This window comes from Aotus nancymaae, unplaced genomic scaffold (assembly GCF_030222135.1).
Source record: "Aotus nancymaae isolate 86718 unplaced genomic scaffold, 86718_ANA_hifiasm-v0.15.2.pri h1tg000115l, whole genome shotgun sequence".
In the NCBI taxonomy this organism is placed as follows: domain Eukaryota; kingdom Metazoa; phylum Chordata; class Mammalia; order Primates; family Aotidae; genus Aotus; species Aotus nancymaae.
In genome coordinates this window covers 2,854,264-2,975,030 of record NW_026988530.1, presented here as the reverse complement: position 1 = coordinate 2,975,030, position 120,767 = coordinate 2,854,264, and the positions used below count along the sequence as shown (strand labels likewise).

The 120,767-nt window shown below is 34.3% G+C and overlaps 1 protein-coding gene and 1 non-coding gene across 5 annotated transcripts; both read left to right on the top strand.

Annotated features, from left to right (window-relative positions):
* Nucleotides 1-1,563: 1,563 nt before the first annotated feature.
* Nucleotides 1,564-119,893, top strand: WDR17 (WD repeat domain 17). 4 transcript variants are annotated; one of them, XM_064371046.1, is made up of 30 exons: nt 1,564-1,650; nt 49,011-49,139; nt 53,224-53,407; nt 57,052-57,282; nt 62,571-62,822; nt 66,481-66,603; nt 69,004-69,188; nt 71,972-72,140; nt 74,360-74,451; nt 77,538-77,620; nt 79,594-79,680; nt 83,665-83,829; nt 86,323-86,525; nt 88,035-88,184; nt 88,272-88,402; nt 88,693-88,818; nt 90,265-90,420; nt 93,611-93,675; nt 97,744-97,876; nt 98,664-98,755; nt 100,147-100,246; nt 101,522-101,661; nt 104,761-104,781; nt 107,021-107,132; nt 111,798-111,939; nt 112,700-112,802; nt 113,755-113,856; nt 115,835-115,933; nt 116,250-116,433; nt 118,569-119,893. In XM_064371046.1, the coding sequence occupies exons 2-30, from the start codon at nt 49,017-49,019 to the stop codon at nt 118,686-118,688; spliced, it is 3,873 nt and encodes a 1,290-aa protein (XP_064227116.1). In that variant the 5' UTR covers nt 1,564-1,650; nt 49,011-49,016; the 3' UTR covers nt 118,689-119,893. The 4 variants fall into 4 exon arrangements, with proteins under 4 accessions (XP_064227116.1, XP_021525780.2, XP_064227115.1 ...); XM_021670105.2 differs by lacking the exon at nt 1,564-1,650 and adding an exon at nt 36,960-37,073; XM_064371047.1 differs by lacking the exon at nt 1,564-1,650 and adding an exon at nt 38,364-38,469.
* LOC135272596 (small nucleolar RNA SNORA51) lies at nt 38,965-39,096 on the top strand. The gene has a single exon (XR_010340616.1). It is a non-coding gene; the product is annotated as a small nucleolar RNA SNORA51 (small nucleolar RNA).
* Nucleotides 119,894-120,767: the final 874 nt, after the last annotated feature.

Below are 120,767 nucleotides of genomic sequence, written 5' to 3'. Positions count from 1 at the left end.
ATATATAGAATTCTGCATCTTTCCCAATCTAGTTTTCTCATTTTTCTAGTATAATCTTTTGCCAATTTCCATCTTTCTTCACAGCTTTGGATTCACATCCCTAACTCCGAAAAAGGCAAAAACATCAAATTTAGTTAGATTAATCGTTTTTTCCCCCCCATTTTATGCTTTTGGCAATGCTGCTCCTGCTGCATAATATACACTTTCCTCCTTTTCTATCAGGTGAAATTCTACTTATCTATAAGTCTCTGCCCAAATACTTATTAAAAGCTTCCCTGAATACCTTGGAAGAAACAGTTCTCCCTCCCTCATCTGAAATCATCTCATAGCACTTTTACATAACTCTGTTTTAGGACTTAATACATACATTTAGTTGTTGCCCTTATACTTTCTCTGGGATTAAGTGCTAATTTCTTTCTTTCTTTCTTTATCTGCCTATCCATCAAGCATTTATTGAAGACCTGCTATTCATCAGATACTTTGTTAGAATATAAGGGACAGAGTTGTAAGAACTGATTTTAGTTTTAACAAGTTTATTCTTTATATGGAAATCCAACATTCAAGTAAATTTTAATTCACAATATAGGATGTTGAGTGCTGTGGTAGGCAGTCGTCTCTGCAGAGAATATTTTGAAAAAAAAAAAAGTATTAAAATCTACTGCATAGGAGGGTAGAAATTGGGTCCAGTGACTTTGGTTGAGGTCGACCATTCATTTATTAACTATTCAGAGTGGAGTATAATTAGTTCTCAATAAATGTCACTAGATACACTTTATTTCAAGTATTTGGAGGCTTATTCTCTCTAGTGTGTTGGATAAAGGCCACAGGTAGTGAAAATATTTCAGAGATACGAAGAATTGAGTAGGAATAGCAACACCAAGCATTTCCATTCAACGAGATCCCACAGGGAAAATGTCAGTTTTGTGAAGGCAGATACATTAATCACACACAACTCGATTAATATAAACAAATAATCTTATCCATAGAGCTCTCCCACAGACCTACTTGGGCCCAATCAGACAATAATGAAGTGCAGGCGAGACAGCATTCTGCACGCACATTCCAGGCAATGGTTCAAGCCCTTCCTCCAGGTCCCCCAAGAAGGAGACAGGATGATTTACTTAGTGTATATTTGACTCATTTTCCTAGAAAGTGCAGACTCGGTAAAAAATGTGTTAGGTAGTGAAAACGCTGATGGTTCACAGTTTCCCTCAATGCAAACCCTCTGCCTAAAGCCTCACTTTCAGCCTCAATACAAACCCTCTGCCCAAAGCCTCGCTTTAGTACGGAGGCGCTGCGTCTTCAGCATTCTTTCCCTGTTGCCAGGTAACCACTTCCCCCTCAGCCTAGTCTCCAGGGGTCACGAGCCACTTCCGCCTCTCAGGCGCTCCAATCAGCGACCAATGTGCCTGTCACATGGGCCTCGGGGGCCGACCCTGGAAAACCCAGCTCGCAGTACCTTGCAACGTGGCTCCGCGCTGGGGATTGCGGAGCCCGCCTCCCCGCCCCTCGGAGCCCTCGGGCCCCCGCCCCTCGGAGCAGGCGGGGAGGGAAGGGCGGGTCCGCGTGTCGGCAGTTCTCGCCTCGCAGCAGCGCCCTCCTTCTTCAGCACCTCCCGCTGTCCGCTGCTGCAGCTGCCTCCTCCTCCAGGTAAGAAGCTGGTGGGGCCGCAGAGATACCCAGGGAAGCTCAGACTTTAAGAGGGTGACATGCTTGAACTGTCGCGGCGTCGTGTGAGAGGGGCTCTGAGCGCCCTGTGATCGCGGACCAGGGCGATGTACGTCTTGCAGAGCTTTGCACACCATGGTGCCTAATAAGATAATCCCCTAAGTTTCAGAGCCACACACCTGATTATCACAAGGCAAGGCAAGGCAAGGAGCAAATATTTATGTATCTAAACTACCACTGCGGCATAAACTATGGACATTTCGAGGGACATTGTTTTATTTTTTAAGGTTATTAAATATTTGCATGTCTAGAGCCTAGATTGCTATTCTCATCACTCCACCGGCCAGGCACTTCTGTCATTTACCCCTTTGAAAATGGTCTTATCAGTAGGGTTGTACTAAGAAAGGTTTGAGTAAAAAGGAAACGTGTTCCAGAAAAAAAGATGGTATTGGATGTAATACAGGTATGCTATGTATTAAGTAGGTCATAAAATACAATTTTTGCTATCCTCCCCTCTCCAAAAAACAGACTTGTTTTGCATGCAGAGATTAAAAGGAACAAACAATTTAAGGAGACTTTTAAACTATATTAATTAAAAGCAATCGATTTGAATGAAAATTAATGAAACCTTTGACCATGTATCAAAAATGTTATTTTGCATATTAATATATACATATACATACTATATATATTTAACAAGGGTTTAAAGAGAGATGTTACATTTCTGAATCTTTCATAAATACCCTTTAGAGAAAACTAACAAAAAGAAAAACAAGTTCATTATAAAAGGTACGAACGGCCCAAGCTCAACAATGTGAGATTGTAATTGCCGTTCTTAGCATTCTAATAAGATTTCTGGGTTGTAAAAATTAGAAAATAAATGACAACGAATTTATGAGAATTTATAAATTTGAACTCCACAACAGTTTAAGCATTAATTGATTTGTAGATTTACGCCCTGCTTGCCTGGAGCTGATGCTGGGCTGGTGGTGATTACAAACTCTATGGAGGAAGCACTCATATCCTTTTGAGATTCTGCTTCACTGGCCTAAGAGTTTAAGAAAATTGATATAGTTTTATCTAACTGTTTTGAAGACAGACATCTGAGATAGGTGTTCTGAGAACCTTTCCCCTCCTATGATCTAAAATTAAATATAGTAATTAAGTGCTTTTGAAAAGTTGTCAATTCATTAATATTTTGGGAAACATCCTTTACGGGATTGTTTGGAGATTAATGTTACAAATGGTAGCTTTAGGTCATTGCATTAAGAGTTCCTGGGATGTTTTAAAGCAATGACCTATTTCAAGGGGCATACATGGAAAGTAAAGCTCTTGAGTGAGTTCCACAAACTTAATTATGTAAAAATAACTAGTTATTTTTATAACAATGATTTACATTGTTCTGACTTTCTTTTGTGTTGATATTAACAGAACTGCTTATAGAACTGTGGACATCTGAAGAAGACATTAAATATGCTTACTTGAAAGTTTTAAAATTCTTTATTCTTCTTATTTCTAGTGATAAATAGTGGTGGTCTAATTTTTTAAAGTTACCCATTAGTCCCATAATAATTCCATAGATTAGAAAGCCATCAATTAATTTAGGCCAGAAAAACAAAGCTGCCAGTAGGGAGAAGACTAGGGCTAGAGTGCTTTTGTTGTTACTGTTTTCTATACACTCTATCTTGTGTCCTTTAGTCTGGGTATGGAGGGACATCACCAGTGGCAGTTTTTTAATTACTTGGAGAAGTTTAAGAACAGGTTTTTATTTGTTTGTTTGTTTTACCCTGATGGATACTAGAAGTTCAACATGAATGATTAGGTTGTAGCTATTAATACTATATGTGTAAATTCTCCAGAGTACCTACATCTGTTGCCTAAATACTTTAATGAAAACTAAAATGAAATTCTAACAGTTCTGAAGGATTCACATTTTCTTCCTATATTCCAGGATTTCTTTGGAATCTAATATATGCAAGAAAGGTATCACCTCATCAGATTACTGAATTGTAATACTGAATACTTAGAGTTTACCCAGCCATTCCTGATCATTATGTATATGCAAGCATCATTGCTGCTTTTGACAACTGCTGAATTATCTCATTTTACATTTTGTATATCTGTTCCATTTAACAGATGGAAATATTAAAGTCAAGTCATGTATCTTCCAGAGTGTCTTCAGGAACAGAGATTTCATCGGAAGTATATTAATTTATAGAAATCATATGAGGTTAGGGTAGGCACAGTGGCTTATGCCTGAAATCCCAGCACTTTGGGAGGCACTGACAGGCAGATCACCTGAAGTCAGGAGTTTGAGGCCACCCTGGCCAACACGGTGAAACCCCATCTCTACTAAAAATACAAAAATTAGCTGGGCATGGTGGTCTATGTCTGTAATCTCAGATACTCGGAGACTGAGGCATGAGAATCTCTTGAACCCAGGAGGCGGAGGTTACAGTGAGTCAAGATTGCACCACTGCACTACTGCCTGGGCGACAGACCAAGAATCGGTCTAAAAAAAAAAAAGCCATATGAGGATATTGGAAGGAATTTCTTATTAATTTGTGCTCCTTTTCTTTTGTATCAGAAACGTATGAAACTCGAGTTGGTTGGTACTTTTTAATATCCAAGACTGTGTTTTATCCTGTTATAATAGCATCACGATCATGCTTTCAATGTGGATAAGACTATTCCTTGGAGATTTGTGAGCAAGAAATTAGATACAGACACCTGAAGATAAGTTTAGAAATTCTCCCAAAGAATCTACTCTATGAGAAAACAAAACCTAGAGAAAAACTTTTTTCTTATTTAAATTTACTTAAAATGTTCACGAAAGACTTGCAACTTTGGTAATAAAAATTGATAGAAATACTGTAAAATCATCAGCTTTGTATAGTAAAAGAAAAAAAATCCCATTATGATTCATTAGAAAGATTTGAAAAGTTTCCATGATTAAAGTATGGGTTGTCACATTAGAAGACAGAGTTCAGATTGTTTTCATCTGATTTCAGTGACTAGACAAATATAATTTCAGTGACTAGTCAAACATTTCAAATAGGCTAAATTTTGTAAGGAAAAAAGGAACTCGATATTAGAGCCACAGCTGGCACCTGGCTTCCAGATGCCACATTTTCAGCTACTTGAGTAAAATAATTTTTATATATAATTATAAAAGTCTTACTTTTTATTATGTTAAATGTACTTACAAAGTATAGTTCAGTAAACTGTCTTATAAAATTCTGTAATTCTAAATTCCAATTTAAGAAATGTAGCATAGAAACAGACAGTAATAGAAATCTATAATTACGATAATACAGGAGGTAATTTAACAATGTTATTTGCTATGATAAGGATGATTGATAATTGTCATGTTCAGATAAATTCTAGCAAAAGTATAAGAAATAAATTTTCATGTGTCAATGAATGTTATAACAGCCAATACTTGTTTTGTAAATTCAAATGCTGTGAGATGGAGAACTCAAGATAGACGTCCTTAAACAATTTTTCTTATGCTTAGGTTTCTTGTTTTCTTCTTCCAAATTCTTCATGTTTTTTTAGTTGTAGGCATGTACCAGTATCCTAGGCAGACTCATTTACAATGATGTATATAATAAGTTCAATTTCATATCACTCACACAAAAAACTTACTTTCAAATTGGAAAGCAGAAAATAATTTTTATTACACAAAGCACTCATGTTTAATGTGCTATTTTAAAAATGCTTCATTATCAAATACAAATAGCTCCACATGGAGTCTCAAAAATTGAATAGTTGGTTAATAAGAAATAGCTAACATTTAATTAAGTTTGATTCTTTGAGATAAGACATTTGGGTGACTTTTAATGAAAAGAATTATGCAACATTTAATTTTTAAGGTAAACAGGTTTGAAGGAGTCATTTTGGAATTTACGATAGCAGGATCCTTAAGACCAGTTACTCTAACACCATTATTTTATTAATGAGGATACTAAGCACATAAACCTTTTGTTCTCAAAATCAGTAAGGGAAAAGCTGGCTTAGGACCTCAGGCTCTACGAACACTCAGCTTTGTGCTGCCTCTCTACAGAGCTACAAAATGGATCACCAACATGGTTTTCTCGTGTTGTATTTTTTTAAGTGACCAAGTCAAAAGTTTAAATAATTAAAGTCTAAATCATTTTCATGTGGTTAAAATAATTGTTGTAGTTAATAAACAATATGCACATGTTTTGGCCTCATCATATAGAAAGTTTACTTAAAATATTAGTTACAAAGTATTTTCCCAACACATATAATTTATTGGTTCGGTTATTAATATAAGATTTGCTGCAAAGTCACTTGTGATTTGAGACCTGGTTACCTTAGAAATTTCTTATCCCGATGCACTCCCTGGTACGTAAGTAGCCATCACACGTAAAATTAAATGTTAAGAATATTAGAAATAAGATGCTTTTGGAAGTTATATCTGAAGCCTAACTTATGGTTACCCTTAGGTAAAACTATAAGGTTGAATACCTTTATTTCCTAGGCTTTCTTCCACTTTGGTACTAAATGCTACTTACAGCACTGTTACTCAAAGTTTACCTTAGACTACCAGTATCAGCATCTCGTTGGACCTTATTAGATATGCATATTTTTAGGCCAGGTCCCTACCAAATCAGAATTTCTGAGGGAGGGGCTCAGGAATCTGTGTTTTAACAAGCCTCAAGTGATTCTTATGCAAGGTGGAGTTTGAGAAGTACTGATATAGAGTACTTTATGCCATGCAGGTGAATGATACATGAACATTACCAGCTCAACAGGTAACCAAGTCTCTTGGCAACTTGGTCGCCTCTTGAGCTGGTAATGTTCGTGTACTATTCTACTTCTGAAGCTTTTCTTGGGAATACCATGCACTACTAGATAAATGAACTTATTCCTGAAAATATAATAGTTGATACGTTTCACTAACATTTATATATAAATAGTAGCTTTTTGGGCATAATGTCTCACCTTAATAATTAATTCATTAGCTCATGTTTATGGGAATTTTATGTTGGCTAAGAACATAATATTTGACAGGCAGACTAATATGTAGATTAGCAACTGATCAGATCTGTGTCTGGGCCCTGCCTTAGTTGATATAGCTCTTTACTTAGCAAATTAAAATCAGATGTATTTCAGGCCTCTGTCAATATATTGAATGAATATATTGAAGAAAGTTTCAAGTTTAGTGACTTTATGTAGACCCTTTTTTTCCACTTCTTTTTACTTATTTTTCTGGGACAGGGTCTCCTGCTGGAGTGCAGTGGTGTGATCATGGCTCACTGAGCCTCAAACTCCCAGGCTCAATCTCCCCACCTCAACCATCTGAGTAGCTGAGACCACAGGCACACACCACCACTCCTGGCCATTTTAAAAAAAAACTTTTTGTAAAGAAGACATCTCCCTGTGTTTCCCAGGCTGGTCTGGAACTCCTGGGCTCAAGTGATCCACCCTACTTGGCCTGCCAAAGTCCTGGGATTACAGGCATGCATGAGCCTCTGTGCCTGGCCCTGTTTTTGTTTTTGTTTTTTTAATATTCAAGCTTCTAAGTGTCCATTTGATTTTTTCTTTCTGGTTTTATGCAATTGACTTGCCAAATAATTTTTTTTTTTTCTTTTTGAGATGGAGGTTCGCTCTGTCACCCAAGCTGGAGTGCAGTGGTGTCATCTTGGCTCACTGCAACCTCCGCCTCCAGCAGAAGTTTCAAGCAATTCTTCTGCCTCAAACTCCCAAGTAGCTGAGACTACAGTTGTGTCCCACCATGCCTGGCTAACTTTTGTATTTTTAGTACAGACAGGGTTTCACCATATTGACCAGGCTGGTCTTGAACTCCTGACCTCAGGATCCACCTGCCTCGGCCTTCCAAAGTGCTGGAATTACAGGCATGAGCCACTGCACCTGGCTGCCAAAATAATTTTTAACACCTTTTCCCAGAACATGAATATGCCAGCATTAGGTGACTTTCTGCCAAATGGGAATCCTAAGTTTGATAGACAGATAAGCATAAAGGCTCATCCTGCTTTAAAAAAACTCACATATGAAACTCAACTCACAAGGAAGTCAATTAGAAGGGGAGCAAATGTCCTGGGGGTTATGTAACAATTTATGGTAGAATTCCTCAGCTCTTTTTTTTTCATGAGCAGTGATTCTATTTATAAAAATAGGGCTATACTTTTTGCCACACCCTACTAAAGAAATAATCCTATATCTTTCTATGACAAATATTTACTTATTTCCTTTCATAGTGTTCTATCAATGGAATATTTACTTCAGAAGTTCTTAGTTGATATGTGAAAATATGTGACTCTTCCCTTTTCTATTATTCTTTGGATCACTCTCTCAGAATGGTCACATTGAGGGTATATGAATGAGCCTGTTGAAGTAAAGGTGTATTACTTCTTTGATCAAATCAAAAATTATTTCCATGTTGCAGCACAAAGGATTCTGTAATCCTCTAAGCACCTGGATAAATCTAAGTTCCAGGATTCAAATCCAAATAATTTTCATTTTCATGGCTAAAATGCAAGAAAGTATAAAAATAAGTATATGTAGATGTATAATGAAAATAACTCCATTCATCTTTCTGTGTCTTTGAATCAGTGTCTCGCTCTTTTGATGTTCAGTGTTTGGTCTTACATGTAACTCCTGTGTTTTGTTGACCAAGATGGAATTCATACTGGTATAAGTGGTCATTTTGTGAGCCCAAACTAGAACTACCATAATGACCTTATATTCTTCTCTACTTGATACCTAATCCAGGATTTTAATGTAGGCTAATACTGTACTTGTGACCTATTTTGTCTTCTAAGCATTTAAGAAGGTCATGATTTGACACATACTGGGAATGCTTAGATAACATTCCCTGCCAAGCTCATAAAAGGTAAACTCAGAAATGCTCAGATAAACTCAAGCATGTAAAAGGTAAACTAGACATTTAAGAGATTAATTTCAGGCAGTAGAAGAAACCAAAGGCAGTTTTTCTGCTAACTAACCCTTACAGTCATTGAACTAGGCCAGTAGTTCTTAAGCCTTACTGTGCATTTAAATTGCCTGAGAGTGATTTTGAAAAGCTCCACTCCAAAGTTCTGATTTGTTAGAGTTGGGATGTGATTCACAAGTCTGCATTTTTAGCAAGTTTCTAAGTTAATTCTGATGTGAAAGATTTGAGAATCACACTTGGAAATATTCTGATTAGGAGATCTTTGAAATCCTATTTATCCTTGATAATGTATGATGCTACATATCACAATGAGAATAATGCTAATCATAATGAGAATTATGGATACTAGACAAGAAGAGCTCAAGTTAGTGGGCCAATGGATGATTTTTTAAAAATTCCTTTCAGTTTCCTGCATTTTCCAGATGGTTTCTAAAGAGTAAGAACTTATAGATTATATGAAAAAATATTTTTGACATAACTCTGAGTATATAATATATTGATGTTTTAAACACTGATACTTCAACAACATGTTTTTAGGGTTTTGTTTTTTAGTAAAAACGGCAATACATTTCTATTACAGAAAAAGTACACAGTTCAGAAGAGTATATAAGTGAATTTAACAAAACTACCTTGAATCGCTGCATCCTAGTATGACTCTGACCTTTTAATAGACATTTTTAGGTACTTTCATTGATTTTTCTTACTATTTCTCAGACCTTCCCAGAAACATATCTCAGAGTCTTTGTTTTTGTGCTCCCTCTGTTTAGCAAGCTTTTTTCACCAGATGTCTTTATATTTGGCTCTCTCATCTCTCTCAAATGTCTGCTCAGTATCAAACTATGAGGCCTTCCTATACCATCTTTTAAAAAATTAGAATGTGAGCTCTGTTTCCAGAACTCCTTGTCCTTTTTCCCTACTTTATTTTAATTTTTCTCTATTCTACAAATTTTCTTGAGAGGTGTGTGTGTATATATACATATATATAAAGATAATTTTGATATATATTACACAGATACATATATACGTATATATATATATATATATAATTTATTTATTTGTTTTGCTGATTTCCTTTTTTTTTTTTTTTTTTTAAGAGAGACAGAGTATCACTTTGCCATCCAGGCTAGAGTGCACTGGCATGATCATACCTCACTGCAGCCTTGAATTCCTGGGCTCACATGGCCTCACACCTCATTCTCCTGAGTAGCTGGGACTAGAGGTACATATACCAAGTGTGGCTGATTTTTATATTTTTGTAGATAGAGGGATTTGCTGTGTTGCCCAAGCTGGGCTTGAACTCCTGGCCTCAAGTGATTCTCCAACCTTATCCTCCCAAAGCACTGGGATTAAATACATGAGCTACTGTGCTGATTATCTGATTCCCTACTACAAGAATAAAAGCTCTGGGCATGCAGGACTTTTTTCTGCTTTTTTTTTCAGTTCTTGCCTAGCACATAGTTATTGCTCAATAAATATTTATTGAGTGAATGAGTGAAATGTGCAGTGATTACTGAAAGTTTAAAAAGTCAATGGAATAATAAACTTCTCCCAATTTTACCATCCAGAAATAGCCAAATATTTACTTTGAGCTGTATATTCTTTTAGTTTTTAATGTGTATATATATATTTTTCATATTAAGAAATATGTTTTATGTATATGTTAATATTTTTTCCAGTTTTTTCTTTCAACTTTATATGTTTTAACAAAAATAATAAAATCCAAGATTTTGTTTCATAATTTTTGTAATTTCATGTTTTCTTTAAATTATAAGATGGCTGAGTCAATTTCTAATATTGTGAATTGATTTTTCCCTAAATATCAGGAAACAAATTGTGTCTATTGATTATCTGTGTTAAATGAGAAATTTAGCATATCTTCGTTGTCTTCTATTCTTCTCCTAAACTCTAGTACCTAGGAAGACAATATAAGATTTTAAAGTTTTTACAACGAACATTTTAGATTATCTGTCTTCTCTTTCAATCATTACTTTATCATTTGCATTTTCATAACCATATTCCAGTTTATTTGCTTAATATATTTGAAAAAATACATTAACTTTCATATTTGAGCTTTTCGTTTTTATTCATTTTTAAAAAGACTAATTTTTTTCAAGTAATTTTTGAAGAATACATGTGTAAATTGCCTTCTAAATCTTTCCATGTATGGAATGTCTTTCTGTTTGTTTTCCCTTCACACGTGTATGATACTTTGGCTACTTATAGAAGAGTGAGATCAGCATTTTGGGAGGCTGAGGCAGGAGGGTCAATTGAGGATAGTAGTTCAAGATCAGCTTGGGCAACATAGTGACACCCTAGCTTTTATTTTAATAAAAATAAAAGTAAATTAGCCAAGAGTGTTCGTGTATGGCTGTAGCCTCAATTCAGGAGGCTGAGGCAAGAAGATCACTTGAGCTTAGTAGTTTGAGGCTGCAGTGTGTTATAATCAGGCCACTGCACCCCAGCCTGATTGATGCAGTTAGACCCTGTCTCAAAAAAGGAAAAAAAAAAGTGAGATCACAATAGTTCTTCAGTTTAATAAAGTTATTATACCACTGAATTTGGGAATTCTATGCAGTGGTGAAAAATTTTGCCAATCTGTTTTTTTGTGTGTGTGCTTGTACATGATAGTTTTACAAAATTCTTCTTAGGTTCTCATAAGAGTGTAAAGAAATAAATTAGTCCCGGGATTTGCCTTAATATATGTAGGTATGGATAGTTAACTGTATGTGTATATATATTATATCAGCCTCTTTATCTTAGCTGATATTATGCTAATTCCTACTCTTGAATGAGAGGAGGCCCATGTAGGCTATTGATTACCAAAACACAGAATGTGTAAGTGTCTACCAGCCCCAAACTCTTTCTTCTTGAATACTGGATCAATTATATCACTATTTGATCAATATCAGATCTCCTTCTTATATCAACATTGATAGAAATCTTAAGTCAATATCCTAATCTAATAGGCATTGTCTAGCAGGCTTTCTATTATCTGTTAGATTCTTTTTTCCTGAGGTGGAGTTTTCTTTTCTCTGCATTGATTCAATCGATGGGGGAATACAGGAAAAATAAAAATACTTATTTTTTCCACCTATAATATATTGCTAAAGAGTTACACTTCCTTAGAGTACAGTACTACTATCTTATCTCACTTTTTCTCCCAATTTTGTTTTCTAAGAACCATAGTCACTGAGCAAAATATAGGGTCAGGGGTCATGGACTGAGTGAAGAAGGACAGAAAAGGTACATGATAGAAATGAGAAAGACAGTCCACAGCTCCCAGGCCATGCATGGATTAATAGCTCTGTTACTTTCTGGTTAACATTGATCTTGTTTTTCTAAACTGGGGACATCTAGTGAGGCAGTGACAATGTACATTTATACATACTTCCTGGGAGAAAGGCTTTTAAAATGTCTAGCAGCAGTGTGGATGGTCCACTTATGACACTGTAGTACCTTTCATGTAGTACCTATGACACCGATTGTAGTACCTTAGTGTTTAGAGGAAATTCCTCCCAGATTACAATGTCGTTGATGCTGAGGTGTTATTTTATTTGTGACTATGAGTTTTTTGGTGTATTTTTCCTGTGATAAGTGCCAGTTTGGATTGTTTCAGTTGTATGCAACAGAAAATACACTCATTTTACTAGCTCATGTGACTAAAAAAATATAGAGTTGGATGATTGTATGTATCATTCATAACTAGCTTCAGTGTTAAACTGATGTCATTGTGACTCAGCCCCTCTCTACTGTGCTTTTGTTCAAGCTCCAAGTAGTAGCCTGGAGGAATTCTACATGTCTCCTCATGATAGTAAAAAAACTAATATTATCTCTGATCTCTGATTTCAGACTGTCTGTAGGTTAGTCCCCAGAAGAGAAAGCTTCTTTTTCTAGTAATGCCCATTAAAGTCCTAAATTTCCAGATTAAACACATTTAAGCTATTTTCCCATCACTGAACCATTAAAATGGCTGGAGAAATGATGAGTATAAATTGGAATCACCTGCTCTAGTTCAAGGACTGGAATTTTACCTACTTGGACTGAAGCAGAGGACAGGATCATCAAAGACAAATGTAGTGATTGCAGGAAGAAGGGAATGGAGATGGTGGGAAGGCAAACAACAAATCTTCATTATGGTGTTTAAGTGGAAAGTTGGAAGAGACTCTGTCAGGATCTGCTGGAAATGCTGTTTTAACCTGAATCACCTGTATGCCCCTATAGCACAAGTGACTGCAGGCATGTTGAACCTATGAACAAAATAGAACTTTGAGTCTTGAAACTTGTTGGAACAAAATTCCTCAACTGGAATATAAAAGTATAATTTTTTTATTGCATTTTAGGTTTTGGGGTACATGTGAAGAACATGCAAGATTGTTCCATAGGTACACACATGGCAGTGTGATTTGCTGCCTTCCTCCCCATCACCTATATCTGGCATTTCTCCCCATGCTATCTCTCCCCAACTCCCCACCCCCCACTGTCCCTCCCCTATTTCCCCCTGACAGACCCCAGTGTGTGATGCTTCCCTCCCTGTGTCCATGTGTTCTCATTGTTCAACACCCACCTATGAGTGAGAACATGCGGTGTTTGATTTTCTGTTCTTGTGTCAGTTTGCTGAGAATTAATGGTTTCCAGGTTCATCTATGTCCCTACAAAGGACACGAACTCATCGTTTTTTATGGCTGCATAGTATTCCATGGTGTATATGTGCCACATTTTCCCTGTCCAGTCTATCATCGATGGGCATTTGGGTTGGTTCCAGGTCTTTGCTATTGTAAACAGTGCTGCAATGAACATTTGTGTGCATGTGTCCTTATAGTAGAATGATTTATAATCCTTTGGATATATACCCAGTAATGGGATTGCTGGGTCAAATGGAATTTCTATTTCTAGGTCCTTGAGGAATCGCCACACTGTCTTCCACAATGGTTGAACTAGTTTACACTCCCACCAACAGTGTAAAAGTGTTCCTATTTCTCCACATCCTCTCCAGCATCTGTTGTCTCCTGATTTTTTAATGATCGCCATTCTAACTGGCGTGAGATGTAAAAGTATAATATTTTTTAATTAAAATTATATTTTGCTGCTTATCTCTCCAATTCTACTGATATTTTGATCTTTGTCATGGGTTTTTTATCTTTTTTAATTAATTAATTTTTTTCACTGAAACATAATTATATGTATTTATGGGGCACATGTTTATGAAACATGCAATATAGAGTAATCAAATCAGTATAGTATATCTGTCACCTCAAATATTTATCATATCTTGTATTGGGAACATTCAAAATCCTCTTTTCTAGCTATTTGAAAATATATAATAAATAATCATTAACTATTGTATTCCTATAGTGCTTAGAACACTAGAACTTATTCCTTCTATATAGCTATAATTTTGTATTCTGAAATCAATCTTTTCTTATCTCCCCTACCCTGCTATCTTTCATGGCTTCTCATAAGCACTATTCTACTCTTTAGTTCTATGATGTCAACTTTTTTTTTAGCTTCTGCACAAGAGTGAGAACATGCATTATTTACCTTTCTGTTCTTGGCTTGTTTCACTTAACATGTCTTCCAGGTTCATCTATGTTGCCATGAATGACAGCATTTTATTTTTATATGGCTGGATAATATTTCATTGTGTATATATACCACATTTTCTGTATCCATTCATCTGTTGATGGACTTTAAGTTTGATTCCATATTTTGGTTGTAGTGCTATGGTGCTGCAGTAAACATGGGGTGGAGATGTCTTTTTTGATGTACTGATTTACTTTTGTCATGGACTCTTTAATAAATAAGTCATGAAATGTAAACTAATAAGAAATGTATTCGAATTGGAAAAACAAAACCCAGTTTTTATTAACAGTACTGCAAATAGTCTCTATTTCTTAATGCTTTGAAAACTTTACACATAGTCTTTACTAAAATGTCAACATACACATATACACTCATATACGTCTCAAATGGAATGTCTCTATCACCAGAAGGTGATTCATATATTAAGGAAATATCAGTTATTTTTATACCTAGTTCTGTGGCTTACAAAAGAATACCTGAAACTGGGTAACTTGTAAAGAAAATAAGTTTATTTCTTACCATTATGGAGGCTAAGAAGTCCCAGGTCAAGAGACCACATCTGGTAAAAGCCTAAGAGCCTTTCTGCTGGTCAGGACTCTGAAGAGTTCAAAGGCAGTGCAGGGAATCACATAGCCAGGGGGTTGAGCATGCTAACATGCTTAACATACTTGTTGAGGTCTCTCTTTCTAGTCTTGTAATGCCACCACTTCCCCTCCCATCATAATCGACTAATCCATTGATCCACTAATTCAATAATCCATGAATGGGTTAATTCATTTGCAAGGGCAGAACCCTCATGATCTAATCACATTTTAAAGGGCCCTCCCTTCAGTGCTGCCACCTTGGGAATTAAGTTTCCAACACATGAAATGTAGGAGATGCAGTCAAACCATAGCAGCAGTCATCAGCAGCTGTTTACTGTAGTCAGATTGGTGGCCATTTACTGAATTAGAAAACAAAAAACAAGTAGGAGTATATTTTGTGGGAAACATCGTAAGTTTAATAAAATCCATGTGAGGATGTTAAACAGGAAATTGTAAATCTGAATTAAACTGAAGATAAAAACTTGTGGGTAAATGTATATGGTATTTAAATTTCTAAAACTGGATGGGAACACCAAGAGAACAGGTGTAGAGAAGAGATACAAGGACTGATCCCTAGGGCATTCTGAAGTTTACAGTTCAGGGAGATGATGAGGAATCAAAACAAAATGATTACAAAAAGAAGAAGAAGAAGAGAAGAAGAGGAGAAGTAGAAGAAAAGAAGAAGAAGAAGGAAAGAAGAAGTAGAAAAGAAGAAGAGAAGAAAAGAAGAGAAGAAGAAAAGAAGAAGAAGAAAAGAAGAAGAAAAGAAGAGGAAGAAGAAAAGAAGAGGAGAAGAAGAAGAGAAGAAGAAGAAAAGAGGAAGAATAAGAAGAAGAGAAGAAGAAAAGAAGAAGAAGAAAAGAGGAAGAAGAAGAAGAGGAGGAGGAATGGGGAAAAGGCACTGAAGTAGTGGGGGAACCAAAAGAAAGCACTTGCCTAAAAGGCAAGTGAAAGACATGATTCAAGAAGGTGTATTCAACTGTGATGAAAAGTGGCAACTACTGCTGCTAAAGTAACAAGTAAAGTGAGGACTGATAATTGACTAGTGGAAGTTTTACTACTTTTGCTAATTAACAACCTGCTTCTGAATCCCCAAATGCGGGGTGAATATTTCAGTCATAATTTTACTTGGCCTGTCTGAAATATTTAACCTGCTTGAGAATGTTCTCCTTTGACATTCAGCATATTATTTTCTCTATTATTTTTATTTATTGTATCTCTTTGCTCAGTTGTCTTTTCAGCCACCTTTTTTCTTTCCTGTACTATTAACACGTATATCAGACATTGGTGTTGCTCAAAATTGTATATGAAATGTTATCCAGACCTGTGTATTTTAATTTTAGGAATCTGCACCTATATGTCACACTAACATTTTACATTCAATATCTCTTAATAGAGCTTTACTTCAGACCTGGAACTCCTACTGAATTCTCTCAATAAATGGGGCTAAGTTTATTAGTCAGGCAGACTTCTAGAAATCTTCCTTAAGTTCCCCCTCTCCCTTACTTTCAGTTACTTTATTATTTCAGCCCCCTGTCTTTCTCATCTACTTATATGTGTTTCACCACCCTATCCCACAGAGGCCTTTTCAAAATAGTGTCAGGATGATATTAGTAAATCACAAAATATGATTTTTGTGTGATTTAAAAATATTATTACCATGTTGAAAATGTTTCTTTATATATATATTTTTTATTGCATTTTAGGTTTTGGGGTACATGTGAAGAACATGCAGGATTGTTGCATAGGTACATACATGTCAGTGTGGTTTGCTGCCTTCCTCCCCATCACCTATATCTGGCATTTCTCCCATGTTATCCCTCCCCAACTCCCCACCCCACCTGCTGACCCTCTCCTAGTTCCCCCCACCCCACAGACCTCAGTGTGTGATGCTCCCCTCCCTGTGTCCATGTGTTCCCATTATTCAACACCCGCCTATGAGTGAGAACATGATGAACCTGAAAATGTTTCAAAGACTGCCCATCATATATAAAGTAAAATCCACAATTCGTATGATCTATATGACTTTCCATCATTCTGTCTCTGTCTATATGTTCATTCTCATGTTCCACTACTTCTCTTTATGTACCATTATACTTTAGGCACAGAAAAATAATTTCTGTCTCAAAGTTCCAACTCACCTTTTTTTTTTTTTTTTTAAATACAGCCTTCTTGGTCACCTAAATTATAGTTAGGCAAATTTTTCTTTCTGTTTCTTTAAGTATGTGTTCATTCTCTATTATAGCAGCTATTGCATATCATTTTGTACATTTATTTGTGTCTAGTAGAAATGAAGTCAAGTGCAAATAACAGAAAATAAGTAACTGAAACAGACTTTCATATGACAAGATGCCTGAAGATAGTACAACAATAATGTTAGAATTGCAGCATTTCTGCAGTTTTCTTGGTCTTTCCTTTGGGAATGCAAGATAGCTGCAGCAGTAACAGCATCACATCAATGTTCAGGTTAGAAGGGCAGGAGAATTAACTCCGTAGATTTCCACTTGTATCTCATTAGCTGAAGCTGGATTGGATGCCCACACCTAGGCCTCTAATTGTCCAAGGATGATGAAATGACTGTGACTGGCATAGATCAGTCATCATTCTCCTCCTAGGCATAGGTAAACAGCCTTTCCTCCCTGAGATCAATGTAATTCCACCTATACCAAAAGAATATGGGGCTCCATTGGCAGGAAGAGACAAGTGAGAACGGTTGTTGGTTGATTCGACAACATATATATCTGCTGCGTGTCTAGATTTTCTGCTATAAGTTTCTCAAAGGAGCTTTTTTTTTCTTCTTTGTTTACTTCTTGTTTATCTTTGTATCTTTAGTAACTGGCTTTAGTTCCTGGCCGTGATCCATACTATTTGCCAAAATGAATGAAATAAAATGATGCAACAGATATATACAGATTAATTTTTTTCACTAAGTAATATGTGATATTAATGAGGTGGACACATAAGCAAATAATATATTTGGTAAAGCAAAATGACAGCAATTCTGCTTATTGTATTACTGTAGACCCTAATGACTGAATTTTAATAATTGTGTATGCTTGGGGTGATGAAACATAGCAAAACAGTGGGCAAAGACCAAAAATGCAATGAAGAAAATGAGCCAACTAATGAGAAAGAAAACCAGCCAGTAACAAAATGGCAGGATGAAATTCACACATAACAATATTAACATTGAATGTAAATGGCCTAAACACCCCAATCAAAAGACACAGACTGGCAAACTGGATAAAAAGTCAGAACCCATCGGTGTGCTGTATTCAAGAAACCCATCTCACATACGAAGACACACATGGACTCAAAATAAAGGGATGGAAGAAGATTTACCAAGCAAATGGTGAACAAAAAAAAAGAAAAAAAAAGAAGACTGTAATTGACATTTTTGAATAATTGAGAATTCCAGTTTCTAAAATATGATTTGAAATTAGGCAATCTAAGAGTCAACCTGAGATTTGGCTGCATAACCGAGAAAAGCAACATAATAGTGATTTAAAAGTTCAGGTTTTCCAGGGTTGAGACATCTTTCAGTTCCTGTTCTACTATTCTTTGGTATAACCCTTGTCCTTATGATCCAAGATATCTGCTAAGATGTCAGCCTTCCTTTCCAAGTTCCAAGTGGAAGGAAAAGGGTGAACTGAAAATGCAAACAATAAATCCTAATGCTTTTAATTTTTAAAAATTTGTGGAAATATAGTTTTTAAGTAAGATGCTTTCTATTTTAAAAATTATTTTCTCCAATGTTAGATTAATCTGCATTTTACAAAATGCTTTTCATGGGATATTTTGAATTTATTTACTCTAAGTCTTAGGAAATAGCAAAGATGAAGATGAATTTTAGACAGGGAAATATAGCTTATCCAAAAATATACATACTTTTAAACAGCTTATTATACTTTCTCTGCATCAAGCCACTTTGATAAAAGAGTAACATGTTTTTATTTGAATTTTGATACAGATTGCATTTATATTTCTTAAAAATAAAGTGTATTTAAGAAACTGCTCAAAGTAGATTTTCTTAGAAAACCAAATTATATTAAATAGCAATTAACTTAGAAATCTATTCTTTACTCTAAAAACTGCTGGACATTTTAGACTTGTTATATTACATTATTTTTAAAATGCAAGCCATTTTTTGATGTTTAGACTAGAACAATTAGAGATTTTGGCTAGGAATTTTAGTTAAATTTTCAGGAGATCAGTGCTGAGTAATTCATTAAAAAGAACTTGGGCCAGGCACGGTGGCTTAGGCCTGTAATTGCAGCTCTTTGGGAGGCTGAGGTAGGCAGATCACTAGGTCAGGAGTTTGAGATCAGCCTGGCCAATATGATGAAACACCATCTCTACTAAAAATATAGTTAGCCGGGTGTGGTGGTGCATGCCTGTTGTCCCAGTTACTCGGGAGGTTGAGGCAAGAGAATTGCTTGAACCCAGGAGACGGAGGTTGCAGTGGGCTGAGAAGGCGCCACTGCACTCCAGCCTGGGTGACAGAGCAAGACTCGGTCTCAAGAAAAAAAAAAGAACTCATTGACTATGATGATTATGAGTCATACTACACAAACATATCATCCAGAGTAAATTCTTCCCTTAGGAAGAATTCCCTTTTGTTTTTAAGTATAGATAGAACATTATCAATACCCACTACCCCACCAAGGATAGTGGTAACTATTCTGACCACTTGCAGAATAGATGAATATTGTCCATTTGTGTGTTTTGTAGTCATGGGATACAATGTTATTTTTATATCTGGTTTCTTTCATTATTTGTGAGTTTCATCCATAGGGTTGTAGTTGTCACTTGTTCATTTATTCTCATTATTATAAACTTTTCCACACAGTATGAATATACTGTATTTATCATTTTACTATTAAAGTATATTTAAGCTATTTATATACTTTGGTTCTTTTATAAATAGAAATGCTGTGAATATTCTAATATGTATCTTTTGATTAACATTACCCATTGCTTTTGGTTATACACTTAGAGGAGTGGAAATGCTGGTATGGGGTATGTATTTGTTTGGCGTTAGAGGATTCAGCCAATGAGTTGTCCAAAGTGGTTGCTCCAGTTTACATTTCCATGAGCAGTATATGAGTTTCAGTTACTCTGTGTTGTTGCCAGTCTGTGGTATTGTGTATTTTAGCCCTTCTGTTGGGAGTGTAGCAGTATCTCTTTGCAGTTTTACTTTTATTTTCCTTATGGACTAGTGTTATTGAGCTAGTTATTGATCATTCGGATGATCCAGCTTCTAAATTTATCTTCCATTTTGTCTATTTTTCTATTGGTTTGCCAGTCTGTTTTTTTGTTTGTTTGTTTGTTTTGTTTGTTTGTTTGTCTGGGTTGTAAGTGTCCTTTGTTGAACATAGGTAGTATAAACATTTTCTCTCTTGCTTTTCACTCTTTTAATGATGTCTTGATGAATGTGTCTTAGTCTGTTTTGTGTTGCTATAAAGGAATCCTCAAGGCTGAGTAATCTATAAAGAAAAAGGTTTATTAAGCTCATGATTCTAATGTCTGGAAAAGTTCAAGATTGAGCATTTGGTTAGGGCCTCAGCCTGCCTCCACTCATGATGGAAGGTGAAAGGGAGCTTGTGTGTGCAAAGGACACACAGCAAGAAAGGCAGCAAGGTACCAGGATCTTTTTAACAACCAGCTTTCCTGGGAACTAGAGTGAGAACTCACCCCTTTCCTGAGAAGGCATTAATCTGTTCATAAGAGAACTGCCCCCGTGACACAAACACCTTTCCATTACCTCTATCACACCTCTAACATTGTGAACAAATTTCAACATTAGGTTTGAGGGAGGACCAATATCCAAAGTCTAGCAATAAATTTGTAACCGTAATATTGTCCTATATGTCATTTTTTTCCCTTGTGATTGGCATTTTTATGTCCTATTTAGTCTTTTCCTATCGCCAAGACAAGATGTTATCTTTAGTTTTCTTTTAAAGCTTTAATGTTTTACCGTATGTATTTACATTACCAATCACTCTCTCTTTTTAAAATTATGTTAGCTTAGTGTCAAGATATCTATATCTCGCTCTCTATTTCCATGAGGATATTCAATTAAGCAGAATCATTTACTAAAAGGTCTGTTCTTGGCCCCATGGAATTATCATCATCACCATAAATCACTTAACTGTATATGATGAAATCGATCCCAGGCTCTTGCTGTTCCATTAGTCACTGTGTATTTTTGCATCAGTACCACCCATCTTCATTACAACAGCTTTATAATAGGAAGTATAAACATTCAGCTGTTTATATAAAACCTCAGTCTTTTTCAAGACTGCCTTGGCTATTCTTGGGCATTTACATTTTCATATGGATTTTAGAATTCGCTTTTCACTTTTCGTACAAAAAAATCTGCTGGGATTTTGGTTTGGACTGAATTATATCTATAGATTAATTTTGAGAGAATTTACATCTTGACAAGATTAAATCTTCTAATTCATTAACTCAATGTATCTTTTTTTGTTTAAGATTTTTATGTTTAATTTATGAGAGATGTTGCTCTGTAGTTTCCCTTCTTATATGTCTTCTTCAGGTTTGGGGAGGATATAAAAGTGAGAAGTGATTCCTTTTACTATATTCTCAAAGAGTTCGTGTACCATTTCTTCTTGAAATATTTTAAAGAATTATTCAGTGAAATGATATGGGCCTGGAAGATTGTGTGTGGGAAAAGATTCACATGTAGACTTATATTCATATTCAGGATAAATAGATTTTCTCATCTTTCTATCAACTTTGATAACTTGTATTTCTTTTTGAAGAATGTGTCCATTCATTAAGGTTATCCAATATATTGGTGTAAAGGTGGGTATAGTATTTTGTTTTTTTATATCAGTAACTTCTGTAGTGATGCCTTTTTTTAATTCCTTATATGGATCTGATATGGATATTTGTATTTTTTCTCTATTTTATTTTTTATCACTCCTTCTGCAAGTTGATCTAAAGGAACCAGTGTTTGGTTTTAGTTGATTTCCTCTATTATATGTTTATAAACTATTTCGTTGCTTTCTCCTCTTTTTGGAAGGATTTCCCTTTCTACATTTTTTGGGCTTGATTTGCTTTTCTTTTTCCAGTTTTTAAAGATAGAAATTTAAATCTTTGATTTCTTTTCCTTCTCCTTTTCTATTAGAAAAAAATATAATGAATGCTATAATCCTCCCTCACAAGCATTGACCTAGCTGCAACCCACAAATTTCTGTGTGTTTAGACTTTGCTACTTAGTGCTAAATATTTTCTAACTTCCATTTTTATTTTTTTCTGATTCCAAGACTGTTTAGAAATGTGTTCTTTAATTTCTAGATAGTTGTAGGTTTTGTAGTTTTATTTATTGATTTCAGACTTCTATCCTCATTTAAAAATAAACTCTGAATAATTTCAGTGTTTTAAAATTTGATTAAATTTTTGTATGGTTCTATGCATGGTTTATTTTTGTAAATATTCCACATTTATTTGAGAAGAATGTGAATTCTATCATTATTGGGTTAAGTATCATATATATGTGAATTGAGCCCTTTTCTGTATGTTGTTCAGATTCTATGGGATTTTATCTATTTATTCTATCACCTATTGAGAGTTGTTACTTAAAATCTCCCATTATGATTGTGAATTTGCATATTTCTTTTTTAATTGTGTCATTCTTGCTTTATATAATTGAAAACTATGTATGTCATTTGGATGCAGACAGTTTTAGGATTATCACATGTTACAGTCTCATTGACCCCTTTATCCTTAAGCAGTGTTCCTCTCTCTTTGATAATATTTCTTGTCTTAAAATCTATTTTATATTTGATTTATATAACATCTTTCTTTTGGTTAATATTTGTATAATTTATCATTTCCTGCTCTTTGACTTTCAACTATTCTGAAACCTTTTATTAAAGTGTGTTCCAGGTAAAGAGTATACAATTGAATTTTTTAATGTAGACTCTAATTTTATTTTGATTTGTAACTTTAATTTCTCCTTTACTGTATAACTGTTATAATTTGATTTATGTATACAAACTTTTTCTCATTTATGATTTTTGTTTTCTCATTTATAATTTTTAATTAATTACACTTTCCTTCAATTAACTTGTTAATAGTATGTTTATTTACTATTCTTTTTTTGTAATTACCCTAGAGATTCCAGCGTGTAAATTTGATTCATTATAACTTATTACAAATGATTACTTTTATCTCTTCTTTAATACTAATACCAACTCCATTTATCCTGCTGTCTTTTGTGTTACTGTTTCATATAATTTAGTGCTACAAGTATTTTAAATTTCAAAAGACATTACAATGATTGTTTTGTATAGTTAATATTCATTTATATTTAACTACATATTATCCCTTTCTGATGATCTTCATTATCTCTAACATTTTCATGTTTCTTTTTCTTTTGCCCAGAGAAATCTCTTAATTTTTTTTTCTAGAACGGGTCTACTAGCAATGAATTTCCTACTTTTTTTTGTATGAAAACTTACAATGAAAATGTTCACATTCTTCAATTTTTAAATCATATCTTTACTGAGATTTTAGTTATCTTTAGCACTTTAAAATGACATTTCATTATATTCTGACTTTCATTATTTCTGTTGATCTTTGACTGTAACGTGATGATTCTTAAAATTTAAGATTTTCTCTTTGTGTTTTTTGGCATTTTAGTGTGATGTGTATAGGTAAGGAATCACTTTAACTTATCCTGCTTGGAGGTTGGTGAGCTTTGGAAATCTTAGTTTTTAAATCAGTTTCAGAAATTTATCATTTTTCATCTCTCTGAATATTGGTTCCACTATATTATCCCTTTCCTCTCATTCTTATACTACTCTTACATACTTGTTTAACTTTTCATCATACCTTATCTGTCTGTTATACTTTGTTCTATTTCTCTTTTTCTTTATGCATTGATTTTGGCATATATCATTTATTTATGTTCCACTGCATTAATAGTGACTTTGGGGTATCTAGGCAACTAATTAACTCATCCATTGAGATCTAAATTTCAACTACTGTGTTTTTCAGTTTTATAGTATTCATTTTATTTTTATTTAAATTATTAATTTTATTTTTTTGAAACAGAATCTGTGTCACCCAGGTTAGACACAGTGGCATGATCTTGCCTCACTGCAACCTCTGCCTTCTGGGTTCAAGCAATTCTCATGCCTCAGCCTTCTGAATAGCTGGGACTACAGGTGTGTACTACCATGCCCAGCTAATTTTTATATTTTTAGTAGAGACAGAGTTTCACCATGTTGACCAAGCTGGTCTCAAACTCTTGGCCTCAAGTGATCTGCCCTCCTTGGCCTCCCAAAGTACTGGGATTACAGGTATGAGCCACCATGCCTGGCCTTTATTTTTATATATTCCAATTATCTGGTGAAAATACTTCATTTTTCAACTATTTTATTTTATTGTATTTGTTACTACCCAGTAAAAATAGCATATGACTTAAGCTAAAGAGAAGCATATTATATACTTTGTCACCTAAAAACTTCAAACTCAGCCAGAGGGTACTGTGGGTACTGTAATGCATGCTTGTAATCCCAGCTATTTAAATGGCTGAAGTGGGAGGACTGCTTGAGCCCAAAAGTTTGAGGCCAGCCTGGGCAACATAGTGAGACCCTATCTCTTTAAAAAAGAATTCAAACTAGAATCACTAATAATTGGAGAATGTTGTCAGCTGCACTGTTTTTTCTTGTTGTTAAAAGATGAGCTCGGAATGTTTGATTAAAGTATGAAACACTGAATGAGAAATATTCTTCTATGCAGATTTCTTCAGGCCTTCAAAACAAGATAGTGGAGATCTGCTCAAGTATGCATTTTCTGTGGTAATAGGAAGAATTAAGGACTTAGAGGACCCGCTATAGATGTGACATGAACAGGCTGAGATGATTATGGCAAAGTCATTACATTTGCTTTTGGTACTTCTTTGGATCCCAAACACATATCCTTGATCTAATCCATCTTCAGTTTATTTAGAAAGACTTCTGTTTTTATTCCTGCCCCATCATGGGAATTATTTATTTTTTGTGTCTACCTTCCTCATCTGCTTCTCCCTGACATTGCTTCTAACAATACTTGCAGATTAGAAAAGAATTAGTACTATATCCCAGAGATAGATTTAAGCTGATGTGTGCTGAAATATTGATGGTTGGGGTTGGTGGGCAGAAAACTCTAATGGAAAAGTAAAAAAGAAGAAATGAAATTGTCCAAGTGAAGTTAGAAAATATAATCTAGTTACACTATCTTTATGTGGATATGTTAATTTCCATATTTTTCCCCTTTTAATTTTGTTAGTATTAGAAAGCACTACTGTGAATTTTTAGTATGTAATTTCTTTTTATTTGAATTATATACCTGAAAGCAAAAATTCTAATCTTGTGTTTTATGGCAGCAAAATGTACTAATTAGTGTAATTAGCATAAAATAAACATTATAAACTCCCTGGAAATCTCCCTCATGGCTCCTTTTAGTTATAATTTCCATTTTCCCTCCAAAAAAATTCCCTCATAACTTCTAATAACATAGAATTAATTTTGTTTATTTTAACTTACTATAAATGGAATCATGCAATATGTATTCTTTTATGTTTGACTTTTGATCATCATAGTTCATTCTAACTTTTTATAGTACCCTAATGGAGTATTATACTAAAATTTTGGTTCCTGGTTTATGAGGGTCTGTTCTTTTTTTTTTTTTATAATAGGAAAACTTTTTTTATATATATATTTTTATTTTTTTTATTGCATTTTAGGTTTTGGGGTACATGTGAAAAACATGCAAGACTGTTGCATAGGTGCATACGTGGCAGTGTGATTTGCTGCCTTCCTCCCCTTCACCTATATGTGGCATTTCTCCCCATGCTATCTCTCCCCAACTCCCCACCCACCACTGTCCCCCCTACTCCCTCCCAACAGACCCCAGTGTATAGTGCTCCCCTCCCTGTGTCCATGTGTGGTCTGTTCTTAAGGAAGATTTGTGGGTCTCTCCTCTACCCCTAAACCCCCTTCTGTGGCAGCCAGTCTCTGCTTTGTGTGTGAGTGTGGATTGTTTTACATATGAGTGTTGAGTGATGTATGTATGAAGTGTTGAGTGTTGTATATATGAATGTTGAGTAAGAGAGTTTTTCTGCATTTCTTCAAACAGTGGCAGATTTATGGTTTTTTGGGCAGGGCTGGGAACTAAGAAGATTTTTCCCAGCCTGCTCCTTAGGGGATGATAGCTTTTGCTTCTTCCTTTTCCTAGAACTGGTGATCTTTGCCTGGTTCCTAGGGTCAGAAAGGAGGGTTTTCTATCCCTCTTCAGCGGAAAATGAGGTTTGCTTTTCTCCTTCTCCATTGTTCCTGGAAGTGAAGGTGTTCCACTTTATATATAAGTGGAAATAAGCATAACTCCGAATTTCTGTATTTTTGCCTTCCTGGTCATTATTTTATTAAATGCTGATAATTTAATGTTATCTTCCTATATATTTTCTAATAGATATTTACAGAACATTTTAGCCAACAGCTGCAGAATACATATTTTTCTCCCCAACACATGCATTATTTGTAAGGGTAGACCACATGTTAGGCCACAAAATGTCTTAAAAAATTCAAAAAAGTTGAAATCATATGAAATATCTTCTCTGACCACAATAGAATAAAACTAGCAATTAGTAACAAGAATAATTTTGGAAACTATACAAACACATGGAAATTAAACAGTATGCTCCTGAATGACCAGTGGGTCAATGGATAAATTAAATACATTGAAAATGTTTTGAGACAAATGAAAACGGAAACACAACATACCCAAACCTATGGGATATATGGAAAGCAGTATTAAGAGAAACATTTACAGCAATAAATACCTACATCAAAGAAGTAGAAAAACTTGAAATAAACAAACTAATGATGCATCTTAAAAAACTATAAAAGCAAAAGCAAACCTAACCCAGAATTAGTAGAAAAAATAATAAATATCAGAGCAGAAATAAATGAAATTGAAACAAATACTAATGATTGATGAAGTGAAAAGTTGGTTTTCAGAAAAGATAAAAGTGGCAAACCTTAAGCCAGACTAATAAAAAAGACCTAAATAAATTAGTTCAGAGATGAAAAAAAAAGACATTACAACTGATACTGCAGAGATTCAAAGGATCATTAAAGACTAGTATTAGCAATTATATGCCAATAAATTAGAAAACCTAAAAGAAATAGATAAATTTCTAGACACATACAGCCTACAAAGATTGAACCATGAAGAAATCCAAAACCATAACAGACCAATACCAAGCAATGAGATCAAACTGGTAATAAAACTTCTCCCATCAGAGGAAAACCCAGGATACAATGGCTTTACTGCTGAATTTTACCAAACATTTAATGAAGAACTAAACCAAATTTACTCAAATTATTCTATAAAATGGAGGAGAGAATACTTCCAAACCCATTCTGTGAGGCCAGTATTACCCTAATACCAAAACCAGACAAAGACACAACAACAGAAAAAGAAAACTGAAGGCCAATATTTCTGATGAATATTAATGCAAAAATATTCAACAAAATATTAGCAAACTGACTTCAACAGTATATTAAAAAAAGATCATTAATCATGATCAAGTGGGATTTATCCCAGGGGTCTAAGGATGGTTCAGCATACACAAATCAAATTATACATCATGTCAACAGGATGAAGGACAAAAACCATATGATCATTTCAATTGATGCTGAGAAAGCATTTGGAAAATTCAGCATTCCTTCATGATAAAAACCTTAAAAAAAAACTGGGTGTAGAAGGAACATACCACAACACAATAAAAGTCATATACATACTGAATGGGAAAAAACTGAAAGCCTTTCCTCAAGATCTGAAACAAGACAAAGATGCCCACTTTCACCATTGTTATTCAACATAGTTTTGGAAATCCTGGCTAGAGCAATCAGACAGGAGAAAGAGATAAAGGGCATCCAAGTTGGAACAAAAGAAATCAAATTATCCTTGTTTGCAGAGGATATGACCTTATATTTAGAAAAACCTAAAGACTCCACCAAAAAAAAATTAAAACTGATAAATTCAGTAAGTTGCAGAATGCAAAATCAATATACAGAAATAAGCAGCATTTCTATATGCCAACAGTGAACAATCTGATAAAGAAACCAAGGCTGAGCACAGTGGCTAATGCCTGTAATCCCAGCATTTTGGGAGGCTGAGATGGGTGGATCACTATATGTCAGGAATTCATTTCGTCATGTTGGACTAGCCAAAATGGCGAAATGCCATCTCTACTAAAAATGCAAAAATTAGCCAAGTGTGGTGGTGCATACCTGTGGTCCCAGCTACTTGGGAGGTTGAGGCACGAGAATCTCTTGAACTCGGGAGGCAGAGGTTGCAGTGAGCCAAGATTGTGCCACTGTACTCCAGCCTGGGCGATAGAGTGAAATGGTGTCTCAAAAAATAAAAAAAAAGAAAAGAAATCAAGAATATAATCCCATTTATAATTGCTACAAATAAAATAAAATACTTGGTAATAAACTTAACCAAGGAAGTGAATGAGTTCTATAATGAAAACTATAAAACATTAATGAATCTGAAGAGGACACAAAGTTGAAAGATCTTCCATGTTCATGGATTGGAAGATTCAATATTATTAAAATGTCTATAATACCCAAAACAATCTATACATTCAGTGTATTCCCAATCAAAATACCAATGGCATTCTTCACAGAAATAGAAAACATAATCCTGAAATTTACATGGAACCGCAAAAGACCCAGAATAGCCAAAAGCCAACTAGTGAAAAAAATAAAGGAATGACATCATTACCTGACTTTAAATTATACTGCAGAGATACAGTAACCAAAACAGCATGGTACTGGCATAAAAACAGACAAATAGATCAATGGAACAGCATAAAGAACCCAGAAATAAACCCGTACATATAGAGCGAACTTGTTTTTGACAAAGATGCCAAGAACATATCTTGTGAAAAGGACAGGTCTTCAACAAATAGTTTTGGGAAAATTGGATGTTCATATACACAAGATTGAAACTAGACTCCCATCTCTCTCCAGAGACAAAAATCAAACCAAAATGGATTAGACTTAAATCTAAGACCTGAAACTTTGAAACTACTGAAAGGAAATATTGGAGATATTCCCCAGGACATTGATCTGGGTAAAAATTCCTTTAGAAATACCACAATAGCACAGGCAACCAAAATAAAAATAGGCAAATGGCACTTTGGGAGGCTGAGGCGGGTGGATCATGAGGTCAAGAGATCAAGACCATCCTGGTCAACATGGTGAAACCCCGTCTCTACTGAAAATACAAAAAATTAGCTGGGCATGGTGGCGCGTGCCTGTAATCCCAGCTACTCAGGAGGCTGAGGCAGGAGAATTGCCTGAACCCAGGAAACGGAGGTTGCAGTGAGCCGAGATCGTGCCATTGTGCTCCAGCCTGGGTGACAAGAGCGAAACTCCATCTCAAAAAAAAGAAAAATACTTTGGAGAGAGATCCAAGATGGCTGATGATTAGCAGCTCGGGCACTTACCTCCCAGTGAAACGCAAAGAACGAGAGGACGCCACACTTTCAGACGAATATTAGTTGCTCACGGACCAGGAGATTCCCAGTGGAGGAGCTCCACGGGTCGCCAGGGTGACTCTTGTGGCCGGCGTGGTGGTTTTGCTGGTGCCTTAGCACGCCAGTTCTTGGTGCAGAGTCCGGAGATTCCCGAGCAGAAAAGCACCATCAATCTTAACACCGCTGTTTTGGCCGGCTCAGTGGATTGCTCAGATTTCAGCGCAGGGAATCAACAAGTTGGACGTCAGAGACCCAGTTAGAAAGTCGGTAATTATAAAGACGACAGACGGACAAATATATAATGAAGGGAAGAAACCAGCGTAAAAAGGTAGAGAATACTCAAAATCAGAATGCCTCTCCCTCTACAGGGGATTGCAATTCCTCATCAGTAATAGAACAAGGCTTAATAGATTACACGTGTGTTCCAATAACAGAAGCAGGTTTCAAAACGTGGGTGATAAGAAACTTCTGTGAATTAAAAGAACTTGTTCTAACCCAATGCAAAGAAACTAAGAACCTTGAAAAAAGGTTTGACGAAATGTTAACGAGAATGGACAATTTAGAGAAGAATATAAGTGAATTGATGGAGCTGAAAAACACAACACGAGAACTTCGCGAAGCATGCACAAGTTTAAACAGTCAAATTGATCAAGCAGAAGGAAGGATATCAGAAGTCGAGGACCAGCTCAGTGAAATGAAACGAGAAGACAAGAATGCAGAAAAAAGGATGAAAAGGAATGAGCAAAGTCTCCAGGAAATATGGGACTATGTGAAAAGACCTAATTTACGTTTGATAGGTGTACCTGAATGTGATGAAGAGAATGAATCCAAGTTGGAAAATACTCTTCAGGATATCATTCAGGAAAATTTTCCCAACCTGGCAAGGCAGGGTAATATTCAACTCCAGGTAATACAGAGAACACCACAAAGATATTCTTCAAGAAGACCAACCCCAAGGCACATAATTGCCAGATTTATTAGGGTTGAAATGAAGGAGAAATTACTAAGGGCAGCCAGAGAGAAAGGTCAGGTTACCCATAAAGGGAAACCTATCAGACTTACAGCAGATCTCTCAGAAGAAACCCTACAAGCCAGAAAAGAGTGGGGACCAATATTTAACATCCTTAAAGAAAAGAACTTTCAACCCAGAATTTCCTATCCAGCCAAACTAAGCTTTATGAGCGAAGGAAAAATTAAATCTTTTGCTAACAAACAAGTACTTAGAGAGTTCACCACCACCAGGCCTGCTTTACAAGAGCTTCTGAAAGAAGCACTATACATATAAAGGAACAACCAATATCAGCCTTTCCAAAAATATATCAAAAAGCAAAGAACTTTAACACAATAAAAAATTTACATCAACTAATGGGCAAAACAGCCAGCTAGCATCAAATGCTGGTATTAAACTTATATATATTTTAATTGGATAAAAAGTCAAAACCCATTGGTATGCTGCATCCGGGCCCATCTTACATGCAACAATACACAAAGACTCAGAGAGAAGGAGGAAGATTTACTAATCAAACAGAGAGTAAAAATAAACTAATAAACAAAAAGCAGGAGATGCAATTCTCGCCTCTGATAAAGTAGACTTTAAAGCAACAAAGATCAAAAGAGGCGAGGAATGACATTACATAATGGCAAAAGGATCAATGCAACAAGAAGAGCTAACGATTCTATAGATCAACGAGATAGAAAATTAACAAGGATATTCAGAACTTGAACTCAGACCCGGAACAAGTAAACTTAATAAACATTTATAGAACTCTCCACTTCAAATACACAAAACATACATTACCACCTCACACCTATTCCAAAGGTGACTATATAATTGGAAGTAAATCACTCCTCAGTAATCGCATAGCATTTCATAGGTTTAAATTAAATATTGGTTGGCTGTTTGTTTGTTATCTTCTTCCCTTATTCCTTCCTGACTACATCATTAAGTATAATTATCAGTATAAAAGAGGTTTTCAATACCCATTACTAAATTGCATTCTAGCCTGGGCGAGAAAGCAATACTCCCATTCTCTCTCCCTCTTTCTTTTCCTTCTCCCTCCTCCCCATTCTCTCTCTCTCTTTCTCTTCCTTTTTCCTCCTTCCTATTCTCTCTCTCTTTCTCTTTAAAAAAAAAAAAAATAGGCAAATGGGATCACATCAAGTTAAAAAGCTTCTACACAGCAAAGAAAACAATCAACAAAGTGAAAACACAACGCACAGAATGGGAGAAAATATTTGCAAGCTACCCGTATGACAAGGGATTAATAATCAGAATTTAAAAGGAGATCAAGCAAGTTAATAAAAATTATAGTAATCCAATTACAGATGGATAAAAGACCTGAGTAGATATTTCTCAAAAGATGACATAAAATGGCCAATAAGTATATGAAAAAAATTCTCATTGTCATTAATCCTCAGAGAAATGCAAATCAAAACCACAAAGCAATATCACCTCACCCCAGTTAAAATGGCTTATACCCAAAAGACAGACAATAACAAATGATGATAAGGATGTGGAGAAAGGGAAATTACTGTACACTGTTGATAGTAATGTAAATTAGTACAACCACTCTGGAGAGCAGTATGGAGGTTCCTCAACAAACTAAAAATAGAACTATCAGGGCTGGGTGATGGCTCACACCTGGAATCCAGCACTTTGGGAAGCCAAGGCAGGTGAATCACTTGAGGCCAGGAGGTCAAGACCAGCAGGGACAACATGGAGAAACCATGTCTCTATTAAAAAATAGAAAAATTAGCTGAGTGTGATGGCACACTCCTGTAATCCCAACTACTCAAGTGGCTGATGTATGAGAATCACTTGAACCCAGGAGGTAGAGGTTGCAGTGAACCATGATTGCACCACTGTACTCCAGCTTGGGTGACAGAGCGAGACTCTATCTCAAAAAATAAATAAATAGATAATAATGACTTTGTAAAAAAGAAAAAAAAAATGAACTACCATGTGATCCAGCAATCCCTAAGTATATACACAAAATAAAGGAGGTCAGTCTATTTTTTTTTTTTTTTGAGACGGAGTTTCGCTCTTGATACCCAGGCTGGAGTGCAATGGCGCGATCTCGGCTCACCGCAACCTCCGCCTCCTGGGTTCAGGCAATTCTCCTGCCTCAGCCTCCTGAGTAGCTGGGATTACAGGCACGCGCCACCATGCCCAGCTAATTTTTTGTATTAGTAGAGACGGGGTTTCACCATGTTGACCAGGATGGTCTCGATCTCCTGACCTCGTGATCCACCCGCCTCGGCCTCCCAAAGTGCTGGGATTACAGGCTTGAGCCACCGCGCCCGGCCGGAGGTCAGTCTGTTGAAGAGATATCTGCACTACTGTTTATTATTGCAGCACTATTCACGATAGCCAAGATTTGGAAGCAACCTAAGTGTCTGTCAACAGTTGAATAGATATAGAAAATGTGGTACATGTACACAATGGAGTACTATTCAGCCAAAGAAACATCCTGTCATTTGTAACAACATGGATGGAACTAGAGGACATCATGTTAAATGGCAAAAGACAGGCACAGAAAGACAAGTGCCACATGTTCTCACTTATTTGTGGGAGCTAACAATTAAAACAATTGAGCTCATGTAGTTAGAAAGTAGAATGTTGGTTACCAGAGACAGACTGAGAAGGATAGCAAGGAAGGAGGGAAAAAGTGCAAATGGTTAATGGGTTAAAAGCATAGTTAGATAGAATGAATAAGACCTAGTATTTGATAGCACAACAGGGTGATTACAGTTAACAATAACTTATTTTATATTTCTAAATAACTAAAAGAGTAAAATGACAAATGCTTGAGGTAATTGTATCCCAATTACCCTGATACAGTTATTATACATTGTATGCCTGAATCAAAGTATCACGTGTACCCCATAAATATGTGCACCTACCATGTACTCATAAAAATTAAAAATTTAAACAAAAATAACAAAACAACTATTTACATAGAATTTACACTGTATTAGGTATTACAAGTAATCTAGAGATGATTTTAAGTATATGGAAGGATGCTCATAGGTTATTTGCAAATGCTATGCCTTTTTATGTAACCGATTTGAGCATCAGAGGATTTTGATGTCTGTGGGGCCCTGGAACCAATCTGCTGCCAAGGCAGAGGGAGGACTCTGATTGCACTGGTGTTTTACTGACTTACCTTTTGCTGTTCTGAGTGACTGTGCTTCTCACTGGAGGTCTGTGATTTGTCTGGGTGCACTCTGTTGCATGTGTCTCTTACGCTTCTTGATCAGTGGGGTAGCTATGGAGTGTTCTTCTCATGTTGATGTTAGAAGCATAAGGTTGTGAATGGAAATGAGCCATCCATTCAGGGCTTGGAACTGGAAAACCATGACTTCTGCCTACGTATCATTGGGCACAGCAAATTACATAGCAAATTTAAAGACAACAGGCAGGGATACAAAGGATGCCTGTGATGAGCTATGGCAAAGACATTAATGCAGAGAGGGGTATAAAAAAATCAGTACCAATACCCAGACCACAAACTATTTGTGTGCTTGGCTGTTCAATTCCTGTAATAAGTTTTCTGACGGTGAAAACTACTTCATTATTTATTTTATTTTACATAGTGATATATAATATTTTATTTTTGTCGTTTCCTTCATCACTAATTTGAATAGGTAGTAAGAATTTTCTGACTAAAGTAAGTCAAATGGGTGATTTAAATGAAATATCAGTGTAATTAGACCCATAGACGTAGATACAAAGATGTGAAGATATGTAATAAATTGCCTCAAAAGTTTCTTTTTTTTTTTTTTAATCTCAGTTATGGCTGAGTGATCATGACATGCTTCCCCTCTGAGGTCAGCTAAAGGTTTCAACTGTGCACCTCAGGGAGGGGTGAGAGTTAAAACCTATTTATCATTCTTACACTAAATGAACCAAATCTCATCTACCGTCATATCATCAAAATACCTGGAGTACAACAAAAAAATATTTTTTATGCAAGATAACATTTAATCTGAGATTACACAATGTGAAATATCCTGTTTTTATTATTACTTGCAAATATAATAAATAGTGCTCATGGAAAAGTATCAGGACATAAGAAATAACTATTATATGCTCTATAAATAAGGTATTTTATTCACACTAGATTAGTAATATAGTATAATAAAGACACACTTGGTGGTGACATTACAAAGTACTTTTACTAATTCAAGTTTTATTTTACTCTTAAAAAAACACCAGAAACAATTTCTTAAGTGATTTTATTTAGCTACTTCCCCACAAGGAATTGGATAGTAATCCCATTTCACTTAGATTTAGATACATTTCCTTAAATCTTCTCAAGTTTCAGTTGAGACATGTGCCTTCAGTTCATGTGAACTGCCACTAGGTGACAAACTTTCATAGCACTGCATATGTCAGTTCGCTCAACACACATTTTGTATCTTCTGTACAAAGATGATTCAGGCTTGGTCCTTTGGGGAACTCACAACTTATATCTACAAAAATAATCACTATCTAATACCTACAAATATAGATATGAAGGAGCACAGACAAGAGATTTGGAGGATTTGAGAAAGTCTTTAAAAGAGATACCTAATTTCAGTCTTGAAAAACTTGCAAGTGCTCACCACTCGGGAAAAGGTGAAAGGGGCAGCCTGGGCAAAACATTTAAAAGCTTCAAGGCAAAAAGTCTTGAAAGCATAGAAGGGCAACATGTATTTGGGAATTACATTGAAAGCAGAGAACAGTAAGTAAATTATTGCATTAGTTTGTACAAGACACAGTGAAGGATTTCATTAAAAGTAGTGGCATTAGTGATGAAGATAAGGGTCTTCTGAAGACTCTTTTCCCAAAGTAATTCGATAAGACTTGGTGATCAAATGTAGAAGGAGGAGGAGATAAGGTTCATGAAAGAATCAAAGATAACTTGATATTTTCATCTCAGGTTACTATCTTAAGTATAATGACAGTCATTGAATTGGAGAATGAAACAGAAAGAATATTTGGGGTAGTAGAAAGGAAAACCTTACTTGAAAGAGATACATTAGGTTTATCAGGTAAAGGGCTGAGAGATCTAGATCAGCAGGTAGCTCCAAATGGAGTTTAGGAGCTTGTATGGCCTGTAGGTTGTATTATGGGAGACACACTGGAATAACTGAAGCAGAGATGAGGTTGGTAGTGTTGTCTGGCCAGTACTAGATACAAGTTCAAAGTACAGTAAAAAAGCTGACGGCAGGACTTAAAGAACTGCAAATCAAAATATGATAAGCAATAGACAAAAGAGACAACAATGGAGAGGGGACAAATCCAGAGAACGGGATAAGGCAGGCGATTAAAAATCGGAGCAGATCAGCCGAAACAAGGGGCTTTCTGGAAAGTAAAAGGGCAGGGTGGAATAGCCAAGGTAACAGATTCAAGGAAGTCATTGAAATGTAAACAAGTTAAGCAAGAGATTCTGCCAATCCTGGAGCTTCTTGCACGTGCAAGAACCTATTCCCAAGCGTTTTAACTTGAATCTTCACTCAGATTTTATTGAACATACTTCTAGAGAGTAAGGAATCACAATGGATATAAAGCTGTTCTCAACTAGCTGCAGTGATAATTATATTTCATACAAGTGTATCTTTCTATGCCAGAACAAAAGCTATGTTACTTTTTGGATACTGAAGAATGAAACATTCAAATGACAAAAACTGTAATTCTCTCTTCCCCGCCTCCACTCCCCTCTTTCCTTGTTTTCTTTTGTTGCTTAATTCTCTTCATCATTTCACTCATTTTCTCTTTCTCTTCTCTTCCTTCTTTCCTCACTTCCTTCTGTCCATCCTTCATCCCTTTGTCCTTCCTTCCTTTATTTTGTCTTTGCTGAAGAAAAGACCACTTAGAACCTTTCATATGTTGGGTTAAACATCTACACTTTATAGAGGATATTTTGAAGTCCAAATATTCTCCAGTGTAGCAAGAAATATCTTACTCATCATGGCTAGTAAATAATCTCTTCTAAAAATGAGTAAAACTAAAATTAAATTACATTCATGTGATTTTGACTCTGTTGAACATATTAGCATGGTATTAAATGGTGTCTTTAAACTTTTTGATGCAGTTAGGTGGATAGCAATTAACTTAAATGTAAAATGATTTAACTCTCAAGTATGGGGCTGGAAGCAAACAGAAATATTATAGGATTGGCTTTGTCATTGTATACCTTTTAACTTAGAAGCTTTCTATCTCTAGCTTTACTTCCAGTTCCTGAGGTTGAAAATGTATCTCATCTTCTGCAGCCTATTTTGTGATTTTTATGGATTGCTTATTTTTAACTTGGTAACTTTTAGAAATTGTTGCTCTATTTCTTACAAAAGTTAAATCTAAGGTTGTTTTTTAAGAATGTAAACAGAAAGGTTAATAAAATATTTGATATAGCATTCTCTGGTACTATCCAACAACATTATTATTGATTTTTTTCTTATTTGAATATGGACTTTTATTTCGTTCTTTTAACAGATACTATTGTAAATACTTAAAAATGTTTCAGCTGAAGTATTTGTGCAGTTCTAGTCTTTTGTACTGAGCATCGTTTCACAAGGGAGATTTTGGTAAATCTTGTTTGGTTGAAACACATTGTTGTTACTTTAGGTGCTGACTATTCTGATGCTGAGTTTCCAATTGCCTTGATTAAAGTAGAAACACTCTATGGCTTGGATGACTTACATTTCAAACTGGTTTGAGCAAGATGATTGGTATGAAGGACTACAAAGAGTAAGATATATTTATTTGTAATTATGATTTCCTGCAATTTTTTTAATGCCTTGCTTCTCATACAGTTATATTTCTATGTCATTTATACTGTGGACATTTTCACATTGCCAAATTCTGAGAGTGAATAAGACACTGATTTTCTAGTTTTAAAGCAGAAGTAAGAATATAATAAGGGTAATTATAATTATATATTGAAGATAGGGCATTTTACTTATCCTAATTTCAGATGAGTCCTTAATAATGGTGTTTTGTTGTTGTTGTTGTTGTTGTTTGTTTGTTTTTTGAGACAGAGTCTCACTCTGGCACCCAGTCTGGAGTGCAGTGGAGTGATCTCAGCTCACTGCAACCTCTGCCTCCCAGGTTCAAGTGATTCTCCTGCCTCAGCCTCCCAAGCAGCTGGGATTACAGGTTCTCACCACTATGCCCAGCTAATTTTTTATAATTTTAGTAGAGACAGGGTTTCACCATGTTGGCCAGACTGGTCTCGAACTCCTGACCTTGTGATTCACCCACCTCAGCCTCCCAAAATGCTGGGATTACAGGTGTGAGCCACCACTCCTGGCCAATAATGTTTTCAAATTATCTTAGCCTTTAAATATATAATAACATTTTATATAATGAGATTAATGTATGAAAATAGCAATAATTTCAAGCAAGTCTTTCCCATAAAGAAAATCATTTAATGAAACAGAAAATAAATGTATACTGATACTATTTATCATAAAAATATTTTAAAAGGAAATGAAAATAATTCTGAAGAAGACTGCCATGTTGCATCTGATAAATTTTTAGGCGGTTGATTATGTTTGAAAATAAACTGCATTGTTAGTGTGGCAACATTTGCATAGTTTCCTGAAAATAGTATTCTAACCTATTATTACAGTAGTAGAAAAAATTACTATTTAAAATGTACCTTGTCAAGTGGATTTGGTTTAGAATAATATATGATTTATCTTTGATCGTTTTCACTTTTTAAATTTCTTGATTACTTAAATAAAGATAATTTGTGTGTTTTTATTTTATTAATTAGTGGAACAAAAAAGCCAGATGATGTGCAGTTTTACTAGATTTTTCACCAGTGTTGTTCAAGGGCGTATTCTGCCAAAGATATACAGTACTTTATTTTTCTTTCTTTTTCTTGAGCTTCCCATCCTAAGCACACTAATTATAGATATTTTCTCAGTATTTTGCTTATTTTTCATTATAAATTCCCAATGGTGTAAAGCCTTTTGGCCTTTTTTTTTTTCAGATACTTTTTCTGTAAGTTGTGAAGAAAGCTGGTAAAATTCTCTGGAGCCAGCAAATATCTAACTCTGGAGAATAATACTCATATTGTAAATCCTAAAGCATTCTTCAGAAAAGAAGTTGAGAGTTCCATCCTGAATTTCAACTTCAGGTATAAATGATGGAAATATTTCAGCTTACAAAGCCCCACTTACAAACACACACACTAACACACACACACACACACACACACACACACACACACACACAAATGCCAGAATGCCAGTATCCTTATTTGTATTATATACGGGAACGGGAACAGATTTTAAGAAAAATACTTTTTAATGAAACATATTTCCTTTAAAATGACTTTGGAGCAGCTCATGGAGATTATGAGAATTCAAAATCTTTCCCTTCTTGCCTTTTATACCACTATGGGCCTTTATAAATGAATGCCTGGTTTTGAAACATATTAAAAGTGTAGCTGTTGTTAAAATATAGAAATAGATTGACCCTAAAATAATATTATTGTGAGTTTGCGCTTCTTCTGGCTTAAGTATTGACCAGCTCTTGTACATATGTAGATGAAAATGAAAGATATTATTCTAAATGAAAAAAATTGGCACATGACTATTGACCTTAATTTCTTTCAAAAAATCCAGCTTATGGTCTCCTGGTGCTTTCCACAGACTGTGTTCTTACACTGATTGTATAGAAAGAGGAGGCAGAATAAACCTACCCCATATACAGTTCAGCCCAGGACCTGTGCCTGGTTTGTATTGTGAATGGGGAAATACAGAATTGAAAAAAATTGGGTTATTATTTTTCATGTTATTTGTATATGCATATATAGTATATATAATCAGCATTCAGCATAACAGATTTTTAAAGTTTTTTTTAAATGTTCACAAGAAGAGATAAGTTGTGTTTTTGAGTTAAAAATTGTAATTAGAAATGTAATGTTTGAAAAATCACATACAAGTATGATTTTGACATAGTATTTATGGCATACATAGGACTATGTTTATACTAATACATATAGTTGAACTTCATTTTAATTTAGTTTAATAATTTTGTTTTTGGCAGATAACTGTCTTACCTATATATTAAATTTTGTTATGATTATTTTATATCACAATAATCTTACATATTCAAAACTGAGCTTTATAACTAATGTAGATGTATTTTTATCACGTTTTTATTCACTTTGCAAAAAGCATCTTCACCATCTATTCTCTATTGAACCTAAGAGTAAATTTAGTATGATTATTTTGTGTGTATGTGTGTTTCATATGGTATGAGATTGAAAACAAAAATAGAATTTCGGTTAAACAAACAAAAATAATATCATTGCAAGGGCTGTATTTGCCAGGCTACTGATGCTGTCAGTTCTTTGTGGGGTGACACAGTGTTCAGGGTTTCTTCCTGAAACCATTATAAATATGCATTATTCAGTGAGCTACAATGGTTAGTACTTCATTGGCAAAGTGCGTATGTTGTTTCTGAGCCAAAAAGATTGTATTTTCTGAAGGAACAAATCTTTGAAAAAGACATGAAAATTCTTAAGTGGTTCACATATTAATGAAACGTTCTAAAGTAAGGATAATAAAGGCTTTGTAGAATATTTTTCCAAAATATGTGACCTGTCATAATTAAGTATGTTTATTTACCTTTACATGTGACATATTTTGTAGGATTTATATTTAAAATAAAAATATATATTTTGAAATGGACCTTCACTGGACCATTTTCTGTCTTTAGTAATGCAGAATCATGAATTGAGTAACAATTCATGCTGACTACAAAGACAATAAAAGGTCCTGGACATTTTGTTTCATCTCCTTGGCAATCGTAGATATACTTTAATGAAGGCTGCATAAATATTACATATCTTTTTTAGTCCTTTTGAAAAAAAATGTAGAAGTTCAAATATTAGGATTTGCTTGAATGCATAATTCAGATTTTAAGTGCAATGATACTTATATATTCAGTGATATATGATATACTTTTAACATTTTATTCAGAATCATATTGTTTTGAAATAGCTATGTCATTTTGTCCTATTTATTTTACTATCTGGCTTAGCAAGTTTTTTGACTCTGAATTTTAAAAGGATTTAAGTTGTTGGATTGTAAGACCTCTAAAAGCTATGTAAGAACAAAGGACACCAAATTTTGTGTCAACATAGAAATGCTTGCATTATCTAATTTTGGATACTAAAAAATAATAAATCAAGATATACTCTTAGCGAAAGTCAAAATATATTGGCATAAATTTAGAAGTTTATTTTTGTTTTTAATAAATAAGTTAGCAGCGAAACTGCTAGTTTCTAGTTCAGTATGTAAGCAGCTTAGAAGTTGCTACTCCATTTTAACCAGTAAAATGATTGAACACATTGAAAAATCAACGACTCCACCCGAGAAGTAAGGGCACAAGGGAAATCACTGCCCTCAAAATCATAGAGAGAGAAATGCAGTTACAGAGAATCACAACTTACCAAAGCAGAAATCAATTAGCAGAAACCAACCTGGGAATCACTGCCAGAGTGTGAAAATCTGAACTGTTACTGATGAATTGATGGAAGCACAGTATGGTCAAGTCTGAGAGTTAAAAACTTCAGGGGAACCCAGTAATGGGGGTGGCGGGGGACCTTTTGTGAGTTTTACCTCCAAGAACTCTAACTTAGTGCTCACAGTGAATGTTAGAGAAGAATATCCTCTTGCTTCCAGCAGGGGGAGGGGAAAAGAAACCACTTAAATTACACTAGAGGGTTCTGTTTTTTATTTTTAACCAACTTTTAAAATAATTTGTATAAAATTACGGAGTACAAGTAAAATTTTGTTACATGTGTAGATTGATAGTGATCAAATCAGGGCTTTTAGGGTATCCACCACCTGCATAACATACATTGTACCATTCAGTAGTGTCTCATCATCCACTTGCTCCCAACCCCTCACCCTTTGGAGTCTCTCTTGTCTAACATTCCACTTTTACACCCATGTGTACACATTCTCTTACTAGCCACTTATGAGTGACAACATGTGATATGTGACTCTCTGTGTGTGGCTTGTTTCACTTAAGATAATGACCTCCAGAACCATTCATGTTGCTGCAAAATGCATGATTTTAATGGCTCAGTAGATTCCACTGTGTATATATACTACATTTTTGTTATCCAATCATCTGTTGATAGACAGTTGATTCCATAGCTTTGCTATTGCAAATAGTGCTGTAATAAACATATGAGATGAGTACAGGGATGTTTTTGCTATGAGGATTTTTTCCTTTAGGTAGATACACAGTACTGGGATTACTGGATCATGTAATAGCTCCAATTTTAGTTATTTGTGAAATCTCTGTAATGGTTTCCATAGAAGTTGTATTCATTTACATTCCCCACATCTTCAATGAAATCTATTATTTCTGTCTTTTAAGTAATAGACATTCTGACTGGTGGAAGATTATATCTCATTGTGGTTTTAATTTGCATTTCTCTGATGATCAGTGATGTTGAGCATTTTTTCATATTCCTCTTGGCCATTTGTATGTCTTCTTTTGAAAAATGTCTACTCATGCCTTTGCTTTGCCCACTGTTAAATGGGAATTTTTGTATTTTTGTTGTTGTTGAGTTGTTTGATTTCTTTGTATATTCTGGATATTATTCACAGTTGGATGAATAGTTTGCAGACATTTCTCCCATTCTGCAGGTTGTATGTTCCATCTGTTGATTATTTCTTTCATTGTGCAGAAGCTCTTTAGTTTAATTAAGTCCCATTTGTCTATTTTTGTTTTTGTTGTCTGTGCTTTTGAGGTCATAGTCATACATTCTTGCCTAGACCAATGTTCATAAGAGTTTCCCCTAGGTTTTCTTCTAGTATTTTTATAGTTTCCAGTCTTACATTTAAGTCTTTAATACATCTTGATTTTTTTTTGTACATGGTGAGAAATAAGTTTCTAGTTTTAGTCTCCTCTATATGGATGTCTAATTTTTCCATCACTATTTATTGAAAAGGGTGTCCTTTCCCCACTCTGTGTTCTCATTGACTTTGTTGAAGATCAGTTCACTGTATGTATGTGGCCTTATTTCTAGGATCTCCATTCTCTTCCATTGATCTATATGTCTATTTTTTTATACCAGTACCATGCTGTTTTGGTTACCGTAGTCTTGTAATATAATTTGAAGTTATCTAATGCAGTGCCTCCAGCTTTATTCCTTTGGCTTTGGATTGCATTGACTATTTGGGCTCTTGTTTGGTTCTATATGAATTTTAGGATTGTGGCATTCTTTTCTTAAGACCTGCCCTCAGGAGAACTTATTTAACCACAGTGTAACATTCTGGGGTTTTATAACAGCCTAACCTACCTGGGAGAAGGAAAATACCCAACATCAGCCGCCTCCAGCCATCCTGTCCCACCTAAGCAGAGCTGGGGGTACTGAGAGGCACTGGTCATGGGCACATGACTGAGACCTAATCATGGGATTGTAGAATGCTCACTCTGCCCCCACATCTTACCACTACCTTATTAAAGGCCTGATTACAGCACTTTCTTTTGTACAGTTCATCATGTGCACCTCACAGAAATTCACAAGATAAAAAAAGGCAAAAAAAATACAGTTTTAAGAGACAGATAAAGCATCAGAACCTGAGTCAGATATAACAGAAATGTTGATATTATCAGACAAAGAATTTTAAAACTACAGTTAACTTGCTGATAGCTTTAATGGTAAAAGTAGAAAACATGCAGGAACAAATTGAAGGAGAACAAAGTTGGAGACCTAACACTACCCAACTTAAAGACTTACTATATAACTCCAGTAAAAAAGACAGCATGGTATCTGCAAAAGGATAGACAAATAGATCAATGTAACAGAATAGAGAGCTCAGAAACAGACCTACATAAATATATAAATATACTCAACTGATATTTGATAAAGGAGCAAAGGTGATACAGTGAAGCAGAAGCAAATAATAATTGGATAATTCAATACCCCATTCTCAATAATGAATACATCAGACAGAAGGTAAGTAAGGAAACTGAGGACTCAAACAACATATAATCCCACTAGATCTAACAGACATATACAGAACACTCCACTCAGTAACTGCATACACATTCTTCTCAAGTGCACATGGGATGTTTTCCAGGATAGACAATATGTTTGGCTAAATATTAAGCCTCAATAGATTTTTAAACAGTTTTCATACAATATGTCTTCTCTGAACACAGTGGGATAAAGTTAGAAATCAATAACAGAAGGAAAACTGAAAAATTCAAAAAATTTGTGGAAATTAACAAACTCTCAAACAACCAATGCATGAACGAAGAAGTCAGAAGGGAAAGTTAGAAAATTCTTAGAGATGAGTGAAAACAAAAACCCAACACACCAAAACTTATGGGATGCAGTGGAAGCAATGTCAAGGGGCAAATAAATGCTTTCATTAAAGCATTTATAAGATCTCAAATTAGTAACCTATTTTTACAACTTAAGGAATTAACAAAAGAATAAACTAAACCCAAAACTAGAATGAAGGTAATAATATCAAGGCAGAGATAAATGAAATAGACAATAGAAAAACAATAGAGAAAAAGATTCAAATTATTAAAATCACAAATAAAAGTTGGAGCATCTCTACCGATTATAAAGAAATTAAAAACATTATAAGACAGTAGTTGGAACCTTTGTACACCAGCTAGATAACCTAGATGAAATGGGCAAATGCAGAATTTTTTAAAAGCCATCCTAAAATTGATAGAGAAACTCAAGAGACCATGAGTAACAAAACTAAAGGACTGACATTTCCTGATTTCTAAATTTGTTGTGATACTATGGTAATCTAAACAATGTCATACCAGCATAAAGACAGTTATATAGACCAATGGAATAGAACAGAGACGTCAGAACTATCCCCTTACATATATGGCCAAATATCATTTGACAAGAGTGGCAATACCATTCAATGCAGAAAGGCCAGTCTTCTTAACATATGGTGCTGGGAAAACGAAATACCCACATGCAAAAGAATGAAATTGGACTCTTACCTAACACCATAAAAAAAAAAAGGGATCAAAGACCCTAAATGTAAGACCAATATCTATAAAACTTTTAGAAGAAAACAGAGGGCAGAACCTTCACAAGATTGGATTCTACAACAATTTCTGGGATATGATACCAAAGTCACAGGCATCAAAAGAAAAAATGTACAAATTGGACTTCATGAAAATAAAAAAATTTGTGCATCTAGAGAAAAACACTGGCCAATCATGGTGGCTCACATCTGTGATCCCAGCACTTTGGAAGGCTGAGGCGGGATGATCATTTGAGGCCAAGAGTTCGCGACCAACCTGTGCAGTATGATGAGCCTCTGTTTCAATAACAACAACAACAAAATAGCCAGGCATGATGGTGCATGCCTATAGGCATAGATACTTGGGAGTCCGAGGCACCAGGATCACTTGAGCCTAGGAGTTTGAGGTTGCAGTGAACTATGATCGTGCCACTACACTCCAGAAAGAAATCTGTCTGTGGAAAAAAAGAAGAAAAGAAAAATACTATCAACAGTAAAATGGACAGCAACCCATGGAATGAAGAAAATATTTGTAAATCACATATCTGATATGGGATTAATAACCCAAATATAGAGAGAACTCCTAAAACTCAACAATAACAAAGAAACGTCATTTACCCGATTCAAAAATGGACAAGATACTTGAATAGATGTTTCACCAAAGAAGTTGGGAAATGGCCAATTAGCACATGAAAAGATGTTCAACATTACTAATCCTTAGGGAAATGCAAATCAAAAGAACAATAAGATACCATCTCACACCAATTAGAATGACTACTATAAAATAACAGAAAATAACGTGTGTTGGTGAGGATGTAGAGTAATCCAAAAAGTTGTGCCCTGTTTGTTGGAATGTAAAATGGAATTACTGTTATGGAAAACAGTATGGTAGTTTAAAAAAAAAGAAAAGAAAAAATAGAATTACTATTTGATCTAGTATCCCACTTCTGCATATAAACCCCCCAAAATGGAAAGCAAGGTGTGGAAGAGATATTTTTACATCCATGTTCATAGAAGCACTTTTTGCAGTAGCTAAAACATGGAAGCAATCCAGGTGACAATCCACAGACGCCTGCATGAGGAAATATGGCATATACGCACAATGGAATATTATTCAACTTTAAATCAGAAGGAAATTCTGACATACACTATAACATGGACAAAACTTAAGGGCATTGTATATTCAAGTCTTTTGCCCTTTTTTGAATCAGGTAAATCATGTTTCTTTGTCATTGTTGAGTTTTAGGAATTCTCCCTATAGTAGGGATATTAATCCCTTATCAGATATGTGGTTTACAAATATTTTCTCCCATTCTTTTGGTACTGTTGATAGTATTTTTCCTTCCTTCTTTTCTTCCTCCCTTCCACCATTCCTCCCTTCCTCCTGCACTCCCTCCTTCCCTCCCTCTCCTCCATCTGCCAAGACAGGGTCTCTGTCTGTCACCCAGGCTGGAGTGCAGTGGCACGATCATAGTTCACTGCAACCTCACACTCCTGGTTACACATTATGAATGTATTTAATACCTTTGAATTATACACTTAAAAATGATTAAGAAGTTAGATCTTATTGTATGTATATTTTACCACAATAAAAAATGGAGGAAAAATATAGAAATGAGCTATCAAGTCATGAAAAGACATGAAGGCAACCTAAATGCATATTACTAACTGAAAGAAGTCAGTCTGAAAAGGCCACATACTGTATGGATCCAACTATATGACATTGTGGGAAGGCAAAACTATGGAAACATTAAAAAATTAGTTGTTGCCAGGAACTGGGGAGGGGGAGGGAAGAATAGACAGAGCACAAAGGACTTTTTAGAGCAGTGAAACTATTCTTGCCCATATTGTAATGGTGGATACATATCATTACACATTTGTCAAAACCTGTATGATGGAGAACATCAAGAATGAACCCTATTGTAAACTGTGGACTTTGGGTGATAATGATGTTTCAGTGTAGGTTCATCAGTTTTAACATGTGCCATCTGGTGCTGAATGTTAGTAGTGAGGAAACTTGTGTTATGGGGTGAGAGAGGCTACAAAGGGGTATATGGGAACTCTCTGTACTTTCTGTTCAGTTTTGCTGTGATCCTAAAATTTTTCTAAGAATTGTTTGTTTATTATTAAAAATGTGAAAAAAGTTACCAGAAAGTGAAAATTTTAAAATGACTTTTATTTATGTATTTATTTATTTATTTGAGACTTGCCCTGTTCCCCAGTGCAGTGGCGTGATCACAGTTCACTGTAACCCTCACCTCCCCGGCTCAAGCAGTCCTCCCACCTCAGCCTCCCAACTAGCAGGGGCTACAGGCCTGCACCACCACCTCTGTCTAATTTTTGTAGAGATGGGGTCTCCCTATGTTGTCCAGACTCATCATGAACTCCTGGGTTCAAGCGATCCACCCATTTGACCTCCCAAAGTGCTTGGATTACAGGCATGAACCACTGTGCTTGGCCAAATGACTTCATTTTAAATATGTGTTTAAAGATTTTTCTTTAATTATGTTTATTTTCCAAATATAAACTAAGTATTTGGTTAAACAGAAATCAAAAGGCATTTTCACTTAGATGCAAATGTTATAAATAGTAATTTAATAGATGCCCACATAATCTCCAAAAGTAAATGTAACTCACATTGTGGCTGAAATAATGTATATTTTCAGGGAAGAATTCTGTAACATTATTAAGTGTAAAAAAAGAAGTGTGTGTCTTTTTTATTTGCCCTGAATGCTAATGTTTGAGGAAACATAGGTGTCATTAGAGGAGGAGGAAAGTTTCTGAATACGTAAAAGCACTCAAAGATTGGTAGCACAGTTTCTTTATCATGCCAGCATGTACTTCAAATTATTTATTTATTTTTTTTCCTAAATCTATCACTAATTCTGCTCAGATAAGGGGATTTAATGAGATGAAGACAGAAAGAATTGGAGAAGAAAGAGAAGAAGAGATAAGAACAAAGTAGATCCTTTTCAGAAGTGGAAATATGAAATAGAAAAGATAAAATGAAGAGCGTAGTTTTATAAATAAATATGAGTTAGTGATCAATGGGAGAAAACACAACTATTTAAAATTTACTAATTGCTAAGCATTAAAAGAATTGGATTAAGAGTTGGAAGTTTCAGGGTATACACTGAACAAGCACCTATAAAACTTGAGCTGTAGATCAGACGTGTATGTATTTATGTGTGTAGGTTCATATGTGTGATATTTTACATGTTGTGGTTTTGACATCAGCATTATACCAAACTATTGAGCAGCATAAACTACATATTGACTATGCAATATATTAATCACGTAAAACCAAATTTATTTTGGCTTTCTGTTTTCCACTTAATTTTCCAAACCAAAATATTTAAGATTATATTCGCTACTTACATTTTTTCCTTATTTGAAAATCAGATATGAAATTGACAATAGTGAAAAACTGAATTTGCCTGGTGTAACTTTCTAGTAGTGTAATGGAAGATTCTCTCTCATATTAGGAGCTCCTAGCTTTATTTTTAGACTAGTGTTTTAGAGCATGTTGGAAAACATAACTAATAATGGTTTGAGTTCTACCTTTAAAAAGTATTTTTTGTCAATAATTTCTTTTTGAATGTCATTTATTAGACAACTGTATAGTTTAATATTCTGTACAGATGTGTTTTTTGCCTTAGTATGATTTCCTTATGGTGAGTTTTCAATATCCTAGACTTACAGCCTCACTGTTTACTGTCTGTTCTACAGCACCTTAGAGGAATTTAGAGTTTACATATAGATTCATAGCATTTTTTGATCTGAGAGGAATCTGATAGAAAATGTAGTTCAGATGCTGTATTTTAGATACAAGAAATACAGACCTAAGGTTTAATGCCTGACTCCAACTCACACTCTTTGTGTGGTGCAAAGCTTGGTCTACTTCCTTCTTTACTTAAGGTTCAGCCCAGGACTGCTTCTGCCACACAAATTGTCTACATCTCTGGGGCTGTTTATTCCAACATCCTCTGTCCTACTACATAAACAATTTTTATTCACATAGTTTTCTGCTTCTTTTTGCCTCATCCAAACAGTGAGCAGTATTGTTAACCTAGCTTGTATACCTGCCTTATACACCTCAAATAGATTTTGTGAGGATTAAGATTCAATGTAAAAACTGAAGTTCCATGACGCAGGACACAGCCCTTCCATTATTGGCCCATAGTGTTTCAAATTTAAATGTGATGTCTTGAATGAATTGCCAGTATTCAAAAATGGATACATTTTACATAAAAATCTGGATAGTTTAGTTTTTCTAGGAAGTTCCATAAATCTTACAACATGAGATGGACTTGTTCAGTGAAACTATTAATACAGCATGTGCAGTTTCTATTTCACTGTAGTTCCTGTCACTGCTTATGCGTTTCCCAGCCCTTAGCCAAATGTCAGCTGTCACTCCTTCATTATCGTATCTCCTACTTTCCTAATTTAAATTAATTGCCTTGATGTCTGTAGACATTTAGGGAGTTCAACTGCTGTTCTTTGAAAAGAAAAGTTGAAATTAATAGTACTAGCAAAATGTTTTTCAGGGCATAAAGGTGAGGGTTGCGGAAGACAGATATAAAACAATGAGGAAGTTCATCAAATAATAAAAATCACTGACATTTCTTCAAATTTGTTTTTCAAGGCAAACATGTCCCAGGTAAGGCAAGTGGGATTGCTGGCTGCTGGATGTCAGCCATGGAACAAGGATGTCTGTGCTGCCAGTGGAGACAGGTTTGCCTATTGTGCGACCCTGGCTATCTATATTTATCAGGTAAAATAATAATAATTCTTTTCACTTTGTAATTATATCGGGTAAAATTAATATTTAATTCATGCATATGTTAAGTCCTCATACATGAAAAGCATATGCTATAATTTCATTTATATTTATATTTTTTATGTTTTGCTATTTATATCATATAGGTGTTAAAAGGTAAACTTTTAGAAAACACATTATTAAATTAGTAAATTTGTTATAAGAAAATTCTCTTGTGAGTTGAAGAATGTGGGCAGTCCATTGAGATCATTATAGTAAAATTAGTACAGATATATTCTGTGACATTATTGGGACAAAAACTTGTATAATTATTTTTTTCATGTCCTAGCTCCATTCAGATATCCTTTATCAGTTCACAATTTATAGAGCCAATAACCTCCTGAATTTCTTCATATAGAGGTGCCATAAGCATGTTAATCACAGACCAGTCTTTCTCCTTAAACTCAAAGTCAGTATCTCAGTGTCACCAGCTAACCATGCATCTAAACCAGAAATGTGATAGTTATCTTTGACTCCCTCTTCTACTCACATCCGGTTCCCCTGATAACCAAGAGTGATTCTAATGTATTATTGATATCTTTCTTACCTGAACTATTATAATAATCTCTTCACAGTCTTTACTTTTAGTTTGCCTCCCACTAATTTATTGTTCAGTGTAATCAATTATCTGCAGTGCAAATCTAAATTTTAACACTTTCAGTTGCTACTCATTCCTTAATAGTAACATCTAAACTTCATAGTATGGTGTTCTAATTCTTTTGTGATCGTCCTGCCTCTCTCTTACACTCTGTGCCAGATATACCAAACCAACTGCATTTTTCTAAGACATGTCAGGTTTTCATATCTTGCCTTCACTTACACTGATTTTTCAGTTTGCCTGCATTGCCTGTCTAAGAGAACACTTTCTCATCTTTCAAATCTAAGGTCCTGTATTAACTTTTTTCCATATCCTGTTTTCCCCCTCTTTTTTAGTAGTGAAGGACCTCATAAAATGGACTGCCTCTCTACATGCTTTCATTTATTAGAAGTGAATCTTTCCCATCTTTCAATTCTCAAATTTTTGCATACTCTCTGGCACTTAGAAGACATTCATTAAATGTCTTAATTGAATGGGTTTAAGGAAAGAATCTTGAAACTCCAACTTATTTCAGTTAAAACTAAAAATAATCTTGTTTTATTCTAGAGTAAAAATTATTTTCATTACTACACATTAGTTCATTACTAATTGTACTCTGGCTTATTGAAAATTTAAGAAATAATAGCGTTAATGTATAAAACAATTCATTTTCCCCAATATAGCATAAGATTTCATGTAGTCCCCATTTCTCAAGACTGTAGAAATATCTAGCAACCAAAATGTAACTTCAGTATAATTCACACTTCTTCATTTTCATCACCTTTATATACAACACAGCAGCAAGACTTCAAAATGCCTCTTTTGTTCTCTCATCTACCTCCTTTATACTTTTTATATACTCCCGAGCTTCTCACTCCCAAATTCCTCCTACACAATTTCTCTCCTATGTCACTATCTTGTCTTTTATTTCCTCCTAAAGAGAGAAAGTTATCAAGCAAATCAAACTATTCTTCCGAGGTAAGGATGGTAAAGAAACTCAGTGGATGAAAGCAGAACTTAATTTTTACAAGTTTCAATGTCTTAAATTGTGTGATGATATTTTATGATGAATATTTAAAAATATTAAGGTAAAATTATTAATATAAACAATGTACATGAAAGTTGTCATGTCATTAAGGACTAAAACAAACTAAAAATTACCCTAATTTAGAAGTTAATGCAAATAAATTTAGGAGACAGTTCATTACAGTGTCCACTATAAAACCTTGTTTCAAAGTATGCCAATAGAAAACTACATTATTAAATGGTGACATTAACATGAAATTTATGTTAATAAGTATTTTTCTGAATATGATCATCTCAATTAAAGTCCTTTGAAAATTATGCTGCATAAATATAACATGATATAATTATTTTCAGAGGTAATGTTTATTAAATAACACCTATAGCCAATGTGTAGTCAAAGTCTGATAACCTATCACACTCTGGATAATGACACTCAAGTATTAAATTTTTCTGAATGATTATAATGGGAAATGGTATTAGAATTTTTCTTTAACTGTTTATTTGTAATGCACTGATATGTTAATGTCCTCTAAAAGTAGAGTAATTTATGGTCGATCTCGATGTAATAGTTCAGTCCAGTATTACTGAATTGTAAATATAATAGGAATGCATTAGTAGATTAATTCCTGCTAATAGTTCAGTGTTCTCTAGTGTACTTACAGATACTAGATAGATAATTTGTATGGTAATATCAATGAAGGTCACTGATACGCAACATAGTTTCTTCACACATTTACTATATTAATAGATACTTCTACTGAATTTCTAACTCATATAGTATGTTTTGTCTTTTGGATACACTCACAGTATCTGCCACAAGTGACTGAAATTGCTGAATAATTTAAAACTTCAAAACCTATTTATTCCTAAATGTATAGAAAACACAAGTATGTATTTAAATAAGTCGATTTAAAATTACTATTGCTGCAGTGCTAATCAGATGAAAACTCCATTGGTACTGGGTTATATTTAATAATGTTTTCATCCAAAGTTGTCCAAGAATAGCTGAACTTATAGAAAGAGAGAGAAATTATAGAAGAGAAAGCCTTAGGAAATTATGTAATTAGTCAAACATTTTACATACAATGTTCACTGCAGCATTATTTGTGGTGGCAAAATTAAATTACTTAAATGCTAAACAGTATCATAAGTGTTTATTCGTTCAATAATATTAACTGAATCTCTTCAATTAACCAAGCCTTACTCTGTACCATGATTGCGACTATAAAGAAACCAGGCAAAGTCTTCTTGTGGAACTTATATTCTTGTAAGGTGTAAGGAAAGGTCATGGGATAAATAAGTAAACAAACAGGTAAATTTTTCAGAAAGAAGTGTGTTCTACAGAGGCTGCAAAAACAGGTATAATAAGATAGAGCCATGGGATAGGTTCTGGGAAGAGTTATGAACTAGGATAGTGTCCTCAGAAAACATCTCTCAGAAGAGTTGCATTTAAACTCAGACCTCAATAGGAGAATGAATAATCACGAGCAAATCAGTGGATAGATTATTAAAAGGCCAAATGAGCAGCAAGCAAACGGCCATGAAGTGGAAGTGATTTGCTGTAATAGAGAAACAAGAAGTTCAGAGTGAACAAAGAGGAACATGATTCAAATTCCTTTGCCAAGATAGCAGAGATTCAATTGTGTAGGGCTTTGAAGGCTGTTTATCAGTTAGGATTTTATTGCAAGCATATGGCTTTAAAAAGTTTAATGTAATAATATTTAATATAGATTTTTAAAACGTAGAATAGCACGGTGAAAGGCTCATTATATGCTAAAGGGGAAAAAACTACAACAAAAGGACATAAAGAACATATTCCAAAACATGCTAAAAATGACAGAGATTAATTCACGAATTAATGGAGGCACATTTACAAATGAAATAGAAAAAAATTAGGCTGTTTATTTTTTCTGTTAACATATAGAAACACAATATAATGTTCCATCCCCCAAAAAACAATAAAATAACAAGGGTGAATGTTATCATTGCCCTGGAAGCTTTGGACATCTTAATAATGTAAGAATGAGCAGTTGGTTTGTTTAACTCAAATTTTCTTGATTCGAGTATAAGTAAAAAATTGCAAAAAAAAATTCTAAAACCAAGGATTTTTTTCTTCTCATAAATAGATATAGCTATGGAAAATATAATAAAGCTCTCAATCATCGTGCATATTTAAATGTGAAACATTTATTTTTACTTATTTTTTAAATGGATGTGTTTTCATTCTCTCAGTTTTTAATGGTTTTTTTTTTTCAGCAGGTTGAATATTCTTGAATACACTTGAATGTAGACCAAGGCTTGAAATGTGTTCATATCTTTATTATTAGGTGAACTAACTTTCGTGTATGTAGCTTTCAGTTTGTGTAATGTGACTATTAATAGTGTATTATCTAAAAAAGGAGCACTAAAATATTTTATTTATATATTTTGTTTTAGTTGGATCACCGTTATAATGAATTCAAACTTCACGCAATTATGTCTGAACATAAAAAAACAATCACAGCAATTTCTTGGTGTCCACATAATCCTGATCTATTTGCAAGTGGCAGTACTGATAATTTAGTGATCATTTGGAATGTTGCAGAACAAAAAGTCATTGCTAAACTCGACAATACAAAAGGTATAATTATAACTGGGATTTATTTTATGAAATAAAATATTTTTATTTCAATGAGCACTATTAATATTATTAGTTCAGGTTTTAAAATGGTGTTTTCCCAAATGGTAACCTGTATAAGAAATACATTTCACGTAATGACTTGTATCCATAGGTATAAAACTAAAACAAAATTTCCTGAAATAATTGTACTTAGAACATATGATCAACTAAAAACATAGCCAATACCAAATAATTTTATTAATGTTTAAATGTAATATAAAAATTTCCAAAATAAATATAAATAAATATAAAAATAATAATCAGAAAGATTTTCTTATTGAGATAGGTAATAAACCTTGGCCATTCAATACTCTATTCCAACCTTTAAATTACAAAGAAAATATTATGCGTATATTTGATGCATTGTTGAGCTGGTTTCATGTCTTTGTTTTTAATTTGGTCAAGGAAGAATGTCCTTATTCACACAAATTGGACTTTATGAATTGGAATAATAGCATTATACTCTTTCTACTCAGAATTAGGAACTCGTATTTAATCTTACCCCATCATAATGGTAAAGTTAAGTAATAATTATTCTGTGTTCAATGTCACAACAATTAACTCTCTTTTTGAACACCATATTTAGTTCAATTGATTATGGTTTTGAAAGCTACTGCTGGATATGTTTCAATTCACCTTCTTCTCTAAAAATTAATTGTTATAAGCTTGAGATAGAAAACCGAGACATGACAATCTCACCTTATTTTGTTCAAATTTCTTTTAATCTAAGGCAACAATACTGAGAATTTATAGGCAATTATTTTTAAATTTTGTTTCCATAATAATAAAATAATAATATATTTTGTAACTTTTAGACATATTCAACATATTTAGTATATTGGTTTATCTTTTCAAATTTAGGTCATTAAGAATGCTTAAAATATCAGTGTAATACATAAATTTTATTACTCAACTATTAAAGATATTTGTCAAATGAAGTTAATTTTCAACTAGGAAAATATGATTCTCATTCCCAAGTTCACATACCCTGTTTTTTATTTTTACTTAGAACAACCAATGTATTAGACAGTTTGCTCTAATCTCTGAACAAAATATTGTAAAAGTCAGCTATTCAATGAGCTTCCGTTAATATAATTAACAGCTTTTCTTAAGGCCTTCCATGAGAAAAAAAACAAATTACTTTTGGTATAATGCTTTGTGGTATGTAAACAGTGATTGATAACCTCAATCAAGACTTTTCATATCTCCCCATGTTTTCTGGTCATATCTGTTTTTCTACCAATCACAAATTCTATAGATTACTCCATTATTGTTTACATTGATTGATAATGCATTTCCCAGTACTTTAAACCTAGCTTTGTATGAGATTCATCTTTAATAACACAACAAATCCTTCTTGAAATTCTTTCCATATTTTATGTGCCATAAACTAAAAAGATTGCATGGTATTATTGTTCTCATAAAGATGTAACACAAAGTCAATATTAGGTTACAACTGCATATAATAAACATAAATTCTAAATGTTTTGCAAAAGTAATGATTAATTGTATGATCACCTGGTATATCCACAGATTTATCATCAAACACTATATACATTACATCTATTCTTGGGGGAAGATTTTATTTATTCATTAGCTATATGTACCATAGTTTCTTTTGTGACTGAATATACAATTAAATAATACTTTCTAATTAACAGTCCCAGAATGATTAGATAATTGTGGAAACATTTTGGCAATTTTTTTGTCTTTTTCCTTTCTCTGAAAATTTTCAGCTATCCAAATATCTTCTTAATTTGAAGATTGATATTTTATTTGTAAAAAATTATTATTAGTCTTGGTGATTTTCATGTTAAACAACTCTTTTGAAAAGTTTTAGGCTCATTTTTCTTTTTGGAATCCTGCTTAAGCAAAGTAGAAATTTGCTTTAAGTGAAGTTTTTTTTTTCAACTTTCACATACAGTTGTTGAATTTGATCCTGCCTCTGTGTTTTTACTTCATTCTTCCTTTTTTTCTAATAATCTATCCATTTAAAGGAAAATGCATATAGTTTTTCCAAATATAAAATGTAAAAATTGTCACCAATTTGAAAAAGTCACACTTTATATAACAGTGGATAATACTACTACTTACCTATCTCAGAATATTGTTGAGAGAATTAAATTAGTTGATATTTGCAGAGCTCTTGGAAGTGCTCATACATAAGTCACTATGAAAGTGTTTTACATTATTATTTTTATATGACACTGTTTCTGGTCCCTTCACTTTCCTTGCTGTCTTTCTCTAAATATGTAGTCAGAGAGCCAGTATCCTGTTGTCCTTCTACTGTGCTGTGGTAGTTTGATCCATAAAGACTAACTCATCTCTTTGTGGGTAAATTCTACTTCTGTTATTGTATCCTAAAACAACATCAACATTTTTATTGGCCTTTTTCATGTATGCATTCATTCATTTAGCAAGTATTTACGGAGTCCTCATTACGTGTCAAGCCCTGAAATAGGCATTAGGCTTTCAGTGTCTGCCCCTTGGAGCATGTAGACTGTTGACACAAACTGAACTTACTATAAATCAGCGAATATCAACTCTGTGTCTTTGTTCACATCATTTTCTTTTTCTGGGAAATACTGCTCATTCCATGTATTTAAACTCTACCCCTCCTTCTAGATGTAATTTGAATGCAATTTCTTTTCAAGGATGGTAGCACAGTGGTTTCTAAACCTTTCTGCATATCAAAATTATTTGAGGAAGCTTGTTAAAAATAAAATTTTTGGCTCAAACTCCACATAATCTGATATGTTATACTTCATTTCATGATTTTGATGTGGCCAACTAATATATCAGTGTTGGAAGATGTACAATCTCTCATAAATTTCTCCTAATGCGTATTTATAAATGATTTATTTGATCCCAATAGCAGGTTAATTAACAATTAACTTTTATATTCCATCTTATAGACTAAAAGTTACCTTTACATAAATGATTGTATTTCCTTTTATTGACTTTCATGTAAAATAAATGGACAGTTATTTTTAATTGTTATCTCCTTTTTATAGATGAGGAAACAGAAATTTGGAGAAATAAAATGACCTGTTTATTTGAGGCAAGGCTTAGATTTGAATCTAAATTCCTGATAAGACATAGATTATAAAATCAAGTACATTGTTTTTAAATCCTTATAGTAGCATTTATCTTTTTATTCACGAATCCCTATCTCTCTAACACATATTTAAATGTCTTTCAAGCAGGAATCTTATCCCACATTACCCTGTATACATAGAATGCCTATAGGTCCTACCTACAAATACACAACAAGCATTTATGGCTTTAATCTTTAATATATAGTCTTAAAATAAAAAAGTTTACAAATGTATTTGACTCTATGAAGCATATGATCATGTAAGTAGTATTTAAACTAATTAGATATATTTTCTTTCATCATGGACTCTCCATACATATGTTCCCTGCAGTCTTTGGGATTTCTTTATAAACCTAATTCCCATATAAGAAAGTAATATATCTTAAAAATAATAAATATGCTCTTGTATTTTGATTTGTTTTAGAAATGTTAACAATGCAAATAATATTTAATGGTATAATCTTGTGCCATATCTCTTTATTATTTGTCTATATTTAATTTATTCCAGGGATCCCTGCCTCTCTGAACTGGAGCTGGAATGCAGATGATGTGGTGGCATTTGTTTCCCACAGAGGCCCACTGTTCATTTGGACCATCTCAGGACCAGATAGTGGAGTGACTGTACACAAAGAAGCTCATAGCTTCTTGTCTGACATCTGTATATTCAGATGGCATACACACAAAAAGGGGAAAGTTGCGTTTGGTCATATTGATGGAAGTCTGTCAATTTTTCAGCCAGGTGAGAATTTAATCAGTACGGTATCTTTAAAAAGTACGTTTTTCTTATATATAATTTTGTACTTACTTGCTCTTTCCAGTGACCGGTCCCCATTGTAAATAAAGCCAAAAGTGATGAAATTTTACTTTTGATATTATTATTGTGAAAATGTTATCCAGTATTATACTGAGTCTAAATATTCATTTGAAGTAAGATGTATATGTATTATAATACATTCAACATAGCTGTGCAGATTTTACTTGGAATTAACCTAAATCAGTCATTTCCCATATTTGTATTTTATTTTAATTACTTAATTAATTTTTTTGAGACGGAGTTTCGCTTGTTACCCAGGCTGGAGTGCAATGGTGCGATCTCGGCTCACCGCAACCTCCGCCTCCTGGGTTCAGGCAATTCTCCTGCCTCATCCTCCCAAGTAGCTGGGACTACAGGCGTGCGCCACCATGCCCAGCTAATTTTTTGTATTTTTAGTAGAGACGGGGTTTCACCATGTTGACCAAGATGGTCTCGATCTCTTGACCTGTGATCCCCCTGCCTCGGCCTCCCAAAGTGCTGGAATTACAGGCCTGAGCCACCACGCCCGGCCCCATATTTGTATTTTAAAGTCAATTCTTTATTTCTGTACATTTACTAAAAAACAACCTGAATAAACAAGGACATACAGCAGGAGGGTATCATGGTTTATTAATACTAATCCTAAATGTTTTCCCATCTGCTTTTAAAAATACCATTCTAATGCCACAGCTCCTTGGCAAAGGCTTTGAAACTGGCATAAAAGATAAATGATAACCCTTCGAGCCCCTATTAGTTAATTAATTTGGCTGAAAAGTTCACTTACAAAAGTATGATTAAAAATTAAAAATTGCCTGAATTGCTTGCTTTCCCCTCAAAAATTAGTATTTTTAACATTTGGGAAACATGCTTTTAGCCATCTGCTATCTCTGTTGATATATGTGACTTCTGGCTGGCTAGATAGATGAATGAAAGTGTTTTCTCAGGAACAGGATAACTGCTTTCACAAAACAAATTGTATTTAATTTATTTGAAATTAATAGAAAAAAGATTGAAATTGAACACATGACATTGTGAAAATTTAAACAAATCTTTCTTCAGGAAATAATGTTTCTAAAGTTAAAAAGGATTATGTAAAAACATTAATACATTGAGGCCATTATATTCTAAATATGTTTTAGACAGGATCTATTATTTACTTTTAAAGAAAGATGAAAATAAATATTCATATACTTCTTCTCCAGCTTCTCTCTCAGTTCTTTGTACATGTCCTCTGTTGTTCCATCTGGTTGTACCAGGTTAACATGGGGACAGCCTCATCGATTTGTCGAAGGTTAGTATGAGGAGGGATCAATGACTGGTGCTTCTTCTGGATTTGTTGTACCAAGCACCTGCACTCCTACTTCATCTATTCCATCCTCTGCATTGGAAGCAGATTCTGTTTTATAGTTGGTCATTAAGGCTCATAGTTAAGCAATATAATTCATAGCTTTCTTTGTTTCGATTTGGTGAATACCACTTCTTTCTCTGTAACCTTTATCTCCAGCAGTCTTCCTTAGTTTCAGGAATGTAATCTATAATAAATATGTATGCTGTGTGGTTCCTCCTCTTACCTCTCTGGATTATGTAACCAGATCTCATTAGTGATGTTCCTCCACATCTTCCCTGGCCTGCACTCAGAGATATCATCAGGATTCTGACACTTTTCAAGCTAGATCTGAAGAAGATAGGAGGAGTGTGTTTTTTATTCTAAACTGCACTCTAGATATTTTTATATTTTATGATTTGCCATTTTTTACCTTCTCCTTTATAACTGACTAAGGTTGTCTTTTTTCTTGATTTATTAATATTAGAGATCTTTGAAAGTTTCAAGCCATAGGACATTGAGACTTTGTATTATGTATCTAAAATATAAAACATTGAGACAGTGTATGCTTATTTTGACATAGAACTGAAGAGGAAAAAAAGGTTTCTTTTGTTTTCTCTATCTTAAATTTAGAGGATAGAATGATTAATATTTGAACAGTCTGAGCTATGTGCCTTCCAGAAGAGACCATTGTTTTTCGATAACCCAATCTTCCAGTTGTTAAACCAAGTGACTTGCCCATCTATACACAAGTCAGCAAGTGTTATTTTTCTGTTCAACCCATATATTGATTTACTAAAGCTGATGTAAGAAAAGTATCACAAACAGGATAGCTTAGAACAATATAGATTTTATTATCTCACAATTCTTGAGGCCAGAAGTATAAAATAAGGTGTAAAGAGGGCCATGTTCCCCTTGAAGGCACTAAGGAAGGACCTTTTCTAGGCCTCTCTCCTGGCTTCCTGTCCTTGGCTTGTGGCAATATAACTGCAATCTTCACATGGCACATGGCTTCCCTGCTGTGTGCTGCATGTCTCTGTGACAAAATTTTTCCTTTTTATAAAGACGTAGTCATATTGGATTAGGCTGTACCCTAAGGACCTCATCTTAACTTGATCATCTGCAACAGCCCTAATTCCAAATAAGATCACATTTGCAGATACTAGGGGTGAGGAATTTAACGCCTTTTTTGAGGGAGCACTGTTCAACCCATAACAACCCAATACAGACTTGATAACCCCATTTATTCTGTAGGATTTATTTAGCAATTAATATGCACAAACATTATGAAAGGTACAATCCTGCTAGGTATTTTCCTTTTGTATATACAGGAGCTAATGGCTCATGAAGGAAACACTACCTTTTAATTCTAACACTACATTCTGGATTGTGAGTTGGAAACTGTTAGCATTAACACCAGTACAGCTAGGCTTCTTACTGTTTATGAGTTGTTAACCTTTTCTTCTTAATGACTTACTGGCACCACCGATAGTTCCATCCCGATGTTACAACATAGGATTTCTATCCTCCAGGTTCTTGCAGGAACCTATGACCTCAAGATCTCTGTTGTCTAGTCCTTCTCAGAAGAAAAAATAAATGTTCATGGAGAATTGGGCACAATAATGTAGTTCATCATTTTAAATCAGTAATTTTTAAACTGTGCTCTGTATGTTTGTATACTTAAGTGTGGGTACTGAGGGTATGAGGGCTTCATAAATGAGCCAGCTGGGCTTTAAGCCATCTTCTTTTCAGCCTGAAAAGCACCATGTTATCCTGTATTATTTACTGGATTTTCTTGTAAATATTCTTATATGAACAGAGGACTCCAGGGCAAAAAAGTGGAAAACTGCTTTAGTTATCTCAAATTGTATTCCTAGGCCAAGTTCATCAGAGAACCTTTTTAAAAATCTTTATTATAAACATGATTAAATTGAACTGATTTTGGTGTTACTCCATAACCTTAATAAAATATGCCTTGTTTTATTGTAGGAATGTTGTTCATGACACTGTCTCTATATAACTGTTACTTAGTGGAAAAAACAGACTCGATTTCTGCTACTCTACTCTCATAGCACACTTATGACACTAGATGTGTGAGAGGTTTTCTCCGTACATTAAGCAAACGGCCACCTCTACAGCCGACTCTCGCTGGGCGTCCTCCAGTTCAATCCCAACACTATCTACCTGGAGACAGAGTCAGATCACACACATTGAGGGATCTGTCCCCATGGCTGTCCCCTCTTCCAATGCCAGTTGTTAGCCTTTGCCTGTTCTTCTGAATGGCTGGCTATAATCAAGGTTCCCATGGATGGCCTCCTCATTGGATTTGAATAGTTTGCTCCTGTGGCTCACAGAACTCGGGGAAACACTTTCTTACCTTATTATAAAGCATATTACAAAGGATACAAATGAAAAGATGAGTAGGGCAAGGCATGTGGGAAAGGACATGGGGCTTCCATGCTATCTCCAATCATGCTGGCCCCCCAGGAGCCTCCATATGCTCGGCTCTCTGGAAACTCCCAAATTCTGTTTCTTTAGGGTTTTTATAGAAGCTTTATTACATAGGCATATTGATTAAAATGTTGGCCCTTGTCGATCAGCCTAACCTTCAGTCCCTCTTCCCTCTATGAACATTGGGGGATGAGGCTGAAGGTCCCAACTCTCTCATCAAGCCTTGGTCTTTCCAGTGACCAGTCCCATTGTGAAGCCACCTAGTGGCCACCAGCTTCCTGGTCTTACTCACTATCACACAAAAAGACACTGCAGAGAGTCCAAGGATTTGAGGAGTTGTAATACCAGGAAATAGGGATGAAAACCAAACATATTTCACAATATTATAGTCTCCCTTTTAAAAGCACACAGGATACATTTATTTCTGGTCTCAATTCTGTAATTTTAAATCATTTTAAATGACATGGGATTGCAGCAAGAGTTGTGTTATCTTTCAATTGTGCTTTTTAAAAAAGAAACACTTCCTTTATAATACTTAGGACTAATTGGTACTTTCTGGCAAGGCTATAGTCTCTCTAACTAGTTGCTGCACTGCCTTTCTTGAGAATGAGAGGAGTTACTCAGTGGAGTTCCAATGTAGCATCTCAGCAGAATGATTTTTTTCCCCTATTTCCAGTTGTGTACATAAATTACAAAGAACAAGAAGTTTGTTTGATGATCCTTTGCTTCGTTTAATTAGACTTGTTTTAACTCCATATCTTTCTGGCTTCCCTATTTGTACTGGTAGTTGGGTGTGAATTATAATTATGGCAAATGATAAGATGAATGAGAAAGCAATAACAGTAAATATTAATGTGCTGTTTATAATGTGTACCACTATTCTAAACATTTTAATCAAATTCATTTAATAGTTTTTAAAACTCGATGAGGTAAGCATTGTTATATTCTCCATTATTAAAAAAAAAATCACAAAACGGAGGCCCAGGGAGATTAACTATCTTGTCTGAGACGGCAGAGCTGCTAAGAAGTAGAAATAGGATTGGACCCAGGTAGTCAGCCAGCTCTAACATTTATCCTTTTAAATCACTGTATGATATTTTTTATTTCAATAAGCATTTTCCATATTTCTGTGCTGCTATGACCCAGTGAAATTTGTAATTGTTGACAAGACCTGAGTATATTATTGAGCTGTATATTTACTTACCACTTTCCAGTAACAAATGGGAGAAACATTCAAGGCACTGGAAATTGTCAAAGCAGAGCATTGCATCTGACTTTCATCATTAGGACAAATTATTCTGCATTCACATGTCAGTTATGCCTTCTGCATAGAAATGCCACATCTATATTTTCAATACCCTCAGAGATAGATATTGTACAAGGAAAAAGTTAACATGTTCTAAATTATTGATCTTTTTTTTTCAAGTTTTTGGAAATAATTATCTCTATATTTTAATAGGTAATAAAAATCAGAAGCATGTTTTGAGACCTGAATCTCTTGAAGGGACAGATGAAGAGGATCCAGTTACGGCTTTGGAATGGGACCCACTATCTACTGATTATCTTCTAGTAGTTAATTTGCATTATGGAATTCGCCTGGTAGATTCTGAATCACTTTCTTGCATAACAACATTTAATCTACCCAGTGCTGCAGCATCTGTACAGTGCTTAGCCTGGGTCCCCAGTGCTCCTGGGATGTTTGTAACCGGAGGTAAGCTAATCTCCTTCCCCTAGGGTTTTAAATATGTGTATATATCCTTTCACTGAATTTAGGAAATTGTCCTTTATAGGTTGAGTTTGTGTAAAATATATTAATAGTCCAATTATTATCATTAATTATAGTAAATGACTAGTGTACTTTTATTTTTATTGTATGTCATTAATGATAAATAAAATGAAATGACAAATACAAATGAAAATTAAGGCCCACTCTTCCAGGTTTCTGGAAATATTTTGGAATACAGTATATATGTGCACACATGTGAGCATGTCTGTGTATGTGTAAAAGACAAAGACAGTTCAATTTAAGGCATAGTAGGATGGCAGTGAAGGTACTGACCAGGAAAACAATTAGCTGATGGGAGCTTTATTAGCTTCACTGTCTTAGTCCATTTTGTGTTACTATAACAGAATACCACAGAATATTCTGCTATAACAGAATGCCCCAAGCTGAGTAATCTATAAACCACAGGAGGTTTATAGTTTATAGTAATCTAAACTATAAAGTAGTTTAAATTAGTTTAAGGCATATATAAGGAGGCTGGGATGCCCAAGAGCATGGCACAGGCATCTAAAGAGGAACTTTGTGCTGCTGAAACCAAGAGAAGGCAAGAGCATGAAAGCAAGAGAGGACCTAGCTTGCTCTTATAACAAAGCCACACTCACAATAAATAACCCATTCCTGGCCGTGCACGGTGGCTCACACCTGTAATCCCAGCACTTTGGGAGGCTGAGGCAGGCAAATCACCTGAGGTTGGGAGTTCAAGACCAGCCTGACCAACATGGAGAAACCCTGTCTCTACTAAAAATACAAAATTAGCTGGGCATGGTGGTGGGCATCTGTAATCTCAGCTACTTCTGAGGCTGAGGCAGGAAAATCGCTTGAACCCAGGAGGCGAAGGTTGCGGTGAGCCGAGATCATGCCATTGATTCCAGCCTGGGTTACAAGAGCAAAACTCTGTAAAAAAAAAAAAAAAAAAAAAAAAAAAAACCCACTCCTACACTGTCTATATTAATCCATTCTAAGAGTAGAGCCCGAATGACCTGATTGCCTCTAATTAGATGCCATCTCCTAACTATGTTACATTGAGGATTAAGTTTCTAACTCATGAATTTTGTGGGAGGCATTCAAACTACAGCACTCACTGTCCATGAGCTAAAAGGATACCCCTTCATGGTTTCCTGCTCATGAGAGAATTAGTAAAGATAAGTAGTGATAGGTGATAGGAAGATGAGGGAATTGAGGAGTAGTAACTAGAAATTAAATGACTCTCTACTTTTACCATTTAATTGTGTTCAGAGAAAGAGACTGCTGAAGAGACAGAATATTTTCAGCTACCATATAAATACTTCCCATATTTGCTTAGTGTAAAATAATAGACAAAGTTTCTTTATCCTCTCAAAATTTTAAAATAAATTCTTTACTTCTTTAATACTTAACACTGATGCCACTCCATGGATTGAATCAACTGCTGTGAATGATAAATGTTAGGGGAAAAAAAATTCCACAAAAAAATTCCACCAAATTTCCAGAAGCAAAACTTGACTTTGCAGTGTGACAAGTACTACGTTAAATCCATGTAAATAACGTGATGTGTAGGCATTGTTTTAGTTATAATAAGTGATATGGCTCAATTGTATCTCCACCCAAATTCTCATTTTAAATTGTAATCGCCATAATCCCCAACTGTCAACGGTGGACCCAGGTGGAGCTAATAGGATCATGGGGGCCATAGTTTCCCCCATGCTGTTCTCATGGTAATGAGTGAGTCTCACGAGATCTGATGGTTTTATAAGTGTCTGGCATTTCTCCTGCTTGCACTCACTCCATTCCACTACCCTGTGAAGAAGGTGCCTGCTTCTCCTTTGCCTTCCACCATGATTGTAAGTTTCCTGAGGCCTCCCCAGCCATGCAGAACTGAGAGTCAGTTAAACCTCTTTTCTTTATAAATTACCCAGTCATAGGTATTTCTTTATAGCAGTGTGAGAACAGACTGATACAATAAGTAATTTGGAAATGATTTAAAGTATAATATATGCAAATATTATGCTACTTTATGTAAGAGACTTGAGCATTGATGGATTTTATTATCCATGGAAGTTCCTAGAACCAATCTCCCATAAATAACAATGGGCAACTGTACATGAAAGTAGATGGAATCTTAATTTGTATATCTTAATTGCCTTTAACTTTTCGGGATGTAATTAATAATAGGCATTTTTTTTTTTTTTTTGAGACAGTATCTTGCTCTGTCACATAGGCTGCAGTGAACTGGTGCAATCTTGGCTCACTGCAACCTCCACCTTCCAGGTTCAAGTGATTCTCCTGCTTCAGCCTCCCAAGTAGCTGGGATTTCAGACACATGCCATCACACGTGGCTAATTTTCTATTTTTAGTAGAGACAAGAGTTTACCATGTTGGCCAGGATGGTCTCAAACCCTAACCTCAAGTGGGCCACCCACCTCAGCCTCTTAAAGTGCTGGGATTACAGATGTGAGCCATCATGCCCAGCTGAATAGGCATGGAACTTTTTAATGTCTGTTATTACCATTACTGAAATATCCTTCACATATAAAATTCACCATTTTTAAAGCATGCAGTTCAGTGGTTTCTAGTATATTCACAAAGCTGTACAGTTATTACCTCTGTAAAATTAAAAATCATGTCATTATTCCCCCAGCAAACCCTGTTCTCATCAGCAGTTACTCTCCATTACTCCTTCCCCACAGTCATGATACACACACGTGCAAACATAAACTGCTAATTACTTTTTATCTCTGTGGATTTGCCTTTTCTGGACATTTCATGTAAATGGAACCATTCTATCTGTGGCCTTTTGTTTCTGACTTCTTTCACCTAACATAAAGTTTTCAAGGTTCAACCATGTTGTGGCATGTATCAGTACTTCATTCCTTTTTATGGCTGAATAATATGCCATTATATGAATATGGCAGGTTTTGTTTATCCATTCATCTGTTGATAGACATATACATTGTTTCCACCTTTTTGCTGTTATAGATAATGCTGCTATGAACATGTATGTACAAATTTTGGTGTGGACTTTTACTTATAATTCTGTTGAGTATATGTCAAGGAGTGGAATTGCTAAGTCATATGGTAATTCTATGTTTAATCATTTGGGGAACTGCCAGACTATTCTCCAAAGCAGTAATTAAGGTGGGAATTTTGGAAGAAAGGAGACTATCTAATTGGCTTTCAGGTATGTTTGACAGTCCTTAATGACTGAAAGTGGACAGAGGAGCAGTTTATAAACATTTCAAAGGTGGAAGGATTGATTATTTAAAGTTAGAGATGGCTGGCCATTTCCTAGAACAAGCATGTGTCAATAGGGTCCTTTTTTTGTGGTTGAGTTATTTTAATGGTCTTTATAGGAGGAAGGTGCCAAGACAGGCAATTTCTAGCCCTATAAAATGTTTTGGAGCAAAAAAAATAGTTAAGCATGCCAAAAATTTAAAGGTTAAATAGTATTTCAGCTGTTTGGTTGTATTACTGTATGGTATTGTTTTTCAAAGGATGTCAATAATTAGTTCTAAAAATATTTCCAGTTGAAGTTTTATTACTTTTATGTCTAGGCATTTTAGTTCCATACAAAATTTGTTAAAATATGCTTTGTCCCTAATCTGGCTAGATTCGCAAGTGGGTGTTTTACGCATTTGGAATGTTTCAAGAACAACACCTATTGATAATCTTAAATTAAAGAAAACAGGATTTCACTGCTTACATGTGCTTAATTCTCCTCCAAGAAAAAAATGTAAGTAAAAATATTATCAAAATTTTAATTTTTAAAAAATACTGTATTTTCTATCAAATAAATGACATAGTATCATATCCAATACTACGTGCTACTGAAAAGCAATTTTTAAAAATAGGCTTTGATAATATATGTGCAGAAGGAACCATCAAAGCTACATAAGATCTACTATTACTAAATTGAAAATATGTAGAGCCAAGTTACATTTGTATAATGCTATTAAATAAGAATATTTAGATAATTTCAGATTAAATGAAAAAGATGAATCAATGATATTGATGAAAATAAGTTAGAAATATTAAGAGTGATAGGATTAAAGAGGATTATCTGAACTGGGAGAATTTATGTTTTAAAAATGGCTCATTTAAAATCTGTACAGTTTATAACAAAGTTAAAACAACCTAAATATTCAAATTATAGCATCTAGAATATATATTACATGTTTGAATACCAGTCGTCACTGGATTATAGTTAGTATTACAGATCTTCTGTGTCTTCTTTATTTCTGTGTATATTTTCTGCATCATTCATTGCCTCTGTAATTAAGAAAAAAACACACTTAATTCATGAAAGGAAAAAGTCTGGAAATTTGGGGAAGGTTTAGAATTAGGATTTTTCTCAAATATAAGGGGAAGGAAATAGACTTCCAGTAACACCCATCATGATTACTCTGCATGTTTGGTAGTGTTCCCATTTTGTATAATGTATCATAAAAAACATGGGTTAGGGAATTCAGTGAAAAATCTAGAGTGATTGTTTCCTTCTTACTCATTGCTGACCACCTTTATAATATACTAAGTAATTAGCAATGGCTATTCAAAGTAATGTTATTTTGGTGTCTAATTGGTAGGCAATGGCAAGTAGTAGAAAATCTCTATATTTGAACCTATATCCCTTCTACAAAATTATGATGTCCCTAATCAATCTAGAGCCTGGAAACTGGAGGGTCTAGAAATATCAGGACTGGAGAAGTAACATGCTGGCTGCTGGCTTATTGTTTAGGTGTCCTGCAATTTTTTTGTCATTGTTAGTTACTTTATTTGTTCAGAGGCTTTGAACTGCCATGTCATGGAATATCTGAAATGCCAGATTATTTTCTTTCATATTTTTCTTCTTATTACAAAAGTAGCCCATATTCATTAGACAAAATCAGAAAATATAAAGAATAACATACCAGTCTTGTCATTTTTGAGCAGGGCCTTTCAGATTACCTCTTGTTTGACGTCTAGGTTTTTCCCTTAATTTTTTAATATAACAGAAAGTATGGAAGAAGAACAGCTGCGAAAATGAAATTTTTAAAAAGTAAACATACTGAATTCCAAAGAGCATGATTTACAGAGATTGGTGCATAAAAGTTTTCTAATCCACGTATAATGTCAATTAATTGAAGTGTTAGAAAAACCAATGATGGATTATATTAATTTTAAACAAAAGATCATCAAAATTTCAATGAACCAAATTCATTGCTACCAAATGTCTCTTTTGTTATTTGTAGTTCATTCTAGTTTGGACTTTCTGTAATTCTCACATTCTGAGAAATGAGTAGTATCCATAATAAATAAGAAAAATTATATTGTATTTTAATTTAAAAATACTGAGAAATATTTTCCATATTCTAGTGTATAATTAATAGTAGATTGGTCTCATAATTTACTGTAGTATCATTATTTTGAATTATGTTTGCAAGAAAATATTTTCATTCACATTTTAAAGAAAAGCTTTTTGAGAGAAGACAAAATACGGGATAAATAATATATAAAAATAAACATGGTGGCATTTATGTAATTGAAAGTAGGTGAAATCAAAGGTTTAGAACAGTTAAAAAACAAAAACAAACAAACAAAAAACACCTAGGAAAAAGAAAGAAAATTGAGATGCCAATGCAGGTCAGACAGTGTTGTGATTCTTAATTTGTGCTAAAGTAAAATGAATTATGCATAATCTCAAAATAATTATTTTCATTGCCTTGGAAATTATTGGCAGAGAGTTATTTGTTTTAAAAGAAAAAAATATATGCCTATATGTTTGTGTGTGTGGAAGGAGGGAATAAGCTATTTATAAGTCAGTATTTTGAAGGAAGTTTATCATTCAGAAATAATCATGCTGTGCTTAAATTTATCGGATGATAAGAAACCACATATTTACAACAGATTGTGATTCCTCAACACACTAATTTCCATCTATTTATTCCATCTGTACTTTAAAATAATATCCAACTTTGTGCTTATATTACCATATTTTTTGGCAATGCCAAAGAAATGCTCATGTGGTAGAAAATATGATCATTGCCTAAAGGGTTTACTGGTACAGATTCTGGATTTTTTTAAATGAAGAATCTTTCTAAATTAAACTTTGTGATTTTATTCCAATGGAAATGTTTATTTTTTTCTTATATTTTAGTTTCAGTTCAATCTCCAGCCAAAAATCATTATACATCCTCAACAAGTGAAGCAGTTCCGCCCCCAACTTTGACACAGAATCAAGCATTTTCTCTTCCTCCTGGTCATGCAGTGTGCTGTTTCTTGGATGGTGGAGTTGGACTTTATGATATGGGAGCTAGGAAGTGGGATTTTCTTAGAGACTTGGTATGTATGCAGTCATTCCTTTATTACACATAAGACATTTTTGTGTAAACCCATTATCTTTACTTTTACCTGTGTCCTAATATTATTGGAAATTATTTTTGTAAGTAATGATATATTATAAATTTATTGTATCTGGTTGAAACATTTTAGAAAATGCATAGAATGATGATAAAAACTATTACAAATAGCTTTTAACCACTGCACCTTTAAAATCTTAATGTCTACTTACATTTTATGTACAATGGAAAATTACATAGCTGTAGTATATTTTGGAAGGTTGAGAATAGAATATCCTTTCAAGAGAAAGGACAAGTTGATCTCTGCCAGTTATTCAAAGCCTTATCATTTCCATTTGTTAATTGATTGAGGTTGGATTATGTTTTCTAAGATTTGTTTCTATTGTTGAATCATTATGATATTTATATGATTCTATGAATTCTGTTTTATGATAATTAAGTCACTATTTCAGTTAGAATACAATCTATTTTATGATAATTAAGTCCCTATTTCAGTTAGAATACAATCTCCTTGAGATCCCACATTTTTGTGTGGTTTTGTTCTGTGATGTATCCCCACTACCTAATATAGCATCTGTCACATAGCAAGACTATTAAATTTTGTTGAATGAATGAACAAATACATGTAATAATATGTATTGTGTTGTAATTAGTATTTGTCAAAAACCATCCTCTTTAATTTTCTCTACTTTAGAGTTTCTAAAAATGCCCCTGTCTTTTTCCATTGGTTTGAATTAGACTAATCTAGACATGTAAGAAACTTTTAAATGTTAATTATTTTCCTTTGAGCTTAGAAAAAGAATCTAGAGCTATAATTGTTCTTGAAAAAGAAGGGAGAGAAAGAATCAGTAATATTTTATCTTTTCAAGACTGCTCATTTAATTTTATCCTGAAATGAAAAATTGATTTATAGCAAAAATATTTTAAAAACAATCTGTAGCTTAGTCATTTTTATATTTTCCTTTTGTAGATATTCATTTGAGGATGATTTAATTTTCTTTTCACTTTAACTTTTCTTTTTATATAAACTCTTCCTGGTGTGGTAAACTTTTTCTGTACTTCAAGTTATCATTTATTTTCAAACAAATTTATGAAAGGGAAGGGAGAAAAATATAAGAATACACTTAAATCTATAAAAAGTTATAAAGTAGAAGAGAAGTCATGCAATCTAAATTCAATAAATTTTCTATTAAACTTCATATTAAAGTATGTTTTACTTAAAATCTGTTACTTGATAATTCTAACAAATGCTGAATACTAAATACTAAAAGCTACTTGATTGTAAATTATTTCAATTGTGTTTCTCACTTTAAAATGTCTGCCAGTCAGAAGGAAGCAGTCATTTTTTCCTTACAGTTTCTATTATTTTAATGCAGAACCAAATTTGAAATTTCTAAAAGTATTACTAGAAGAAACAACTCTGAACTGCTATATGTATAAAGCATCTCCAAGATTTCAGATTACATAGAATAAGGAAAATCTTAATATTTTTTAAAATCTTACATAATTTAAAAGTCTTAATAAACATTCTAAAAAGTGTACTTTCATATGAATGTTTGCTTTGTTAAAATTAGGAAAAATGCCACAAAATTTCCCTTTTCATCCCCACCTTCCTCTTGGTAAGAAAGAAACACAGAAGAAAAGTTTATAATTTCATTCTTGCTATGTGAATTTTTAGGTTTCAAAAAATAAAATTTGAAGGCACAGCAATGAAATAACATTTAGAACTGCATGTCAGTTCCTGCCTTGATTATGTCCTAACACTGGAAATGACCACCTGGAACAGCTCCAGCCAGGTGAACCAGTGCCTCTAATAACATTTTTCCTTCTTGCTAAAGGAGAAACTCTATAGCACTTTTGCGGTTTTTGAAGCGTTCTGATTTCTGGTATTAATGGAAGTACCCAGAGTTTTAAGGACTTCCTTCTCTACCCTTATTCTATTAGTTGAGGACTAGAAAACTCTGTCTTTGAACTTCAAATATGTTTCTAGATCCCAGATGTTCATTTCCTTAGCTTAAAGTGGAAATTCCAATTCCCATTCTTCAGTATTTCCAACAGTTGTATTTCTGGCTATTTAGGTTGGACGTTAAGCCCTACTTTATGGGTATATGTTTACATGTGTCTGTATATGCCACTTTATAGTCTTGTGGGTGTTTGGGATCCAAATCATTGTGTAATGGGAACAAGTATTCAGGTTCCAAAGAATAGACTTGCAAGAAAATTTTGGAACAAGGCTCACTAAAAATTGAGGTCATTCCTGATTCTTCTGTTTCTGCCAAAATTATGAGGTGCATTTGGAGTATGTCATTAGTATAAAAAAGGAATATTTGCATTAAATGACTTTTAGTTTTAGTTTCATCTTGGTCTTCTATTATACTCCCAGATGACATATGGTAACTATTAAGAGCTAATTGCTTTATAGATTTCTAGCATAGTATTCTGTATGTTTAATAAAAATAGAAAGTATCTTTTGCACTGAATTGAAATTGAAAAATGAGACTTCTGAACATCTTTGAGTTTAGTTGCTGATTTGAAGAACCATGGTTGACTAAAATCTAGGTCTGTACAAAATAATACAATAATGGCACAGAGAACATTCAATCACTGGAGTAATTCCAATTTTCTGTTTTTTACTTACCTATGTATTTTTGCATTAATATTTGGAAAGCCATAGTACATTTGTCAATTTGAGTATACATTGTGGTTCATCTATTAATAATGTAAATTTTTCTCAATAATTATGACTTTTTTATGCCACATTCCTAGGGACATGTGGAAACTATCTTTGACTGCAAATTCAAACCTGATGATCCTAATCTTTTAGCAACAGCTTCATTTGATGGCACGATAAAAGTCTGGGATATAAACACCTTAACAGCAGTGTACACATCCCCGGGTAATGAAGGTGTTATTTATTCCCTTTCATGGGCTCCAGGTAAGAGATATTTTATTGAAGTTGGGAATGCAATTAAATGGCTTTTTAAAGTTTTATTTTTAATTTGAGTTACTTTCTACCTCTTGATGCCATCTTGTTCTAAATGAATGTAGAGCAAATTAGTATGAACATGTTTGTCGATTCTCTTTTTGTGAAGTTTAAGAATAGTCTCTCTGCAGAGGCACTTTGATTTCTGGTTTCCTCTATATAACAAGTCATATAGAAAAAAACACAGTAAACCAGGATTATCTTTACCCATCTAATATCAGTTGTATTTCTATAGCTATGCCTTTAACAGTATAATACAATTTACATGATAGAAATTTTCTGGAAAATTTTAATGTAAATCATGTTTATGATTACAGTTCACTTGTAACTGTATAGTTCTATATTAATTCCACCTTTGAAATATTGAAGAATTTTTATGCTATAAGATCTTATCTTTGATCTTGGATGCCACCTTATACCTTGCTGTACATATAAAAGACAGATATCCTATGAAACCTCTGACATTTTCTCCCAAAACATTATTTCCCTATAACACATAATTTCGCACACCTAAATGAATTTTTTTATTTTATAAAGTACATGTAATGGTTTACTTATTTGGCCTAATAGTAATATATTAATTCAGTAACTACTGAATTGGTTATGAGGATATAGCTCATCCTTATTTTTAAAATTATTTCTTTCTACACAGAGATTCTTAATTTTGAATATATGGGCCCCCAAGGCTTTTATATTTCATCAGAGAGTAGAAAATCTCTTGGAATTTTATCAGTAATTTTTAGTGTATGTGTATATATGTCTACGTCTGTCACAGAGTATCATAGTACTCAGATTTTCAAAGAGTTTCATGATAGAAAAAAGGTTAAGGACCACTGTTTTCTGTATTCTTCATATCCTACAATGAGGAGAAAAAGATTTTACTTACAACTCTTAATGACAGTGTTTGTCCTTTAAGCAGAACATACCTGAACCTTTCTCTTGATTATTGCAGTATGCACCCCACAGGAGGTTACCTTGGCTAGCAATATAGGAATTGGACCAGCCAGTGCGGTCACCTTGCACTAGAGCTCTTATTAGTTGAATACTCTTCATCCTACAAAAATATTTATCTGAAACATAAAGCATAAATAAAAATTGTGACTATATTATTTCAAATCATAACACAGAAGGTCTAATGTGACTTATAGCATGTGTTCACTCTCTACATTGAGAATTTGCATCAAGAAAGTAAAAATGTTAGAAAATGGAAATTCTGTCATTTTCTCTTATGTGAGTACTCATGAATCATGACTTTGAGGTAAGTGGGGATGATATTTAAAAGACAAATGAGGGTTGACAAGGATGGAAATAGAGTAGGATATAGATGATTACATAATTTCATCTGTATCTTAGCATAGACATCAAATGAAAAGAAAAAAAGTGCAAATAAATTTGGAAGCATATCCCCAATAATTTGAGAACCCCAAAAGGGGGGCAGAATAAAAATGTTAGAAATATGATGAGAACATTTTTTAGTGTGCATAATAATTTATCAGAAAGTAGTTTCTCCATATTTTTCTTCCTAGATAGCAGATGACAGCTGCTCTTTTCTTCTGATGGAGAAAACTTCTTTCACTGTCTTGCAAAGGGCACTTATTTAACTCCTTGACCATCTACTCATTTAGCAGTAGTTTTATTTTTACAGACATTTTTTATTTCTTAAAACCAGAAAGAATTTATTATGTTTTTTGTAGAGAAACTATATTTTTCATGTGATCTATTTATAGAAATACTTTCATAACCATTAAAATACCGCTAGATAATCATGGAAATGTGAATACTGACTGAATATATAATAATATTGAGGAATTATTGTTAATCTTCATGATAATTTGGTCTTGATGTATAAAAGAATCCCTGTCTTTTAGACATGCATACTGAAGTATTTATGGATGAAATAATATGATTTCAGAGATTTGCTCCAAAGAAATTCAGCAGATGCTGTAGACAAAACAAGATTGGCTATATTTTGATAATTATTGAAGCTGTATAATGGATACATTAATTTTATTATTTTATCTATATTTTCATACATTTAATAATTTCCATTATAAAAAATTAAAGAAATGGTTTACAAATCTCAATTCTTACATTTTCACTAATTATATTTTTGAAAAGAATTACATATGTGGCAAACATTTAGTATAATGTCTAACAAATTGTTTCCTAAGGTGGTTTAAATTGTATTGCTGGGGGAACTTCCCGAAATGGTGCTTTTATTTGGAATGTTCAAAAAGGCAAAATTATACAACGATTTAATGAGGTAAGATGTATTTATTTCTACTGAATAATATAAATATTTTGTAAATATTTTTATTTCTTAATATAATAAAAGTTAACAATCAGGTGGTATGTGTGTTCTGTCAATTAGAAGAAAATCCTACAGGATATTCACATACTCAAATGAATTCTGAAAATTGTAGCTGAGTTACCTAAAGTTGCGTTAGAGAGTCAAAGGAATTTTTGAATCATCCTCCACAAAATCTAGGCAAATACTAAATAATAGGAAGAAGAGTAAACTTAGAGCAAGTCCCAAATTATAGTCCTGATTCTGTTATTAATTAGCTTTTGGTATAAGGACAATCATTTTATTGGCCTGAACCTGTTTCTTCATCTAAAAAGTGATGAAGGTGGTTTATATAGTTTCTTAGATTTTCTTCTAGTTTTCAAATTCTATTATTCCATGAAAGCCTTAAAACCTGCTCTCTTATATTTGTAGCATCACAGATTTTATTTCTCCTTTGGCTTGGAGTTATATTGTCATCCTGTATTTTACTGAGTTCCATTAATATTTGAAAAATATGTATGATCTGATTACAAAATATTAGGTATGAATTGGGGAAGTGATCTAAGATTGTCACTGTCTTGAGATTTCATTTATTTTAGATGATTACTGTTGTTATTAAATATATAATTTCCTAGAAAATTGCTTATATGTTTTCGGTTTTAAAAACATTTACACAAAAGAATATTATCCCTTTTAAGATGCTCCTTAGTAGTCTTGCTCTACCACTATTTGCAGTAGTGTAGCAAATGCAGGGTTTTAGGAAAACTTTACAAACCACTGTAAGCAATTTTGCACTCAAAAAAGGAAACTTTGGCTGGGCGCAGTGGCTCACGCTTATAATCCCAGCTCTTTGGGAGGCCTAGGCGAGCGGATCACAAGGTCAGAAGTTTGAGACCAGACTGGCCAACATAGTGAAGCCCTGTCTCCAATAAAAGTACAAAAATTAGCCAGGCGTGGTGGCGCACGCCCATAGTCCCAGCTACTAGGGAGGCTGAGGCAGCAGAATTGCTTGAACCTGGGAGGCAGAGGTTGTGGTGAGCAAAAAGATCACGCCACTGCACTTCAGCCTGGGCAACAGAGTGAGACTCCATCTAAAAAAAAGAAAAAAAAAGGAACCTTGACAAGGAATTATAAAAGTTACTTCCTTCTCTTTCTCTATATACAACATGATATCCTTTCAGTTTAGCAATGCCCCAACCTGCCTTCTTCTCTTCCATCACCAAAACAACAATTTATCCCATAATAAATGGTGGATTATAAGAAGTGATAAGCCTAAAAATGAAACATATGGCCTAGATTCAAAAATTGTATATCTTTACTTATTAGAGCTGTTGATTTCCTCTTATGACATCTTGACAGCTTGGAATCTCACATATCTGCCCACTAGCACTTAAACACTTCCAGAGAAACCCAGCATTTTATTATCAAGGACATGTCTTATGTTTCTTTATGTCTTTCCCAACATTTACTAGCATAGTTAAGACCACTATCAGAATTGCTGAAATCCCTTGTCATAATTAAGGGAAAAATTAACAATGCAAGCCTTAAACAAAAATTCTTTTTGTTCCACAAAAAGAATTACATGATAGTAGAGAGCCATAAATGCAATTTTCATGGGGATAAATGAAGCTGACAGAAAGCCTCTATCCCATAAACTGAATGAAGGGACTAATCCCATTTTTAAATCTGCCTGCATAAACCTACCCTCTTTGATCTCCAAACAGGTAAAACCAGCAAACTGGAAATTTAAGAAATTGAAACTGTATTTACACAGTAACTTTAAGATGTAAGATAAAAAGTCACTGTAGTCTCCCCTTAATGGAAGCCACGATTTAAGTACTATATAAAGTAGAAATGTTTTTACTTAAAATTTAGAAATGTGTTGATTACAATTTTTATTCACCTATCACAAAGTTGATGAATGACTCTCATGTGTAATAGATTCCTTGCAGTTTTAAAAATAATTATAACTCCAGCTACAACTATATACCCTGGCCCTTTCTCACTCCTAGAAAGCAGAAGATGAAGCAAATGTAAAGTGATTTATTGTAGGGATAACGTTAACTCTATTCTGATTTTTTAATAAAAATAAAACTTTGAAACTTAGAGAAACAACCAATAATACCTGCTTGCAACATTTCTTATACTGTGGTTGAAGTAGCACTGTGTTTGGAAGCAGATAGATAACTGTTTTCATCACCATACTTGTATTAACGGGAGAAGGCTTTGAGCAGTACCGAGACTAGCTCGGCCGTCTAGACCCCCACCCAGGCGGCGCTGAGGGAATTAAGAAGCAGACACCCAGATAGAACAGCGAAGTGGGACTATCCAGGGGCCAACAGCCTTCTGAGCTGAGAGCCTCAGGGGCCAACAGCATTCCAGGCCCAGAGCCTGCAACAGACTCTGACCCACGTAGTTATTCTCTCTGAACAGTTGATTATTATTAACAGGTGTTCTGTATTTTCTCCTAGACCAAAGATAAACTAGGCAGACAGCTGGTGCCTGCTTACCACTGATCAAGGACAAACTAGGAAGTATTCTCCACGAGGGAGCCACAGGGGCAGGGTCACATATCCCATGCTTAAAGAATTGTTTTTAACTGGTGTATGATATACATATACTATTTTGCTACTTTAGAACATCTTGAGCAGTTTTCTGCTTGGTGCTGGGGGAGGGGGTTGCTGGCTCGGTTTTCCTTGCCACTGTTCTTAGCAAACAGTATAATTTATCATACACTCAGCATTTCTCAGAAAAGCAGAATTTAATTCTACAGATAACTTAAGGATATTTTGACTCTTTACCTGGTATTCAACAGAAAGAAATGGAGCCACCTGATTTACGTCTTAAAACAATGGATTAATATCTTAAAATACTTTTAAATCATGACAGCTTTAGACATTCTGAAAGTATATATTCAGGTTTCTGCTATTAACAGTAATGTCTCTGTTAGTATCATTGAAAGCACATTCCTAATAGAAAAGTAATAATTAGAAGAAGTAAATTAATAAGAGAAAAAAGGGGTGAATTATTTCTTATTGATAGGTATTTTACATTTTTTGAAGCATGGAACAAATGGAATATTCTGCATTGCCTGGAGTCATAAAGATTCTAAAAGAATAGCAACCTGCAGCAATGATGGTTTCTGGTAAGTCCTATGTATGATATGTGATATGAAATTACACTGTTTATAAAGCACACATTTGATCATTCCAATTGTGTATCAGTGAGATTGCATTTGTACAGCTCTACCAACTATCAGAAGCATTGTTTTTAAGCCCATATAGGCACATACTATATTGCTGTGGTGTATCATTAATGAATAACAAGGCAAGTGTATTTAAATTTTTTTTAATGAGCCATTCGTTGCTTTCTAAATGAAATTGCTACTTGAATTATTATGAAAAAACTCTTTTCTTTGCCTTAAAGAAACTTTAAGGACTTTTTACAAAGTCTTAATAATTATCATCACATTGTTTCGGGAGTAGTATTTCAGTTTTACAGGTGACTTAACAGATATAAAGTGCTGTAGAAACTTGTTTACAGTTTTGTAGATGCTATTATTTGTAAAGGGTTAAAAAGCCTTTGCGAAGAGACATGTGGGAAATGCCTTTTGTTAGGAAATAACTTCACTGACCCTATATTTTAGAAGTATGTGCTTTTTTAATTCTATTAAGTCCCAGAAATAAGTACGTTTCCAAGTAAAAATATGTAAGGAAAAAATGCCTTGGTTTAAAAAACTTCAGATGCTCCACCGGTGTAGCTATGGGTATGGTCATCTTTGATAGGTAAATAGGTGGTATAGACACTGACAGTTCTTGAGAATACAGAAGTTGTTAGGTTTTGCTAAACCCACTCCAGTCTTGTCATCCTCACTTTTTAATTTCAGTAGAAAAGACAGTAGTTATGGAAAGCAAAGCTCCTTACCAAAAAGTTAAAATTTTCAGAAACAACAATATTAGTGATTTTTTTCCTTGAAAGGAACTATGTGCTAATTGATAGATACCAAAATACAAAAGTGCCTAAGAGTTTTTTTTGATTGATACAAAATTAGTTTTGCCATGTATTTCAGGGCATTATTTATTTGACAAAATACCACATCCAGTGACTAAATATCTGTAAGCACAAGTCACCACCTCTCCCCATTAACCTCAAAAGTTTTGGTGGGCCTAATAACATTTAGGACAGTCTTTTCCAAACACTTCTAAAACTTCATAATATGTTAATTAGTACACACTTTTTTTAAATGGAATCAATAGCTTTTGCATTGTGGTAATAATAGAGTATGGTAATAGAGCTTTTATTTTTGCAGTTGAATTATATAGAATCCTTTTCTGATGGCAGGACGTGGGGGATCATCTCTGAATTTTAGTTATATTACTGCGAATATACAATGAAAAGTTATGACTTAATGTCTTAGCCTTGGTGTAATGGCACATAATACCAACTTTATAAATAGTTGTTTTAAACACTATAAATTTTGAATTACCTCATTTTGAATTTAAAATCTAATGTATATGTTATATCACTATGATTTAAAATGTATTGGATTATATTTTCCTCAACTAAAATTTCTGTAAGAAAATAGGTTTTTTTGTTGTTTTTCTATTGCTCAGGCTGGAGTGAAGTGGGGCAATCCCAGCTCACTGCAACCTCCACCTCCTGGGTTAAGTGATTCTCCTGCCTCAGCCTCCTGAGTAGCTGGGACCACACGTGTGCACCACTATGCCTGGCTACTTTTTTTGTATTTTTTGGAAGAGATGAGGTTTCACCATGTTGGCCAAGCTGGTCTTGAACTCCTGACCTCAAGTGATCACCTTCTCTGGCTTCCCAAAGTGCTGGAATTATAGGCATGAGCCACTGTGCCCGGCCAAGAAAATAGTGTTTAAATCAAAATTTACCACCTTCTATTAATTATAGGTTACCATAATTATATTATGTGATGCAAATATACTTGTAATTGATAATATTTCTACAATACTTTCAAATGTTCCTTGTGCTTTATAGGCAAGATCTGTATCCTGGAATATTTCTACTTAAAATTTATAATTCTGACTTTGTTTCCTTGAATAATGCATTTAGAATGTTGTTATTCTATTAACATATTATAACTAATTCTAGTATTATTCGAACAATTGATGGTAAAGTGCTACACAAATATAAGCATCCAGCTGCCGTGTTTGGTTGTGACTGGAGCCAAAACAATAAGTAAGTATTTTATTCTGAAATAAATAATAACTACATTTTGGAAATTTTAAATGACCATAAAGTTTACTGCTATTTCCATAGGTGATATTTATCACTCTATTTATACAATACCTTTTTGTCTAGCAATTGAGAAATAGCCTTGTAATTGCTCATTTATTTTAGTTATTTTTATTCCATGAAGTTTTTACATGATTTACAAATATTAATTTCCTATTCTCAAAAAAACTTTCTAATAAGAAAAATACATAATGCTAACTAATGAATAATGGAAATGAGTCCATCACATGTAAGGCTTCTATCACAGAAATGCGGCCCTACCTTTCATCTCACTTAGAAATCTGTGCTGTGGTAGTGTTCCACGATGACTTTGCATTGTCCGCCATCTGATGCCAAAGCCTCTGGCGCTGGGTAATTTCCCAGGATATGGAACTTAAATGCCTGGTTTTGAAAGGTGCATCTTGTTTAACAGCCAAGTGCTTATTGTGTAAAAATCAGCTTATATTTAAAATTAAGTCCAAGTCAAATCTCCACTAAAATTACACCTTTTACTCATTGCATTTCCTGGAATATTGTGTTTCAAGCCTCTTTTAATGGCATATAAAATATATATAAAAATTCAAACTTAATTTAAGAGATTGTCAAAAACAATGTGAATTATGTTACTTTATAATAAATGTGGGAAATATAGATTAAGGTACTGAAACCTAATTATACTTGTGTTCTAGTCAAATCACATGTTTTACAAAATAATGGACCCATATTTCCTCCAGTTAGTGTAGAAGAATGTGTAACACACTGTTTTTTATTTTTGTATTTGAGACAGAGTTTCGCTCTTGTTGCCCAGGCTGGAGTGCAATGACACAATCTCAGCTCACCATAGCTTCCACCTCCCGGGTTCAAGCCATTCTCCTGCCTCAGCCTCCCGAGTAGCTGGGATTACAGGCATGCACCACCATGCCTGGCTAATTTTGTACTTTTAGTGGAGACGGGGTTTCTCCATCTTGGTCAGGCTGGTCTCAAACTCCAGACCTCGGGTAATCTGCCTGCCTCGGCCTCCCAAAGTACAGGGATTACAAGTGTGAGCCACCGCACTGGCCTTACACACTGTTAAGGTTATATGCAAAATAAGCTCACTATCAGCTCATCCCCAGTATTTCCTATCTCAGTGGCCAATATTGCTAACAAGGAAAACTGCTAAAGTCAGAATCCTTAGCATTTTCTTTTATACCTTTTTATGTCTCAGTTTTCATTTTCAATCAGCCACTAAGTCCTGTCATTTTCTCCATCTAAATATTCTTCTTGGCTGAGTGTGGTGGCTCACACCTCTATTTCCAGCACTTGGGAGGCTGAGGCTAGAGGGTCACTTGAGCTCAGGAGTTCAACACCAGCCTGGGCAACATAGTGAGACTTCATCTCTTAAAAAAAAAAAAGAAAAAATTAGTCAGACTAGTGGGGCACACTTGTAGTCACAACTCCTCGGGAGGCTGAGGTGGGAGGATGGCTTGAGCCCAGGAGGTTGAGGCTGCAGTAAGCCATGGTTGTGCCACTGCACTGCAGCCTGGGTGATAAAGCCAGACCCTGTTTCAAATTTAAAAAAAGAAAAAGAAAAAAATTATAAATACTCTTTTTTTCCTAACCATCGACCTCCCACTAAACCTGCAGAAACTTTCTAAGTCACTTCTACAGTTTATACCCTTTATTATCACCTCCTCTCTCCCTACTCCACCTCTCCATGTTGCAGTAAGAATGAACATTTAAAACACAAGAATAGAGCATAGCATTCTACTGCTTAAATCTTTCAATACTATCCCATTAACTGCAGGATAAAATGGAGACTCTTAGCAAGCACTACAAGAAAGTCCCTGAATAACCTTTTTCCTATTTATTAATCTCATTCCCAGCCTTGCCTTCTTTCCCTTGCTCCTTGCATCCAACACATTGGCTTTCAGTTTACTGAACTAGCCATCTGATTTGCATCCCAAGGCTTTCACTTGTGCTGGTCCCCTTTACCCAGGATTCTACTTCCCACCTTACACCACATACCCCTACCTAGGTGGGACATAAATAACTGCTACCCATCTTTTGGCTTTCAGCTCAAAAAACACAGAAAAGTATTCCTTGACCCCCATATGAAGTGAGTCTCCCATATAATATGCCTTTGGAGCACTTAATATAATAAAATTAAATTTTATTTGTTGCCTGGTTGCATTTTGGCTGTTTCATCATCTGAAATGTAAGCCTTCTGAGATCACCAGCTCTTCTCTGTGTTAAGCAGCATATTCTTAGCAAAACACTGAGTTGCTCACCCTCACTGTGCCTTGAAAGAAGTAGATGTTCAATAAATATTTGTTAAATATGCCAGTGAATAGACTAATAGAACAGTTTCACATTCCTATTTCTGTTTTATAGAGGTAATAAATAAAATTTAGCTATTCGTATAATATGTTTAGTTAGTTAAGAAAGCTTTCTTTTCAAATGATACTGGAAGTCCTTTATATTTAACTATTATGCTTCCTAGCAAGCATACCTAATAAACTTCATTTTTAATTTTCAAAAGCTTTTAAAATGTTTTAATTCTGTATTCATATTCCACTTATCAACTCAGTAGGTAAGTGAACCTTGAACATTCCAAAGTTTATTTCTAGGGTATCTGACTATAATTTATGTATCTGTATGTGCATATTTTAATCATTATGATATCATTCTAAGACTATGTATTTGCATATGCATATATATAAAAATATACACATGTATACATGTAAATATATATATATATATATGCAAAATATATTTTCCCCAATGTAGAAACTATCTTGTTTATCAGTGGGCCTTGAGAAGACGTAATCTGCACATTTACAGATTAGCATGCCAGTTTGCAAACTGGTGTATTTCTACATGTGGGCTTAAATAAATATAAACATTATAACCCAGGTGACAAAATCAACAGTTTGAAGTTTTGAAAAGGTTTTGATGACAGTTGGAATGCAGAGTATGTAACTGCCTTTCTTTATGTTTAGCATGTGGAGACTGTTTATATGATGGTTAGAGGAAGTGTTCCTCAAGTAGACTATTCTGGCAGGCCTGTGATTTCCACAGATTTGCCTAGTACTCATAATTTCTTTCCTAGCAGTATTCCAAGTTTGACCACGAAGGTACAAGTAGCTGCTTAGCTTATTCTCACTATTGTGAGAACAATGAGCAAAGAACATGAAAAGATCTTATTCTATTTCCGGGGGATCCATAGTTTTGTCGAATAGTTGAAGCATCTTAAAGAAGGGAAGCCATCAAAAAGGAATGGAAAACTGGACTGTGACTTACTGTCCAAAGAGGCCACCCTGATCTCCAGGGAGCTTTTCCAGAAAACTTCTAGTAAGAATATTGTTGTTTCTACCCATGCCACCCTGGTCTCCAGGGAGCTTTTCCAGAAAACTTCTAATAAGAATATTATTGTTCCTACCCATGCCACCCTGGTCTCCAGGGAGCTTTTCCAGAAAACTTCTAGTAAGAATATTGTTGTTTCTACCCATGCCACAAAAAAAAATCTAACAAATGGGCTAGGGCATATAATAATAATTTGCCCACCAGCAAGTAAGCAAATGTCATCACTCACCATTTGAGATGCTTCTTAAGACCTAAGTATTGCAAAATGTAAAATTTAAGAAAAATTTGGAAAATTATGAGTCGGACATATTGAAAAAGAACTTATAGAAATAGAAATACTGTTACCTCTGACCTAAAATAAATAAAATAAAAATTCAACCAATTAAAAGAAAACACAGAAAGAAACTCTTTTCCTACTGGCGCAGTTTCTGTAAATGAGCAGTAGTGTGATTATACATGATTTTTTCACATATGTAAGTTTTTAGTCTAACTTTACTAAGGAAGCAAAAATTCTACTTTTAGAAATGAAAAATATTATATACCTTTAATTATTAGTAATATATATCATATTTATTCTATGTCAATGTTCCATTTATATTTCAGAGACATGATAGCCACTGGCTGTGAAGACACAAATGTTCGTGTTTATTATGTAGCCACCAGCTCAGATCAACCATTGAAAGTATTTAGTGGGCATACAGCAAAAGTGTTTCACGTTAAATGGTCTCCTCTGAGAGAGGGAATTCTTTGCAGTGGTTCTGATGATGGGTATGTATTTTTGGATTCTAATTTTTTAGTCCTTAAAATCATAAGCTTATATTTGCCTAGAAATGTACATATTTATAGGATCAAATTATGTGTTTAAATATATATATATATATATAGAGAGAGAGAGAGAGTATATTATATACTATATATAATATAGTGCTGTGATCTTGGCTTACTGCAACCTCCACCTCCCAGGTTCAAGTGATTTTCCTGCCTCAGCCTTCCAAGTAGCTGGCATCACAGGCATGCACCACCATACCTGGCTAATTTTTGTATTGTTAGTAGAGACAGAGTTTTGCCATGTTGGCCAGGCTGGTCTCTAACTCCTGACCTCAGGTGATCTGCCCACCTTGGCTTCTCAAAGTGCTGGGATTATAGGCATGAGCTACCACACCTGGCATATATATGGAAATATTAGAAATATGTAGTCAACAAGTACCTAATTGCATTTAACCCAAACTAAATTAAATTATATCATGCTTATAATATCATTATATACATAATTTTTGTTTCCTTATTTATTTTGTATATTTCTAGCTTATTAACAAGAAAATTAACAAAAACAAAAATTTTAAAAAGATCTTTCAGGGAATATAATAAATCTGAAGCAAATAAATATAATAGAACAGTTTGTTTTTAATACTATTCTTATGTTAATATGGAAAACAGCTTTACTGTGTTTTCATCAAGAATAGAGTAAAAGCTGATCATAAATTTTAGGATGAAGAAGAGATATCTTAGAAATAAGAATGTTTTAACATTTTTCTGGCTCTGTGAGAGTTTCTGAAATTTGTCTTTTTCTATATTCAAACAAGATAGATTTATATACTATAGTTTAATTACTATTTGAAGATGGAATAAATTTAGGCAAGACAAATCTTACTTTATGCAAGTAAAAGTCATAGTACATGGAACCACAGATTTAGTACTGAATGATTAAGCATTTTCATTGAATTTTTGGCATAAATCCAAATTTAATGAGAAGTAATTATGAGATTTTTGCAGGGTATGACTTGAAATAAGTCAGAATGGTAGGAAAATCCGTTATACTACTGTACTCATGGCAGAACTCTCAGATGCTGTGCTTCAGTCTGGAAAGCCTCAGACACTACTTATTTGCAGTGGGTCACATAAAAGCCTTTCTTAGGTTTGACCGAAAAACATGCCTTGAGACTTCAAAGCCTAACTACCGAACATTTCGTAAAAGAAAAGACCACTGTTCTAGTGGCCTCTACAGTAACATTAAATTATTTGATACAAAGAAGAAATGAAACTTTTTTTTGTTTTTTGTTCTTTTGAGACAGTCTTGCTCTGTCGCCAGGCTGGAGTGCAGTGGTGTGATCACAGCTCACTGCAACCTCTGCCTCCTGGGTTCAAGCGATTCTCCTGTCTCAGCCTCCCGAGTAGCTGGGACTACAGGCACGCGCCCCCAAGCCCAGCTAATTTTGTGCTTTTAGTAGAGACAGGGTTTCACCATGTTGGCCAAGATGGTCTCTGTATCTTGACCTCATGATCCACTGACCTCAGCCTCTCAAAGTGCTGGGATTACAAGCGTGAGCCATCACTCCCGGCTGAAATGAAACTTTTTATATAAAGCAGAAAGGTATATGCCATAAGATATAAGAATATATAATTTATCTCCTATATAGCGCAAAATAGTAATACTTTTGAAGTACTACTATTTTGTTGTCAGTTTGACATGTATCTGTGACTAAACAAATATTGTGAATCATCTAAGCAAAATTAGCATTTGGAGGTCTTAAATTGTGAGTTCAAATTTTAGTTTCAGTAACATTTGTACAATCAATAGATACAAGTAATTTCATGAATCCAGTTATATTTAAATTTTTAACTTGATCTGAGATTTATTCTACACTGACTGAGCAACTTATATCACTGACAAAAACAAGGAATGATTTGCTGTATTGATTAAAGATAAATATGAAGTGACATTTCAAATAATACCCATTATCATACATGTTATGCTTTTATAATTTACAAATAATCTTAATATCTTAAATTATTGTATTTGTATTATTAGTCATATTTTTTCCTCTTTGGTTATATCTGTTTTTGATATTTCATTTTAACAAAGCAATCTTATTCACATAAAAACTGTGAAATAATATATTTACTACCAGGAAGAAATGAAGAGTAAAAGTCAAGAAAGGAAATATATTTAAATAAGCTAGCACTAGCCTAGTTAAATATTCATTTCCATCTACTATAAAGAAAAATACGTGAGGGGATGAATTTGTTCATTTGCTCGATTTAATTATTCCTCATTGTAAGCATGTATCAAAATATCACAGTTTACTCATAAATATATACAATTATTATTTTTTCAATTAAAATGAAGAGAACCTTATATCTTGAGACATAAAATGTTTCTAGATATGCTAATAAATAATTATTGTGCTCTATTAAGTATATGTTAGTACTCTAGATACATTATGACTTGAATGTTATCACATCCATAATATTCTGTTTCAGTACTGTTCGAATCTGGGATTATACTCAAGATGCTTGCATAAGTATTCTTAGCGGACACACTGCACCTGTGAGGGGATTAATGTGGAATACTGAGATTCCATATCTGCTAGTATCTGGCAGCTGGGACTATACTATAAAAGTATGGGACACGCGAGAAGGAACTTGTTTGGATACTGTGTATGATCACGGTGCAGATGTATATGGTAAAGTGTCTCTTATTCTTTTGTGTTTTTGTTATATTGACATACTAATGATGCTTATAATTTCTGAGGAATACAGTATTTTTGAAGAAATTATACAGTGTTTCATTTAACAATAACATTTTTCTCATTAGAAAATATACATGTTAATTATTATAATACCAGAATACACAGAAGAGAGAGTCAAGAAAAATTATCAGAAGATGACAATTGTTAGCACTGTGGTGTCTTTTCCCTCCTGTCTGCAGGTGTGTCTGTGTTTCTGTGTACACACAAACACACACGATGCACACATATTCCAATGGGCATATATATATGTATGGCTTAGGTTTTTTTCCCTTCCTTTAACATCATTCCAGAGGTAAGCTGTAGAACAGGAAATCAGTAATAAGGTAGATACCACTTATTTAACCATTCTTCTATTCTTAGATGTTTAGTACAATATATTTTTTAATATAACCCCAAGTTTCTAAATGTAATTGACGTGAGTATGGAAAATCAGATTACTTACCATTTGCACATTATTTCACTCTCATTCTTGTTGGTATTTATTCTCATTCTTAAACCTTGATGGGAGTAAATGGGTGGATTAAGAAAGCAAAAATGATTTCTTAGAGAAAGTAACCTCAATCTAGATCAGAATCAGATCCATATGCTTGACCACAATGGCCTTTTAGCCAAGGCAATGTGGGACCTAGTGTGGGAGAGAAACATATTTGTTGATATTTGCATTGAAAGGTCCCCAACTCTTCATCTTTTACTAGAATGTCATCTGCCCATCCATTAAGTCATAGATACTATGTATACTGTCTGTTTTGTAGCATACTTGTTGCTGCTTAACCACACAAAATATAATTTTAACATTTTCACCATGACCATTTGCTTTCTAGTAATTTTTTCTTTTTTCTCTTTCTCTCTCTCTCTCTTTATTTACTTTCTTTCTCTCTTTCTTTCTTTTCTTTCTTTTTTTGTTTCTTTCTTTCTTTCTGACAGAGTCTCACTCTGGCTCTGTTGCTCAGGGTTGTGTACAGTGGCGCAAACACGGCTCACTTCAGCCTCTCCTCCCAGGCTCAAGAGATCCTTCCACCTCAGCCTTCCAAGTAGCTGGGATTACAAGCACACACTACCATACCCAGCTAATTTCTTTATTTTTGCTAGAGATTGTATTTTGTCATGCTACCCAGGCTGGTCTCAAATTCCTGGGCTCAACTGATCCACCTGCCTTGGTCTCCCAAATTGCTAGGATTACAGGCATGAGCCAACATGCCCAGCCTCTAATAGTTACTCAATTTTATATTCATATATATAGAATATATAAAATATTGCATTCTTGTATTATTTTCAGCCAATATATTAACTAAATTCAGGTAGAAGGTTGACTGTGAACCTTTCAGTTACTCAGAATATTTCTTCATAGCTTCAATTCTGTAGAATTTTTATAAAGTGCATATAAATAAAGAATATTTTTCAATGTTCACTTTAATTAAAATAAGGTGTTTTTTTTTTCATCAGGTTTAACCTGCCATCCCAGTCGCCCCTTCACTATGGCCTCTTGCTCCCGTGATTCTACAGTGAGACTCTGGTCATTAACACCCTTAATCACTCCTGTACAGATAAATATTCTGGCAGACAGATCTTGGGAAGAGATTATTGGGAACACTGGTATGGAACATATACATATATTAACGTTTATTTCTCAATAATGTTTTCTGAGAAATCTTTTGTCACTGAATTATGTCTGTTTTTCAGATTATGCTGTAGAACCAGGCACTCCTCCTCTACTGTGTGGTAAAGTGTCAAGAGATATTAGACAAGAAATAGAAAAACTAACTGGTAATTCTAGAATGAAAAAACTAAGATGGTTTTCAGAATGTTTATCCGTAAGTATTATAGGAATTAAATGCGAACATTTTCCCTTTAGCCAAAATGAATCATTACAACTATTGTCATTCACATATTTGCATGTACCATTCCAATTCATTGGGTACCTCTTAACATAATCTGTACCCTACAAGAAAGCAAATGTAAAACCAGAAACAATACATGAGATAATGTAGATTTTGTTAATTTTTAAATTTAGATATGCCTGCATTATAATATTTTTGAAGATGCAAAATACTATGAGGTTTTCAATTCACTATTACGTATTTATTTTTTATCAACTTTTTAGCCTCCAGGTGGCAGTGACAATGTATGGAACTTGGTTGCTGTGATCGAAGGACAGGATGATAGCTTACTTCCTCAGAACTACTGCAAAGGAATAATGCATTTGAAACATCTGATTAAATTTAGAACAGTGAGTAAAGTATGCAAATATGACATACCCAAGCAAATTTTTTTGCCTTTTCACTATTGTAATGTAAAAATGATTTTTGAAACATGTATGATTACATTAGTAGACTTAAATAAATGAACACTGAAGAGATAAATCTTTGATAGAACCGATCATAAAAGTGAATTACTTGAGAACAGATTAAGTTAATCATGGTTATCATAGGTTGAATCTCATGAAATTCTTTAAAGGTCACTTGGAACTCCTTGAAATGCTTTATCTTTCCCATATTAGCAGATGATTGTGACATATGGACTGTTCTAATTTTAGTCTCAAAGGGCCTAATAGGCTATTCTGGGATATGTTAGATATGTTAAATGAAAAATGATCATATTATAGCTCTTAATGAATTTCAGTAAAATCTAGTAGTTACCTCACCCCTGGAGCAATCTGTAGCACTAAGAGCAAAACCTATTCTAGGACCAGAAAGAAAAACTTGCTTATATATTTTCTGAAATACCTATAGTTAACTGTTAGAGCATGGAGACAGTTGTGCCAGATATGCGGATCTACTGCTCATAAAGAGCAGTTTTTTCCATCAAAAGGAAGTGCTTCTTTCATCGCAGACTAAACACCTAATGACTGTAACTGCAAAATCTATTTGATAGGAGAGGCAGCCTCTCTGTATTGTTGCATATTACTTTATCATTACCTTTTATCTGTTCTGTATAACTACAACACCTGGAGAGGCTTAAGGACAATGGGATTCAGTCTCTCCCCTCCTGCGTCCTGCCCCCACACACACTCCAAAATATTATGTTTATAAAGATATCATATTTTATAGAGAAATATATTTTTAAAATATTGACTTTCTAGAGCTATATGCTTTCGAAATATGTATTCATGTAATGTTATATGATCATCTGTTATGAACTCTTGTAAAACACGTTTTTAGGCCAGGTGTGGTGGCTCATGCTTGTAATCCCAGCACTTTGGGAGGCTGATCCTGACCAACATGGTGACACCCCATCCCTACTAAAAATATAAAAATTAGCTGTGCATGGTGGCGTGTGACTGTAGTCCCAGCTACTTGGGAGGCTGAGGCAGGAGAATCACTTGAACCCTGGACGCAAAAGTTGCAGTGAGCCAAGATGGCGCCACTGCACTCCAGCCTGGCGACTAAGCAAGACGCTGTCTTAAAAAATAATAACAATTTTTTTAAATTTTTAATTATGGATGCATAATAGTTTATGGAGTATATGTGATATTTTCATACAAGCATACAATGAGTATTGATCAAATCAGAGTAATTGGGGTATCCATCACCTCAAGCATTTATCTTTTTGTGTGTGTTAGGAACATTTCAATTCCATTCTTTTAGTTATTTTGAAATATACAACAAATTATTATGGTACATACAAAATAAAATATGACAAAAGTTTTAAATTTCTGTTTTCTTTTTTAAACCAGTCTGAAGCTCAAGAACTAACAACAGTCAAGATGTCCAAATTTGGTGGCGGTATTGGTGCACCTACTAAAGAGGAAAGACTGAAGGAAGCTGCTGAAATCCACTTGAGATTAGGACAAATTCAGAGATACTGTGAACTTATGGTTGAACTTGGAGAGGTAATGTGCTATTAAAGTAAAACTAATGAGTTTAACATAGTAGTCTAAATACTAAGAATATACTCAATTTTAAGTCTTAAAAATATGAATCTCAGCACTTTGGAGACCAAGGTGAGTGGATCACTTGAGCCCAGGAGTTCAAGACTAGTCTGGGCAACACAGTAAAACCCTACCTCTACAAGAAACACAAAAAATTAGACAGTCATGGTGATGAGCACTTGTAATCCCAGCTACTTGTGAGGCTGAGACGATGACTTGAGCCCAGGAGGCAGAGGTCGCAGTGAGCTATGATCATAGCACTGCACTCCAGCCTGGGCTACAGAGAGACCCTATCTCAAAAAAAAAAAAAAAAAAAAAAAAAAAGCTTATATTTTTTAAAGATCTAATTGATTCTCTGCCAATCTGATATTAAGTGTAGACTCTAGGAGAATAGTTATCAGAGTGTTCCAGGGCAGCAGCATTAGCATCAGTGGGGACCCCTATGCATCCTCACCCCAGACCTACAGAATCAGAGACTGTAGGGATGGAGTTCAGCCATCTTGTGTTTTTATAAGCCCTCCATGTTATTCTCTTACATGCTGAAGTTTGAGACCTACTGCCCTAGGCTGGAATCTTAACTTCTTAAAATCAAACATACAAACAAACAACTATGTTGGCTAATTTGTTCACAGTAGAATCCCCTTGCTAATACTACTTATTATAACTAAATCCTGCACTGGCCAGAAGGGTTTCTGCTGAGTATCATCTAATAAAGAATGGTCCTAAGACACATCCTGATTGTTTAATGGAGGACTAAATCAACAGAACTGATTTTTACAAAGAGGTTAGGATGAATTTATGCTTTTGCTACCCTTTGGTAGATGGGTAGTGACTACAATGGAACACAGGGGAGAATAGGGCTTCTATTTCTTGACCCTGGGTGTTGATTACATGGGCATATTCAGTTTGTGTAAACTTATTGGACCTTTCCCTTTTCTTTGTATGCATTTTAGTTCAATGAAAATTCTTCCTTTCCCTGCCTCACCAAAACAAAGGTTAGAATGGACTTATTTCATAGCTTATCATCTTTTAAAATGTCTAAGTTAGTTCATTGTTTAGTGACAAAGAGTGATATTAAGAATGCTTGTAAATAATATAAAGTAAAACTAAACAATATGGTCACATTAAAAATAAATCAAACTTAAATTTGGCTCACAGTTTTACTTTCGATATACTTCAAGACAAACAATGAATTACTGCTTGACCCCAAACAATAAAATGTGCCATTTTAAAATGTTATCAAAAAGGCATTATAAATTTAGAAGTATTTAATTTAGGAGCAACATAAAAATTTTCCTTATTAAATAGTAAATATTTAACTAAAAGTTACTCCGTTAAGCAGCATTACTGCAGAGATCTATCAAAAGTTAAGGAGAAAGGAATTAGTAAATTTTGGTAGAACAGTGTAATTCTTTAGCTTTCTGAGTTTTATATTTGATTCAATGTAATTTAAATTGTCTTTAAATCAAATGCTATCTCAATCAGGTATCTGTTTGTGAAGCTTAATAATTTTATTGTTGTGCAGGTTCATCAATGTACTTAATAATCCATAAAACTGTGCAAGTTGTTAGAAATATGGGTGTCCTTAGAGTCATTCATAATCACTTCCTTAGGAATTTTTTAAATTTTGTTTAAGCTTAATATTGTGGGGATAGGTAAACATTTAATTTTTTTGCTTATTAAACATGTTTCTATTGAAGGAGGTTGGTGAATTCAAAGTTAATTTAATCTACATTCCAACTTCTTTCTTCCATTAGAGACAGATTTCCCTGAAACTATATTGTGAGATACGTTTTAGGTAATATGATTTTAAATATGTAGTATTAAAAATTGCCTGTTTAAAATTTAACATTATTTTCTAGTTAATTACCAATTTTCTAGTGATAATTATAGTAGAACCTTAATGCTTTGAAGAGCCTTAATTAAAATGAAATTTTGATTCATGTAGTGATATTTCAGAAAATTCTCTTCTCAGTTCCACTCTAGACTGGAATTCAGTGAAATCTATATTTTCGTATAACAGTCACAATTCACAATCAGCCTTTATTAAACAATGAGCTTCTTCAATAGAAGTCTAATTTTTAATATGAAGACAAGTATTATATTATCAGTTAAATGAAGAAATGACAATAAATACAATTTATTAAAATGAATAGGAAAGGAACAAAATCAAAATAGTTGGTATATTTGTTCAATATAAGCAGCAGTGAAATAAAAATGTTAGTATTATTTTGAACACCGTAGAACAAATTACTCTGGAGTTGTATTAGAAGATGAGTCAACGTATTTTTCAAAGTACATATTTTAGTTTCTATTCCTTTTCTCCCCTTCCTTTCTCTCCCTCTCTCCGTCTCTCCTTCCATCTTTTTCTTTCTCTCTAGGTTTAGGACTGGATTTTCCCTAAATAATAGAATTTTACATATTTTATTTTAAAATATTTTAATATGTAGAGACTTCAAAAATTTGTGGAAAATGGAATTAAAAGATAACAATAAAAAATAAATATTATTTTTAACTTCTTCAAGCTCCATCAAGTTTGAGACACTTTTATAAGTGATAACACCAGCCATTTAGTCCTTCCCTAAAGAACTGAGGGTCGTTGGGGTTTAACCATGTTAATACAGTCTTTACTTTTTTATTTTTTTTGAGATGAGGTCTCACTCTGTTGCCCAGGCTGGAGCTCAGCGATGTGATTATGACTTACTGTGCCCTCGAACCCCTGGGCTCAAGCAATCCTCTCCCCTCAGCCTCTCAAGTAGCTAGAACTACAATTGTGCACCACCACACCTGGCTAATTTTACGAAAAAAATTTGGTAGAGATCAGGGTCTTACTCTGTTGCCCAGGATGGTCTCAAAATCCTAGCCTCAAGAAATCCTTCCCCCTCACCCTCCGAAAGTAATGGCTTTACAGGCATCAGCCACCATGCCCATCCTCTTTTATATTATCGAGAGAGGTAAAATTAGTGCTATTTAAAGATTTTTTTAAGATTACAAAACAAAAAGAAGTAAGAAGGTACCAAATCAGGATTCAAGAACTCTAAAAATACTGTATTATAATATTATAACTACAAATCTATTTTTTAAGTGTCTTAAGAATTGCACATTGCAACCAAAATAAATATGCTTCTGCTCTTTTTGCCTTCCATTCTAGTGGGACAAAGCCCTGTCAATTGCACCGGGGGTCTCTGTGAAATACTGGAGGAAGTTAATGCAGCGGTAAGGCACAGAGAGTCCGTGTTAAAATAGATGTTTTAAAATCATGTTAAAATAGAAGTAGTATATAAATATGGGAGTAGCTCTTGAGATTTCTTATTCTTATGTTGTCTTAAATAATAACTGAATTTTATATCCACTGATATAATAAAGAGTTACAAGTAATTTTGGTGTTCTTGGATTTGACTTGACCTCTGATGAAGATAGCAGAGGGCAAATTTCCCCATATCAATGGAGAGAAGGACAGATCAGCAAACATACTCACTGATTAGTAAGCTGTTATTGAAACATAAGTGGTAAGATTTTCTGAAGGTTAGCATAGATTTGTTACTATGAATTATCTCAAAAATTTCTCTGCAGGCCCTAATTCCTGCCATTTCTTCCCCATGGACACGAGGGAGGCAGTGATGATAAAGAAGAATCTGACTACTGAGGAAACTTAACTAAACATTCTTGTTTTAGACTGCAGTAAGCCAACAAGATTTTTTTCAAGTGTATTAGTTTCCTGGGGTTGCTGTAAAAGAAAACTACCATAAAATGATGACCTAAAACAATAGAAATGTATTATCTCAGAGTTCTAGAGGCTGGAAGTGTAAATTGAAGTTTTTGTCAAAGTTGGTTTCTACGGGAGGCTCTGAGAAAGAATAGTTCCAGGCTTCTCTCTGGGTGTCTGGTTGCCTGCAGTCCTTGGCATCTTGTGGCTTTTAGACGCATCACTCCAGTCTCTCCCTTATCTTCACATGGCATTATTCCCTGTGCGTCTCTGTGCCCAAATTTCCTCTTCTAATAAGTCATGAGTCATATTGGATTGAGGGCCTACCCTAATACAGTATAGTGCCATATTACTTTAACTAATCATATCAGCCAAGACTCTATTTCCATATATGGTTACATGCACAGGTATCGTTGGTTATGACTTCAACATATTTTGAGGAACACATTTCAACCTACAACATATGATTATTCTCTGTTCTATTTTATTCTAATCTTTTCTATGCTATTCATCCATTTAACAAATGTTTATTTAATGCCTACTATATGCCAATCACTGTGCTAAGCTTATAGAGTACTACATATTATTATGTAATTACCTTTCTTCTGGCATTAAAAACAGAAATTTGGAGTTTTCTTTTATGGAACATGGTTTAGTGGCAAAAAATCAACTGCTGCTTACAGACACAAGTAAAAAGCAATCAAAGGCCAAACATAAATTTCAGAAGGATTAACACATTTGCCGTGGGAAAGTAGACTGTTCCCTAGCACCTGCTCTCCCAACAGTAAGTTAAGCAACAGGCTGATTCTAGCCCTCAGACTTCAGGCTCCTTCTCCTGAGCTTTAAGAATCCCCAAAGCTCTAAGTCCCTGTTCCCTCACAGCACAATTGCGAATGTTATTGCCCTCACTGAATCCTTAATAAAGCAAGTTAGCAGAGGCTATTTATTTCACAAAACATTATTTCAGTGTCAGCAAAAACTTAACGGAATTCCATTTAAGACCAAGGTGGAGTCACTTAACATTATAGAATAAAAGTAAACATTTTGTATTATGCATGATTATTGACATCCTTTACTAGCATCTAGTATTAATATGCTACTACATTGCTTTCTATATTAGGTATCTATGAGTGTAAAATGTGCTGTATCCTCAGATAAATTGGAACAAAGGAAACCTGAGCAAGATTGGTACATATGAACTGAGCTATAAAGAATACATAGGAGATAACCAAGTGAAGAGGCTAGAGGACGCATCCCAGGCTGAGGGAGCAGAGTATAGGAACTCTGTGAAAGGAGGCTGCTGTAGCTGAAGTGCAGGAGCCGGGGGATGTGATGCCAAGGGAGAGTAAAAAGGTAGGCACAAGCTAGACATTTTAGGGCCTTGTAAACATAGTAAACTTTTAAAATTTTTCTTTATCCTAAGAGGAACAGAAGGCATTAAAGGGTTTTAGTTTTAAATAGGGTAGAAGGGGATGTGACCAGCTTTTCATTTAGAAGGTCTACACAAGCTGACTGGGCACGGCTCATGCCTGTAATCCCAGCACTTTAGGAGGCTGAGACAGGCAGCTTACCTAAGGTCGGAAGTTCAAGACCAGCCTGACCAACATGGAGAAATCCTGTCTCCACTAAAAATACAAAATTAGCCAGGCGTGGTGGCACATGCCTGTAATCCCAGCTACTCGGGAGGCTGAGGCAGCAGAATCACTTGAACCAGGAGGTGAAGGTCGCAGTGAGCCGAGATTGTGCCATTGCGCTCTAGCCTGGCCAATAAGAGCGAAACTTTGTCTCAAAAAAAAGAAAAAAAAAAAAAAAAGAAACTCTGCACAAGCTGAAATATCGAGAACAGATTAGAGAAGGTCAATAGCAGATATGAGGAGATCAGTTAGAAGGCCATTAGAAGAGCTGAGTCAGGAGACAGCAGTAGCGTGGATGCCATACGTAGTGACGGGGGAGAATGAGGAAAGTAGACAAATTTGATATATCTAGGAGTTAAAATTAACTGGATTTGGTAATAGAGATGAGGAAGATGTCACAAATAATTGTTAGGTTTTAGGTTTGAAAAGCTGGATAGAACTGTTGCTAATCACTGGGATTTAAACACAAACAACCAAAACAACAGCAGCAAGAACATTAGGATTTGAATCAAATGGCACATAAGATCATTAGTTCTCTTTGGACATGCTGAGCTTGAAGTTTCTTGTGATTTTAGTGGCATTTTTCAATAGGCAGTCTTGATTTTGTAGCCCAAAGAAGAAATCTGGACAACGTGGAGGTTATTGTTGATCTTAGTAAGAGCTGTTTTGGTAGAAAGAAGGAGACTGAAGCAAGATTAGAATAGATTTAGTGGGGAAGGAAAAGGAGGATGCAGATGGGAATATACAAAACTCTTCCAATTCTATTTCATTTGTCTTTAAAAGCCAACGCCTGATTTTCTCTGCCCCTTAGCCCATGTAGGCAGAAAATGGTCTCTCCACAACTCCTGCATTTGTATTTTATAGATCCAGTCATCCATCCAGATTGTCAGTCTCTAAATCATAGTTTCAAATGCCAGGGGAAGTAGATTATTATTCCTAACCAGCTTGTTTCTAAACAGCTATAACAAGAAAATCAAAGTCACATAGTAAAAACGTAGCTGTTGAGGAGTACTTTGATGACTCTGTGAAATTAGAGACTGTTAACAGTTAGCTAGCAAATACCATGAAAAATATTTTCTATTTTCAGCATGAAAAATACTACCCCTACCCAAAGATTAAAAATTGGACTCTGGTTTAATACAAATGCTAGCATAAATTTAATATTCCAGGTTATTTTAAAACAAAACTGAGGTTAAACATTGAGGGTAGAATTAGGTAGGGGTTAGTCACTGAGAAAATGCCTGAGACTTAGATGGGAAGACACACACACACACACACACACACACACACACACACACATACACACACACAGAGTAATAGGTGCAGAGAGACAGAGACAGATATATGGAAATAGACACATGTACACTCTTCACAGTCTCCAAAATTACCATCCCCTTTCTCCCTTCACATGTCTGGAACAATATTTTTCTTTAATCTTCATCACTTAGGGCACATATGGAAACTTAATATGTTTCTATATTATCCGTCTTAGTGATTTTTAAGCTACTTGACTTTCAAGGCTCTCTATTCATTTTATGCTTCCTAAAACAATTAAAATTATCTGTCCTTAACAATATAAATACACACATAGTTGCTTAATCCACCTGATATCCTATCACACATATCTTGTTTGAAACATATTTTTGAATAAATTAATTGCCCATTTTAATAGATAAACGACATTGATTTTAAGACCTAAAATGTTCAGGCATATTTTATGTCATGGTCTAAGGGCAAACAAGTACCTATATTATTTATTATTTCACAAAACTTTTATCTGTCTTCCACATGTAATCTGATTATAAAATGTCTTTTTTAAAAGTGATATGCCAAAGGGCTTTATGAAATCAGCTACAAATTTTAGCCATACTTTCAGAAAATCTCAATTCACCTAAAAACCTTCAAAATAGTATATTATTTAAAAAACTGTCTTTATTTTATTAGGAGAGCCGACCAGTTGATCCAGGAAGATAAGGATGATGTCATTCCATACTGCATAGCCACTGGTGATGTGAAAAAACTAGTTCATTTTTTCATGTCAAGAGGTCAGCTTAAAGAAGCTCTGCTTGTTGCACAGGTACAAGCACATAATTACCCCAGCCGCATACATGGATGGGTGGGCATGTAGAAGGGAGAAGATTGTGTTGACTGGCTCACCCACACAGAATTGATAAAATCACAAAGGGCGTGGCTACTGCCCTCCTCACTGGCCTTCTATCTCATCATTTTAGATCATACTATTTTTTTTCTGGTCACAGTGAACTTATTTTATTTTATTTTATTATTTATTTATTTATTTTGAGATGGAATCTCACTCTGTCACCCAGGCTGGAGTGCAATGGCACGATCTCAACTCATCACAACCTCCACCTTCCCAGTTCAAGCGCTTCTCCTGCCTCAGCCTCCCGAGTAGCTGAGATTACAGGCACCCGCCACCACACCCAGCTAATATTTGTATTTTTAGTGGAGACGGGGTTTCTCCATGTTGGCCAGGCTGGTCTCAAACTCCTGGCCTCAGGTGATCCTCCTGCCTCAGCCTCCCAAAGTGCTGGGATTACAGGCATGAGACACCACACCCAGCTGAACTTACTTTAGATCTTTAAACACACGAGTATCTCTGAACTCTAAACTTTTCATGTGCTGCTGAATGTTATATACCATCTATTTGGAAAACATTTTTTTAGTAATAATTTACTGGAAGCTTTTTTGCTACACACAATTAACATCTCATTTCTCAAATGCTAAGATTATCTCCAAATTATAGTATAAATTTCAAACATTAAGTATACTTTGCTCAAAATAGTATTCTGAAATTTGTCAGCTATCAATAATTAGCTAAAGAATAATGTTTAATTAAATTCTAGGCTGCTTGTGAAGGAAATATGCAAACCTTACATGTTTCTACACCTAACGGGGCTTCATATTCTGATGATATCTACAAGGAAGACTTCAATGAGTGAGTGATTTATTTGCTTTGGGTCCGTATTTTTATGGTTGTCTTCCCTTTAGGAATTTTTGAAGCCTCTATAATTCATCCTTCTTTGTATACTGAGGACTTGACTGCCTCAACCACACTTCTCACCGTGATACAGTTCCATTACAGCATCTACTCCTAAATGAATTGGAAAATTTCAGGCATGGAGACACAGTTTATACACATTTTATATAGCTTTCAGAAAAGCAAAATGCATCTCACTAGAGAGATTGCAAGTAAAGCACTATACACTTAAAAACTAATCAAACCTGTTGGAGAGGACCAATGATGAAAATAAGGTGAGCCGGGCACAGTGGCTCACACCTGTAATCCCAGCACTTTGGGAAGCTGAGGCAGGAGCTCAGGAATTGCCTGAGCTCAGGGGTTCCACACCAGCCTGGGCAACATGGTGAAACCCCGTCTCTGCTAAAAATAGAAAAAAATAGCTGAGCATGGCAGTGTGCGCCTGTAGTTCCAGCTACTCAGGAGGCTGAGGCAGGAGAATTGCTTGAACCCGGGAGACGGAGGTTGCAGTGAGCCGAGATCGTGCCACTGCACTCTAGCCTGGATGACAGTCAGACTCTGTCTCCAGAAAAAAGAAAGAAAGAAAGAAAATAAGATTGACTTCTTATTCATGTTTTAATCTAAAGTTAGTGTATATAAGTTCATAGTAATGTAGTTTACAATCCTATGGCCCCATTATTGGTGTCTAAAATAGCATTTGGTCTTCTTTTAAAGAAGAAATCCCGATATTTATTTTAAAAAGAAATGGAAATTAGAATTTTTCAGCCTTTTAACCTTTTTTTAATCCAGTAGTCTGCCTTCCCCCATCCTTTCTATTTGCTCCTATTATTACCCTAGAAAATAGGATATTTAAACTTTTAAGACACTCATCGAGTAGAAGAGGATCATGAAATGTTAAGCAAATAATGTGCTAGGAATAATGTATTCTTGCCTGGATCTTTACTGCCATTCTCTGTCATTTCTAAGCTTGACATTTTAAAAAGCTAACATATGCTGGCTGTATTTTGGATCCCACCTAAATTTTGAAAAATTTCAGTTCAAACTGTAATTCTTCTAAGCTTAACTTCCCCTGTAGCTGAGTCATAAATTGTCCAATTCATGACGGTAGGCTTTTAAAATCAGGCTTCTCTTCTGACAGTTGTGGGTATTGAGGGAGATAGAGGCTTATCAGAGCATATACTTGGAAAGACCAGTTTCCTGATTATTTTTTTCCAAAAACAAGTCTTTAAATCAAGCATGTCAAATTCAATTTTATTTGGTCTTTTTATCATCCCTTTTAAAAAGTATGAGTTCACTTTTAAAACGGAATATGTCTGTTTTTATAGAATACATACATTTACTCTTTTTAGACTCCTGCATACAGTCAGTAAAGAACTGGCAGAATGGTATTTTCAAGACGGCCGAGCAGCACTAGCCGCATGTTGCCATCTTGCCGTAGATAATATTGAGGTACGACACTTAAAATTGGTTTATGTGAATGAAAAGTTGTTTAGATAATATCATGGTGTTTCAGAGGAAAAGATACAGTGACTTTCTGTGTGAGATCTGGTTTTGCATGCCTTCCAAGCCTGAGTAATTAAGTAATTGCATTCCTAATTAGTGCACATAAACTATGAGCTCTTGTTTTAAGCACACATGAACTATGAGCTCTTGTTTTCTTTTATTTCTACCACAAGATACATATTTGTCCTGTAATCCCAGCACTTTGGGAGGCTGAGGCGGGTGGATCACGAGGTCCAGAGATCGAGACCATCCCGGTCAACATGGTTAAACCCCGTCTCTACTAAAAATACAAAAAATTAGCTGGGTACTGTGGCACGTGCCTGTAATCCCAGTTACTCAGGAGGCTGAGGCAGGAGAATTGCCTGAACCCAGGAGGCGGAGGTTGCTGTGAGCCGAGATCCCGCCATTGCATTCCAGTCTGGGTAACAAGAGCGAAACTCCGTCTCAAAAAAAAAAAAAAAAAGATACATATTTGTAACAACCTTGCTTTAAACATTTTGTCATACATGACAAGCACCAGTATAGTAAAGGAAAGAGTCACTAGACTTGGACCCAAAATAACTGAGTCTTGTTTCTCTTACATACTGGCTTTGTGCACATCATTTAACCCTCAGAATCTCAAATGTCTTCAAATCTAAAATGAAAACATGAACATCTGACTTACCTATTTCACATGTAGTCATTAGGATTATAAGAAAAAATACAAATGAAAGCACTTATTTTTCAGTATATTATTCACAAGTTATATTTTTAAGGTACTTTTTACTTGACTCACTAATTTAATAAGGAAAATGTTAAGTAAAGATATAGATTCTATTTTGCATTTATCCTTAGATATGTTGGCTTTAGGAAATGATTGATAACTTACATAATCTTGAAGAAGCTCTTAAAATTTTACATTTTTTTTCTGATATGGAGAGTGAAGGACATATTGAGAATATTGTAGAGTGTTATTAATTAACAACAGAAATAGAACCAAGGGTTCTAAACTCTTTAATTCTGCTCTGTTAAAATTTTCTGTATGTCTCATTAATAACTTTTCCACCTAAAAGGTGCAATTACTCTTACATAGCTACTTTATAGGAATATTACAGTCAATATTTTATAAGAATAATTGATTTATAGGTTAATACTGCTTTATCTGCTTTATGAGCTTGGAGGGGAATGATGATCCTACCCAGCATCTATGCAACTGAAGAAATTATTTTCTTATTGAGCAAGCTTGCTATGGCATACCTGATTCGTGGAAATGAACTGGAGTTGGCAGTCTGTGTGGGCACAGTACTAGGAGAGTCTGCAGCACCAGCAACCCACTATGCCCTAGAATTACTGGCAAGAAAGTGCATGATGATTTCAGTATGGTAAGAATTTTGAAATTCAAAAAATAATTTTATAGTGATAGGATACATTTTTAAAACATTATAAATTCCATTTGATAAGATATGCATTGGGAAGCATACACACTGGGGTCTGTAGTGGGGAACTAAGGGAGGGACAGTGTGGGGTGGGGAGTTGGGGAGGGATAACATGGGGAGAAATGCCAGATATAGGTGATGGGGAGGAAGGCAGCAAACCGCATTGCCATGTATGTACCTATGCAACAATCTTGCATGTTCTTCACATGTACCCCAAAACCTAAAATGCAATTTATATATATATATATATATATATGTGTGTGTGTGTGTGTATGTTTAAAGAAAATCAAATCAGATTCTTAAAGAATTGTGATAGGAAGAAAGTATTTGCCAATAAATAAACCCTAGACTATGAAGTAATATATATATATATATATATATATATATATATATATATATATATGTGCATGCATTGGGAGAATATAAGATCACCTTGTTTATAAAGGATAAGATTATGGAAGGAAATGGTGATATAACAATGTCATAATGATGAGAACTACCATGGCTGTATAATGAAATCTGCCATGATCCATTCTGAAGTAGCCCAGTTGTAATTCTATAATGTTTTGAGCACCTAGAGTATCATGAGACAACAAATGTGCTCTTCATAAGATGATCAGAACACATATTCCCACGTCTTAAAATTCTGCATATCTATACTTTTTTTCTTGTCAGATCTTGTGTCCTATTTTTAATTTGGACAATAACATCGCTTTTCTAATGTAAAGCGGTAACAAAAATGGTTTTGCTGGACACTTGAAATAGGACATCTCCCCAGACTCTGGCAATATCCAAAGAAATCCACCCTGGGAATTAACTGGGATAGCCCGGAAATCCAGGGCAAAGCAATTCTGTATCTTCAGAGTCCCGACCTTAAGTCAGACAATACATTATTATGGAGGTTCTATTAGGAAACAAGTGATTCTGTATGTCAGTAGATGTTTATTGAATAAAGATTATTTTAGATTTTTATCTTTTTTTCTCTCAAATACTTAGGACCTCAAGAAGTTTCTAACTTGTTTATCAGCACTATGACCTTTCCCCATTACAAATCCTATGCACGCACACACCCCACCCTTAAGATGGAGCTATACAGATGACTAACTATTGAACACTATAGTTGGTAATGATAATAATGAATGCTAACTAACATTTCTATACTGCTTACTCTGTGCCAAGCACTATTTTAAGTACTTCATATGTAAAAATTCACTAGGTTCTATGTGGTAGCTTTTAATTTTCCTCAGGTCTCGGTAAGTAGTAAAGCCAAGATTCAAAGCTACATAAATCAGCTCTGAAGTTTGCATTCTTAGCTATCAGACTACTCAGGGTGAACATCCCTAATCCAAAATTCCAAAATCCAAACTGCTCCCAAATCCGGAACTTTTCAGGTGTTGACAAGACACTACAAGTGTAAAATTCCTTGCATAAGTACACAAAAATGTATTTAATGCATAAATTATTTAAAATATTATATAAGATCACCTTCAGGCTGTGGGTATAAGGTATGTATGAAACATAGCCTTTATCCCTTAGATATCTTATTATGTATATGCAAATATTCTAAATTCCAAAAACGTCTGAAATCAGAAACACCTTTGGTCCCAAGCGTTTCAGATGAGGGATACCCAACCTGTACCACTTCCTTATTTGGAGCTAACTCGGAAGAAGAGCAACCTTGCATTCTTCTTTTTTGTCTGCATCTGAAGGTTTTATAGTGAATCAGGAATTTCAGAGTTGTTTTAATTTTTACATATATCTTACAGTAATATAAGTGCTCCCTTCCCCCACTAAAATGTAATAGTACCCTACCATCAGTTGTAGACTTCAGTGTATTTAATGGTGATCCCTCTGTCAAGAACTATAGTAGTCAGTTACATAGAGACTTGCCTTCATCTCAAAGCATGAAGTCTAATTCAAATTATTTGTTCACAAAGGTGGCTGACTTTATGCTAAAATTCATCATCAAATGAAAGGGGATTTGTTTTTTAAAAGTGAAGGTAAAAAAACACAGTGGCTCACGCCTGTAATCCCAGCACTTTGGGAGGCCAAGGCGAGTGGATCACCTGAGGTCAGGAGTTCGAGACCAGCCTGGTGAACATGGTGAAACCCCATCTCTAGTAAAAATACAAAAAAAAAAATCAGCCGGGCATGGCAGCAGGCACCTGTAATCCCAGCTACTCAGGAGGCTGAGGCAGGAGAATCACTTGAACTCGGGAGATAGAGGTTGCAGTGAGCCGAGATCATACCCCTGCACTCCAGCTTGGGCAACAAGAATGAAAGTTTGTATGAAGAAGAAAAAAAAAATACAGCGAAAGAGAAATAACAGTATACAGTTGACCCTTGCATAATATGAGGCTTAGGTGTGCCAACCCCCTAAGCAGTCCAAAATTCATCTGTAACTTCCAACTCCCTCAAAACTTAACTACTAATAGCCTACTGTTGACTGGAAGCCTTACTGATTAACATTAACATCCAATTAAAACCTATTTTGTATCCTGTATGTATTACTACATTCTTACAATAAAGTAAACTGGAGAATAGAAAATGCTATTAAGAAAATTGTAAGGAAGAGAAATTGATTTACTATTCATTAAATGGAAGTGGGTCATAATAAAGGTTTTCGTCCTCATTGTCTTCATACTGAGTTCAAACCCATTTGTAACATCATATGTTACATAATATGACTAAACATTTTTCAATTCACTATGTCTTAGTTACTTTTAAGAAAAAAAAAACTTATTTCTTGTAACTCCCCCACCCCAAGAATTCTTTTTTAATATATCCATAGATATGTGTACCAGAAACCAGTAAACAATTTAAATATGGTGCTGATTAGCTTTATTTTCAGGAGAAATCTGTAATCCTCATGGCTATTAAGTAGAGTTGCACAGATTTTAAAAAGATAGCTACATCGTTTGTAAAGAATGTACATAATTTTTAAACTATAAACACTTCATGTTTTTTACATTTACTGGTAAAAGTCTGTTTCTTCCTGATATTCATCGTATAATCATGGTATTCATATTTAATATTTTCTTTTAGCTTTCCATCTGTTGGATACAGGTATTATCTACTTTTATTTAAAAACATGTTCATTTAATACATGCCTTTATTACTTGAATACTATCTCTATATTAAGAAATATTTATTAACTATTTTCACATCATTTTATGGCCAATTCACATACCGTATATTGTATATGGTATGCCAATTCGCATACCATAATTTCATGTGCTGTAATTTATAGCACGTGAAACCTGACTACAAAGTAATGAGAAAAGTTCCTATAATCACTCATGATTTTTTAATTAAACGTTGTACAATAAATGAACTGTGACTTTCTGCAATACCAAATAATGGCTAACTCAGCTAAAGAGAATAAAATACCTATTCTGATAGTGAAATTTTAGATTTTAGATCATTTGATTGGTCTATTTCATTTTTATATATACATTTGTCCCCATTCATGTACTGAATTCTCAAAAAAGAGTGAATTTGATTAAACATTGAAGGAAATTAACTGGTTTTGCTGCCAATTTCACTGTATGAAGATATAATTCTACATTAAGAATGTCAAATTTTGTCTGTAGTTCATTGAAGTTTGAATAGAATTTTAGCACAGCTGTTTTATATACAGTAAAAGCAAATGATAATTTCTATATATTCATGGACATTATTTAAAACTGCTACTAAATTTTGATAGAAAGAAACACATGATGTCATTCATACATTTTAGCAAGAACAGCCAAACTACTCTAACTTGGAATCTGCCCAATGTAATAGAAAATGTGGCACTTTTGAAAGATATTATGTATAATTTTTAAATGGCTGAGGCAAATAATATGAAAAATTATTGTAATCTTTTAGCCATTCTCTTGACATTATCTAGAAATTTATTAGTAAAACATCAAATTATCAAAATATTTTATGTTAAAAACTTTGCTAAAGTTTTTCTTATTCTAAAAACCAAAATAAGCCTAAGTTAAAATGTTACTATCCTGATAGTTTGTGATGTGTCTATTTTTTTTTTTTAGTAAAATTTTGGATTTCACACCAGAGGTTGCAAGTTATCTCTATTCCTATTCTATATGCATTATATTCTTAATTAAGCGCCTCTTAAATTTTAAAAAAGAATTGATTTACTTAAATGACTAATGTGGATTTTACTGACGTCTTCACAAAGAAGATGATATAGGCTTTTACTCTCAGAGGCCCCAGCATAGGGCTTTATAAATCCTTATGTAAAGTATTACCTATTCTAATGTCACCTATTCAGTATGGCTATACATCAATTTTTAAAAACAGAATATCCTGAATTATCGAAAGTTAAGTATTTTCTCAGTTATGATGCATGCCTCCAAAAACTCCTCACCTAGTGATTTCAAGAGGATTTTACAGAAAATATTTTAATATAAATCTCCTAAGTACATACCATTTTATGTTTTTAAAAGCCTTAAGTGTTTTATTCCATTGATTGAATCTTTAAACAGTAAATAGGCCAGGATTGGTAATTCGTGCCTGTAATCCCAACACTTTTGGAGGCCAAGGTTGGTGGATCACTTGAAGCCAGGAGTTTGAGATCAGCCTGGCCAACATGGTGAAACCTTGTCTCTACTAAAAATACAAAAATTGGCCGGTCATGGTAGCACACACCTGTAATCCCAGCTAGTAGGGAGGCTAAGGCACAAGATTGCATAAACCCTAGAGGCAAAGGTGAGCTGAGATCCTGCCACTGCACTCCAGCCTGGGCGACAGAGGGAATAAGACTATGTCTCAAAAGAAAAAAAAAAGTAAATAAGGAAACTACATTTTTATCTTTAATTTCCACTTATCATTTAAGAAATAAGTGGGATACAAAAATTATGAACTTAACTCAATATTCCACTGGTTTCACTGATCTGGCTAATACAATTTTTCAATATTGACAGGCATAACAAAGTTGATGAGAGTTAATTTTCAGAATGTTTGCTTTGTAATTCATTTCCAAGAACATATTCAAAACTACTTAGTTGATTAGAGAATTATTCAGTAATAATAAAATTAATCACAAGTATGTTAAGACTCATGTATGTAAAGTTTTTTTAATATTTAGGAATTTATAAATACATTTGTTGTTCATGACCTTCGGTTTGGGTAATCTGCATTTAGAGTAGTTCCATAATTAAGTAGGTAATTAGTACTGTTTTCATAAATGGAAAAGCAAGAGCGGCATATTATATGAATTTCCTTTCTTTGAGATAGTTATGAATGTTATTTTTAGATCTTTTCCTCAGTGAAGTATCTCCTTTTGTTATGTTAACAGGAATTTGGCAGCTGATCTTCTCCTGATGATTCCTGATAATGAACTACATTTAATAAAACTCTGTGCTTTCTACCCAGGGTGTACTGAAGAGATAAATGACCTTCATGATAAGGTATGCTGATGATATCAAATACTGTGGTTTGGAATGCAGTGCTATGTTTTTGTTTGTTTGTTTGTTTGTTTTTTGTACTTTAAGTTCTGGAGGACATATGCAGATCTTGAAGGATTGTTATATTGGTATATACATGCCATGGTGCTTTGCTGCCTCCATTCCCCCTGCCTTAACCTACATTAGGTATTTCTCCTAATGTTATTCCTCTCCAATCTCCCCAACCCCTGCTTTCGCTCCCCTAAACCCCCAGCCCCCAACAGACCCCAGCATGTGATGTTCCCCTCCCTGTGTCCACGTGTTCTCATTGTTCAGCACCCACTTATGATTGAAAACATGCAGTGTTTGGTTTTCTGTTCTTGTGTCAGTTTGCTGAGAATGATGGTTTCCAGATTAATGCATGTCCCTGCAAAGGACATGAACTCATCCTTTTTTATGGCTGCATAGTATTCCATGGTGTATATGTGCCACATTTTCTTATCCAGTCTGTCTTCGATGGGCATTTGGGTTGGTTCCAAATTTTTGCTATTGTAAACAGTGCTGCAGTCAACATATGTGTGCATGTGTCTTTGTAATAGGACAATTTATAATCCTTTGGGTATATACCCAGTAAAGGGATTGCTGGGTCAAATGGTATTTCTATTTCTAGATCCTTGAGGAATGCCACACTGTCTTCCACAATGGTTGAACCAATTTACACTCTCACCAATAGTGTAAAAGTGTTCCTGTTTCTCCACATCCTCTCTAGCATCTGTTGTCTCCAGATTTTTAATGATCACCATTCTAACTGGCATGAGATTATACCTGAATATGGTTTTGATTTGCATTTCTCTAATGACAAGTGATGATAAGCATTTTTTCATATGTTTGTTGGCTTCACATATGTCTTCTTTTGAGAAGTGTCTTCATATCCTTCACCCACTTTTTGATGGGATTATTTGTTTTTTTCTTGTATATTTGTTTTAGTTCTTTGTAGATTCTGGATATTAGCCCTTTGTCAGATGGGTAGATTGCAAAAATGTTTCCCCATTCTGATGGTTGCCAGTTCACTCTAATGATTGTTTCTTTTGCTGTGCAGAAGCTCTTAAGTTTAATTAGATCCCATTTTTCTATTTTGGCTTTTGTTGCCATTGCTTTTGGTGTTTTCCTCATGAAGTCCTTGCCTATGCCTATGTCCTGAATGGTTTTGCCTAGGTTTTCTTCTAGGGTTTTTATAATATTAACTCTTATGTTTAAATCTTTAATCCATCTGGAGTTAATTTTTATAGAAGGTCTAAGGACGGGGTCCAGTTTCAGCTTTCTGCACATGGCTAGTCAGTCTTCCCATCACCATTTAACTAATTATAGGTTCAAGCAAATAGAGGTGCCTGCAGAAAAACAAATGTATGGTGCCTTTGGGATACCTATAAGTACAACAAAAATGATAAGAATAAAAAGTAACATTTATTGAACTCTACTAAGTGCTTGGCAGTCTTCTAAATCTTTACGTATATTTGTGTCTTTGTTCTCATAAAACTTTGAAAAGCAAGGGATAATTATATAAAGAAAACTCAGAGAGGGTAAGGAACTTGCCCCAATTAGTTAGTGGTGGAATGAGAATTTCAACTTCAGCAAGTCTAATTCCAAATTCCAGGTGTTTTCCACTGTACACTTTGCATCTTGAAGTATGTTATAGGATAACTCTTTAAAATACACAACTTTTTTTGAAATTTATTTATTTATTTTTATTGTACTTTAGGTTCTGGGGTATACATGCAGATCATGCAGGATTGTTGCATAGGTACACACATGGCAATGTGGTTTGCTGCCTCCATCCCCCCATCACCCACATCTGGCATTTCTCCCCATGTTATCCCTCCCCAACCTCCTCATCCCCCAACTGTCCCTTCCTTGCCCCGCCAACAGACCCCAGTGTGTGAAAAAACAAAAAAATAGACGACATAGGATCCTTAAAATAATTAATGAAATTTACATGCATTTTTCTAAAGTCCTCTAAAAATACTTTTTTGCAGAATGTAGGACTCTATGCATCAATATTATATGTAAAAACCAAAATTTCAGTAGAAGATTATTTATATTAAATTAAAGTACATTTCTATATTTCAGTGCTATTAATCTATTAAAAATCATGAAGCTCTATTTTTGTTGACATGAATATATGGTTATAAAACAGTTACATAGAAAACAGATCACAAAACTATGCATAGGCCATATGATTTTGGTTTGAAAATAACTGTGAAGGTGTATATTTGTTTTGTTTATAGTATATTTAGGAAGATACCTACAATTTCTTTTAAAAAAATGATAAGATATGCGTGTAATATTTTCTCATCTTGAACTTCTAAAATAACAAAATTTTGTTTCACTTATTTGAACCTTGATGTTTTTATGCCTAGTGAGTGAGTAGCCCTATTCATTAGCAACAGATATTTATTAAGTATTGTATTAATACAGATTGGCCAAAAATGTGTATGTGTGAGAATGTATGAGTAGATATGTGTATGTTAATGTGTTTGTGTTGAGACAGGGAAAATACTTGTGAAAGGATAAATGTCCAAAGTTACCAGTGGGTTATGAGGTGATGGGATATTTTAACTACTGTATACGCTTTGTAGTCTGTGAATTATTTGTTTTTAAAGCTATGCTTTGTTTTTTTAGAATGACAACTAAAAGCTATTTTATGCTGAAATTAAAATGTGTATGAAAGAAAGTGGGAATTTTTTAATTATGCATTATCTGGTAGTGTTTGCATGTACACTAACAGATACCCTCTGAGGCAGAAGGTACAGATGTTAATGTCAAGGCTCAGAGAGGCTAAATGACTTGTCTAAGCTTTAAGACTTAAGCTAATGGCCTCACTTATTATTTTCAGATCTTAAAGATTTCCATAAATATATGCTCTTAATTCAAATAATTTTATTTATATCATTTAGGACAACTTTAATAAGAAAACCACACTACTAATATTGGAAATATTTAGTAGGTGTACTATTTTTTATTCCTATAAATTTTACTAACATTGTCAAATGACTTATTTTCTAGTGCAAGCTACACACAGTAGAAGAATTTATGCAGTTAGCTGAGACAGCTTTTAATGATAAGGCAAGAATATTATTCACCTCATGTTTTCATCACACATTCTAAAAGGACATAATTAGACTTTCTGGTCAGACTTCCTTAATTACTTTTTAGAAAGACTAGTGAGTATGTGTAAAGGTGTTAATAACTCTGAACAATTTCACAAGTACAGATGCTCCTTGACTTACCATGGAGTTACAATGGATAAACCAATCATAAGTCGAAAATAAACATGCTCAGAACACTTACATTAGCCTACAGTTGGACAAAGTCATCTAACGCAAAGCCTATTTTATAATAATACCTCATGTAATTTATTAAATACTGTAATAAAAGTAAAAAACAGTGGTTGTTTGGGTATTCAAAGCCAGTTTCTACTGAATGCATGTCACTTTCACACTAACATAAAGTCAAAACATAAGTTGGGGACTGTCAGTAACCCTATAAACTATATATTCACATATGACGTTTACTTATATAACTTTTAGAATTTTAAAAGATATAGGATAAAAATTACAAGGATGATCATCTTACTCTTATTCTTATATTTGAAAATGAAATTTAAATGGGAGTCATTTTTTATTTCCTTTATGCTATGAGCATTTATCAAGGTGAAGAACGTATGTCTCTATCTAGCCAAGCACAGTACCTACCATATAGTAGTTGCTTAGTAAATAACTGGCATTTCATGAGTAAGGATGGGGAAACAATATGAAATGTTATATATATGAGAGCCCCTTAATTCAGTTTGTTGTAATTTTTTTGAGAGAGAGATTGAGATGTAAAATGTTTGTTTTACCTAATTTTTAAACAATAAATATGAAATGAATGCATTAATAAATAAATTGAAACAAACCATGAAATTATTTATCAACATTGTTTACAAACTTGAACATTTAAGCTTTAACAATTACAAACACGTCAGAATTGTTATAAAAGGTAACTTATTGATTACCTACATTATAAGGAAGCAGACCAAATTACTTGAGGGAGGATCAGAGTCTCAGTTTTAACAAAAAAAAAATTAATGGGGAATGTGGCTTTTTATTTTATAGTAATGAAATTATTTCATGGCATTTCAAAATGTCAAAGCTAAAAACTTATAGAGCTTCTACATTTTTTGTGTCTCCAAAATAAGGTTGCTTTGTTTCAAAAGCCAAGTGAAGTTAAATTAGAATGTAGAGGACATGTAATAATGCACACCCTTTATATTTGGTGCATTTCATGTAGTTTTTGACAATGATCAATATATTTTTTTTAACATAATTAATCTCATCATTTGGATGCTACATTGCATTTGTGGGTGCTAATTCCAGTATCACAATCAGGACAGTTTACTTTATTTCTTGTATTAGGTATTCATGTGATGGAAAACTACTGACTCATTAGCTCATATCCCCTCTTATTGTTTTTAGATCTTAAAGGTGTTTCCATAAATATATTCTCTTAATTCAAATAATTTCATTTACATGTATTTTAGACAACTTTAATAAGAAAACCATACTAGGAAAATTGAAAGTATTTTGTACTTACACTATTGTTTTTATCCCTGCGAATTTTAGTAACATTTTCAAATCAATTATTTTCTAGTGTAAGCTACCCACAGTCGAAGAATGTATGCAGTTAGCCGAGACAGCCCATGCAGATGACAATATCTTTGAAACTGTAAAATATTACTTGTTAAGTCAAGAACCTGAAAAAGCCCTTCCTATTGGTATTAGCTTTGTTAAAGGTAAGTTTTTAGTTGGTAGTATAATTTATAATATACTCATTTATTTGATCTTTGTATTCATATTAATGATTGTTTTACTTCATTTTTGCATTGCTATAAATACCTGAGGCTGGGTAATTTATAAAGAAAATAGATTTATTGGCTCATGGTTCTGCAGGCTGTACAGGAAGCATGACACTGGCATCTGCTCAGCTTCTGGTGAGGCCTCAGGAAGCTTTTAGTCATGGAAGAAGGTGATACACAAGCAAGCATATCCCTTGGTGAGAGCAGCAGCAGAGAGAAGGGAGGAAGTGAGAGAAAGAGAGAGAGGGAGGGAGGTGTCACACTCTTAAACAACCAGATCTTGTGTGGACTCAGAACAAGAACTCACTCACTCATCACCAAGGGGATTGCACTAAGAAACTCATGAGGAATCCACCTCCATAATCCAAACGCCTCCTCATTCCAACGCTGGGGATTACATTTCAACATGAGCTCTGGAGAGGACAAACATTCAAACTATATAAATGATCAGCCTTAAAACCAAGAACTAGTCATCCTAAATAAAAAGGAGAGTGATACTGCTGTGAAATATGGCATCTCTTCCAATTTTATGGTATGGGGTCCTGAGAGAGGATGAATAGGAAAATACTTGTGATCTAGAAGATAAAAAGGTAGGTAGGACTGACTGACAGAAAATTAATTATATAAGTTAAAAAATGGAGGAATAAATTTTGAGACTGTTATTTAATGAATCTTTCATCTGGTTTTATTTTTCCAGAATACATCAGTAGTTCAGACTGGACTTTGGATACCGTATACCCTGTTCTTGACCTATTGAGCTATATACGTACTGAAAAATTACTCTTGCATACATATACTGAGTGAGTACTTTCCTGCAAAATGTATAAGTAAAGCTATGTGATATTTTAAAGTGGCTCCATTGTTTTTGGTATTCGGATGAAGAAATAGGATTATCTTGGACAGGTAGCTACACTTGTAGAAAAATTATATTTTTATTTGTTATATTTTTAAGAAAAAATGTAGAGGTCAACTTGAAACAGAATATTAAATATTAGTGGTCCCATTTAATAATATCGGGTACATGTATGTTTGTATATATATGTACACACACATACACACCTGGTTGAAAGAAACCAGGTTCAAAGCTTTGGACATCAAGTCCTTAGGAAAGTCATGGTCCTGTTTATTAAACATCCATTGTGTGCAAAGCATCATACTGGGCTTGGAGGAAGAAAGTAAAAGTGCTAGAAAGTAGAAAATAGACACCATCCCTGGATTTAAGTACCATTTAAAGACATTGTTATCTATATAACTAAAGCCTTCAGAGACTCTTGTGCAATTTACAAAAGAGGCTTTGGGCTCTTTTTGTTTTAAAGCCTATATGGAAAAAAAGATGCAGCAGCCTGGGAAACTGGCTAATTCCCTTAGCAAGAACTGGAGAAGAAATTCTTTACCCTTTCCTATAGTCTACACGGTATTCCAGGAATCCCTCCATCTGACCAAAGGAGTTAATTAGGGATAAATTACATAAAGAAACAGCTGGGAAATAGAGAAAAACAAGCAGGCAAGAGTTAAATACTATTTAAAGACTCTTATTTTACATTATAATTGATGATATAGCATAAATGTCTGACTAGGAATTAGGAACTGATGAATAAATCATTTTCTCGAGTTTAGAAAATTTTCTAAACTTATATTGCTATAAATGTCACCTTTCAGAATATAGAGATACAAGTACATGAACTGTGTGTCACAGTAATGATCTATGCTTCAAATCGTGGAATTTACAGAAATAAATATGCTCTCTTTTAGAGCTCGAAATGAGTTGCTAATACTATGTGGTTACATTGGTGCATTACTGGCTATCAGAAGGCAGTACCAGAGCATTGTTCCAGCACTCTATGAGTACACAAGGTAAAAAAGGTTTTTTTCTTCCATCATGACATTAGAGCAATTTCTTTCACTAAGATGAATAGTCTCTAAGTGGATTATAGAGAGTATCAAATATATTATTACAAGTATCATATATTTACTCAGCATGTGCTTTATAATAAAGCAGCACATAAATTAGGGATGCATTAGACTGTAAATAATAAAAATTCTATTACTAGCTTAAAGTCCTAGTGTTTATTGGTCTTTCATATCAAGACACTTGAGATAAGCATTCTAGGGTTGTTACTCCTGTGCAGTGATTTCATCGATGACCTGACACTCCCTTCTTTCCACTCTGACATTTTGGATTATTTCCTCTTGCTTGAGTATCCACGGTTACAAGATAGATGCTAGCCCTCCATGAAATACGACTACATGCTAAGAAGGAAAGAGAGGTAAGAGTGAAAGATAGAGAGCACAAGGGACTTTTCCTGGCAAGACCATGTCATTCAGGAAGGAAAGTCCTCCTTAGGGTTTTATGCCCCCATCTCACTAAAAGAAAATAGGAAACTGGATGTTTTAGCTTTTCAATCTCTACAGCAGAAAAAGCAAAGTAAAGGGAGTTTTTGAGTAGCAGATTACTTACTATTTTAATATTTTATATTCAGTGATAACCTATTAGTCATACTCCCTCATTTTCTAACAACTTGTTTAACTTCAGCCCTTGTACTGAAAACTTCTTATACTATAAAATAAATTCACAGTGCCTTCCATAAAAACCTACTACCAAGTCTAGTAGTTAGCCATGTGGCTTAGTAGGTCACCATTCTAACAATGCAGAGGTCTGTGGTTTAGCAGTTTTTCTGAGTTCATATGTGGCAGGGGATTCTGAGAGAAACAGGCTTGCTCATTCCTAACTTCTCCCTATTGTGAAGGTGAAACACTAGCTGTCACCTAGTGAAAATAAGGAATAATATGGAATTAATACTATCAGCATGCTTAGGGAAAAATCTCTTTCTCCATAGGTAGCATAATCAAAATTGGAAAGATCATTTAACAATATTAAAAGATATTATAGGAGCAATAGGATATATCACATCGAAGTAAAATAGTGTTTAATGATGTTCAGCTATATATAATAATAAAAGTAAAGAGAAAAATTCTTAATTAAGCATTAAATTAATATCAAAAAGAAAAAATAGTTTTTATTTGCAAGGGAAGAGACACTTGAGAGAATGTGACTATGTTTAGGGAATGTGTTGCTTAGAAAGAGAAATTAATAATTTCCTAATATTATAGAATTTATCTTCTCTGACAATTCCATCTTTGTTTTCTTGCTGCTTATGGTTATTTTCCTAACCCACTAAATATGTGATTCCCCAAAGTTTCATTCTCTCCTCCTCTGCTTTCCTTTTTCCTCCTCTCCATCCCATTCTACTCCTGCGGCTCCACACTCTCCCCTCTCCTTTCTATACTGTGTCCTTCAGAAACCTCATCACTTTTTAGCTTCACCTATCACCTCTATGGAGGTGTTTTATATTCAGGCATAGCCTACTCTTCAAGCTCCTATGTGTATATTCAACAGTTTGCTAAACTCCAGCCTGAAAGTCGATAGGCTCAGAATTCAAATCATCATTCTTCTCAAATCTACTCCTCCTGTTTTCTCTTCCTGTCATTCAAGATTAAATGATCAGGGTCATGGTTAAGTGTTCTCTCTCACTGTGGCATCAGTTGACCTGTCCAGCCATTCTCCATACACTATGCAGTTCATTTATTCCTCTACTCACTCAGTTACTCGTCCACCCAATGTTTATTGAATAGCTTTGACTTGCCAGGGATTCTGCTAAATATACAGGTGAGCATGTATATGCATATACTAGAAAATATTATATATGTATGTTATATATAATGTATAATCTCTGTATACAGAAATAGATAAATCTAAAATCCCATTTAATGTTTGCTTTTTCTGATATCTTAGTTTTGGTATCATATGTTAATTTCTTTTTCACACATTCAGTCAGCTATTAAAACGTCGGAAGGTGTCAGTGCCTTTAAAAATTGAATATCTTTCTGAGGAACTGGATGCATGGAGAGCTTGTACACAGTCCACCAACAGGTGAGCAAATATGATATAAAAGTTGGAATGCAGAAAGTATTTAATGTTATACACAAACTTTTTGGAAGTATGCATGGTCTCATTATTAATTTTAGCAAATAATGAATCTTGATTTGGTTTGACATATATACAGCCATAATTTACAATGCCGTACTTTTCTGCCATTTAGTCCTTTGTTTTACTATAAATTAAGTCAAGGGGATTTGCCTCCATCAATAAAGGGGAACTAAATAATCATCAGGGATAATTTCTAATCTAAACGTCAAAAATTCTATAATTCTACAAAATGAAATTTTGACATCTGTTGAAAATATAGATCATTAGAAGACTCTCCGTATACACCCCCTTCTGATTCACAAAGAATGGTTTATGCAACTTTATTAAAGAGACTAACAGAAGAGTCACTGAAAGGAATTATTGGACCAGATTATGTGACTGGATCAAATCTTCCAAGTCATTCTGATATTCACATTTCTTGTCTTACGGGATTAAAAATCCAGGTAAAGCCTAATGTCAGGCATAACAGGTGTATTCCACCATTTTCATTTGTTTACTTTTTGAAATGTTATCTTAAAATAAGCCTAATTTGGGTGAAAGTAGGTAATTTAGGACTGGGGCCCAGTAAGAAAATATTACCTGTAGTGCTTCCATAGTTAGTACAAGTGACCTCTTTCTGCTTAAAATAAATTCAGATACAATCATTGTACCGACGCTTACCATAGAAGCAATTCATGTAATAAGTATACTTAGTAACAAATGGTATGTATACTTTGTAACAACCATGTTTGAAAATACATATAGGTCATATCCTGAGGGAAATAAATAAGGAAGACAAAGCAACAGTCAACAACAGATGATTATATCACAGTAGATTACATTAACTTGCTAGTCACCATCTGTGATGAATAAATACAAAGCAATTTAAAACTCAGAGATGTACATTATATTGTTACTATAATGTGCATGTTCTTATGTCGAGTTACTGACCTTGTCAGCAATTAAAAATTATTGGAATCAATCATGAGGGATGTCTAATTGCCAAGGATTAGACAACAAATGTACAATCAAATTAATGATGATGAATGATGCCAGAGCCTCCCAATAGGACCCAGGGGTGCCATTATCTCTAAGAAATAGGGAAGTCTTTATCATCTTAGAGCCAGGACTAGTTGTAGGTGTCACCATGAACAAAGTCAAATCCCCTGCAATGCAAATTGAGCCTATGGATTAGACTAAAACATCCCCACCTCTCAATAATATACACATCTTATTGAACAGATTCTTACGTATTTCTAATGTAATGTGAAAAGTTACATTACTATAATGCTTACATGCTAGGCCAATGAAGAAGGTAGGTTTTGGCATAGCCACCCAAAATAAATGAAATAGCTGGATACTGATGTAAACCCTAACTATAGCTTAGCTTGCCACTGTAAGCTAGTTAAGTCTCAAAACATAACCAGTATGTTCCAAAAGATAGGTCACATAGTTGTATATACCTTTATTATCCATGTATGTTCAGAAATAAAGAAGCAAATCAGGAAATTCAATAACTTTTAGTTAAGAACAAAAAACATTATGAAATTTTTGGGGTATGTCATCAGTGCCATTCTCTGCCCTTTGTATACCATTTCTAGTACTTGGTACCTTCACGTTTCTTTTCTCCATCTGACCTTGACCTAAAAGATACCATCTAATGTCTTTGTAGCCAAACCTACATCCAGGAAAAGATCTACTAATTGTCTCATATACACTGAGGCCCACATGACTGGTATAGATGGAGTCCTGTCCTGCCAAGATATTTCTATTTCAACAGAAAGTTGATGTGTTTGGGTTGTAATTGTGAAATTTCCAGTATCTACTAATAGGAAGCTGTCTACTCTACCTAGTCCTATGATGGGCTTTCCATTTTCTAGAAATAATTTGCTAACAACAAGTTGTATCATTTGAAATCCAGAACTCAACAGCTTTAGTACCTAATTAAGAAAACAAAATTTGCATTGTATTTTGTGTTTTTGAAATGATGCTTTTCCTTCTCAGAGCTAGGTAATATAGATTGAAAGTGTTTCACATTTAGTTCTTTATAACTACCCTGGCATATATCATAAATGATGGAACTAAATTACAAATAAGCTAGAAAATCACCTGACTAATCATATTTTAAGTTATACATACAACATAAAACAATATTCTTCATCTTCTGGAGAGCACATTTAAAGTTTCTGGCCTAAACAATTACCCCAGCTGTATTGACATAGGCTACATGATTAAAATATTGAAATATATTTAAGCCTACTACTAGGCATATATGCTTTTATAGAATAAGTAAACTCTGTGGCAATTACTAGATTAACAAAACATATTTGTCATTGGCAGTACTATGTATTTAAAGAGTTTAAATTAAAAATAATTCTATTTTGACAGATAAGAGGGTATAATGACAATGTTAAGACATTTAAAAATGTTTCTATATTTTGTTGCAGTTCAAAAAAAACTAATTTTCTCATGTTCTTAGATTTTTATTAGCATTGCCTAAATATGATATGTTTTTTTAATTGCAATGATTCTCTTTGTGAAAGTTTAAAAATACTTTGCTGTAATTTCATCTTCTCTTTCCTCAACTCACTGTGTGCAGGGCCCTGTATTTTTTCTTGAAGATGGGAAATCTGCTATCTCCTTGAATGATGCTTTGATGTGGGCAAAGGTGAATCCATTCTCACCTTTAGGGACTGGAATACGACTCAATCCATTCTGATAGAAGATATTTTTTCCATGCTTAATATTTTTTTTTTTAAATAAATCTTTCATGGGTTAGTACTACCTTAATCTTTGTTGTTCAAGCCCCAGAGGTTGGGAGGAGGATTGCAGGTTGGGAGATGCAGGAAATAGCAGTCAATTTTATTCATTCACTTCAAAAATTAAAATATGTATATAACTTAAAGGAAAAATAAATACCTCCTTTATAAATAGTAATAGCTACATTTGGGAAGGAGGAAACACTTAAATTATAAAGGACTGAATAAAAAGCATATAAAAGTTTCACACAGCATAAAAGGTACCAAAATATTATGTCGTTGAAATATTGAAACATATTAAATTGTGCAACACCTAGAATAGTGCTAGACATATATTACATGCTTAATGGATATTTGAATGAATATCTTGAAATATCAAAATATAAGGTGTACACAATGATCATCAACTTAAACTTATGTTCTCCTTTATAAAATGCATAGTAAACTACTAATGTTAGCTATTTAATAAAAGTTTTCAATTATAAGTTTAGTAAATATTAATAAATGGATACAGTCAAAATACTTTTTTATTAAAGAAACAAAACATTACTAGTTTTTTATCTGAAGTTTAACTGTTCAATTGTAAAGTTGAAAGTTATATAGGCATGAAAAGAATTTGGGGTTAAAAATCACAAAATGCAGTCAACTATTAGGAGATAAAGTGACTATTTTAAGAGATTTGGCATGCATGGACATTAGTTTTGATTAATCCATATAATTACACAGTATACTCTAGTCAATTTATGTTAACTTTATTTAAAACACAATTTATTTGGCCGGGCGTGGTGGCTCATGCCTGTAATCCCAGCACTTTGGGAGGCCGAGGCTGGCGGATCACCTGAGGTCAGGGGTTTGAGACCAGCCTGGCCAACATGGTGAAACCCCGTCTCTACTGAAAATACAAAAATTAGCCAGACATGGTGGCAGGCACCTGTAATCCCAGCCACTCAAGAGGCTGAGACAGGATAATCGCTTGAACCTGGGAAGCGGAGGTTGCAGTGAGCTGAGAACATGCCACAGCACTCCAGCCTGGGCAACAAAGAGCGAAACTCCATCTCAAAAAAAAAGAAAAACACACATACAATTTATTTGATGAAAATTAGTTTTAAATAAATGTTTGTAAACAGATACTGGTGAATTTTTAGATATGTCAATTTAACTTTTTTTTTTTTTTTTTTTTTTTTTTTTGAGACGGAGTTTCGCTCTTGTTACCCAGGCTGGAGTGCAATGGCGCGATCTCGGCTCACCGCAACCTCCGCCTCCTGGGTTCAGGCAATTCTCCTGCCTCAGCCTCCTGAGTAGCTGGGATTACAGGCACGCGCCACCATGCCCAGCTAATTTTTGTATTTTTAGTAGAGACGGGGTTTCACCATGTTGACCAGGATGGTCTCGATCTCTTGACCTCGTGATTCGCCCGCCTCGGCCTCCCAAAGTGCTGGGATTACAGGCTTGAGCCACTGCGCCTGGCCCAATTTAACTTTTAAATGTTTTTTAAAGTGCAAAACTATGAAAAGGCTGATATGTGACTACATATATTTCAGTTGGACTAGAATTCTGACTTTGAAACTTATTAAATTAATGCATACTAAAAGAACTTTGATACTCAAGTTGTTTTACAATATTTGTAATATAGATGTTTTTGTCTGACTAAAGGGTAATCTCATATAAATAGAATATTTGTGGCTTTTATTATCTTTAAACTTGTTACATTTAAAATGTTTTTAAAACCTTAACAAAACTTCTTAAACTGGAAGAATATATATATATTATGTATCTATATATCATACTGGTCACATAGACCACTTCTAATTCCTCAAAAAGACATTACAGGCTTAAATTCCATTTTATAAAAAACAATAATAAATATTATAGAAGAGAATATATGTAATTCAGAGATGCAATGGATAATAAAAAGAGTACCTGAGAAGTATTTTTGTAAACTCTTAGTAATATCCGTAACTTAAATTTTTCTCAGATGAAGAATATTATTAACTGGCACATATGTACTAAAAACCCCTCACTTAAAAATGGCAGTCTCA

What these genes read in the sequence shown, in the direction of transcription:
- WDR17 (XM_021670105.2), top strand. Translation starts at nt 37,008, where the DNA reads ATGGCTTGGATGACTTACATTTCAAACTGGTTTGAGCAAGATGATTGG. An exon ending in TGGGATGTTTGTAACCGGAG is followed by an intron (nt 62,823 to 66,480) that starts GTAAGCTAATCT and finishes TAATCTGGCTAG; the next exon opens with ATTCGCAAGTGGGTGTTTTA. An exon ending in TTATACAACGATTTAATGAG is followed by an intron (nt 74,452 to 77,537) that starts GTAAGATGTATT and finishes CATTTTTTGAAG; the next exon opens with CATGGAACAAATGGAATATT.